Here is a 144179-nt window from a genome sequence, read left to right as displayed (position 1 = left end):
ACCAGCAGCAGCCTGACACTGACAAACCAGCAGCAGCCTGACAAACCAGCAGCAGCCTGACAAACCAGCAGCAGCCTGACACTGACAAAGCAGCACCCTGACACTGACAAACCAGCAGCACCCTGACACTGACAAACCAGCAGCACCCTGACAAACCAGCAGCACCCTGACAAACCAGCAGCACCCTGACAAACCAGCAGCACCCTGACAAACCAGCAGCACCCTGACAAACCAGCAGCAGCCTGACAAACCAGCAGCAGCCTGACAAACCAGCAGCAGCCTGACACTGACAAACCAGCAGCCTGACACTGACAAAGCAGCAGCCTGACACTGACAGACAAAGCAGCAGCAGCCTGACACTGACAGACAAAGCAGCAGCAGCCTGACACTGACAGACAAAGCAGCAGCAGCCTGACACTGACAGACAAAGCAGCAGCAGCCTGACACTGACAGACAAAGCAGCAGCAGCCTGACACTGACAGACAAAGCAGCAGCAGCCTGACACTGACAGACAAAGCAGCAGCAGCCTGACACTGACAGACAAAGCAGCAGCAGCCTGACACTGACAGACAAAGCAGCAGCAGCCTGACACTGACAGACAAAGCAGCAGCAGCCTGACACTGACAGACAAAGCAGCAGCAGCCTGACACTGACAAAGCAGCAGCAGCCTGACACTGACAAAGCAGCAGCAGCCTGACACTGACAAACCAGCAGCAGCCTGACACTGACAAACCAGCAGCAGCCTGACCCTGACAAACCAGCAGCAGCCTGACCCTGACAAACCAGCAGCAGCCTGACCCTGACAAACCAGCAGCAGCCTGACCCTGACAAACCAGCAGCAGCCTGACCCTGACAAACCAGCAGCAGCCTGACCCTGACAAACCAGCAGAAGCCTGACCCTGACAAACCAGCAGCAGCCTGACCCTGACAAACCAGCAGCAGCCTGACAAACCAGCAGCAGCCTGACAAACCAGCAGCACCCTGACAAACCAGCAGCACCCTGACAAACCAGCAGCACCCTGACAAACCAGCAGCACCCTGACAAACCAGCAGCACCCTGACAAACCAGCAGCACCCTGACAAACAAGCAGCACCCTGACAAACAAGCAGCACCCTGACAAACAAGCAGCACCCTGACAAACAAGCAGCACCCTGACAAACCAGCAGCAGCCTGACAAACCAGCAGCAGCCTGACAAACCAGCAGCAGCCTGACAAACCAGCAGCACCCTGACAAACCAGCAGCACCCTGACAAACCAGCAGCAGCCTGACAAACCAGCAGCAGCCTGACAAACCAGCAGCAGCCTGACACTGACAAAGCACCCTGACAAAGCAGCACCCTGACAAAGCAGCAGCAGCCTGACACTGACAAACCAGCAGCAGCCTGACACTGACAAACCAGCAGCAGCCTGACACTGACAAACCAGCAGCAGCCTGACACTGACAAACCAGCAGCAGCCTGACACTGACAAACCAGCAGCAGCCTGACACTGACAAACCAGCAGCAGCCTGACACTGACAAACCAGCAGCAGCCTGACACTGACAAACCAGCAGCCTGACCCTGACAAACCAGCACCCTGACAAAGCAGCAGCCTGACACTGACAAAGCAGCAGCCTGACCCTGACAAAGCAGCAGCCTGACCCTGACAAAGCAGCAGCCTGACCCTGACAAAGCAGCAGCCTGACCCTGACAAAGCAGCAGCCTGACAAAGCAGCACCCTGACAAAGCAGCACCCTGACAAAGCAGCACCCTGACAAAGCAGCAGCAGCCTGACACTGACAAACCAGCAGCAGCCTGACACTGACAAACCAGCAGCAGCCTGACACTGACAAAGCAGCAGCCTGACCCTGACAAAGCAGCAGCCTGACACTGACAAAGCAGCAGCCTGACCCTGACAAACCAGCACCCTGACAAAGCAGCAGCCTGACCCTGACAAACCAGCACCCTGACACTGACAAACCAGCAGCCTGACAAACCAGCAGCCTGACAAACCAGCAGCCTGACAAACCAGCAGCCTGACAAACCAGCAGCCCCCTGACAAACAAGCAGCCCCCTGACAAACAAGCAGCACCCTGACAAACAAGCAGCAGCCTGACAAACAAGCAGCACCCTGACAAACAAGCAGCACCCTGACAAAGCAGCAGCACCCTGACACTGACAAAGCAGCACCCTGACACTGACAAAGCAGCACCCTGACACTGACAAAGCAGCACCCTGACACTGACAAAGCAGCACCCTGACAAACAAGCAGCACCCTGACAAACAAGCAGCACCCTGACAAACAAGCAGCACACTGACAAAGCAGCACCCTGACACTGACAAAGCAGCACCCTGACACTGACAAACCAGCAGCAGCCTGACACTGACAAAGCAGCACCAGCCTGACCCTGACAAACCAGCAGCACCAGCCTGACAAACCAGCAGCAGCCTGACAAACCAGCAGCACCCTGACAAACCAGCAGCACCCTGACAAACCAGCAGCACCCTGACAAACCAGCAGCACCCTGACAAACCAGCAGCACCCTGACAAACCAGCAGCACCCTGACAAACCAGCAGCACCCTGACAAACAAGCAGCACCCTGACAAACAAGCAGCACCCTGACAAACAAGCAGCACCCTGACAAACAAGCAGCACCCTGACAAACCAGCAGCAGCCTGACAAACCAGCAGCAGCCTGACAAACCAGCAGCAGCCTGACACTGACAAAGCACCCTGACAAAGCAGCACCCTGACAAAGCAGCACCCTGACAAAGCAGCAGCAGCCTGACACTGACAAAGCAGCAGCAGCCTGACACTGACAAACCAGCAGCAGCCTGACACTGACAAACCAGCAGCAGCCTGACAAACCAGCACCCTGACAAAGCAGCAGCCTGACCCTGACAAACCAGCACCCTGACAAAGCAGCAGCCTGACACTGACAAAGCAGCAGCCTGACCCTGACAAAGCAGCAGCCTGACCCTGACAAAGCAGCAGCCTGACAAAGCAGCAGCCTGACAAAGCAGCAGCCTGACAAAGCAGCACCCTGACAAAGCAGCACCCTGACAAAGCAGCACCCTGACAAAGCAGCAGCAGCCTGACAAACCAGCAGCAGCCTGACAAACCAGCAGCAGCCTGACAAACCAGCAGCAGCCTGACAAACCAGCAGCACCCTGACAAACCAGCAGCACCCTGACAAACAAGCAGCACCCTGACAAACAAGCAGCACCCTGACAAACCAGCAGCAGCCTGACACTGACAAACCAGCAGCAGCCTGACAAACCAGCAGCAGCCTGACAAACCAGCAGCAGCCTGACAAACCAGCAGCAGCCTGACAAACCAGCAGCAGCCTGACAAACCAGCAGCAGCCTGACAAACCAGCAGCAGCCTGACAAACCAGCAGCAGCCTGACAAACCAGCAGCAGCCTGACAAACCAGCAGCAGCCTGACACTGACAAAGCACCCTGACAAAGCAGCACCCTGACAAAGCAGCACCCTGACAAAGCAGCAGCAGCCTGACACTGACAAAGCAGCAGCAGCCTGACACTGACAAACCAGCAGCAGCCTGACACTGACAAACCAGCAGCAGCCTGACACTGACAAACCAGCAGCACCCTGACACTGACAAACCAGCAGCACCCTGACAAAGCAGCAGCCTGACCCTGACAAACCAGCACCCTGACAAAGCAGCAGCCTGACACTGACAAAGCAGCAGCCTGACCCTGACAAAGCAGCAGCCTGACCCTGACAAAGCAGCAGCCTGACAAAGCAGCACCCTGACAAAGCAGCACCCTGACAAAGCAGCACCCTGACAAAGCAGCAGCAGCCTGACAAACCAGCAGCAGCCTGACACTGACAAACCAGCAGCAGCCTGACACTGACAAAGCAGCAGCCTGACACTGACAAAGCAGCAGCCTGACACTGACAAAGCAGCAGCCTGACACTGACAAAGCAGCAGCCTGACCCTGACAAACCAGCAGCCTGACAAAGCAGCAGCCTGACCCTGACAAACCAGCACCCTGACAAAGCAGCAGCCTGACACTGACAAACCAGCAGCCTGACACTGACAAACCAGCAGCACCCTGACAAACCAGCAGCACCCTGACAAACCAGCAGCACCCTGACAAACCAGCAGCACCCTGACAAACAAGCAGCAGCACCCTGACAAACAAGCAGCAGCACCCTGACAAACAAGCAGCAGCCTGACAAACAAGCAGCAGCCTGACAAACAAGCAGCAGCCTGACAAACAAGCAGCAGCCTGACAAACAAGCAGCAGCCTGACAAACAAGCAGCAGCCTGACAAAGCAGCAGCCTGACAAAGCAGCAGCCTGACAAAGCAGCAGCCTGACAAAGCAGCAGCCTGACAAAGCAGCAGCCTGACAAAGCAGCAGCCTGACAAAGCAGCAGCCTGACAAAGCAGCAGCCTGACAAAGCAGCAGCCTGACAAACCAGCAGCCTGACAAACCAGCAGCAGCCTGACAAACCAGCAGCAGCCTGACACTGACAAAGCAGCAGCAGCCTGACACTGACAAAGCAGCAGCCTGACCCTGACAAAGCAGCAGCCTGACACTGACAAAGCAGCAGCCTGACCCTGACAAACCAGCACCCTGACAAAGCAGCAGCCTGACACTGACAAACCAAAACCAGCAGCCTGACACTGACAAACAAGCAGCACCCTGACAAAGCAGCACCAGCCTGACAAAGCAGCACCAGCCTGACAAACCAGCACCAGCCTGACAAACCAGCACCAGCCTGACAAACCAGCACCAGCCTGACAAACCAGCACCCGCCTGACAAACCACCAGCACCCGCCTGACCCTGACAAACCAGCAGCAGCCTGACCCTGACAAACCAGCAGCAGCCTGACAAACCAGCAGCAGCCTGACACTGACGCAGCAGCCTGACACTGACGCAGCAGCCTGACACTGACGCAGCAGCCTGACACTGACGCAGCAGCCTGACACTGACGCAGCAGCCTGACACTGACGCAGCAGCCTGACACTGACGCAGCAGCCTGACACTGACAAAGCAGCCTGACACTGACAAAGCAGCCTGACACTGACAAAGCAGCCTGACACTGACAAAGCAGCCTGACACTGACAAAGCAGCCTGACACTGACAAAGCAGCCTGACACTGACAAAGCAGCCTGACACTGACAAACCAGCCTGACACTGACAAACCAGCAGCAGCCTGACACTGACAAACCAGCAGCAGCCTGACACTGACAAACCAGCAGCAGCCTGACACTGACAAACCAGCAGCAGCCTGACACTGACAAACCAGCAGCAGCCTGACACTGACAAACCAGCAGCAGCCTGACACTGACAAACCAGCAGCAGCCTGAGCCTGACAAACCAGCAGCAGCCTGAGCCTGACAAACAAGCAGCAGCCTGACAAAGCAGAAGCAGCCTGACAAACCAGCAGCACCCTGACAAACAAGCAGCAGCCTGACACTGACAAACAAGCAGCAGCCTGACACTGACAAACAAGCAGCAGCCTGACACTGACAAAGCAGCAGCAGCCTGACACTGACAAAGCAGCAGCAGCCTGACACTGACAAAGCAGCAGCAGCCTGACACTGACAAAGCAGCAGCAGCCTGACACTGACAAAGCAGCAGCAGCCTGACACTGACAAAGCAGCAGCAGCCTGACACTGACAAAGCAGCAGCAGCCTGACACTGACAAAGCAGCAGCAGCCTGACACTGACAAAGCAGCAGCAGCCTGACACTGACAAAGCAGCAGCAGCCTGACACTGACAAAGCAGCAGCAGCCTGACACTGACAAAGCAGCAGCAGCCTGACACTGACAAACCAGCAGCAGCCTGACACTGACAAAGCAGCAGCAGCCTGACACTGACAAACCAGCAGCAGCCTGACAAAGCAGCAGCCTGACCCTGACAAACCAGCACCCTGACAAAGCAGCAGCCTGACACTGACAAAGCAGCAGCCTGACCCTGACAAAGCAGCAGCCTGACCCTGACAAAGCAGCAGCCTGACAAAGCAGCACCCTGACAAAGCAGCACCCTGACAAAGCAGCACCCTGACAAAGCAGCAGCCTGACAAACCAGCAGCAGCCTGACACTGACAAACCAGCAGCAGCCTGACACTGACAAAGCAGCAGCCTGACCCTGACAAACCAGCACCCTGACAAAGCAGCAGCCTGACCCTGACAAAGCAGCAGCCTGACAAAGCAGCAGCCTGACAAACCAGCACCCTGACACTGACAAAGCAGCACCCTGACACTGACAAAGCAGCAGCCTGACACTGACAAACCAGCAGCCTGACACTGACAAACCAGCAGCCTGACAAACCAGCAGCAGCCTGACAAACCAGCAGCAGCCTGACAAACCAGCAGCAGCCTGACAAACCAGCAGCAGCCTGACAAACCAGCAGCAGCCTGACAAACCAGCAGCACCCTGACAAACCAGCAGCAGCCTGACAAACAAGCAGCAGCCTGACAAACAAGCAGCAGCCTGACAAACAAGCAGCAGCCTGACAAACAAGCAGCAGCCTGACAAACAAGCAGCAGCCTGACAAACAAGCAGCAGCCTGACAAACAAGCAGCAGCCTGACAAAGCAGCAGCCTGACAAAGCAGCAGCCTGACAAAGCAGCAGCCTGACAAAGCAGCAGCCTGACAAAGCAGCAGCCTGACAAAGCAGCAGCCTGACACTGACAAACCAGCAGCCTGACACTGACAAACCAGCAGCCGCCTGACACTGACAAACCAGCAGCAGCCTGACCCTGACAAAGCAGCAGCCTGACCCTGACAAACCAGCACCCTGACAAAGCAGCAGCCTGACAAAGCAGCAGCCTGACACTGACAAACCAGCAGCCTGACACTGACAAACCAGCAGCCTGACACTGACAAACCAGCAGCCTGACACTGACAAAGCAGCCTGACACTGACAAACCAGCAGCAGCCTGACACTGACAAACCAGCAGCAGCCTGACACTGACGCAGCAGCCTGACACTGACGCAGCAGCCTGACACTGACGCAGCAGCCTGACACTGACGCAGCAGCCTGACACTGACGCAGCAGCCTGACACTGACGCAGCAGCCTGACACTGACGCAGCAGCCTGACACTGACAAAGCAGCCTGACACTGACAAAGCAGCCTGACACTGACAAAGCAGCCTGACACTGACAAAGCAGCCTGACACTGACAAAGCAGCCTGACACTGACAAACCAGCAGCAGCCTGACACTGACAAACCAGCAGCAGCCTGACAAACCAGCACCCTGACAAAGCAGCAGCCTGACCCTGACAAACCAGCACCCTGACAAAGCAGCAGCCTGACACTGACAAAGCAGCAGCCTGACCCTGACAAAGCAGCAGCCTGACCCTGACAAAGCAGCAGCCTGACAAAGCAGCAGCCTGACAAAGCAGCAGCCTGACAAAGCAGCACCCTGACAAAGCAGCACCCTGACAAAGCAGCACCCTGACAAAGCAGCACCAGCCTGACAAACCAGCAGCAGCCTGACAAACCAGCAGCAGCCTGACAAACCAGCAGCACCCTGACAAACCAGCAGCACCCTGACAAACAAGCAGCACCCTGACAAACAAGCAGCACCCTGACAAACCAGCACCCTGACAAAGCAGCAGCCTGACACTGACAAAGCAGCAGCCTGACCCTGACAAAGCAGCAGCCTGACCCTGACAAAGCAGCAGCCTGACAAAGCAGCAGCCTGACAAAGCAGCAGCCTGACAAAGCAGCACCCTGACAAAGCAGCACCCTGACAAAGCAGCAGCAGCCTGACAAACCAGCAGCACCCTGACAAACCAGCAGCACCCTGACAAACCAGCAGCACCCTGACAAACCAGCAGCACCCTGACAAACCAGCAGCAGCCTGACACTGACAAACCAGCAGCCTGACAAACCAGCAGCAGCCTGACACTGACAAAGCAGCAGCCTGACACTGACAAAGCAGCAGCCTGACACTGACAAAGCAGCAGCCTGACACTGACAAAGCAGCCTGACACTGACAAACCAGCCTGACACTGACAAACCAGCCTGACACTGACAAACCAGCCTGACACTGACAAACCAGCCTGACACTGACAAACCAGCAGCAGCCTGACACTGACAAACCAGCAGCAGCCTGACACTGACAAACCAGCAGCAGCCTGACCCTGACAAACCAGCAGCAGCCTGACAAACCACCAGCAGCAGCCTGACAAACCACCAGCAGCAGCCTGACAAACCACCAGCAGCAGCCTGACAAACCACCAGCAGCAGCCTGACAAACCACCAGCAGCAGCCTGACAAACCACCAGCAGCAGCCTGACAAACCACCAGCAGCAGCCTGACAAACCACCAGCAGCAGCCTGACAAACCACCAGCAGCAGCCTGACAAACCACCAGCAGCACCCTGACAAACCACCAGCAGCAGCCTGACAAACCACCAGCAGCACCCTGACAAACAAGCAGCACCCTGACAAACAAGCAGCACCCTGACAAACAAGCAGCACCCTGACAAACCAGCAGCCTGACAAACCAGCAGCCTGACAAACCAGCAGCCTGACAAACCAGCAGCCTGACAAACCAGCAGCCTGACAAACCAGCAGCCTGACAAACCAGCAGCCTGACAAACCAGCACCCTGACAAAGCAGCACCCTGACAAACCAGCACCCTGACAAAGCAGCACCCTGACAAAGCAGCACCCTGACAAAGCAGCACCCTGACAAACAAGCAGCAGCCTGACAAACAAGCAGCAGCCTGACAAACAAGCAGCAGCCTGACAAACCAGCAGCAGCCTGACACTGACAAACCAGCAGCCTGACACTGACAAACCAGCAGCCGCCTGACACTGACAAACCAGCAGCAGCCTGACCCTGACAAAGCAGCAGCCTGACCCTGACAAACCAGCACCCTGACAAAGCAGCACCCTGACAAAGCAGCAGCCTGACACTGACAAACCAGCAGCCTGACACTGACAAACCAGCAGCCTGACACTGACAAACAAGCAGCACCCTGACACTGACAAACAAGCAGCACCCTGACAAAGCAGCAGCACCCTGACAAACCAGCACCAGCCTGACAAACCAGCACCAGCCTGACAAACCAGCACCAGCCTGACAAACCAGCACCCGCCTGACAAACCAGCAGCAGCCTGACCCTGACAAACCAGCAGCAGCCTGACCCTGACAAACCAGCAGCAGCCTGACAAACCAGCAGCAGCCTGACAAACCAGCAGCAGCCTGACAAACCAGCAGCAGCCTGACACTGACAAAGCAGCCTGACACTGACAAACCAGCCTGACACTGACAAACCAGCCTGACACTGACAAACCAGCCTGACACTGACAAACCAGCCTGACACTGACAAACCAGCAGCAGCCTGACACTGACAAACCAGCAGCAGCCTGACACTGACAAACCAGCAGCAGCCTGACAAACCACCAGCAGCAGCCTGACAAACCACCAGCAGCAGCCTGACAAACCACCAGCAGCAGCCTGACAAACCACCAGCAGCAGCCTGACAAACCACCAGCAGCAGCCTGACAAACCACCAGCAGCACCCTGACAAACCACCAGCAGCACCCTGACAAACCACCAGCAGCACCCTGACAAACCACCAGCAGCACCCTGACAAACCACCAGCAGCAGCCTGACAAACCACCAGCAGCACCCTGACAAACAAGCAGCACCCTGACAAACAAGCAGCACCCTGACAAACAAGCAGCAGCCTGACAAACAAGCAGCAGCCTGACAAACAAGCAGCAGCCTGACAAACCAGCAGCAGCCTGACAAACCAGCAGCAGCCTGACAAACCAGCAGCAGCCTGACAAACCAGCAGCAGCCTGACAAACCAGCAGCAGCCTGACAAACCAGCAGCAGCCTGACAAACCAGCAGCAGCCTGACAAACCAGCAGCAGCCTGACAAACCAGCAGCAGCCTGACAAACCAGCAGCCTGACAAACCAGCAGCCTGACAAACCAGCAGCCTGACAAACCAGCAGCCTGACAAACCAGCAGCCTGACAAACCAGCAGCCTGACAAACCAGCAGCCTGACAAACCAGCACCCTGACAAACCAGCAGCCTGACAAACCAGCAGCCTGACAAACCAGCAGCCTGACAAACCAGCACCCTGACAAAGCAGCACCCTGACAAAGCAGCACCCTGACAAACCAGCACCCTGACAAAGCAGCACCCTGACAAACAAGCAGCACCCTGACAAACAAGCAGCACCCTGACAAACAAGCAGCACCCTGACAAACAAGCAGCACCCTGACAAACCAGCAGCAGCCTGACAAACAAGCAGCAGCCTGACAAACAAGCAGCAGCCTGACAAACAAGCAGCAGCCTGACAAACCAGCAGCAGCCTGACAAACCAGCAGCAGCCTGACAAACCAGCAGCAGCCTGACAAACCAGCAGCAGCCTGACAAACCAGCAGCCGCCTGACAAACCAGCAGCCGCCTGACACTGACAAACCAGCAGCAGCCTGACACTGACAAACCAGCAGCAGCCTGACACTGACAAACCAGCAGCAGCCTGACACTGACAAACCAGCAGCAGCCTGACACTGACAAACCAGCAGCAGCCTGACACTGACAAACCAGCAGCAGCCTGACAAACCAGCAGCAGCCTGACAAACCAGCAGCACCCTGACAAACCAGCAGCACCCTGACAAACCAGCAGCACCCTGACAAACCAGCAGCACCCTGACAAACCAGCAGCACCCTGACAAACAAGCAGCACCCTGACAAACAAGCAGCAGCCTGACAAACAAGCAGCAGCCTGACAAACAAGCAGCACCCTGACAAACAAGCAGCACCCTGACAAACAAGCAGCACCCTGACAAACAAGCAGCACCCTGACAAACAAGCAGCACCCTGACAAACAAGCAGCAGCCTGACAAACCAGCAGCAGCCTGACAAACCAGCAGCAGCCTGACAAACCAGCAGCAGCCTGACAAACCAGCAGCACCCTGACAAACCAGCAGCACCCTGACAAACCAGCAGCACCCTGACAAACCAGCAGCACCCTGACAAACAAGCAGCACCCTGACAAACAAGCAGCACCCTGACACTGACAAACCAGCAGCAGCCTGACACTGACAAACCAGCAGCAGCCTGACACTGACAAACCAGCAGCAGCCTGACACTGACAAACCAGCAGCAGCCTGACACTGACAAACCAGCAGCAGCCTGACAAACCAGCAGCAGCCTGACAAACCAGCAGCAGCCTGACAAACCAGCAGCAGCCTGACAAACCAGCAGCAGCCTGACAAACCAGCAGCAGCCTGACAAACCAGCAGCAGCCTGACACTGACAAAGCACCCTGACAAAGCACCCTGACAAAGCAGCAGCACCCTGACAAAGCAGCAGCACCCTGACAAAGCAGCAGCACCCTGACAAAGCAGCAGCAGCCTGACAAACCAGCAGCACCCTGACAAACAAGCAGCAGCCTGACAAACAAGCAGCAGCCTGACAAACAAGCAGCAGCCTGACAAACCAGCAGCAGCCTGACAAACCAGCAGCAGCCTGACCCTGACAAACCAGCAGCAGCCTGACCCTGACAAACCAGCAGCAGCCTGACAAACCAGCAGCAGCCTGACAAACCAGCAGCAGCCTGACAAACCAGCAGCAGCCTGACAAACCAGCACCCTGACACTGACAAACCAGCACCCTGACACTGACAAACCAGCACCCTGACACTGACAAACCAGCACCCTGACACTGACAAAGCAGCACCCTGACACTGACAAAGCAGCACCCTGACACTGACAAACCAGCAGCCTGACAAACCAGCAGCCTGACAAACCAGCAGCCTGACAAACCAGCAGCCTGACAAACCAGCAGCCTGACAAACCAGCAGCAGCCTGACAAACCAGCAGCAGCCTGACAAACCAGCAGCAGCCTGACAAACCAGCAGCAGCCTGACAAACCAGCAGCAGCCTGACACTGACAAACCAGCAGCAGCCTGACACTGACAAACCAGCAGCACCCTGACAAAGCAGCAGCCTGACCCTGACAAAGCAGCAGCCTGACACTGACAAAGCAGCAGCCTGACCCTGACAAAGCAGCAGCCTGACACTGACAAAGCAGCAGCCTGACACTGACAAAGCAGCAGCCTGACACTGACAAAGCAGCAGCCTGACCCTGACAAAGCAGCACCCTGACAAAGCAGCACCCTGACAAAGCAGCACCCTGACAAAGCAGCACCCTGACAAAGCAGCACCCTGACAAAGCAGCACCCTGACAAAGCAGCACCCTGACAAAGCAGCAGCAGCCTGACACTGACAAAGCAGCAGCAGCCTGACACTGACAAACCAGCAGCAGCCTGACACTGACAAACCAGCAGCAGCCTGACACTGACAAACCAGCAGCAGCCTGACACTGACAAACCAGCAGCCTGACCCTGACAAAGCAGCAGCCTGACACTGACAAAGCAGCAGCCTGACACTGACAAAGCAGCAGCCTGACACTGACAAAGCAGCAGCCTGACCCTGACAAACCAGCACCCTGACAAAGCAGCAGCCTGACCCTGACAAACCAGCACCCTGACAAAGCAGCACCCTGACAAACCAGCACCCTGACAAAGCAGCACCCTGACACTGACAAAGCAGCAGCCTGACACTGACAAAGCAGCAGCCTGACACTGACAAAGCAGCAGCCTGACACTGACAAACCAGCAGCCTGACAAACCAGCAGCCTGACAAACCAGCAGCAGCCTGACAAACCAGCAGCACCCTGACAAACAAGCAGCAGCCTGACAAACCAGCAGCACCCTGACACTGACAAACCAGCAGCAGCCTGACAAACCAGCAGCAGCCTGACAAACCAGCAGCACCCTGACAAACCAGCAGCACCCTGACAAAGCAGCAGCCTGACACTGACAAAGCAGCCTGACACTGACAAAGCAGCCTGACACTGACAAAGCAGCCTGACAAAGCAGCCTGACAAAGCAGCCTGACACTGACAAAGCAGCCTGACACTGACAAAGCAGCCTGACACTGACAAACCAGCAGCACCCTGACACTGACAAACCAGCAGCAGCCTGACACTGACAAACCAGCAGCAGCCTGACCCTGACAAACCAGCAGCAGCCTGACCCTGACAAACCAGCAGCAGCGTGACCCTGACAAACCAGCAGCAGCCTGACCCTGACAAACCAGCAGCAGCCTGACCCTGACAAACCAGCAGCCTGACCCTGACAAAGCAGCAGCAGCCTGACAAACCAGCAGCCTGACCCTGACAAAGCAGCAGCACCCTGACAAAGCAGCACCCTGACAAAGCAGCAGCACCCTGACAAAGCAGCACCCTGACAAAGCAGCACCCTGACAAAGCAGCAGCACCCTGACAAAGCAGCACCCTGACAAAGCAGCAGCACCCTGACAAAGCAGCACCCTGACAAACAAGCAGCACGACAAACAAGCAGCACCCTGACACTGACAAACAAGCAGCACGACAAACAAGCAGCACCCTGACACTGACAAACAAGCAGCACGACAAACAAGCAGCAGCCTGACACTGACAAAGCAGCAGCAGCCTGACACTGACAAAGCAGCAGCAGCCTGACAAAGCAGCAGCAGCCTGACAAAGCAGCAGCAGCCTGACAAAGCAGCAGCAGCCTGACAAACCAGCAGCAGCACGACAAACCAGCAGCAGCACGACAAACCAGCAGCAGCACGACAAACCAGCAGCAGCACGACAAACCAGCAGCAGCACGACAAACCAGCAGCACCCTGACAAACCAGCAGCAGCCTGACCAACCAGCAGCAGCCTGACCAACCAGCAGCAGCCTGACACTGACAAAGCAGCAGCAGCCTGACACTGACAAAGCAGCAGCAGCCTGACACTGACAAAGCAGCAGCAGCCTGACACTGACAAAGCAGCAGCAGCCTGACACTGACAAAGCAGCAGCAGCCTGACACTGACAAAGCAGCAGCAGCCTGACACTGACAAAGCAGCAGCAGCCTGACACTGACAAAGCAGCAGCAGCCTGACACTGACAAAGCAGCAGCAGCCTGACACTGACAAAGCAGCAGCAGCCTGACACTGACAAAGCAGCAGCAGCCTGACACTGACAAAGCAGCAGCAGCCTGACACTGACAAAGCAGCAGCAGCCTGACACTGACAAAGCAGCAGCAGCCTGACACTGACAAAGCAGCAGCAGCCTGACACTGACAAAGCAGCAGCAGCCTGACACTGACAAAGCAGCAGCAGCCTGACACTGACAAAGCAGCAGCAGCCTGACACTGACAAAGCAGCAGCAGCCTGACACTGACAAAGCAGCAGCAGCCTGACACTGACAAAGCAGCAGCAGCCTGACACTGACAAAGCAGCAGCAGCCTGACACTGACAAAGCAGCAGCAGCCTGACACTGACAAAGCAGCAGCAGCCTGACACTGACAAAGCAGCAGCAGCCTGACACTGACAAAGCAGCAGCAGCCTGACACTGACAAAGCAGCAGCAGCCTGACACTGACAAAGCAGCAGCAGCCTGACACTGACAAAGCAGCAGCAGCCTGACACTGACAAAGCAGCAGCAGCCTGACACTGACAAAGCAGCAGCAGCCTGACACTGACAAAGCAGCAGCAGCCTGACACTGACAAAGCAGCAGCAGCCTGACACTGACAAAGCAGCAGCAGCCTGACACTGACAAAGCAGCAGCAGCCTGACACTGACAAACCAGCAGCAGCCTGACACTGACAAACCAGCAGCAGCCTGACACTGACAAACCAGCAGCAGCCTGACACTGACAAACCAGCAGCAGCCTGACACTGACAAACCAGCAGCAGCCTGACACTGACAAACCAGCAGCAGCCTGACACTGACAAACCAGCAGCAGCCTGACACTGACAAACCAGCAGCAGCCTGACACTGACAAACCAGCAGCAGCCTGACACTGACAAACCAGCAGCAGCCTGACACTGACAAACCAGCAGCAGCCTGACACTGACAAACAAGCAGCAGCCTGACACTGACAAACAAGCAGCACCCTGACAAACAAGCAGCACCCTGACAAACAAGCAGCACCCTGACAAACAAGCAGCACCCTGACAAACAAGCAGCACCCTGACAAACCAGCAGCAGCACCCTGACAAACCAGCAGCAGCCTGACAAACCAGCAGCAGCCTGACACTGACAAACCAGCAGCAGCCTGACACTGACAAACCAGCAGCAGCCTGACACTGACAAACCAGCAGCAGCCTGACACTGACAAACCAGCAGCAGCCTGACACTGACAAACCAGCAGCAGCCTGACACTGACAAACCAGCAGCAGCCTGACACTGACAAACCAGCAGCAGCCTGACAAACCAGCAGCAGCCTGACAAACCAGCAGCAGCCTGACAAACCAGCAGCAGCCTGACAAACCAGCAGCAGCCTGACAAAGCAGCAGCAGCCTGACAAAGCAGCAGCAGCCTGACAAAGCAGCAGCAGCCTGACAAACCAGCAGCAGCAGCCTGACAAACCAGCAGCAGCCTGACAAACCACCAGCAGCACCCTGACAAACAAGCAGCACCCTGACAAACAAGCAGCACCCTGACAAACAAGCAGCACCCTGACAAACAAGCATCACCCTGACAAACAAGCAGCACCCTGACAAACAAGCAGCACCCTGACAAACAAGCAGCACCCTGACAAACAAGCAGCACCCTGACAAACAAGCAGCACCCTGACAAACAAGCAGCACCCTGACAAACAAGCAGCACCCTGACAAACAAGCAGCACCCTGACAAACCAGCAGCACCCTGACAAACCAGCAGCACCCTGACAAACCAGCAGCACGACACTGACAAACCAGCAGCACGACACTGACAAACCAGCAGCACGACACTGACAAACCAGCAGCACGACACTGACAAACCAGCAGCACCCGCCTGACAAACCAGCACCCGCCTGACAAACCAGCACCCGCCTGACAAACCAGCACCCGCCTGACCCTGACAAACCAGCACCCGCCTGACCCTGACAAACCAGCACCCGCCTGACCCTGACAAACCAGCACCCGCCTGACCCTGACAAACCAGCACCCGCCTGACCCTGACAAACCAGCACCAGCCTGACCCTGACAAACCAGCACCAGCCTGACCCTGACAAACCAGCAGCAGCCTGACCCTGACAAACCAGCAGCAGCCTGACCCTGACAAACCAGCAGCAGCCTGACCCTGACAAACCAGCAGCAGCCTGACCCTGACAAACCAGCAGCAGCCTGACCCTGACAAACCAGCAGCAGCCTGACCCTGACAAACCAGCAGCAGCCTGACCCTGACAAACCAGCAGCAGCCTGACCCTGACAAACCAGCAGCAGCCTGACCCTGACAAACCAGCAGCAGCCTGACCCTGACAAACCAGCAGCAGCCTGACCCTGACAAACCAGCAGCAGCCTGACCCTGACAAACCAGCAGCAGCCTGACCCTGACAAACCAGCAGCAGCCTGACCCTGACAAACCAGCAGCAGCCTGACCCTGACAAACCAGCAGCAGCCTGACCCTGACAAACCAGCAGCAGCCTGACCCTGACAAACCAGCAGCAGCCTGACCCTGACAAACCAGCAGCAGCCTGACCCTGACAAACCAGCAGCCTGACAAACCAGCAGCAGCCTGACAAACCAGCAGCAGCCTGACAAACCAGCAGCAGCCTGACAAGCCAGCAGCAGCCTGACAAACCAGCAGCAGCCTGACAAACCAGCAGCAGCCTGACAAACCAGCAGCAGCCTGACAAACCAGCAGCAGCCTGACAAACCAGCAGCAGGACCCTGACAAAGCAGGACCCTGACAAAGCAGCACCCTGACAAACAAGCAGCACCCTGACAAACAAGCAGCACCCTGACAAACAAGCAGCACCCTGACAAACAAGCAGCAGCCTGACAAACAAGCAGCAGCCTGACAAACAAGCAGCAGCCTGACAAACAAGCAGCAGCCTGACAAACAAGCAGCAGCCTGACAAACAAGCAGCAGCCTGACAAACCAGCAGCAGCCTGACAAACCAGCAGCACCCTGACAAACCAGCAGCACCCTGACAAACAAGCAGCACCCTGACAAACAAGCAGCACCCTGACAAACAAGCAGCACCCTGACAAACAAGCAGCACCCTGACAAACAAGCAGCAGCCTGACAAACCAGCAGCAGCCTGACAAACCAGCAGCAGCCTGACAAACCAGCAGCAGCCTGACAAACCAGCAGCACCCTGACAAACCAGCAGCACCCTGACAAACCAGCAGCACCCTGACAAACCAGCAGCACCCTGACAAACAAGCAGCACCCTGACAAAGCAGCAGCAGCCTGACACTGACAAAGCAGCAGCAGCCTGACACTGACAAAGCAGCAGCAGCCTGACACTGACAAAGCAGCAGCAGCCTGACACTGACAAACCAGCAGCAGCCTGACACTGACAAACCAGCAGCAGCCTGACAAACCAGCAGCAGCCTGACAAACCAGCAGCAGCCTGACAAACCAGCAGCAGCCTGACAAACCAGCAGCAGCCTGACAAACCAGCAGCAGCCTGACACTGACAAAGCACCCTGACAAAGCAGCAGCACCCTGACAAAGCAGCAGCACCCTGACAAAGCAGCAGCACCCTGACAAAGCAGCAGCACCCTGACAAAGCAGCAGCAGCCTGACAAAGCAGCAGCAGCCTGACAAACCAGCAGCACCCTGACAAACCAGCAGCACCCTGACAAACAAGCAGCAGCCTGACAAACAAGCAGCAGCCTGACAAACAAGCAGCAGCCTGACAAACCAGCAGCAGCCTGACAAACCAGCAGCAGCCTGACCCTGACAAACCAGCAGCAGCCTGACCCTGACAAACCAGCAGCAGCCTGACCCTGACAAACCAGCAGCAGCCTGACACTGACAAACCAGCAGCAGCCTGACAAACCAGCAGCAGCCTGACAAACCAGCAGCAGCCTGACCCTGACAAAGCAGCACCCTGACACTGACAAAGCAGCACCCTGACACTGACAAAGCAGCACCCTGACACTGACAAACCAGCACCCTGACAAACCAGCAGCCTGACAAACCAGCAGCCTGACAAACCAGCAGCCTGACAAACCAGCAGCCTGACAAACCAGCAGCCTGACAAACCAGCAGCAGCCTGACAAACCAGCAGCAGCCTGACAAACCAGCAGCAGCCTGACAAACCAGCAGCAGCCTGACACTGACAAACCAGCAGCAGCCTGACACTGACAAACCAGCAGCAGCCTGACACTGACAAACCAGCAGCACCCTGACAAACCAGCACCCTGACAAAGCAGCAGCCTGACCCTGACAAACCAGCACCCTGACAAAGCAGCAGCCTGACACTGACAAAGCAGCAGCCTGACCCTGACAAAGCAGCAGCCTGACACTGACAAAGCAGCAGCCTGACAAAGCAGCAGCCTGACAAAGCAGCAGCCTGACAAAGCAGCACCCTGACAAAGCAGCACCCTGACAAACCAGCACCCTGACAAACCAGCAGCCTGACCCTGACAAACCAGCAGCCTGACAAACCAGCAGCCTGACAAACCAGCAGCCTGACAAACCAGCAGCCTGACAAACCAGCAGCCTGACAAACCAGCAGCCTGACAAACCAGCAGCACCCTGACAAACAAGCAGCAGCCTGACACACCAGCAGCAGCCTGACAAACCAGCAGCAGCCTGACAAACCAGCAGCACCCTGACACTGACAAAGCAGCAGCACCCTGACAAAGCAGCAGCACGACACTGACAAAGCAGCACCCTGACACTGACAAAGCAGCACCCTGACACTGACAAAGCAGCAGCAGCCTGACACTGACAAAGCAGCAGCAGCCTGACCCTGACAAAGCAGCAGCAGCCTGACCCTGACAAAGCAGCAGCAGCCTGACCCTGACAAAGCAGCAGCAGCCTGACAAAGCAGCAGCCTGACAAAGCAGCAGCCTGACAAAGCAGCAGCCTGACAAAGCAGCAGCCTGACAAAGCAGCAGCCTGACAAAGCAGCAGCCTGACAAAGCAGCAGCCTGACAAAGCAGCAGCCTGACAAAGCAGCAGCCTGACAAAGCAGCAGCCTGACAAACCAGCAGCCTGACAAACCAGCAGCCTGACAAAGCAGCAGCCTGACAAACCAGCAGCCTGACAAAGCAGCAGCCTGACAAACAAGCAGCCTGACAAACAAGCAGCACCCTGACACTGACAAACAAGCAGCACCCTGACACTGACAAACAAGCAGCACCCTGACACTGACAAACAAGCAGCACCCTGACACTGACAAACAAGCAGCACCCTGACACTGACAAACAAGCAGCACCCTGACACTGACAAACAAGCAGCACCCTGACACTGACAAACAAGCAGCACCCTGACACTGACAAACAAGCAGCACCCTGACACTGACAAACAAGCAGCACCCTGACACTGACAAACAAGCAGCACCCTGACACTGACAAACAAGCAGCACCCTGACACTGACAAACAAGCAGCACCCTGACACTGACAAACAAGCAGCACCCTGACACTGACAAACAAGCAGCACCCTGACACTGACAAACAAGCAGCAGCCTGACCCTGACAAACCAGCAGCAGCCTGACCCTGACAAACCAGCAGCAGCCTGACCCTGACAAACCAGCAGCAGCCTGACCCTGACAAACCAGCAGCAGCCTGACCCTGACAAACCAGCAGCAGCCTGACCCTGACAAACCAGCAGCAGCCTGACACTGACAAAGCAGCAGCACCCTGACACTGACAAAGCAGCAGCAGCCTGACACTGACAAAGCAGCAGCAGCCTGACACTGACAAAGCAGCAGCAGCCTGACACTGACAAAGCAGCAGCAGCCTGACACTGACAAAGCAGCAGCAGCCTGACACTGACAAAGCAGCAGCAGCCTGACAAAGCAGCAGCAGCCTGACAAAGCAGCAGCAGCCTGACAAAGCAGCAGCAGCCTGACAAAGCAGCAGCAGCCTGACAAAGCAGCAGCAGCCTGACAAAGCAGCAGCAGCCTGACAAAGCAGCAGCAGCCTGACAAACCAGCAGCAGCCTGACAAACCAGCAGCCTGACAAAGCAGCAGCCTGACAAAGCAGCAGCCTGACAAAGCTGCACCCTGACAAAGCAGCAGCAGCCTGACACTGACAAACCAGCAGCAGCCTGACAAACCAGCAGCAGCCTGACAAACCAGCAGCAGCCTGACACTGACAAAGCACCCTGACAAAGCAGCACCCTGACAAAGCAGCACCCTGACAAAGCAGCACCCTGACACTGACAAACCAGCAGCAGCCTGACACTGACAAACCAGCAGCAGCCTGACACTGACAAACCAGCAGCAGCCTGACACTGACAAACCAGCAGCAGCCTGACACTGACAAACCAGCAGCACCCTGACAAAGCAGCAGCCTGACCCTGACAAACCAGCACCCTGACAAAGCAGCAGCCTGACCCTGACAAAGCAGCACCCTGACAAAGCAGCACCCTGACAAACCAGCAGCCTGACAAACCAGCAGCAGCCTGACACTGACAAACCAGCAGCAGCCTGACCCTGACAAAGCAGCAGCCTGACCCTGACAAAGCAGCAGCCTGACAAACAAGCAGCAGCCTGACAAACAAGCAGCAGCCTGACAAACAAGCAGCAGCCTGACAAACAAGCAGCAGCCTGACAAACAAGCAGCAGCCTGACAAACAAGCAGCAGCCTGACAAACAAGCAGCAGCCTGACAAACAAGCAGCAGCCTGACAAACAAGCAGCAGCCTGACAAACCAGCAGCACCCTGACAAACCAGCAGCACCCTGACAAACAAGCAGCACCCTGACAAACAAGCAGCAGCCTGACAAACAAGCAGCAGCCTGACAAACAAGCAGCACCCTGACAAACAAGCAGCACCCTGACAAACAAGCAGCAGCCTGACAAACAAGCAGCAGCCTGACAAACCAGCAGCAGCCTGACAAACCAGCAGCACCCTGACAAACCAGCAGCACCCTGACAAACAAGCAGCACCCTGACAAAGCAGCAGCAGCCTGACACTGACAAACCAGCAGCAGCCTGACCCTGACAAACCAGCAGCAGCCTGACCCTGACAAACCAGCAGCAGCCTGACAAACCAGCAGCAGCCTGACAAACCAGCAGCAGCCTGACCCTGACAAAGCAGCACCCTGACACTGACAAAGCAGCACCCTGACACTGACAAAGCAGCACCCTGACACTGACAAACCAGCAGCCTGACAAACCAGCAGCCTGACAAACCAGCAGCCTGACAAACCAGCAGCAGCCTGACAAACCAGCAGCCTGACAAACCAGCAGCAGCCTGACAAACCAGCAGCAGCCTGACAAACCAGCAGCAGCCTGACAAACCAGCAGCAGCCTGACAAACCAGCAGCAGCCTGACAAACCAGCAGCAGCCTGACAAACCAGCAGCAGCCTGACACTGACAAACCAGCAGCAGCCTGACACTGACAAACCAGCAGCAGCCTGACACTGACAAACCAGCAGCACCCTGACAAACCAGCACCCTGACAAAGCAGCAGCCTGACCCTGACAAACCAGCACCCTGACAAAGCAGCAGCCTGACACTGACAAAGCAGCAGCCTGACCCTGACAAAGCAGCAGCCTGACAAAGCAGCAGCCTGACAAAGCAGCAGCCTGACAAAGCAGCAGCCTGACAAAGCAGCACCCTGACAAAGCAGCAGCAGCCTGACACTGACAAACCAGCACCCTGACACTGACAAACAAGCAGCACCCTGACACTGACAAACAAGCAGCACCCTGACACTGACAAACAAGCAGCACCCTGACACTGACAAACAAGCAGCACCCTGACACTGACAAACAAGCAGCACCCTGACACTGACAAACAAGCAGCACCCTGACACTGACAAACAAGCAGCACCCTGACACTGACAAACAAGCAGCACCCTGACACTGACAAACAAGCAGCAGCCTGACCCTGACAAACCAGCAGCAGCCTGACCCTGACAAACCAGCAGCAGCCTGACCCTGACAAACCAGCAGCAGCCTGACCCTGACAAACCAGCAGCAGCCTGACCCTGACAAACCAGCAGCAGCCTGACCCTGACAAACCAGCAGCAGCCTGACACTGACAAAGCAGCAGCACCCTGACACTGACAAAGCAGCAGCAGCCTGACACTGACAAAGCAGCAGCAGCCTGACACTGACAAAGCAGCAGCAGCCTGACACTGACAAAGCAGCAGCAGCCTGACACTGACAAAGCAGCAGCAGCCTGACAAAGCAGCAGCAGCCTGACAAAGCAGCAGCAGCCTGACAAAGCAGCAGCAGCCTGACAAAGCAGCAGCAGCCTGACAAAGCAGCAGCAGCCTGACAAAGCAGCAGCAGCCTGACAAAGCAGCAGCAGCCTGACAAAGCAGCAGCAGCCTGACAAACCAGCAGCAGCCTGACAAACCAGCAGCCTGACAAAGCAGCAGCCTGACAAAGCAGCAGCCTGACAAAGCTGCACCCTGACAAAGCAGCAGCAGCCTGACACTGACAAACCAGCAGCAGCCTGACAAACCAGCAGCAGCCTGACAAACCAGCAGCAGCCTGACACTGACAAAGCACCCTGACAAAGCAGCACCCTGACAAAGCAGCACCCTGACAAAGCAGCACCCTGACACTGACAAACCAGCAGCAGCCTGACACTGACAAACCAGCAGCAGCCTGACACTGACAAACCAGCAGCAGCCTGACACTGACAAACCAGCAGCAGCCTGACACTGACAAACCAGCAGCAGCCTGACACTGACAAACCAGCAGCACCCTGACAAAGCAGCAGCCTGACCCTGACAAACCAGCACCCTGACAAAGCAGCAGCCTGACCCTGACAAAGCAGCACCCTGACAAAGCAGCACCCTGACAAACCAGCAGCCTGACAAACCAGCAGCAGCCTGACACTGACAAACCAGCAGCAGCCTGACCCTGACAAAGCAGCAGCCTGACCCTGACAAAGCAGCAGCCTGACAAACAAGCAGCAGCCTGACAAACAAGCAGCAGCCTGACAAACAAGCAGCAGCCTGACAAACAAGCAGCAGCCTGACAAACAAGCAGCAGCCTGACAAACAAGCAGCAGCCTGACAAACAAGCAGCAGCCTGACAAACCAGCAGCACCCTGACAAACCAGCAGCACCCTGACAAACAAGCAGCACCCTGACAAACAAGCAGCAGCCTGACAAACAAGCAGCAGCCTGACAAACAAGCAGCACCCTGACAAACAAGCAGCACCCTGACAAACAAGCAGCAGCCTGACAAACAAGCAGCAGCCTGACAAACCAGCAGCAGCCTGACAAACCAGCAGCACCCTGACAAACCAGCAGCACCCTGACAAACAAGCAGCACCCTGACAAAGCAGCAGCAGCCTGACACTGACAAACCAGCAGCAGCCTGACCCTGACAAACCAGCAGCAGCCTGACCCTGACAAACCAGCAGCAGCCTGACAAACCAGCAGCAGCCTGACAAACCAGCAGCAGCCTGACCCTGACAAAGCAGCACCCTGACACTGACAAAGCAGCACCCTGACACTGACAAAGCAGCACCCTGACACTGACAAACCAGCAGCCTGACAAACCAGCAGCCTGACAAACCAGCAGCCTGACAAACCAGCAGCAGCCTGACAAACCAGCAGCCTGACAAACCAGCAGCAGCCTGACAAACCAGCAGCAGCCTGACAAACCAGCAGCAGCCTGACAAACCAGCAGCAGCCTGACAAACCAGCAGCAGCCTGACAAACCAGCAGCAGCCTGACACTGACAAACCAGCAGCAGCCTGACACTGACAAACCAGCAGCAGCCTGACACTGACAAACCAGCAGCACCCTGACAAACCAGCACCCTGACAAAGCAGCAGCCTGACCCTGACAAACCAGCACCCTGACAAAGCAGCAGCCTGACACTGACAAAGCAGCAGCCTGACCCTGACAAAGCAGCAGCCTGACACTGACAAAGCAGCAGCCTGACAAAGCAGCAGCCTGACAAAGCAGCACCCTGACAAAGCAGCAGCAGCCTGACACTGACAAACCAGCAGCAGCCTGACACTGACAAACCAGCAGCCTGACACTGACAAAGCAGCAGCCTGACACTGACAAAGCAGCAGCCTGACACTGACAAAGCAGCAGCCTGACCCTGACAAACCAGCACCCTGACAAAGCAGCAGCCTGACCCTGACAAACCAGCACCCTGACAAAGCAGCACCCTGACAAAGCAGCACCCTGACAAAGCAGCACCCTGACACTGACAAAGCAGCAGCCTGACCCTGACAAACCAGCACCCTGACCCTGACAAAGCAGCACCCTGACAAAGCAGCACCCTGACAAAGCAGCACCCTGACACTGACAAAGCAGCACCCTGACACTGACAAACCAGCAGCCTGACACTGACAAACCAGCAGCAGCCTGACAAACCAGCAGCAGCCTGACAAACCAGCAGCAGCCTGACAAACCAGCAGCAGCCTGACAAACCAGCAGCAGCCTGACAAACCAGCAGCAGCCTGACAAACCAGCAGCAGCCTGACAAACCAGCAGCAGCCTGACAAACCAGCAGCAGCCTGACACTGACAAACCAGCAGCAGCCTGACACTGACAAACCAGCAGCACCCTGACAAACCAGCACCCTGACAAAGCAGCAGCCTGACCCTGACAAACCAGCACCCTGACAAAGCAGCAGCCTGACCCTGACAAACCAGCACCCTGACAAAGCAGCAGCCTGACACTGACAAAGCAGCAGCCTGACAAAGCAGCAGCCTGACAAAGCAGCAGCCTGACAAAGCAGCACCCTGACAAACCAGCAGCAGCCTGACACTGACAAACCAGCAGCAGCCTGACACTGACAAACCAGCAGCAGCCTGACACTGACAAAGCAGCAGCCTGACACTGACAAAGCAGCAGCCTGACACTGACAAAGCAGCAGCCTGACACTGACAAAGCAGCAGCCTGACCCTGACAAACCAGCACCCTGACAAAGCAGCAGCCTGACCCTGACAAACCAGCACCCTGACAAAGCAGCAGCCTGACCCTGACAAACCAGCACCCTGACAAAGCAGCACCCTGACAAAGCAGCACCCTGACACTGACAAAGCAGCAGCCTGACCCTGACAAACCAGCACCCTGACAAAGCAGCAGCCTGACCCTGACAAACCAGCAGCCTGACAAACCAGCAGCCTGACAAACCAGCAGCACCCTGACAAACCAGCAGCACCCTGACAAACAAGCAGCACCCTGACAAACCAGCAGCACCCTGACAAACCAGCAGCACCCTGACAAACCAGCAGCACCCTGACAAACCAGCAGCACCCTGACAAACCAGCAGCACCCTGACAAACAAGCAGCACCCTGACAAACCAGCAGCACCCTGACAAACAAGCAGCACCCTGACAAACCAGCAGCAGCCTGACAAACAAGCAGCACCCTGACACTGACAAACCAGCAGCAGCCTGACAAAGCAGCACCCTGACAAAGCAGCAGCAGCCTGACACTGACAAAGCAGCAGCAGCCTGACACTGACAAAGCAGCAGCAGCCTGACACTGACAAAGCAGCAGCAGCCTGACACTGACAAAGCAGCAGCAGCCTGACACTGACAAAGCAGCAGCAGCCTGACACTGACAAAGCAGCAGCAGCCTGACACTGACAAAGCAGCAGCAGCCTGACACTGACAAAGCAGCAGCAGCCTGACACTGACAAAGCAGCAGCAGCCTGACACTGACAAAGCAGCAGCAGCCTGACACTGACAAAGCAGCAGCAGCCTGACACTGACAAAGCAGCAGCAGCCTGACACTGACAAAGCAGCAGCAGCCTGACACTGACAAAGCAGCAGCAGCCTGACAAAGCAGCAGCAGCCTGACAAAGCAGCAGCAGCCTGACAAAGCAGCAGCAGCCTGACAAAGCAGCAGCAGCCTGACAAAGCAGCAGCAGCCTGACAAAGCAGCAGCAGCCTGACAAAGCAGCAGCAGCCTGACAAACCAGCAGCAGCCTGACAAACCAGCAGCAGCCTGACAAACCAGCAGCACCCTGACAAACCAGCAGCACCCTGACAAACCAGCAGCACCCTGACAAACCAGCAGCACCCTGACAAACCAGCAGCACCCTGACAAAGCAGCAGCAGCCTGACACTGACAAACCAGCAGCAGCCTGACACTGACAAACCAGCAGCAGCCTGACAAACCAGCAGCAGCCTGACAAACCAGCAGCAGCCTGACAAACCAGCAGCAGCCTGACAAACCAGCAGCAGCCTGACAAACCAGCAGCAGCCTGACACTGACAAAGCACCCTGACAAAGCAGCAGCACCCTGACAAAGCAGCAGCACCCTGACAAAGCAGCAGCACCCTGACAAAGCAGCAGCAGCCTGACAAACCAGCAGCACCCTGACAAACAAGCAGCAGCCTGACAAACCAGCAGCAGCCTGACACTGACAAACCAGCAGCAGCCTGACAAACCAGCAGCAGCCTGACAAACCAGCAGCAGCCTGACCCTGACAAACCAGCAGCAGCCTGACCCTGACAAACCAGCAGCAGCCTGACACTGACAAACCAGCAGCAGCCTGACAAACCAGCAGCAGCCTGACAAACCAGCAGCAGCCTGACCCTGACAAAGCAGCACCCTGACACTGACAAAGCAGCACCCTGACACTGACAAAGCAGCACCCTGACACTGACAAAGCAGCACCCTGACACTGACAAAGCAGCACCCTGACACTGACAAAGCAGCAGCCTGACAAAGCAGCAGCCTGACAAACCAGCAGCCTGACAAACCAGCAGCCTGACAAACCAGCAGCAGCCTGACAAACCAGCAGCAGCCTGACAAACCAGCAGCAGCCTGACAAACCAGCAGCAGCCTGACAAACCAGCAGCAGCCTGACAAACCAGCAGCAGCCTGACAAACCAGCAGCAGCCTGACACTGACAAACCAGCAGCAGCCTGACACTGACAAACCAGCAGCAGCCTGACACTGACAAACCAGCAGCAGCCTGACACTGACAAACCAGCAGCAGCCTGACACTGACAAACCAGCAGCAGCCTGACACTGACAAACCAGCAGCAGCCTGACACTGACAAAGCAGCAGCCTGACCCTGACAAACCAGCACCCTGACAAAGCAGCAGCCTGACACTGACAAAGCAGCAGCCTGACCCTGACAAAGCAGCAGCCTGACACTGACAAAGCAGCAGCCTGACAAAGCAGCAGCCTGACAAAGCAGCAGCCTGACAAAGCAGCACCCTGACAAAGCAGCACCCTGACAAAGCAGCACCCTGACAAAGCAGCACCCTGACAAAGCAGCACCCTGACAAAGCAGCAGCAGCCTGACACTGACAAACCAGCAGCAGCCTGACACTGACAAACCAGCAGCCTGACCCTGACAAAGCAGCAGCCTGACACTGACAAAGCAGCAGCCTGACACTGACAAAGCAGCAGCCTGACCCTGACAAACCAGCACCCTGACAAAGCAGCAGCCTGACAAAGCAGCAGCCTGACAAAGCAGCAGCCTGACAAAGCAGCAGCCTGACAAACCAGCAGCCTGACAAACCAGCAGCCTGACAAACCAGCAGCCTGACAAACCAGCAGCCTGACAAACCAGCAGCCTGACAAACCAGCAGCCTGACAAACAAGCAGCCTGACAAACAAGCAGCACCCTGACACTGACAAACAAGCAGCACCCTGACACTGACAAACAAGCAGCACCCTGACACTGACAAACAAGCAGCACCCTGACACTGACAAACAAGCAGCACCCTGACACTGACAAACAAGCAGCACCCTGACACTGACAAACAAGCAGCACCCTGACACTGACAAACAAGCAGCACCCTGACACTGACAAACAAGCAGCACCCTGACACTGACAAACAAGCAGCACCCTGACCCTGACAAAGCAGCAGCCTGACCCTGACAAAGCAGCAGCCTGACCCTGACAAACAAGCAGCAGCCTGACCCTGACAAACAAGCAGCAGCCTGACCCTGACAAACAAGCAGCAGCCTGACCAAGCAGCAGCCTGACCAAGCAGCAGCCTGACCAAGCAGCACCCTGACAAACAAGCAGCAGCCTGACAAAGCAGCAGCAGCCTGACACTGACAAAGCAGCAGCAGCCTGACACTGACAAAGCAGCAGCAGCCTGACACTGACAAAGCAGCAGCAGCCTGACACTGACAAAGCAGCAGCAGCCTGACACTGACAAAGCAGCAGCAGCCTGACACTGACAAAGCAGCAGCAGCCTGACACTGACAAAGCAGCAGCAGCCTGACACTGACAAAGCAGCAGCAGCCTGACACTGACAAAGCAGCAGCAGCCTGACACTGACAAAGCAGCAGCAGCCTGACACTGACAAAGCAGCAGCAGCCTGACACTGACAAAGCAGCAGCAGCCTGACACTGACAAAGCAGCAGCAGCCTGACACTGACAAAGCAGCAGCAGCCTGACACTGACAAAGCAGCAGCAGCCTGACACTGACAAAGCAGCAGCAGCCTGACACTGACAAAGCAGCAGCAGCCTGACACTGACAAAGCAGCAGCAGCCTGACACTGACAAAGCAGCAGCAGCCTGACACTGACAAAGCAGCAGCAGCCTGACACTGACAAAGCAGCAGCAGCCTGACACTGACAAAGCAGCAGCAGCCTGACAAAGCAGCAGCAGCCTGACAAAGCAGCAGCAGCCTGACAAAGCAGCAGCCTGACAAAGCAGCAGCAGCCTGACAAAGCAGCAGCAGCCTGACAAAGCAGCAGCAGCCTGACAAAGCAGCAGCAGCCTGACAAAGCAGCAGCAGCCTGACAAAGCAGCAGCAGCCTGACACTGACAAAGCAGCAGCAGCCTGACAAAGCAGCAGCAGCAGCCTGACAAAGCAGCAGCAGCAGCCTGACAAAGCAGCAGCAGCAGCCTGACAAAGCAGCAGCAGCAGCCTGACAAAGCAGCACCCTGACAAAGCAGCAGCCTGACAAACCAGCAGCAGCCTGACAAACCAGCAGCAGCCTGACAAACCAGCAGCAGCCTGACACTGACAAACCAGCAGCAGCCTGACACTGACAAAGCAGCAGCCTGACCCTGACAAACCAGCACCCTGACAAACCAGCACCCTGACCCTGACAAACCAGCACCCTGACAAACCAGCACCCTGACCCTGACAAACCAGCACCCTGACACTGACAAAGCAGCAGCCTGACACTGACAAACCAGCAGCCTGACACTGACAAACCAGCAGCCTGACAAACCAGCAGCACCCTGACAAAGCAGCAGCAGCCTGACAAACCAGCAGCACCCTGACAAACCAGCAGCAGCCTGACAAACCAGCAGCACCCTGACAAAGCAGCAGCCTGACAAAGCAGCACCCTGACAAACCAGCACCCTGACACTGACAAAGCAGCAGCCTGACACTGACAAACCAGCAGCCTGACACTGACAAACCAGCAGCCTGACAAACCAGCAGCACCCTGACAAAGCAGCAGCAGCCTGACAAACCAGCAGCACCCTGACAAACCAGCAGCAGCCTGACAAACCAGCAGCACCCTGACAAAGCAGCAGCCTGACAAAGCAGCACCCTGACAAAGCAGCACCCTGACAAAGCAGCACCCTGACAAAGCAGCACCCTGACAAAGCAGCACCCTGACAAAGCAGCACCCTGACAAAGCAGCACCCTGACAAACCAGCACCCTGACAAACCAGCAGCCTGACACTGACAAAGCAGCACCCTGACACTGACAAAGCAGCAGCCTGACCCTGACAAACCAGCAGCCTGACAAACCAGCAGCCTGACAAACCAGCAGCCTGACAAACCAGCAGCCTGACAAACCAGCAGCCTGACAAACCAGCAGCCCCCTGACAAACCAGCAGCCCCCTGACAAACCAGCAGCCCCCTGACAAACCAGCAGCCCCCTGACAAACCAGCAGCCCCCTGACAAACCAGCAGCCCCCTGACAAACAAGCAGCACCCTGACAAACCAGCAGCCCCCTGACAAACCAGCAGCACCCTGACAAACAAGCAGCACCCTGACAAACAAGCAGCACCCTGACAAACAAGCAGCACCCTGACAAACAAGCAGCACCCTGACAAACAAGCAGCAGCCTGACAAACAAGCAGCAGCCTGACAAACAAGCAGCAGCCTGACAAACAAGCAGCAGCCTGACAAACCAGCAGCACCCTGACAAAGCAGCCTGACACTGACAAAGCAGCCTGACACTGACAAAGCAGCAGCAGCCTGACAAAGCAGCAGCAGCCTGACAAAGCAGCAGCAGCCTGACAAAGCAGCAGCAGCCTGACAAAGCAGCAGCACCCTGACAAAGCAGCAGCAGCCTGACAAAGCAGCAGCACCCTGACAAAGCAGCAGCACCCTGACAAAGCAGCAGCACCCTGACAAAGCAGCAGCACGACACTGACAAAGCAGCAGCACGACACTGACAAAGCAGCAGCACGACACTGACAAAGCAGCAGCACGACACTGACAAACCAGCAGCAGCACGACACTGACAAACCAGCAGCAGCCTGACCCTGACAAACCAGCAGCAGCCTGACCCTGACAAACCAGCAGCAGCCTGACCCTGACAAAGCAGCAGCACGACACTGACAAACCAGCAGCAGCCTGACCCTGACAAACCAGCAGCAGCCTGACCCTGACAAACCAGCAGCAGCCTGACCCTGACAAACCAGCAGCAGCCTGACCCTGACAAACCAGCAGCAGCCTGACCCTGACAAACCAGCAGCAGCCTGACAAACCAGCAGCAGCCTGACAAACCAGCAGCAGCCTGACAAACCAGCAGCAGCCTGACAAACCAGCAGCAGCCTGACAAACCAGCAGCAGCCTGACAAACCAGCAGCAGCCTGACAAACCAGCAGCAGCCTGACAAACCAGCAGCAGCCTGACAAACCAGCAGCAGCCTGACAAACCAGCAGCAGCCTGACAAACCAGCAGCAGCCTGACAAACCAGCAGCAGCCTGACAAACCAGCAGCAGCCTGACAAACCAGCAGCAGCCTGACAAACCAGCAGCAGCCTGACAAACCAGCAGCAGCCTGACAAACCAGCAGCAGCCTGACAAACCAGCAGCAGCCTGACAAACCAGCAGCAGCCTGACAAACCAGCAGCAGCCTGACAAACCAGCAGCAGCCTGACAAACCAGCAGCAGCCTGACAAACCAGCAGCAGCCTGACAAACCAGCAGCAGCCTGACAAACCAGCAGCAGCCTGACAAACCAGCAGCAGCCTGACAAACCAGCAGCAGCCTGACAAACCAGCAGCAGCCTGACAAACCAGCAGCCTGACAAACCAGCAGCCTGACAAACCAGCAGCCTGACAAACCACCAGCCTGACAAACCAGCAGCCTGACAAACCACCAGCCTGACAAACCAGCACCCTGACAAACCAGCACCCTGACCCTGACCTGATGTGTGTCTTACATATAAGGTTCAGAATTACCTGTTTTAGTTTCCATTCATACCTTTATGAATTAAGATTTTCTGAGTGGAAATGTTAAAATCATATAACAATATTTTAACAGTGGAATGAATGCATAAGCAATTAAGGAACTGTTAGTTAAATCCACATGAAGCAACATAACGTCTTTAGTAGTAAAATGTGATGTATCTAGGAGTGACAATATGTTTCCAAACATTTGTATGTGCTGTGGTTTGCTGACACTAAATAATGTTAGGGGAAACAAAAAAACGACCTATTGACAGTTACAGGGTAGTGTGATTCTTGTAATAAACTTAGTTTTACCAAAGTCCTGTGTTAGTATTCAGTACAACATACACTGCATACATCCATCTTGCTTTCAGTGAGGGAAGATTTTTCTTTAAAAAAAAAAAAAAAATTTGTTCCTTGGTAAAGTTGGTTTGTCTCACAGGTACCGAATTTGTATAATTAAAATAAGATAAGATATTGACATAATATATTTTTGGTTTTATAAACAACTGACAGGAAAAACAAAAACCTGAGATATTACCATATCCAGTGGTAAACAATAATCAGTCCCAAAAGGGCTTTCCTATATTTTGCATTTGTGTCAAACGTCCACATTATCAGAAGTACTCAGGAGTCCAGACGGTCTCCAGCAGCACTGGCATACAGCTCTCAGCTCACAGACGCCACCTGGCGAGTGAACGTGGCAGAACCCTGTCTGTGCTGGAGCCGGACTGCCCGTGGCATCAGCCTAGAACCTGCTCTGCTGATGCTTGCCGCTGGTTCCGGGGATCGGAATGAGCATCTCGTCAGGAAGCCTCAGCTCTGTCCGTTTGTCTTGGGAAGCGGGGTGGAGGCGGGGGCGGGGCGGGGGGCGTATGGCATGGCACCAATCCGCGTCGCCTCATTTGAGAGATTTTTGGTCGAACAGCTGCAGGTCCAGGCGCACCCACACCTCGCCTGTCGCCACCTCGTGCAGCAGCAGGCGCCTTGTCGCTGCTCCCTTGTTTTCCAGCTCCTTCTTGATGGTGGCCACAGGAACTTCAGTGCGGCCCAGGAAGTCTAACAATGATACAAGCAGCCATGATGAAAGCGGCCACCATCAAACGCTAGTAATAGAACACAGGCCATTGTGGCACAATGAAAGAAATTAAGCAATAGGGGGGGGAAAGAAATAAACGGTCAAACACAAAAGAAATTATCTAGTAGAAGGGTTGCAGTGAGACTGCAGAATATACCAGGGCATAAAGTAGAGAACGTAGTTCATCTGTATGTGTTCTTGGGCTGTAGGAGTAACCCGTACAAATACAAAGAGAATGTTCAAACTCACACACACAGAACCAGGGGGAGGATATGGAACCAGAACCCTGAAGCATGAAACCACAGTGATACCCCATGGAGAAACTTAAAATGACGTGTAATAAATAAATAAATTAAAAATAAATTAAAAGTTAAATTAAAAAAAAAAAAAACAAGACGAAACTTCAAATATGACACCCAAATTTTTCTAAGGGAAATTTAACATCAGCACATTTAACATCAGAACTGTTCCCAAGACGAATTTCAGGAAGTGTCAACGTGTAAAAAGAGGAGAAATAAACATCTGAAGAAAGGACTAACCATCGGGAGAGAACTGGTCCCTCTTGAAGATGGTGACACATAGAACATCCTGGTACAGGTCCTTAATGAAGAACTGACAGTTGAAGTTCCACTTGGGGTTGATTGTGTCATTTATTGTCCGGGAGGTGAAACACTGTGCCCCCATGGTCACCTCGCAATATGGATTACTCTTTCCTGGAGGGTGTAGGCCATCAAAAAAAACCATTAAACCCAACCATCAAGCCATACATGAGGTACAAGGCATTAGGGGGTTAGCGGCTGGAGTTTCGGGAGATAGGACTTGACCTTTGACCCTCACCATTGGGCTTGCAGGGCTTGAGCTCTGTGGCCTCCAAAATAGTGACCAGCAGGCGGCCAATGCCACTGGTTTTCAGGGAACGAGCTGGAAATGCATACAGCAAGTGATGCATGAGTCGAAAGACCAAGGAACAATAAATAAGATTCATAATAAAGAAGTTAAGATGCAAGGAACTCCCAAGGAATTGGCAGAAATAAGATACAGCAACTGGAAAAAAAAACTGTAGTTAATGGGGCACTGCAGTCTATGATAGGGTTATCAAGGGTTCAGTAATGAAGGTCTGCATAAATAGACTGTACAGCAACCAAAAGGGAAAGTAGTAGGTTCTTAAACTGCAACGGATGTGTTCACTGGAAGGACAGGCTGTGTAAAAGAGGGAAACTCAAATTCAGGAAAAACCAGTGCTCAGCTACAAACTCAGACCAAGATTTTGTTTTTACAAACCAGTTGAGTAGCCTTTGACTGACTCTCTATGCTCAACTGGTTGGAAGAAACAAATTCTTGCTCATGGGGTTTGTAGGTTCTGGCTGTGAAACGTCCAACATGGACTAAAACATGGGGTCAGGGTTCTGAAACACTGAATAGGGTAATGAATATATACTGGTGACTTAGAGGATTTTATATTACAGATACATAAATATACACACACACACATACATATAACTAAATTAAATAGGAAAAGGACAAGCAATTTTGTAGACAGATGAATAAAACCATTACATAATCAAACTGGATTATGTAAGAGAAAATTAGTCACAAACGAAAACAAAAGAAACTGATGGATTTTTCTCTTTCTCGTATTAAGAGAAACAATAATAAAAGCAGACTTAGTTAGTTATTGAATTTATATAGAGAAAAACAATCTGCCATTCTTTACGGTCCCTTTTGCCAAGTTTAATGCCCTTTCTTGTCAATGACCATCATGAGCCTGGTATCAGTTCACACACACACACACACACACTCACTCACAACCTCCTAGATGCCGCTCTGAGAAGTGTAATGTTTGTGATCGTGGTTAATCTTATGCTACATTAAGGCCCCATAGTTAATGATGGGGATTAAATCAGGCGATGAAGACAGCCAGGTTACAATTTCATCACCTTCCAAGCTGGTTTTAAGGTGATGTCTTTTCTTTGTTTAAGAATTTTCTGTGCCTATTCTTGAAGTTTCAACTTGTGAGCCTTATGCATTGTATTAAGCTGATGTCTGTGTCAAAGTACGCATGAAAGAAAATTAGACTATTTTGCTGGCTTAGGTCCTACAGGCTTGTTGGCTCAGGGTGTCGTGCTCTTAACATCATGGCTGAGCTCTGCATGTCATATGCATGTTCTGCTGCTTGTTTCCTTGTGCCTGTGTGTGTCTGTGTCTGTCAGTGAGTCCTATGATGCACTGACCTTCTTAGCAGAATATTCCACTTCCTTACAGTATGTCCTATTGTGACTCCCCTATGATCCTGTACTGAATATATTATAAAATGCATGGACATAATCAAATGCTACATCTTCCTTAACTATTCATTTAACATTTTTTAAATGATTTATTTTTCCACTTTTACGTTTAGTGGTCACTCCATAAGAGCTGTCCTTTAACGTGCTGCGCAGTGTCCCTGGATGCTTTGCAGTCCACTGCAAGGCTTGGACTTGAGGAGTCAATTCATTATGAAATGACTCCCAGTCTGAGCTGTGAGCTAATGCAGAATAACCAGAAGCCAGGTAGTGACTCTTGGTTGCTGTAGTTGTTCTCTTCTGACCAGGGAGGTGTTCCACTAAGCAGGATTTCTCAGTTAGCGGAGTTAACTTAAGCTAGAAGTCATGATTGTTCAATAGGAATGCTCCTTACCTCTTACTGGACAATTATGAGTGAGCCAGTGTCTTGTTTAAAAAGAGAAAATCTGTATCCATCTTCTGAATTATTCTGAATTATTCTACTCCTAAACAAACAGTTATCCTCAGAGGCAGCATAACATCTTGGCAGCTGCTCAATGCAGCATTGAAAAGCACTACAGAGAGTAATGAGCTCACAGATGTAATGAGCACAGAGCACGCTGCTCTCAGCAGTTGAGGACATAAATTTTTCCCCACAGAATACTCTGCTTGTGTAGTGTTTGTACTTGGCCTGCTACTGAAGGGGCATAAGTGATAATTAAGTGACATGATAATAAAGTGCATTGCTGGGCGTTTCTTTGCCAATCTCGCATGCCCTCATTCAGAGAAGGGCACAGAGTGCGGCTGTGGAAACCAGCGCATGTGCAAAAAGGGCATCAGAAATTCTCTGCACCCATCGAGACCCATCCTGGCTGACGGGAAAGCATGGCATGCTGCCCATTTGGCCTCAGTACCCAGTGGACTTCCCAAATTTCCAGCCCTGCCAAAGACTGGTCCTGAAGGAACAGTTGAGCTTGGAATGGCCTAAGGAACTGGAAGCTGTGCAGCCAGGGCACACAAACCATCATCGGCTCAAGGACTATGGAACTTCACAGAATTAAACAAAGAAATGAAATGCATGTTCTGACCGTGATTTTCTGGTTAGAAAGAGATACCTTAAAGGAAAAGATAGATTCAGTATAAAATATATAACAGTTGTTCGTAGATCCTCTTACTGTGGTCCTCAGTGAATGGAACATTTCTAATTGTAATTGATTTCTGTTGGAAGCAAAACAGGCAGTTCATAGTGAAAAGGTTGTGCAGTTACAGGAAGGCACAAGCACAATGTTTTTTGTTGAACTTACATTCTATTTTGTCTGGGGTGTAATGACCTTATAGGAAGAAATGTTACAGGTAAGGCGTGTCTTTAATAGAATACAGTGCTGCTGCAGGAAGTAAAGGGGGGATGTTGCGTTCAGTTAGTAATTGTTCTGTTTTCCATATTACTGTATGGAACCTAAAGAGGGTGCTGTAAGGCTGTTTGATTCGACTTCAATTCCTATTCCAAGAGTCAAGAATGGATAGTATATCCCAGGCAGCAGTTTTCCAGATTATCAACTTCAAAAACTAAAAAATATGATAGGAAAAAAGTCTTTGTAAAATTAAGAAGTATATAATACTATGAATGACAAGGGGTCTTAATACTTGCATTTCAACCAGTTCACATGTTCACACACCGCTTCATACTTCAATATAGTCAAGCTGAGAAGTAAGGGTTAGGGTTATAATTATCAATAAATAATGTACTTCCCTGTGAAACAATGATGCTGGATGTTTATTTGCATATCATGATATGGTGCAGCCTTTTAATAGGTTTCTGTTTTTCTGTTAATCCTTCATGGTGTTGAATAAGTCAGCAAGCATAAGTGTAAGGCTAGTGAGTGACTGGTGTTTTCGGGGGAGACTCCCTAGAGCTGGAGAGAAATACCTTAAGGCACGGGATGAAAAATCCCAAATCTTCCAGGAAAAATGTCAGCATTATATGTATTTGCCACACAGAACAGAACAAAAAATTCCTTAGGGAATCACACGCCTACCATAGTCACTATACTACTCAGAACGCCTGGCAGCCACCAAATCAAACATAGGAAAAGGTCCGGATTTATAGCGTTAGAATGTGGTAGAGACTAATATCCATAACGTACCATCCTAGAACACACTGTGCTCTAAAATTTAAGCCCAATTAAAATCTGAATATTAAATGAGGAAAATAATTTGATTTGTTCTTCTATCCCAAGTTGTGGTCTAAAAGCAATAAGACCACCATCCATTATACCTGCTTTGGGGAAAATGCACTCCTGTAGCCACTAGGGGAGCTCTCACCTCTTCTGGGAAGTGAATACATGGTTAGTGCCAGGCGCAAATGAATATCTTTGATTTTGCATCCATGTGGTAACTTGTTGAAGTTGTCCGATAGTCAGTAATACATGGTTTAATTATTATGATTGTTTATTTATTACTTTATAACATCTAAAAGAAACTGAAATAGGAAAGCTTATTTTAATTTATGGTCCACTGGATAAACACAGACATTACAGACGGTTTTTGAGTCTAATGCTGAATGTTTTTTGCGATCATTTTTCTGCCTGCATATGCTATGATTGGTGCAGTGAAATTTGAGAATGTGTTTGTGGTCAGTATCATAGCCTCAGACAACAAACCAATGCTGTAGTGTGTCACTGTGTTTACATGTGAGAGGGGTTCCAGTTACATAATGAACTCGTTCTAATTGTTTTGACGGAGCTCGACAAACCTAAAAAATAAATGCTGGTTTTATCAAAAACTATGTCATATAGCTATATTTCAGATTTATTACAGCTAAACACATCTCAGAGCTCCTAGGAACCTCCTTCTCCCTACATTTCCCTCCTTCACACTCTTCCCTCAAATACTGTTACATTTGTCTTTTTTCCACACTCACACCCTGTCTTGATCATACTCTGACTACATGGCATCCATATGCAGGGCAAACTATTTTACAGTCTTATCTAGTATAATAGGACATGAACATTGAATTTGATAGTTATCTTTTATTTACACATTAGGACACAACGCATGAACATGAAGGGATCGTTTGCATTTGCAACCAACACCTCCGCAAACCCCCCTGCGGAATACTGGCCGCGGACAGGGGTGGGAATCCCCAAGCTGGAAGACTGTACTGCGTCATGTTAACATTAGCTAGCTAGTTAGCATGGATACAGAGTGCACCGGGCTAAAACTATAAAGGACGTAAGGTGTGTGATATAGTAAAACACTTACTAACTGGTAATGCACGTTAGCATTACGTTAAATGACAACTTTACCTGTTACTTACCAGAATAGCCTCCTACACGTGCGACGAATGACAGCAGGCAGAAGGCTGCGTGTTTTTCAGAAACACACCGGAGTTAAACTTACGGCGCATTATTTACCGGCACTTCTAACACCAACATTTGCAGCCGTTAACTCATATGTGGTAGTAACACTGAAATTACTTTCTCTGCGTCAAAATAAGGCAACACTGTGATTTTGATACTTTATCATTTATACTTAACTGTACCTTCCTCCCATTCCTCCGTCTCTGCTTATTGACATTTAGGAGAGTCTCAGATATAAATTAACAATTCAAAATTATCAAACAAAGACAGACACAACACTGAAAAGATGACAAAGACACAGTTTGAAAAGTAAATATGTTTTATTGCAAATCTCTTATCTTAACATAGCCTACCTTATCATATGTTAACTTAACCCATCTTATATCTTAACTTAACCTATCTTATTATATTTTAACTTAGCCTATCTTATCATATAACTTAACCTATCTTATCTTATTATATTTCAACTTAGCTTATATTAATATATTTCGTCTTAGCCTATCTTATATTTTAACTTAGCATATCTTATCCTATCGTATCTTATAGCTACATTAACACTTAAACAGTATCTCTTTCCGTTGGGTCCCGCGGGATCCCAGTCCCAATGCAGGGCTCTAACACGGGTATTCTAAGAAAAAGAAAATAAACACTTTACTTAACTTTACTTAAAGCAGTCATATAACTGCATTATACATACCCAATTAATGCCTTATAAACATTTATAAAAGTATAAAAAACACGGCTGTAAATACTTATACAAAGGCATAACACATAGCTATGCTGATAATGCATTATGAATGCTCTGATCTATATATACACAATAAATATCTTCATAATACATTATATCGGCCATTAATCCATAATAAACAAGGCTATAATGTGTTATGCTTTTTTTGCAAGTGCATTGTGAAGGTGTCAATAATGCAGTTATATTACTGCTTTAAGTCATTTGTAAACCTGAATTCACAACCTTATATTTACTGCCTCTTGCTACTTCTTCTGAAGGGCAGGGGACAGCAGAAGAAGCACCACTTCATCTTCTTCTTCTTGTGGCTCTTCTCAGTATCATCTTCAGAAAGATCTTCGGCATTCACATGGAATGATACTTCTTCTTCACTGTAGATCTTCTCGGCAGCATCGGCATCTTCTTTTGTTTTATCTGTCTTCATCACTTCAGTCTCGTCCTCTTCCTCAGGTCCTTCTTCTGGTATAGTCAGTAGCTGTGATCTGTCTTCAGATGCCACCATACACTGAAACCTGACCAGTGTGGTAGCATCAGCATCTTCTGCCTGCTGGAATACCACATCAGCTTCTTCATTTTCCTCAGGTCCATCTTCCTGTAAAGTCTGCAGCCATATTCTGGCTACATATGCTGCCATGCACTGCCAACTGTCCACTGTGGCAGCATCAGTGTCTTCTGCTTCCTGAAGCTCCTCATCTGTTTCTTCATCTTCCTCAAGGTCTTCCTCCTGGATGGGTTCTAGCCAAGTTCTGCCTACTTGTGACACCACATATTCCACAGCATTCCCTGTACTTCTCCCTCCTTAACCTCCTCCACATTCACTCCCACCTCACATCCATTCTCCTCACCTCCATTTAGCATATCCATCATACTAATACCAGCCTCTGTCCCCTCCATCACAACCCTGGAGGCCTTCCCCTCAAATGTTCCCCACTCTGGTACCTCCACATATTCCTCACTACTCTGCCCCCTTACCTCACCCTCCCCCCGGCTTGTCCGGTCCTTCCTGACTTTCTTTTTTTTGTTAAGGTAGCAAGTTTTATAAATTTCCCAGTCTTCAGATGAAAGGCCGTAATTACTCTGAAGACTTTGAGATGAAATACTAGTGCTGGCTAGCAGTCCATCCTTTCCCACACTCTCCCCTCCCTTACCCAAATCAGTAGACCCCCCCAATCCCCCCTTAACCCCCCCAGCCTGGACAGTGGGGAGTGTCACTGGTGAGAACTCCTCCACACCTTCTCCCCAGTTGATCACTTCATCCCACAGGTTCCAGGCTTCCCAGTGTTGGGTGTTGGTCCATCGATCAGCTCTCTCAATTCGCTCTCTGGGGAATAAACGAGAGATTAACCAGCACTTAAGAGAGATAATAAAATAAATAAAGAGCTGGAAATTCTTCAACCATACAGAAAATACAATTGTTATAATTATTATAATAAATAATTACAGGGGTCACATAGAATAAAAGAAACAGCGAGCAAGATTGCAAAAAAAATCGACTGTAAAATGCACGATACTGTAAGTGCAATAGCATATTAAACAGTAATGTCACCAAATTATAACTAGAATCAAATACGAAACAACTGTGCTCCACATCAAATGAATACCCAGATGAATACTACCAAGAACTGAGTTAACACTAACCAAGCTAAGAATATTTGAAAGTGTTAATCCTGTGTAACAATGTAAATAGATGTAATGATAAACTTAGAAGCATCTAGCCTACTCCGAAAGTAATGGCCCAAATTTTTTTTAACAATTTACCTACCACCCTGTACAGTAGGGGGTCCCAACTTCCGGTCGGTGTTCCGGTACCGTCCGCGCGGAGTATTGCACCGGGCGGCAGACAACCGGGGGTAGAGGAGCCAGCCGTCCCGTTTATTAGGGGATCGCGCCGTTTTGGAAAGAAAGCTGCCCGTATTGATGTACGGAAATACGCCATTAGCCCCGCATGTCCGTATACACCGTCAATCTCCCGCCGCTCGGCGTGGGAACCCCCAAATTATACCGCCGTCTTACCCATCCGTGACACTTTTCTACGACGGAAACCGATCCGCGGACATCGAAAGGTTGGGAAGCCCTACTAAACTAGCATGTTTGAGATGAATTTACTAACCAAATAGTCTGTCATTATTTAAATATTAGCAACCACAGTAGCAATAAAAACCACTGCACTTTAAATGACGTTAAAAAATATGTAATATTAAAAAAATATGTAATGTTTTTTATTGTATTATAGACATTTACTATATGTCATTATAGTATAAAAGGCTAAATAATCGAAGTAGCACAACATCAGTTGAAGAATTCAAAGACATTTTGGAGAGCTAACAAGCTACTCACCTCTGCGCCATTTTCACTCAGAGTTTGTTGTGCTTCAAACGGTAAAGTTTGTTTACGTTGTTTCTATGGAAACTGCTCTGACTCTCCGCTTGACCGTAATATAAAGGCATGTATGCAGTAATTTTCTGATTGCAGATTTGATCCCTATGCAGTAATTGACCACTGACCTCTTGGACCCTCTGGGCTGCCTTCACCTGCATTGAGGCAGCTGTTACATTTGCTGTCATTACATTCAGCCCAAAATATCAAAGTACAGGATTTAAGATTTGAATTAGTAACAGGACCGTGGGAAACAAAACATATATGTTATTGATCCCACGAAGAAAGTTTTCAATTTTCTCCTTCTTTCAGTTCTTAAATAACGTGTCAGTTCTTGCTCTGGTTGGTTGGGATTTACCATTTTAACATTGTAGCAGTTCCTAGGCAATACACAGACAAATTCTTTTTTTTAGGATGGAATTGTTATGTTGTAAACGATTACCTTCACGTTTCAACAAAGGTACTTGCTTTTGATATATAATTTTTTGTACATGTGTACTCTGTCATACCCCTTGGACATTTGGATGGCATGGAAGGACAGTCACTGCTGTCACCTATACTGTCCCTGTCTGCTTTTCTCATTTAAGTGTTGATACGGCAAAAGAAGATGGACCTTTTGTAGAAATTTCCAGCCAGAGACTTGGTTCCTATATGAAGAGAATATTTTATTTTAATTCAGGCTAAGAAACTACAGAAAACCAGCTCTGCATGTGATCTCCCCTTTACTGCACAAGGAGGGCACACACATCAACAATTAGCAATGCAGCAAAATACAGATGAACAATTTCTCACAGTTTCAGAATAAATCAGATTTCTCTGTAATTCAGAGATTGTCTAAGACTAGATCATTTTCTGCACTTGAACCTAATTTCAAGATAAATGACACCTGGGTCTATTAAAAGAAGGTGATGCTGCCTGACCCACCAACCAAGGCTGGGAGGAAAGGGAGGAATACTAGTCAAAGGAAGGAAGAAAAGCAGCCCACCCTATCTCATGGTCATGGATACAAAAGTCAGGGAGTGTTACGAAGAAGACACCACACTTAAGACCATTGGTTTTATGCACTGAATTACACCAGATAGAGTTTTTGCATTCTAGCTGTGTTACGTAACATTCCTCAGCCTTCATTTGTTTCCACAGAATGCAGGACATAATTTAGGGTGCCAAACAAGACAGCGGAACTGCAGTATAGCCAATTATTTGTTTCAGTAGTTTCATAACAACTCGAACATAAAATGTTTGTTTTTCTTAGATAAAAGTCCAGTTGAAACAGACTTTATTTTTAAATGTTAGATTGGATTTAAGAGATGGAACATGTTGCTTGTGTTAATACTGCTTTGATTTTGAGGATGAAGTCTGAAGTGTAGGTGACGTGTAACAGGTTGTTATTTTACTTTTAACTTATAATTATACAAGATTCTGTTTTCCTTCTTCTGTCTAACCTGATGGGTACAATATCCTTTAAACTTTCCCATGATGCTTTTGTCCTGCATCGCCCCTCCCTCTGTCTTTTCCCCTTTATAAGGGTCCCGACCTCATTTCCTCTTCCCTTTGGTGTATTGCACACATGGGAAGAGGTGAGGATCTAGTGGCAGGGTCCCCCGAGTTAGTAAATCAATTGTATAATTATGACCCATATATATTATATTTGATTTATTATTCATCATAAGCAGGGGATAGAAAACACATAAGTATATACATTGTTTTACTTTGTGCAGAGAGAGCGAGAGGGCCAGAGCATATGAAGTTTACCCCTTTCCTTATTGTTCCCAACAGGTTCAATAAAATCCGGGAACGACAACGGCGTCTGTAATATCCCTTCCTCCTGCACCCCACACACACCTGATAACACCCCAAAACACAATGCAGTGACCGTTTACATAGGTACACTAGTGCGACTTGTAAATATGCCCTTAATTTATGCCTGAAAATGCCTCCCATATAGTGGCTGACCACAAATCATGTGAATGACCCGGAAAGAGTGAGTGTATATATATATATATATGTATGATGTGCATGTGAGAGACACCATCGGAAGTCTGGTTTCAGTTCCTCAGAGGCACTACTATGGAGGCGCTTACAGTAATAAACTTGCTGACCGCAAAAACTGGCACTATGATGGAAGTTATGCAGAAGTGCAGAGTAGATGGAATAATTTTTGTACCTCAATAAGATTGTATGCCTTTTGCCTGTGTCTCCAGCCAGTGCCGGGGGTGAAACGCGCTTGTAATTATCAGCGGGATAACATTATCGTTTTTTTTATTCTGTGGAAAATGAAAGACCGATTTACTGGCCAGATTTATTTATGAATCATAAACATGTTGTGGGCTATATAAGTAAAGTCAGGGCTCTCAAGTCTTATGCATTGACTGTGAGACACTTGCATTTCAACCAGTTCACATGTTCACACACCGCACCTTATGTTTGTCAAGCTGAGAAGTAAGGGTTAGGGTTATAATTATCAATAAATAATGTACTTCCCTGTGAAACAATGATGCTGGATGTTTATTTGCATATCATGATATGGTGCAGCCTTTTAATAGGTTTCTGTTTTTCTGTTAATCCTTCATGGTGTTGAATAAGTCAGCAAGCATAAGTGTAAGGCTAGTGAGTGACTGGTGTTTTCGGGGGAGACTCCCTAGAGCTGGAGAGAAATACCTTAAGGCACGGGATGAAAAATCCCAAATCTTCCAGGAAAAATGTCAGCATTATATGTATTTGCCACACAGAACAGAACAAAAAATTCCTTAGGGAATCACACGCCTACCATAGTCACTATACTACTCAGAACGCCTGGCAGCCACCAAATCAAACATAGGAAAAGGTCCGGATTTATAGCGTTAGAATGTGGTAGAGACTAATATCCATAACGTACCATCCTAGAACACACTGTGCTCTAAAATTTAAGCCCAATTAAAATCTGAATATTAAATGAGGAAAATAATTTGATTTGTTCTTCTATCCCAAGTTGTGGTCTAAAAGCAATAAGACCACCATCCATTATACCTGCTTTGGGGAAAATGCACTCCTGTAGCCACTAGGGGAGCTCTCACCTCTTCTGGGCCCAGCTAAATAATTATGTTACGCATTCTAACAAGCTTTATTATCTGTGTCAATAAGCCCTGCTTTTACACTAACACTCCTGCTGAGAGGCTAATTTGATTACCAGTCTTGCCCTTGTCATTAGGAACACATGAGAATTTGCGCAGTGCTGTTTCACAGTGGATTCTCACTGGTTTTCCCCAAGACTGGTACGATACATTTTATTCAGTTTCATACCACAGGTATCCAGCTCTTGCAAGAGGGATCAATTGGTTTATACTAGTGCAAGGAAACTATTATTATGATGGTGGGTTATCAAACACAGTAGCTGGCTACCTCAGACATAAGACGCCCATTACGTACCTGTGTATCACCTATATGGGCTTGGAATCTGTATATAAATTGAAATAATTATTCATAGCCCAGATAGCATCATATTATTGTTTCAGCGTTGAAGTATAGTTAAATGCATTGAATTATGGTCAGTGTTAAATTATCAGCATTGAAACTGAATTGATTTTTGGTCATTTTTTCAATATTGAAAAAATAATGGTGGCGAAACCTTGATATAAAGTGACTTTTTCAACATTGAAAATAAGATGCTGAGTTAACATCAATATTATTGAAAATAAAAATGGAAAAATGAATTTATGGGGGGGCGGCATGGTGGTGCAGTGGTTAGCACTGTTGCCTCACACCTCTGGGACCCAGGTTCGAGTCTCCGCCTGGGTCACATGTGTGTGGAGTTTGCATGTTCTCCCCATGTCGTCGTGGGGTTTCCTCCGGGTACTCCGGTTTCCCCCCACAGTCCAAAAACATGCTGAGGCTAATTGGAGTTGCTAAATTGCCCATAGGTGTGCTTGTGTGAGTGAATGGTGTATGAGTGTGCCCTGCGATGGGCTGGCCCCCCATCCTGGGTTGTTCCCTGCCTCGTGCCCATTGCTTCCGGGATGGGCTCCGGACCCCCTGCGACCCAGTAGGATAAGCGGTTTGGAAAATGGATGGATGGATGTTACAGGTAAGGCGTGTGTCATGCCCGGCTCGTCCGCTCCTCGTGTGTGCCACGCCCCCTGATTACCCACATGTATTTCCCTGATCGTCTCCAGCTTTGTCTAGTTACTTTGATTAGTCCTGTGTATTAAGTCCTGGTCTCCCCGGTTTCCCTTGTCCGTCATTGATGTTTGTAGGTGTGCTATGTTTTCCAGTCCTCGTTTGCCCATTAAATCCCTGGTTTTGCCCCGACTTCACCTGTCTGCCTGCCCGCACGATCGCCGCTTCGCCCGACCGCGATCGTGACAGCGTGACTTTTATAGAAGACAGTGCTGCTGCAGGAAGAAGAATACATAAGTAAAGGGGGGATGTTGCGTTCAGTTAGTAATTGTTCTGTTTTCCATATTACTGTATGTCACAAGAGGGTGCTGTAAGGCTGTTTGATTCGACTTCAATTCCTATTCCAAGAGTCAAGAATGGATAGTTGATCCCAGGCAGCAGTTTTCCAGATTATCAACTTCAAAAACTAAAAAATATGATAGGAAAAAAGTCTTTGTAAAATTAAGAAGTATATAATACTATGAATGACAAGGGGTCTTAATACTTTTCATTTAATTTTATTAACTCAATCTTTTGCTGGCAAGTATACCTTTTAAATTATATACATAACAGTACAACTGCATTATTTGTGTTTTGTATGCACACTTCATACAAAGCAAAAGGTTACGGCGGCTACTTCATTAATAGTATTTCTTATTGATACTTTACAATTCCGTTCTATTGCCCAACTCCCAAAGGATCATACATTTTTATTAAAACATAGTAGTCTATGGAAATGTCAATACTAATCATACATTTCAGTGACATAACTAAATAGACATATGTTGACACACAGACACAGATAAAAACAATTAAACTCCCTCTATGTGAAAATGACATGTGACACACGTCCTCAATGTTAAAATCCATGAGTGTAAAAAATGACCATCGTTGCTAATGTTATATCTCAGGTCTCAGATTACTTCTTTAAGTGTCAATTAAACTGAAAAAAAATCACAGAAAAAGGCAAGCTTATTTGCCGACATTTAGTAACCGACAAGCTGATTAAGGAGGACTAAACCTGTACCTGGCTTTCCTGTCAGCTCCTTGGGGATGGCTAATCTTCAAATTTTATTACAAATACTACAACTTTATTTTGTGCCTTGCTTAAAGTAAAATATCTCCAGACTACTAAATACCGCGTTAATGGTGACATTTTTAAACTGATTCGCTTCTTTCGCCTCACTCTCCTCTATGTGACGGGTGGGCGTGGTTGATCTAGCCGGCTCCCGATTGGCGGGTATTCGGTAGCTCCTGTGTCATGTGACTGGTAGTAGTGTAGGCAGCACCGCCATAGATTTGAAACCCTGTGTGCCTCCTTGGGCGATACGCGATGTTGGCATGGTAATTGTGAAATAGAGGATTCATAGATATGACTTAGTGAACCGACTATTTTCGAAACTGCAACAACATGAGGAATGTTAAAACTAGAAAACAGGGAACCACATTTCACAGGTAAAAAAATCTGCGGTACGGTCAAATAAGATACATAACATGTTTACTTGCCTGTGACACTGACGGGATACTAGCATTAGTTTTTGTTGAGAATACTATGAGCAATACTACATAAATTTGGGGGGGGGCAGTAGTGGTGGGCTTGTTTATTTATTCTACATAATTGTAAGATATAAATGCGTTAATTAGTAAAGAAGTTATGGCTAAAAGATCTTTCCATCTACATCTGTTGCTTGTTTATGTCTAATTATCGCTCCAAGATGGTGGCGCTGCTGACTCGTTGTGGAAAAGCGAGATGAGGCATCTAGGCTTTCAAATTCATGAGCACCACCATGTACTTCGTTTAAATGGGAGGTTCACCCCAAAACTATAAAAAGATATTTTAGAGGGGCCTTAATGCTATCTATTCATCAAAGTTCTGCTGGGAGTTGTTCAGGTTTGGAAATATCAGCCGTAGAAATGTCGGGCTTCTATCGAAGTACACTACTCGTATCACTGCGCATTAGACACAAGCGCGAGCTGTGTGTGGAGTTGGGTAGAAGGAAATAGTTCGTATATTAAACTGCTCGCGACGAAGTCTGTGGATTTTCTTAACCTGTTCCTGATTTCTGGTAAGGGATATTGCTGTTGAATTTTTCAAATACGATGTTCTGGCGCTTTAAGTAGTGAAAGCAAAATTGAATCTTATTATATTGCTTATTCATTAATAAGTACCTATAACATGTATACTGCCCAATGTTTTGATTTAATAAATATTTAAAATTAATAAATATTTCAAAAATACTTCAATATTTAAAATGGTTCATGATTTTCAGGAGCGGTACAGTGGTTAGCATTTCTTTGGGTCCCAGGTTCGAGTCTCCGCATGGGTCACATGTGTGCGGAGTTTGCATGTTCTCCCCATGTCGTCATGAGGTTTCCTCTGGGTACTTTGGTTTCCCCCCACATTCCAAAGACATGCTGAGGCTAATTGGACTTGCTAAATTGCCCGTAGGAGAGCATGTGTGAGTGAATGGTGTGTGAGTGTGCCCTGCGATGGGCTGGCCCCCCATCCTGGGTTGATTGATGGATGATTTTCAGGTCACACTGCCCCCTCAGAGCCCACCAATCAGTGACTGTCTCATAGTGTGATGTAATACACAATGTCCGCACCACCCACTTTTCAGTGAGCAGTAAAAAGACACCAGCTTGTCTCAGCGGACAGCGGCTCTTATCAGATAAGGGGAAAAGGACGAGATATCAAAAGTAAAAATAAATATATCACATTTGGTTAACATCAAATGAAAACAGCCCTGCAATAATATATTGGATTCTAGGATATCACCTATCAAAAGGGTGAATCTATTCTAGCAGACCATAAAAATCCAATTATGAACAGTGAAAATGGGCATAATAGGTCCCTATAAACGACAGGTTTCTGTCCATGGTGCTGAAAACCAGGATTGGCAGAATTCACATTACAGCGATTCCCCACTATATCGCGGATTTTCCTCCGACGCCTCACAATTCTCTGCGTATCCCGTACATTGTTTGTGGTCCGATTGTTTTCGTTTTGTTCTAAGCCCTACGATGGAAGACGTTGACCATTCAGGAGAAGGTAAAACTTCTGGATGTGCTTCGGGAAGGAAAGCGTTATGCGGACGGCGTTCGCCATTATGGTTTGAATGAATCAACAGTACGCTACATGAAGAAGGATGAAAAGAATGTGTAAGAGCCATATATGTTTTTATTTTTATATATTCCATTACATATATAGAGAGAAAGTTGTGTGTGTGTATACATATTAAAAATTATTATTTTATTATTATTAGCCATTTTAAAATGCCAAAATTAGGCATTTTGTTTTTTATATGTCTGTCTCTCAAAATACTGCTAAAAAATATATTGTTAGGTGAGAATACATTTTATTATTACAGCTCACCTAACAAACTTCATAGCCTAGCCTAGCATACCTTAAACATGCTTGGAACACTTGCATTAGCCTACAGTTGGACAAAACTCGGGGTAAGTTGTCATTTTTTTGTAGGTTAGTTTGGTTTTTAAATTGGACCCCTCATGGTCTGGGTGAAGTTATGCTGGTCTTCGCCATCTGTGCACCCGGTTCGATTACTGACCTTCCCACATGTTCTCCCAAGGAACCTGGCAGATGTGGACAAGGACGGCCAGCTGACAGGGGAGGAGTTCATCCTGGCTATGCACCTGGTGGACATGGCGAAGGCCGGACAGCCGCTGCCCCTCACGCTTCCCGGGGACCTGGTGCCCCCCTCCGTCAGGTAGACAGCCGCCGCCGGTGGCCAATCGGTGAACCCGGCAGAGCAGTAAATAGAGCTCTGGAAAAAAATTGAGACCACTCTATACTGGAAAAAAAATCTGCTTGTTTAAAGCTGGTTTTGCTGGCAGAAAGGTACGCTGAGCGTCAGGTTGCTTCCAGGTTCTAAGTACGCAAGTGTACAAGAATATGGTGAAACGGGAGACACTGAGAAAGGCCAGAAAGCAGCCAGGTAAAGGGTGGAAACGACTTCCCAATGCTTGAGATGCCCGTTCACTTATCCGACAGTGCCTCATGAATCATGACCTCAAGTGACCTGTACTTGGTGGAAACGTTAAGTGCAGGTGTGAGGTGCACTGCTAGGACAGTTCATAACAGGCTCATAGAAGCAGGGCTGAAGTCCCATAAAGCAAGGAAGAAGCCCTTCATTAATGAGAAGCAGGAAAGAACCAGGCTGCAGTTTGCAAAAGAAAAAAAAACATTATTCACAGATCCATACCCATAAAGGAGAACTGAGTGAAACAAAAATTGGTGCTATGGTCTCTAACTTTTTTCCATAGTTATATGTAATGAATGGGGAAAGGCGGGGGGGTTGAATATGCTGTGTCAGGCTGGACATTGACCCATCTGGAATCACAGAAAGGGAGAGTGTCCCCATACACTGAGATACTTCGACTGAGCCCAGCTAAGGGACTCCTGATGAGTGAGCACGGGAAGCTGTATGGTGGTTGTTCCTGTGTAGCCTGACTCAGAGTCTCAGGTTCTAGCACCTTCTACCTACACGGAGGCATGTTGTATTTTGCAGAACGGGGAAGCAGGGGGAATTGCTTCCTTTGAATCGCACCATCGTCCCTGAAGAAATTCAAGTTGAACCACCCCAGAAGACAAAGAGTAATGGTAGCATTAGTAGAACGGACAGACGGATTTACACACACACACACACACACACACACACACACAAAGACAGGCACCTTCAGCTAGTGAATGTTTTTGGTGACACAAGTGTGTATTAGTGATGTGCCGTTCTTAGTATCTTTACAAAGAATCACCTGATTCACATTGAATTGCAGGAGGTCAAAGGTCACTGCCCCTATTGCCATGGTTACCACGTGTGCGTGTGCATGGCCCTCCTTGCAGTTTCGTTCGAGGACAAGCTAAAGGAGAACTTCCAGCGGGGAAACGCTGAGCTGGAGAGGCGGCGGCAGGTCTTACAGGAGCAGGAGCGGCGCGAGCAAGAGAGGCGGGCCCAGAAGGCCCGGGAGGAGCAGGAGCGGCGTGAGCAGGAGGCGCGGGAGCAGGAGAGGAGGCGGCAACAGGAGCAGGAGCGGCGGCTGGAGAGGCAACGCGAGCTGGAATGGCAGAAGGAGGAAGAGCGCTTAAAGGAGCTGGAACGCAAGGAGGTCAGTCTTTCTAGTATGGAATGCTAGCATTGTACTTGGGGTTAGGCAGTCGCTCTTTGGTCATTGGTCCAGTCCCAGCCCATTTGGGTTTAGCAAATTAATGTTGTTGGCGATTCACCAGCACTGTTGCCTCATACCTTTCAGAGCTGGGGGTTGGAATCCCACCTCCACTCTTTGAGAGTTTCCATGTTCTCCCAGTGTTGTGTGGCCTTCCTCCAAAAACATGCCCTTAGGTGGTCTGGTGCCTTTAAATTCTCTGCAGTGCGAGGTTCTAGTGTAAGTGCATGTTTTGTGCCCTGCGATGGGCTGACATCCCGTCCAGGGTGTACCCCCCCAGCCTGGTGCCCTGTGCTGTCCTGGATAGACTCCAGGCCCCCCTGTGATAATTGGCTGGAAGTTAATAAAACTTCATTATTGTAACCCTGTGTTGGGCAAATACAGCATTATAACTAATTAAACTAGTTTACTGGTGAAACTCCGTTTATGTACATCTCTGAATGGCTGGGAAGGTTTGACAGCATGTATTTGGTTATTGGTTTAGCTTGTGTGTGAACGTGTGCGACCTGTGATTAGCGCGTGTGTGTGTGTGTGTGTGTGTGTGTGTGTGTGTGTTTGGTCGTGATCATGTGTGTGTCCCTGCAGGCTGCTAAGCAGGAGCTGGAGCGTCAGAGGAAGATGGAGTGGGAGTGGAGGAGGCGACAGGAGCTGCTGAATCAGAGGAACCAAGAACAAGAGGACATCATCAAGCTTAAGGCCAAGAAGAGGAGCTTGGAGCTGGAGCTGGAGGCTGTGGTGAGGACCAGGCCGTCCTGCACCTGTTTGCCCCGACCGACTGCATTCCCCTTCAGGAACGAGGAACAGCCAGCTGTTGAAATCGCACTATCAGAGACGCACGTTTTCCTTTCAGATGTCAATGGTACACATGCTTGTGTCCACAGCGACAATATTCCCGCCCTCAGGACTCATAAGACCACTGTTTAATTTCAGAGAGACAAGCACAAGCAGATCTCTGACCGACTCAGGGACGTCCAGAGCAAGAGGAGCATCCAGAAGGGAGAGCTGGAACTGATCAGTCAGAAGCAGGACAGCTGCCTGCTGGAGGTCAACGCCCTGCAGCGGCAGCTTGAGGTCTGCGGCCTTCCTCCGCTGCCGTCCAAGATCCCAGCAGCTATGGGACGAGCACCAGCTGCAACACTGATAAATAGATTCAACACGGTTCTTTTTCCATGTGATCTGGCGTTATGTCTGCTGTGCGTTATACAACAGCTGTGCCACTCCTGTCTGATTAGCAGTCTTCAGATTTTGGCAACCAAGGGAGAGACTGTTCTTCACACCTTTCCTGGAGAATGTGCAGTTTTTTTGGGGGGGAATTTACTATAAAAGCAATAGATAGATAGGGTGAAGTTTCCAGGGAGGGTTTATTTCAGGATTCTCCAGCTTTCTGAGGGAGTTTGGCCTGTTTTTGTGCAGGAGGGGCAGAGGAAACATTCTCAGCTGATTGTGGAGCAGCAGAGATGCAAGGAGATCCTATGCAACATGGGGCTGAACAGTAGGTCTGGTGAGTCTGATCTCCCTGCTTCTCCCTGCGTTACCTGGCGCCCCACCCCCCTGCAGTCATTCTTGAAGTACTTAAATGTCATGGTGGCACATGGGTGGTACATGCTTCTTGTGCTTCTAAAATGTAGGTGTACACTACCAGACAAAAGTTTGGATGCACCCACTTGTAATACATCTATCTGTATTTTAGCTACATTATTCACCTTAGAGTAAAAGGCTTGGAGGCAGTCGACAGTTTTGCTTCGATGACAGCAATGCAGAATCTTGGCGTTCTTTCAGCCAGCTTTCAGATGTAACCCCCCCTGGAAGGCTTTTCCAGCAGTACAGGAGTTTCCAGAAGTTCTGGGCACAAGTCGGCTACCAACTCATCTCGGCTCTGTAGGGTTTGGGTGGAGTGGGGGATTGTGGGGGCCAGGTTATCTGTCACAGCCCTCCCTCTCACATGTCAACAAGAAAATACTTACCATATAACCTCGAGGTGCACTTAGGGTTGTTAATGTAAGGGCCCCCTGCTGATACAGCGCGTTGCTGCACCCTCCACACGAACCACCTCAGTGATGAGAACCTGAGTGTAGTCGTGCAGCGGGTGACACCTCAGCATCACACTAGTCCGAATGGAATGGAACAGTGTACATTTTTTTCCGGTGGCTGGAGTGCCAACCCTGCCACCAACCCCCTTGCAGTTTTCCCTGCAAGTTGGAGGACTTCCTTGCAGGGCTTAGATGTAGATTGTCAGTCCCAGGATGAAGCAATTGCAGGTGAAGGGTCTTGCTTAGAGGTAGTGTTTCTGTATACAGGTCCGACACTTTCCTCCGTAAAGAGGGGCGTGACTGAGAAGGACATCGTCTGTCGGAAACTCAAGGAGCAGCTGGATGTGCTGGAGAAGAATACCGTGGCAAAACTGTCGGAGATGGACCAGTACAACGTGGACATCAAGGTGAGGAGGCATTACTGGTGGTAGAAAGGCATCAATGTTGTGGCTTGCCTCTAGTTAGCCCAGTGTGCTGTACAGGGGCCAGTAGCATTTGTAAATAGAATAAAGTGGAGAAGTGAAGCCTCAAAATTGGCAGGAGGTGGGACTTATCGATTGCCCAGTTTACTAAACTAACTAGTGATGGACAAAAATGATGCCCCATGAGCCATTTGCTGTATTTGCTGATTTGATTGCATTCAATTCATAATTGGGCTCAAAGCGCTGCCCCACAGCGCTGCCCCAAAGCGCTGCCCCAAAGCGCTGCCCCACAGCGCTGCCCCACAGCGCTGCCCCACAGCGCTGCCCCACAGCGCTGCCCCAAAGCATGCCAAGAGCACCATCTAGTGGGCTCAAAAAATACAACAAATGGTTCTTGAGGCAAAAACTCAAGAACATTAAATGTTTTGATTTAATAAATATTTAAAATTAATAAATATTTCAAAAATACTTCAATATTTAAAATGGTTCATGATTTTCAGGAGCGGTACAGTGGTTAGCATTTCTTTGGGTCCCAGGTTCGAGTCTCCGCATGGGTCACATGTGTGCGGAGTTTGCATGTTCTCCCCATGTCGTCGTGAGGTTTCCTCTGGGTACTTTGGTTTCCCCCCACATTCCAAAGACATGCTGAGGCTAATTGGACTTGCTAAATTGCCCGTAGGAGAGCATGTGCGAGTGAATGGTGTGTGAGTGTGCCCTGCGATGGGCTGGCCCCCCATCCTGGGTTGATTGATGGATGATTTTCAGGTCACACTGCCCCCTCAGAGCCCACCAATCAGTGACTGTCTCATAGTGTGATGTAATACACAATGTCCGCACCACCCACTTTTCAGTGAGCAGTAAAAACACACCAGCTTGTCTCAGCGGACAGCGGCTCTTATCAGATAAGGGGAAAAGGACGAGATATCAAAAGTAAAAATAAATATATCACATTTGGTTAACATCAAATGAAAACAGCCCTGCAATAATATATTGGATTCTAGGATATCACCTATCAAAAGGGTGAATCTATTCTAGCAGACCATAAAAATCCAATTATGAACAGTGAAAATGGGCATAATAGGTCCCTATAAACGACAGGTTTCTGTCCATGGTGCTGAAAACCAGGATTGGCAGAATTCACATTACAGCGATTCCCCACTATATCGCGGATTTTCCTCCGACGCCTCACAATTCTCTGCGTATCCCGTACATTGTTTGTGGTCCGATTGTTTTCGTTTTGTTCTAAGCCCTACGATGGAAGACGTTGACCATTCAGGAGAAGGTAAAACTTCTGGATGTGCTTCGGGAAGGAAAGCGTTATGCGGACGGCGTTCGCCATTATGGTTTGAATGAATCAACAGTACGCTACATGAAGAAGGATGAAAAGAATGTGTAAGAGCCATATATGTTTTTATTTTTATATATTCCATTACATATATAGAGAGAAAGTTGTGTGTGTGTATACATATTAAAAATTATTATTTTATTATTATTATTATTATTATTATTATTATTATGTTACTCATATCCTTAGCCCGACATTTAACATAGCCCGATATATGTGTTTTAATGAGTTTACATATGTTTAAAGCATGTGGGAGGGGTATTTTAAGGCTTAAACTTAAAAAAAAAATTATATGATCCTTCTGTATCGTGGATTTTCACCTATCGCTGATGGGTCTGGAACGCATCTACTGCGATAGGCGGAGGATCAAATTTACCTTCATGTGGAGTCTTGGCTTTTCACAATGTTTCATTCCTGCTTATAGCTAAGGTTTTTTTTAGCCGTCGTCACTCTAAGGTTGCCCATTAATGGTTTGGAATTGGGAATGTAAAGCTGTTTTGTTAGCATGTCTGCCTTACAATTCCTTTACTGTAAGTCAAGGCCTGCTGGAACTCAATACTGCTTCATGGCGCTTGTATTTACTCTTTATTTTTTATTACATTATGTTTGAGACTAACCCCTTTATCTACCTCTCCATTCCTCCTGTTGAGCTCCATACAGAACTAGTGGAGAAAAGGGGTGCTTGGAGGGGAGACGATATCTCTGGATGCCCACTTAAGAAATATCTGCGTTACCTTCCAATACACCTTCCAAACTTAAGTGGATTGAACATGGGTGCTGTTGAATTAATAAAAAAAATGCACTGTATTAAAATTATTTTGTTTATATAACATAAAATTGAACTATAACCATGAAATTTAAATCTGTTGAGTTTATATATTGACAAAATAATAATTCAGAATTTTTAACCCTCATTGAACAAAATTAAACCTAATATGGACAAATGGAAAGCATTGAAATTATCCTTATGGGGGGAAGGTTAATGTTACTAAAATGGTTGTGGTGCCTCAAGTTAATTATCTCTCTATGATGCTTCCATTTAATATTCCGGAAAGGATATTTGAACAGTACGAGAGTATAGTAAAAGATTTTTGTTGGGAAAGAATAAACCTAGGATTAAAATTACTTCGCCCAGAGACAAGGGAGGTCTAGGATTGCCAGATGTTAGATTATATAGCATGTCATTTGAAATAGCCAAACTCTACTATCACTGGAAGAATGTGAATTCTGATGTGGACTGGATAGCTATCGAGAGCAATTTGGCTTCACTATTTCAACCTCTGCACATTCTGTCACAATGGGGGGACAATATAAGAAACACAAACCCGATAATATCTTTTTCGAGAAATATATGGATCAAAATACATAAGAAGCTTAAAGTATCACATGACATGCAGCCATATTCCTCAATTTGGCACAATCCTCAAATACAAATAGTAAAAAGTATGGAAACAATGGCAACCCAAAGGGGTGAAAACTCTCTGGGATTTATTCGTAAATGGGATGTTTATGTCATAATCAGACTTAAAGAGTAAGTATGATGTAGGAGGAGGAGGGAGTTTTTGGAAGTTTTTGCAACTGAGGCATTGAGTCACAAGTGTTAAAATGCAGAAGATGAATGGTCAAGAATACTTTCTAGAGTGGGGAAATATTTTAGGGAAGTAAAAGCTAAATTTATTCAGTATAAAATTATACACAGATAGTACTGGACACTAGTTAGACTAAATAGAACTGGACTAATTAATACTGATCAGTGTTGGAATTTTAGAAGGCAGGTGGGGGTTTATTTACACATGCTGTGGCAGTGCTCTCAGGTATATCCATTTTGGGGTAGAGTTCTTGGTCTCCTGGACAAATGGCTAGGCTTTACTTTACCCCGCAAACCCGACTCTCTCTGCTAGGAGATAGAGTGGAATTGCCAAAGGTGAATAATAAACAGTTTAAGGCTGTGATGGTGGGACTCAACTGCCATGAGGGTAATATTAAGGCATTTGAAATCCTCAACAATCCCCAATATAAAGGAATGGACCGATGAGATGATTAAGGCAGTCTTTCTCATGATGGTGGGTAAATCTGGGGTGGCTCTTGTGGTTCTCATATGAGGTCTTTGGTGCACATTAAGTGAGGCAGATACAGGCCACCCATTGTGTACCTCTGTGCCATTTAAATGGGCTTGCAATCTGAAGAGGTGTGAGGTCACAGTGATTTAACACTGGTCCACTTTTTCTTATGGCCTTGAGCCAGGTCATGACAATATCTTGTGTAGCACTAATGACGCATCTGCTCATGTTATCTCATAACTTGAAGCTGTTTGTGCAGCACAACCCACACGGCACCAACAAGACATTGAGAACAATCCCAGCAGCCCTCGGCTCTCTTACCCAATGCTAGGGGTAAGGGGACCAAACTTCTTTAAATTTCGCTTTCACAGTGGCTTTTGAAAAAATTAAGCAAATCACGCAATGCTATTGAAATTATTAAAACATAGAGATTAACAGTCAAATATGTTTTGTGATTTTAAATGATGAAGTAATATATTGGATATAACATGAATGTATTTCTTATTTCTTTTTTTTTGGGTTTTCTGTGGTGAGAAATGAAAGCTACAGGCATGTAAATATTGCTTCCTGTAGTAACTTGTAAAATGTTCCTCATTGTTAACAATCACATTACATGTGAAGGTGTCAGTCAGTGGAAACACATAGTGAGGCACGCTGGCCAGCCATTGTATTCGTTCAGGACCAGCCCATCAAGTAAAGGTTTCAGCACCACGGACAGTGACCTGTGTTAAACTGACCTCAGGTTCCTACATTGGCTCTATGGAATTTTCTGTAAATAATTAAATGCCACTGGCCCCCTACATGCGGAAATGTTTCCCCCTCCCCCAGACTTCTTCAGAGAGCTTTGGAGGACATTGTCTGCACGCTACCAGAGGCAACTAAGAATGTGCTTGAGTTGGGAGGAGGCAGTAGTCCCCATTTTTCCCTCCTGCTGTAGAGGGTCATCGGGAGGAGGTGGGTTTGCTGCTCTCTTTCGTGTCTCTTCAGCAGGTGGCTCTTAGAGATTTGTCTAAGAAAGGTCTGTACCAGGCTTGTGTTAAAGTGCTGCATTTTCGGGCACTGAGTGGACTGGCGGATTCTAGGTGGTCAGGTTTGTTGAGGCCTGGATCTTCCCCGCGGGGATGTTGGAGGTCCCTGTACAAGCCCCCCATTGAGAAGCACACGGTGGATCTTCAGTGGCAGATTGTGCACGGGGCAGTGGCCACAAACAGCTGATGCACATTGATTCCACAGGGTGGGAATTGGTTTTCTTAGCTAATCTGTTTCTTTAAAACAAAGAAATGGATTGTTTACTTGTGTCTTTTATTCTACATCATAGATAATGCGAACCTTCATATAAGTAAGAGGTAATATTTTGCTCAGTATCAGTTCAAGTTCAAATACTTCAGGTTTTTTATTTGGCAAAACAAATAAAATTGTTCAGATACTTCAGGTTTTTTATTTGACAAAACACATAAAATTGTCATGCAAAGTCATTGATTTATTTTTAAAACTATTGCACTGTGATACATTTAACATCATATTTTCAGTTCTGCCAAATCTCATATTGACATCTTAGTGGTTTTCCAACGGCTTGTGGTGTCACATGGTGGTCGAAAATGATATTACAGGCTTTTGTTGAAATTACCTTAAAATTCATCTGGAATGTATTGATTTATGCCATAATTAATGATGCAAATTAACACAGATGGGGCCATTTTGACCCCATTTTGATGTTTTTGAAGAGGTAGACGGTCCAGTTGGCTGTATTAGTCAGTCTGCTAAGAAACATGGCGCCAACAAGCCCATGGCCCCTTTTCATGTAAAACTTCGTACAGGAGGCTGTTTGTGCAGATTAGTGCCTTTGTTAGCCTCGGCTCCTGTAAATCATATAAGCACACCCACCACACCCCCAGGAGCATTCCGCGTGCCCCCACCGGCCAACCTGCTTGTCCCCCCCAACCCACAGACCGTCTGTAGTTCTGAAATTTATCCACATGGCTGCTGACCAAGTCTAAGGTAAAATTTCATAAATGAAATTTTCAGTAAAATACATTTTTTTCCTCTAATCTGGGAGACAGTGCAGAATTATTGGAGTCGGTCCTAACTCTGTCAGGCACCTAGGACTCGTATCTCCCTCTGAGAATCTCTTCTAATGCGCTCAGCAGCAGAAATTCTCCATCCTAGATGAGCCTGCAAAGTTCTGTAGAAGTTAAATACAAATAAAGGATGAGACAATTTACTTAAAGCATGATACAGTTCATATTGCTCTTCAGGCTTCGTGATAAAATATTAAAATTATGGAGTACAAAGTTGTACAACCCAAATAATACGGATTATTTTCCATCTTAACCCATATTCTAAGCATATTGATTTCTCTTGTAAATTTTACTTTTACAGCAGTATGATTTAAGACACTAACAGCAATTCATTTTTCAACCAGTAATTGTTAATGTGATAGCCTCTGGATCTCCAGCAGAAGGGCTCCTTTCCTCAGCCGGATGTCCTCAAGTTCAGAGTGCTTCTCTGGACTCAGGTCCATGGAGACTGCAGCAGACAGGAAAAGGAGATCGTCAGCGGGTGTGGAGCTCAGCAGGTTGGCCATCTCTGCCAGTTTGGTTGTTGGTTCAACTCCCATGGCAGAGTAATCGTAACATTGTTAAGCCCTTGAGCAAGTCCCTTAGACCCAAGTGCTCTGACCCCAAACTCTCCTCACTTCGGACAAAAGCATATGCTGAATATATGTAATCCCAAAGGGCAGTTACAGAAGACCCCAGGACCGGAGTAACATGGGAAGCAATTACTGATGCCTGGAAGCTTTGGGGCATGCAAATAAACTGCATCCAAAGGCAAATGGCTAATAAAGAATGCTCTGAATGCCAGGCATTCGTCCAGCAGTGAGATCGTAGAGATAATGAATAAAGATAGAAAGTGTGAATAAAGATAAAACATTTTGATTGTATTTGCGAAGCGATGCTGGATGCGCTGAGCTCGCCGGGAAGGTCATGTGGTCCGCATTCCCTCCCCATGCACACGTGATCAGCTCAATCACACCGAAATTGTCGGTTTGCTGCCCTTCAGGGAAACAATCTAAAGGGTGTTACGGGAAAAGTAATCGATGCAAGAGCCAATGATGTTCTCCTGGTGCCTACCCGTGTTTATGTTATCGTTACTGACACAAACAATGATGAACGATAATAAGCATTTATAAGCCATGATGACCGCACCATTAACGTGGAGTTGCACTAACGTCTGTTTTTATAGCTAACCAACAAGTCAACGTCTCACCCTGGTAATGCAACAGCGCCGTTTAAACAATACGTTTACACCGATCAGTGGCCTGTACTACGAATCAGGGTTACTGGCTTATCGGGGTAACTTGACGGATTTAAGGTACCACAGTTTAAATGAATTTCATATTTGTTCATCGGGATGCCTGAATCGGTGCTAATCAGTACTATGATGCCAGTTATGCAATGTAGTTTTGATAAAAACTTTTCTGTCATTTAACATAAGAGGAAAAAAATAATTATACTGTAGTAAAATGGTTTAAAACTGTGACAAATTTTGCCTTTTTTTTACAGTGTATACTTCCAGTCACAAGGTAGCAGATACGGATTTCTGAAATAGCAAAGATAAAGGTCAATGATTAATATCCCTCATCTCTTTTAAAACGATAGGTAAGATGCTGTTTTGATATCCTGTCTAGGGTTGGAGTGTAACAGTATTCACGGGAAAGGGGAATGGGATAAAGGGACAAACAGGGTGAGGGCAAGAAGGGAACACCAGTGGACAAAGGGATATTTTTTGTATTTTCATTTTTTTTCCATGTATAATACTGACACTGAACAAATAACCCAGTGCAAAAGACTTTGGGACTGACCACAGCCAAAATAACAAACAAAATCCCCAACTATCAAGTGCGACCCACAGCTAATCTCACCTAAGTGCAAAAGAAAAGGAAACCAAAAGACAAACACTCCACCTCACTCCCTAACCAAATAAACAGAGTCCAACACACACTTGCAAAACAAAATAGCAGTCACTCCCTATGCAGCAATACAATCACACATACATAACTTACACACAAGTCAAAGCAACAAGGGGGCTAGTGAAGACGTAAACCAAAGAAAACCAAGCGGGGAGACAGCAAGCCAAACTGAGGTCGCGGGGGGGACCGGAGCCTGTCCTTGGAACAACAGGCGTAGGCAGGAACCAACCCTGGGCAGGAGTCAACACTCTGCAGGGCGCAAACACTCACAACTCAGATTTGCCAATTAACCTACCCTGCGCACTTTTGGACTGTGGGAGGAAACCGGAGCCCCTGCTGGAAGTCTTTCCCCATTCACCAGATTATATTGCCAGAAGACTGAAAATTAGATATCAAATACTAGAGTGACATAAAAACAAAAAACAAGTTTGCTTGTAATGAGACGCAAAACAGAAGATTATCTCTTTTTATATTTTGAGAAAACATTTTAACATTTATCCAATTGCAACAATTTTCTAGGAGAAGGGGTGTGTTTTTTGACACAAGTGCCAATATTTTTGGCCATGACTGTAATAGTTATTTGTGATTTGTAATAATTATTTAATTTTATCGATCCATCTACTTACCTACACTAAAAAATGTACTGTTGGATGTAATTAATTTTAAGACTAGTGGTTACATGAAATTACTTTCTAAGAACATTTTATTTTGTAATTCAAATTTTTCTTATTTTTCAAACCAAAAAGTTACAGCACTCTTCAGCCATTCACATTTATCCAAGCGTCGACCCGGGACTCGGTGGGCTGCTGTCTGCCAAAGTGTGCTGTCAAGAACAAAGCAAATTGTTGTTAGGAAGACTATGTAGATAGGATTGCTTATCAGTAAAGTGCTTTAAAAATTAGTGCTTGGGTTTTTGTACGAGAAGCTGTAATTTCCAGCTCCACTAATGTCCACGCGTTGTTGTGGAGATGCTTAAGATGTTTTATTTTAAATAACACATTAGCCGAAAAGAGTTTCATTGCTTAAAAACGATGAGGTTAAAGAGGCTTATTTTAAATAAAAGATCAGCATGTGTTGTCATACATCTTTTCAAGTTCTGGTTATACCTTTTGATTAACCATACGTAGATAAATTTAGCTAATTGTAGCTAAGCAATCCGGGGGGGGGGGGGGGGGGGGTTAGAGATCGACTTTTATTTAAATTAGAAATAGATTATTTTACACTATTTACAAATAAGCATATAAAATATAGAATTGGTGTGCATTCTGCCAGAATGGCGGCATGCTTCTCACAATCCAGGCCAACGGTTCGCCTCACGACAACAATTTCCCCTGGTAGCCATTTGACAGCAGCTTCACGCAACGAGCTGGCTCAATAAAGGAAATGCTGTGTGGATCTACGCGCGTGCGCCACACGAGAGTGAGAGCATGCATTCGTTTAAACAAGAATTAACCGCGTTATTTCCTGATTATTGCTATCGAAAATGCTCAGAGCGCTTTACTTTATTATTCACATTGACAGAAATGTGCTTCATTACTTAAAAACATTACGGTTATAGGGGTTTTATTTGCTAAAACAGGCGCTCCGCCGGCGTAGCCATTTTTAAAGGGGCGTCGGCGTGGGTGCGCATGCGCCAAACGCCGGACTAGCGATCGTCCATTCCGACCCGCGTTGTTCAAACAGGGCAGTCGCATGTGTCGGAGCTCCAGGATCGTTTCGTCCTATTTCTTCTAAAAGTTTGCCGCTTACATGCTTTCTCAAACCTGGTAAATATAACTAAAGTCTTTCGTGTTGGTTAAATGTAATGAGTGATCGCTTCTTTTAAAACGACGGGCTTGTTTGTTGTTTTCGCTTGTTTAAATTTGCTGTTCTGCTGCTTCTTTCGGGCATGTTTGTTTAAATTCACACTGCTTTTCTTTTAAAATAACACTAAGGGTTTTCTTCTTTAACACACTTGGTGCTTTCTTCTTTTAAAACATTTGGGCGCTTTCTTTTAAAATACGCCGCGGCGCTTACTAACAACACAGGGCCGGACGGACGCCCCCTCTGAACGTGTATGCGCTAGCTTGCCATTATCCTGTTCTATGTTTTATTATTATTATTTACCTTAAAAACGTAATTTAAAAAGCACATTAATTAAATACATGGGTTTATTCTATTAAAGTTTAATCTCCCAAACCCCCCTATCTGCAACACGTGGCATAAGCATGTATTGATACCATATATGGGCATAAACCCTCGACCAATCAGCATCAAGGATAAGCCACTTCCTCTTATGACGTCAGAAGCGGAGAATTAAGCTCCGCCCAAGGTACCACATAATATTTTTTCACATAAATATATAAAATGTACATATACAGGGGAGAGGGAAAGCCCCCCCCCCCAATCAGGATTACATTTAGTTATATTCTAGCCAGAGAGAAAATGTATAATACTATATTTTTCGTGTTTAATCAGCTCACTGAACACAGGCATTTATTTTTGTCAAACATACAGTACTGTGCAAAAGTCTTAGGCAGTCCAAAGAAATGTTTAAAGCTGTTTATCTGGGTAGCAAGTGTACTTTGGCTTAGAACAAAAAATACAATTTAACATTAGAACGTGTGCAAATTAAGAGTAACACAATAAAAACTAGTAATAATTTCTTCTGTGTTCTAAAAAGTTACTGATATCTAGTTGGATGGCTAGATGAACACCACATCAGTTCCCAAACTTCTCCTCAGGGGCACCTCAGCCGTTCCATGATTTTGCTAAATTTCACCAACAGCTCAATTAAATTATTAAATATATTGGTTAAAAAAGTCAGTGCGAGATTGACTAGCTGTATGAGGTCTGCTAGTGGCCAAGTCAAAAAATACATGGCTGCACTGGACGGTCGCTGCAAATACTAGGATGATTTTAGCAGAGGTTCTGAAATGGCGAAGATGACACACTTTCAGAGTGAAAAGGATTATAAAGGTTAAAAAGCAGAGATTTCACCTTTTTGCCAGGAGAACCAGCAACATGTCACAGTGACACTGAGGAGTCACTATAAACCCAAAACCCTGGATAGAGGGACTGAGTGAATGAGGAGGTGAATCTGTGCAGGGGGGTCAGTCCATCAGAGAAGACTCTGTAGAAGGACAGAGCACCAGCCCCCCAGTCCAGATACACTCCTACTCTGCGGGAGCCTGAGGGCCGTATGGGTATGAGAGTCTCTTTATTATTGTGCCAGACAGAGTAACTGTCAGTATAACAGCACAGAATCCATGACTTGTCATTGTATCCAAGGAGACAGTCCCTCCCTCCTTTCCTCCTGATGACTCCTTTATAAGTCACTCCTATCCAGGCTTCATATCCATCCCACTCAGCCTCCCAGTAACAGCGGCCAGTCAGACTCTCTCTGCACAGAACTTGGGGGCGGCTGTCAAATCTCTCTGGATGATCAGGATATGGCTGCCGCTCTGCCCCCTCTGTCACCTTCCTGTTCCCCCCTGACAGAGACAGGCGTCTGTTTGCTGTGTTGGGGTCCAGTCTGTAGGCAGGAGGAAGAATTATTAATCCCATCAGGCCGCCTGTACTTTCTGTTTCTGTACGATATAAAAACAGCACAGCTTCCCCTAACGAAGCGGGAACTGAAGCTTATGAAACAGCTCAGGAAATGTCGGAGGGAAGCGAGCTAAACTAACAGCTTAATTAGTGAAATTACGGGGAAGTAAAATTACAAAGCAGCGATATTCATCAGACATATTCATCACAAGCATATTTACCACAAAACGGCACCAGAGATCAATACTAAAGTCAGTGTCTTTCCTTCTAACTGCTAATTCCGGCGCGTGCGGCATGAAAATGGCCATCAATAACAGAATATTTAAGTAATATTATTACATATTTAAAGTGACATTTAATAAAAGTTTGGACCTGGATTCTGATACAAAAGCTGTTTCCGGCGCCGGAGTTGCGCTCCATGAGGATTCAGTATTTACAGCGATTGCTAAAGATGGTCTTTAGTCACAGCAAAGCCGGTCTGAATGCATTTCAAATGCATCGGCTTATTTCCATGAAGCATATGTCATACTGTATCTACTGATCCGGGAGAAACGCTGCAGTGTGGAGCGGGGCGGAATAGGTGCCGCGCAAAGCCGGCAAACTAATGATAATACCGTCTACAAACCATCAAAAAAAGCGGATTAAACTACACAGTGAGACGTGCATCATGAAAAACAGAAAGGTTCTCATTACCTCATTAAACAGAAAAATATTGCTCAGAAAAACGGGATTATTATTTTATTAATTCGAAAAAACAGACTTGATTTTTTTCCCAGATGAATGCAATACGCTTCCATAGCGAACCGCTTACCACGCGCGTGACTCTAGATACGGCGCCGCTACCGCGAGGCGTGAGCCCCGCATCTCGCGCACGCGGCCGCTCTAATCTGTTAACATGGGCGCCGAAATGAAATTTGATATTTTCCGCCGCACATGATGCACATCCAGTGTGTCCTGGGCGCTAATTTCTTTTAGCACCGTGGATCAGGAGAACTTTTTAATATTCATGAGTGAAGCCCTACACGATTGGCTGGCTGATTAATATTTATGAGAGGGGCACTACCTCATTGGCCAGTTAACATCGACTTGTGCTGCCTGTTTCTTCTACCTAAAGCAGGGGTGTCCAAATCCAGTCCTGGGGGGCCGGTGCCCTGTGTAGCTCAGCTCTTTCCCTGTTCCACCATAAATAATTCAGCTCAAGAGCTGTGTGGTTATTAGCACAAGGAGATGAATCAGGTGTGTTAAATGAGGGGAAACCCAAAAATGTGCAGGACTCTGGCCCTCCAGGACTGGATTTGGGCTCCCCTGGTTTAAGGCATTCAGTGACCAATCAGTAATATTCTCTCATGAATATTAATGAGTGTTACAGAACCACCCTGTAAAAATGCAAATTCACATTTCGCACATTTGCACGGAAAAGATGGCGGCAGGTGCAGTATTTATCAGAACAGTTTTGGTCACGTTGGAAAAAGGAGTATCTGTCTAACATCGCAACAAGACAGAAATGGCACTCTCCAAGGAGAAACTTGAAGGTTGGAGATGTTGTGATGGAGAAAATGGATGACTTGCCACGCAATGAATGGAGATTAGCACGTGTAATGGACACAACAACTGACAAAGATGGACTTGTAAGAAAGGTAAAGCTTCGTTTTGGAGAAAGGAAGATGGACAAAGGACAATGTTACAGTAAACCTTCTGTAGTGGAACGCCCAGTGCAGAAACTGGTTTTGCTATTGGAGACTGTTTAATTACATTCTGAAGTTTAAGGTTTATTCTGTCATGTAAACTGTGTTTTCATACAATGTAATGTTTACAGGTCAACGGTTACAGGTCATTTCTTCATTAGGAAATCATTATCACTCCGTTTGGTTCCCATTTGAGCTCTAATGATTTGGTGGGAGTTTAAATGACCGTATTAATATTTCGTTTATTCCATTTATTAGTTACAAATGTTATTCCTTGTTTAACTGTATAAGACGAGTGATGCCTTTTATTGTGAAAGAACGGCTTTTATTTTGAAGGAACATAGAACAACAAGCTGCCGTAAACCAGTGTTGCAAACCGCACAGTAGCGGGAAAACTTCATGGAAGTCGAAGCAAGGTGTGTTCCGTGAAAAAGGAATAGTTATATTACGATTCTTTTTTGGTTAATTTCTTAAATACCAGTGATGGTTTTAGCTCCTGGTTGATGAGGAACAAGGTGGGTTTTGAAGGTTGATTTGTAAATGTATATATGTTTAATATTTCTGTTGTAAGGTGTTTTGCCGAGTAAAATGGACTACGTTTTTGCTCACTACAAGGTGCTAAAGAGCACGGATAAATTAAGCGTGTTAAAGGGTTATAATTTACAAGCTGCTTTGTTTTATTTGTCATGTAAGGTCACGGACAATTTGATAATGATTTACTTTAGTTTATTTCGTGATTCAAAGGTGTTTAAAAGCAAGTGTGACGGTGCGTCACGACGTAACGTGGCTGCGTATAGCAGGGCAGTGGAGTTGGCGGGAGAGAGAGGGGGAAAGGAGGTTTTTTTTTGGTTCGTTCGGGTGATGTAGAGTAAGTAGGGAGAATTCCTTAATGTAGTCACACAGGACCAGATTAGTCTGAAGGCAGGTTCGAGCCACGTTGGTGCTCCGGAGAAGGGAAATTGCTGTGTGTTACCAGAACGACAGAGGAGAGCTGCTCCCGGTGCCGCGCAGTGGGAACCGGAGCTTGGAGGAATCGCGGTAGCTTCCCTGCTATACAGAGACGACTCATCAGCTCCAGTACCAAGGACGACGCAGGTGATATTTAATAAAGTTTATTTCGGCGAATGTACATCAGGGTGATCAGCAACTTGGCCAAGAAGTAGAAGACTTCTGCTAACGTGACGGACACTAAGCGGAGTTTTAAAAGATCGCTGCTGCACACCCCATTTTCTGCGCACGCTACCACCTGGCAGGGCAGGCCCGCTATGTTCTAACTGCATGCCCGGATGCCTGATTTCTCTGGCGGTCATTTTTGGAAGTAAATGTACTGAACAGACTTTCGCATGGGAGTGTTGATGTTATCGGACGGATTATTACAATGTGCCGGTGGTATAAAGTGCTAAATGAATAAGGTTCATTTCTGTTATGAGGTTGTTGTGCATGTTTAATATGAATGTGTCCTGTTGTAAGGTTACTACGAACGTGTTATATGAAGGGTAAAAAATATCCCGTCGGAGGTAAACGGGAGTTCTTGCTTGAAGCCTCCACCGTTAGACACTGAGCGCTCAGTAGGGTGACTGGGGCTGGGGTTTCATTAATAGAGGGGAGTCAGGTGGTTGGTGAAACTCAATTTGGTAATTGCAGTCCTTTGTTTTATGTGAGCTTTGGTTCTTTCCATCTAATAATTTAGTTTACAGTTATTAATTTAGTTAATAATTTAGTTGTAATAATAATTACAGAGAATAAACTGCCTATGTGTTCAATTTACCCTATCCTGGTGTACAGTGGTTACCCTGCTTCTATTATTTAGGCTCTCTCCGGAGTAGGGGCGTCTCACCTGCTACTGCTGGGTACTTCGGTCGGGGGGTGGGGGTACGGTGTGGGTACTTAAACATCACGCTATCCCCAACAGTACTACACTCCAGGTTGGCACCGTGACGCTGATAGGGAAGTGCTGGAGCCTTAGCCGATCTGCTCACGTAGTGCATGTAGCAGACTAGGGAGGCGATTGGTGAGGGTACAGGGACCTACATCCTGCTGTACCTTCTCCGTTTGGAGGATTGGGCAGCCTAGACCTCTACTACGCAGGCTGTGGCCCAGTCTGTTACATGTTGTTAAAATGGTTTAATTGAATATACGTGTAAAAGATAATCCATGTAGAAAACGTTAACAAAAGGATATTAGAACTTAAAGGAAAGAATTCATTTATGTTTTGGAATAAGGAAAGGTGTTAAAGGTAACTTGCTGTCTGAGCTACTAATGGTGATTATTTTCTGTACACTTTATAGCTCTTACGGTGAGTTCACAAGGCAAGGTTAAATAAAGGATTGTGAACCATCAGTTTGAGAGACCATCATTTCAACCGGGGACGCTACATTCTGTACTTTGCCTATTTTGACGCTAGTTTCATCACCTGATTCTACTCATCAACTCTCATCTGAGGAACTTTGTTTCTAGTGTCGACGACATTCCTAGGGTGAGTTACGCCCACTTCCGGATTTGTTGCTAATATGCTAGCATGATTGTAGTTTTTTTGTGCATTGCCTGTTTTGATGCTAGTTTAATGTCTTTACTCTACTCATCAACTCTCATCTGAGGAACTTTGTTTCTAGTCTCGACGACATTCCTAGGGTGAGTTACGCCCACTTCTGGTTTTGATGCTAATATGCTAACATGATTGTAGTTTTTTCTGTACATAGCCTGTTTTGACGCTAGTTTTATTTCTTTACTCTACTTATTAAGATGGATCTGAGGATCTTTGTTTCTAATCTCTAGGGCATTCCTAGGCTGGTGAGATGCCGACTTCTGGTTGTGATGCTAATATGTTAACATGATTGTAGTTTTTTGTACATTTTGATGCTAGTTTTATGTCTTTTCTCATCATGTCTAATCTGAGGAACTTTGTTTCTAGTCTCTACGAGATTCCTAGGCGGAGATACGCCCACACATCTGGTTTTGATGCTAATATGCTAACATGCTAAGTTTTGAGATTACTCCATATTCTGAATCTGGGTGTTGCTATACGCCTAGATCAAACCTTTCAGCCTGATCTGAGCATGCCAAGGCATTTTACATGCTAACAGGCTAGCATGCTAACTTTTGAAATAATTAAAATGCTTGTAGCTTTTTTATACAGTGCCTATTTTGACGCTAGTTTCATCACCTGATTCTACTCAACTCTGATCTGAGGAACTTTGTTTCTACAGGGACTACAGAATGTTATTCAACTAATTAGATGCTGGTCAAGAACAACACATCAGTGTTTTTTTACCTTTTGCTTGCGTATTGGCTATGTTACTCCTTGTATTTGTGTTAGCACTGGATATTCAGTAATTTCTTAGTGTTCCTCATTTTAGTCTGTGAAGGTTAACTAAAATCTAAGTATATGAAAGAAATATAATGAACCATTTTTTTCTGGAATGTGGTTAATGGTCTGTAGTTGGTACTATTGCCTGTACTTTCTTTGGATCTTTGAACAGATGTAAAAAGTTTTTAAGATAATGATCAGGTAGATAAGAGTATCTTTAACATGTCGGTAATAGGTGCTGAGCAGAAATTACCTTTGGAAGGAATTCGTCCTTTGCGGTGTAAGACTATCGCACAGCCATAAACGCTTTTCCTTTAATGATCTGAATGTGGGTGTTGCAGTCATAACAGTAAGTAATTCACAGAGATGTGTAAGGAGTAGATTATTCAGATGCCACCTCTGCACTTGACAGCACTTCCCCAGCGAACCCAGTTAGCACCTTTTAATGACAATTAAACACAGCATGTTATTTGTAATAAGCTTGTTCAGGGATTCGTCAGGCATGTTCGTAATAATAGGAAAGCAGTTCACATTAATTACAGACTTTTGCATCACTGGTAAAAGGCTCAGGGCTCCGGCTGTTGATTTAATTACTCCAGTAATTAAATGAGTCACAGCTCACAAGTGACATTGCAGGCTGTGTTCGACGGGAGCTAGATTATGAAACATTTTGTACGTTAATGGTGGTTTCTTGGTGGGAACCCCCCCTCCCCCCCCCCACAGTTTTCAGGTCGTTCAGCTTGAAGCTCATATTCCCCTCGCCATTTTTCTACCTTGCAGGTGTGCAGGTCAGGAACGTTCTGGCCTCATCCCAGCTCACTCAGACTCAGCTAGCCACTGTTTGGTGAGTGTCCACTGAATTCTTCACGGCCGCAGTGGTGCGCTTGGTTTATTTGCCCCTCTTAAATTACGTAGCTCAATCCTTTCAGCATCCACTCTATGCGGGCAGTGTGTGGCTCCACAGGTGAGGACCATATGTCTGTAACCGCAAGGTCGACAGTTCAAGTCCCCGGATTGGCAGTGATTTCTCTGCTGGTCCCCTGAACAACCTCTAATTGCTCCAATTGACCCTGCGCTGATTTCAGAAGCCATCATGATATTTCCAGGGCTGGTTGCTTTTCTTAAGTGGTCTGTTCCTGTTAGCACGCGTCAGGCAGCTGGTGCGACGGCTCGAGGCAGGAGGTCTGTACTTCTGAGTTGTGACTCATGGGATCCTACTGATAATCAACTAATAGGAAGCGTGTCGCAGGTTTTTAATGTGCTGCAATAATGCAAAAAAATAAAAAAATTTAAAGGCATTTTGTTTTTTATATGTCTGTCTCTCAAAATACTGCTAAAAAATATATTGTTAGGTGAGAATACATTTTATTATTACAGCTCACCTAACAAACTTCATAGCCTAGCCTAGCATACCTTAAACATGCTTGGAACACTTGGCCTACAGTTGGACAAAACTCAGGGTAAGTTGTCATTTTTTTGTAGGTTAGTTTGGTTTTTAAATTGGACCCCTCATGGTCTGGGTGAAGTTATGCTGGTCTTCGCCATCTGTGCACCCGGTTCGATTACTGACCTTCCCACATGTTCTCCCAAGGAACCTGGCAGATGTGGACAAGGACGGCCAGCTGACAGGGGAGGAGTTCATCCTGGCTATGCACCTGGTGGACATGGCGAAGGCCGGACAGCCGCTGCCCCTCACGCTTCCCGGGGACCTGGTGCCCCCCTCCGTCAGGTAGACAGCCGCCGCCGGTGGCCAATCGGTGAACCCGGCAGAGCAGTAAATAGAGCTCTGGAAAAAAATTGAGACCACTCTATACTGGAAAAAAAATCTGCTTGTTTAAAGCTGGTTTTGCTGGCAGAAAGGTACGCTGAGCGTCAGGTTGCTTCCAGGTTCTAAGTACGCAAGTGTACAAGAATATGGTGAAACGGGAGACACTGAGAAAGGCCAGAAAGCAGCCAGGTAAAGGGTGGAAACGACTTCCCAATGCTTGAGATGCCCGTTCACTTATCCGACAGTGCCTCATGAATCATGACCTCAAGTGACCTGTACTTGGTGGAAACGTTAAGTGCAGGTGTGAGGTGCACTGCTAGGACAGTTCATAACAGGCTCATAGAAGCAGGGCTGAAGTCCCATAAAGCAAGGAAGAAGCCCTTCATTAATGAGAAGCAGGAAAGAACCAGGCTGCAGTTTGCAAAAGAAAAAAAAACATTATTCACAGATCCATACCCATAAAGGAGAACTGAGTGAAACAAAAATTGGTGCTATGGTCTCTAACTTTTTTCCATAGTTATATGTAATGAATGGGGAAAGGCGGGGGGGTTGAATATGCTGTGTCAGGCTGGACATTGACCCATCTGGAATCACAGGCTAGGAGGCTTTGTTACAGAAAGGGAGAGTGTCCCCATACACTGAGATACTTCGACTGAGCCCAGCTAAGGGACTCCTGATGAGTGAGCACGGGAAGCTGTATGGTGGTTGTTCCTGTGTAGCCTGACTCAGAGTCTCAGGTTCTAGCACCTTCTACCTACACGGAGGCATGTTGTATTTTGCAGAACGGGGAAGCAGGGGGAATTGCTTCCTTTGAATCGCACCATCGTCCCTGAAGAAATTCAAGTTGAACCACCCCAGAAGACAAAGAGTAATGGTAGCATTAGTAGAACGGACAGACGGATTTACACACACACACACACACACACACACACACAAAGACAGGCACCTTCAGCTAGTGAATGTTTTTGGTGACACAAGTGTGTATTAGTGATGTGCCGTTCTTAGTATCTTTACAAAGAATCACCTGATTCACATTGAATTGCAGGAGGTCAAAGGTCACTGCCCCTATTGCCATGGTTACCACGTGTGCGTGTGCATGGCCCTCCTTGCAGTTTCGTTCGAGGACAAGCTAAAGGAGAACTTCCAGCGGGGAAACGCTGAGCTGGAGAGGCGGCGGCAGGTCTTACAGGAGCAGGAGCGGCGCGAGCAAGAGAGGCGGGCCCAGAAGGCCCGGGAGGAGCAGGAGCGGCGTGAGCAGGAGGCGCGGGAGCAGGAGAGGAGGCGGCAACAGGAGCAGGAGCGGCGGCTGGAGAGGCAACGCGAGCTGGAATGGCAGAAGGAGGAAGAGCGCTTAAAGGAGCTGGAACGCAAGGAGGTCAGTCTTTCTAGTATGGAATGCTAGCATTGTACTTGGGGTTAGGCAGTCGCTCTTTGGTCATTGGTCCAGTCCCAGCCAATCACATTTGGGTTTAGCAAATTAATGTTGTTGGCGATTCACCAGCACTGTTGCCTCATACCTTTCAGAGCTGGGGGTTGGAATCCCACCTCCACTCTTTGAGAGTTTCCATGTTCTCCCAGTGTTGTGTGGCCTTCCTCCAAAAACATGCCCTTAGGTGGTCTGGTGCCTTTAAATTCTCTGCAGTGCGAGGTTCTAGTGTAAGTGCATGTTTTGTGCCCTGCGATGGGCTGACATCCCGTCCAGGGTGTACCCCCCCAGCCTGGTGCCCTGTGCTGTCCTGGATAGACTCCAGGCCCCCCTGTGATAATTGGCTGGAAGTTAATAAAACTTCATTATTGTAACCCTGTGTTGGGCAAATACAGCATTATAACTAATTAAACTAGTTTACTGGTGAAACTCCGTTTATGTACATCTCTGAATGGCTGGGAAGGTTTGACAGCATGTATTTGGTTATTGGTTTAGCTTGTGTGTGAACGTGTGCGACCTGTGATTAGCGCGTGTGTGTGTGTGTGTGTGTGTGTGTGTGTGTGTGTGTTTGGTCGTGATCATGTGTGTGTCCCTGCAGGCTGCTAAGCAGGAGCTGGAGCGTCAGAGGAAGATGGAGTGGGAGCGGAGGAGGCGACAGGAGCTGCTGAATCAGAGGAACCAAGAACAAGAGGACATCATCAAGCTTAAGGCCAAGAAGAGGAGCTTGGAGCTGGAGCTGGAGGCTGTGGTGAGGACCAGGCCGTCCTGCACCTGTTTGCCCCGACCGACTGCATTCCCCTTCAGGAACGAGGAACAGCCAGCTGTTGAAATCGCACTATCAGAGACGCACGTTTTCCTTTCAGATGTCAATGGTACACATGCTTGTGTCCACAGCGACAATATTCCCGCCCTCAGGACTCATAAGACCACTGTTTAATTTCAGAGAGACAAGCACAAGCAGATCTCTGACCGACTCAGGGACGTCCAGAGCAAGAGGAGCATCCAGAAGGGAGAGCTGGAACTGATCAGTCAGAAGCAGGACAGCTGCCTGCTGGAGGTCAACGCCCTGCAGCGGCAGCTTGAGGTCTGCGGCCTTCCTCCGCTGCCGTCCAAGATCCCAGCAGCTATGGGACGAGCACCAGCTGCAACACTGATAAATAGATTCAACACGGTTCTTTTTCCATGTGATCTGGCGTTATGTCTGCTGTGCGTTATACAACAGCTGTGCCACTCCTGTCTGATTAGCAGTCTTCAGATTTTGGCAACCAAGGGAGAGACTGTTCTTCACACCTTTCCTGGAGAATGTGCAGTTTTTTTGGGGGGGAATTTACTATAAAAGCAATAGATAGATAGGGTGAAGTTTCCAGGGAGGGTTTATTTCAGGATTCTCCAGCTTTCTGAGGGAGTTTGGCCTGTTTTTGTGCAGGAGGGGCAGAGGAAACATTCTCAGCTGATTGTGGAGCAGCAGAGATGCAAGGAGATCCTATGCAACATGGGGCTGAACAGTAGGTCTGGTGAGTCTGATCTCCCTGCTTCTCCCTGCGTTACCTGGCGCCCCCCCCCCCTGCAGTCATTCTTGAAGTACTTAAATGTCATGGTGGCACATGGGTGGTACATGCTTCTTGTGCTTCTAAAATGTAGGTGTACACTACCAGACAAAAGTTTGGATGCACCCACTTGTAATACATCTTTTGTATTTTAGCTACATTATTCACCTTAGAGTAAAAGGCTTGGAGGCAGTCGACAGTTTTGCTTCGATGACAGCAATGCAGAATCTTGGCGTTCTTTCAGCCAGCTTTCAGATGTAACCCCCCCTGGAAGGCTTTTCCAGCAGTACAGGAGTTTCCAGAAGTTCTGGGCACAAGTCGGCTACCAACTCATCTCGGCTCTGTAGGGTTTGGGTGGAGTGGGGGATTGTGGGGGCCAGGTTATCTGTCACAGCCCTCCCTCTCACATGTCAACAAGAAAATACTTACCATATAACCTCGAGGTGCACTTAGGGTTGTTAATGTAAGGGCCCCCTGCTGATACAGCGCGTTGCTGCACCCTCCACACGAACCACCTCAGGGATGAGAACCTGAGTGTAGTCGTGCAGCGGGTGACACCTCAGCATCACACTAGTCCGAATGGAATGGAACAGTGTACATTTTTTTCCGGTGGCTGGAGTGCCAACCCTGCCACCAACCCCCTTGCAGTTTTCCCTGCAAGTTGGAGGACTTCCTTGCAGGGCTTAGATGTAGATTGTCAGTCCCAGGATGAAGCAATTGCAGGTGAAGGGTCTTGCTTAGAGGTAGTGTTTCTGTATACAGGTCCGACACTTTCCTCCGTAAAGAGGGGCGTGACTGAGAAGGACATCGTCTGTCGGAAACTCAAGGAGCAGCTGGATGTGCTGGAGAAGGATACCGTGGCAAAACTGTCGGAGATGGACCAGTACAACGTGGACATCAAGGTGAGGAGGCATTACTGGTGGTAGAAAGGCATCAATGTTGTGGCTTGCCTCTAGTTAGCCCAGTGTGCTGTACAGGGGCCAGTAGCATTTGTAAATAGAATAAAGTGGAGAAGTGAAGCCTCAAAATTGGCAGGAGGTGGGACTTATCGATTGCCCAGTTTACTAAACTAACTAGTGATGGACAAAAATGATGCCCCATGAGCCATTTGCTGTATTTGCTGATTTGATTGCATTCAATTCATAATTGGGCTCAAAGCGCTGCCCCACAGCGCTGCCCCACAGCGCTGCCCCACAGCGCTGCCCCAAAGCGCTGCCCCAAAGCGCTGCCCCACAGCGCTGCCCCACAGCGCTGCCCCACAGCGCTGCCCCACAGCGCTGCCCCAAAGCATGCCAAGAGCACCATCTAGTGGGCTCAAAAAATACAACAAATGGTTCTTGAGGCATCATTTTCTCCATCAATGCCAACTACTCATCTTTTTTTGTCCTTGATTCCTTTTGGGTTAAAGGCAGAGATTGACAGTCCACTGTAATTTCACCCATTTTGAGTTGTGAAGCCCATCCCTGCAGTGCAGTAACCAGTGACATTTTGCACACATTAGTATAGATGAGATTCCAGATTTTGTCAGGAGATGACAACGCAGGTGTCATTCTCTAATAGGAAACCCAAACATAATTAAAATATATTCTTGTGATGTAGGACAATGCATAGTTCAGTGAGGTATGCATCTGCATGTACCTCCCTCTGGAAGGTTGTGGGGTAAAATTCCATGGCAGGTGCAGTAAACAGGGCCTTTAACCACAGTTGTCCCAGAGACGTTGGCTGCCTCTGCTCTCTGATCCTCGCTTGTACGTCACTTTCGACAAAAGCATCTGCTAAATAAATAAATGTAAATATGCATCAACGCGTGCTGTCAGCATCTGCTTTTGGGAACGGGGAGCAATGTCACCCAACCTGTAATTCTGCTTTTGGCTATGAAGATGCCACTCGCGTTTGTGACTCAGGCTGACGTTGTCTCAGGGGAGGGGGGCGGATCTGACCCACAGTGGGCCTAAACGGCACATTAAGAGCTGCTCGCCACGCCATTCTACCTTTGATGCCAAGAATTAGCAGGCCAACCTCCTCCCATTAATTTTCCCCGCTAACTCTTTCATTTTTCACTCTATCTTTCTCTCTCCCCTCCATTTCTCTCCCCTTCGCGTCCTGCCCAGTTTGAGGACATGGACGACTGTCTTCTTCAGGGTCTCCTTTCTTTGCTGGGCTGCCTTAGCAGTCTCTTCCTTCTGATTAAGGTTGTTTCTCTGCTTTTTCCCCCCTCTGTCTCCCTACATCCGTGTCCGTCTCTCGCCCTCCATCCCGTCTTCCCAGCCCCGTGGGTTATGGATCCTGTGAAAGGCCGTGCCACTTTCATCGCCGTTACCTGTGATGTGTTTCTGGCCTCCTCATTTCCACCTATCGCATGCTGCCTGTCGCTACAAAGCTCTTGTTGTGTTCAGCTTACTTTTTTCCTTCACTTTTCAGTCTCTGCCGATATCTCCATTCGCTCCATATTCATTTCCTGTTCTGTGAGTTGCTGTCACCTTAATTCAGCCACATTTAGAAAATAATCGGCGTTTTCCTTGTAGTGCGTATAACAATCCTTGGTTGAAATATTTAAGTGCATTAATAGCAGGGATCTTTGAGTATTTTTTTTATTTTTATTGTTATTTTTGCCATCCATAATCTATGGCCCAGAATCCCGTGTGTTCTGAATTGGATCTGGTGTCTGTACCTTGTATAGCGAGTGGTGGTTGGCGGTGTGGCTTGGTGCTCTGCGCTAATGGTGGTGCGGGCCCGGTCCCTTCCCACAGGAGCTCCGGGAAAGCCAGACCAAGCAGCAGCAGGTCCTGGACAGACTGCGGCAGGTCAAGGCCGACAAGCTATGTGACCTGCAGCGGAGGCGAGAACTGGAGTTGGAGAGGAGGAAGAGAGAGGAGGAGGAGGCGGTCAGGTGAGCTAGGCCTCCTGCAAGGCCTGCATGCTCTGTTGTCGTTTTTGCATTTCTGTTGGCTGTCATGGTGCCAGGTTTGGTTTCCCTGCAATGGTGACTGACCTGTCCTAAATCGCTTTTTAATATCACTTTAACACTGTGCTTCCCAAGCTGGTCCTTGGGGATCCAGAGCTCCCTTTTACTTATTTTTTGTTTGTTTTTCTATTTTTAAGTGGGTCAACACATCACCTACATAATGTCAGAACATGTCAGATGGCTAAGAGCAATTTTAATGTCAATTACAGACCCAGTGTGACAAAGTTCAGTTAAAGCATTAACTTGACCTTGATGGTTTGTTTAAAGAAAATATAGCTGCATCACGTGATTGAAGGGCCATGATGTGGTGCTGGGCCAAATTCAGCTTCAATGTGATGCATCATGTCATTCACAGGCAAGCCAAGCTGGAGAAAGAGCGGCAGTGGCGTGTGAAGTTGGAGCGGGAGGAGGAGGAGCGGCGGAGGAGGATCCAGGAGGAGCGGGAGGCCAAGCTGAAGGAGGAGGAAGAACGTGAGCGTGAACTCCGGGCCAAACTGCGCGCCGCTCAGGAGCAGGCTGATAAACCAGCAGCCTGACAAACCAGCAGCCTGACAAAGCAGCAGCAGCCTGACAAAGCAGCAGCAGCCTGACAAAGCAGCAGCAGCCTGACAAAGCAGCAGCAGCCTGACAAAGCAGCAGCAGCCTGACAAAGCAGCGGCTGGAGTTTCGGGAGATAGGACTTGACCTTTGACCCTCACCATTGGGCTTGCAGGGCTTGAGCTCTGTGGCCTCCAAAATAGTGACCAGCAGGCGGCCAGTGCCACTGGTTTTCAGGGAACGAGCTGGAAATGCATACAGCAAGTGATGCATGAGTCGAAAGACCAAGGAACAATAAATAAGATTCATAATAAAGAAGTTAAGATGCAAGGAACTCCCAAGGAATTGGCAGAAATAAGATACAGCAACTGGAAAAAAAAACTGTAGTTAATGGGGCACTGCAGTCTATGATAGGGTTATCAAGGGTTCAGTAATGAAGGTCTGCATAAATAGACTGTACAGCAACCAAAAGGGAAAGTAGTAGGTTCTTAAACTGCAACGGATGTGTTCACTGGAAGGACAGGCTGTGTAAAAGAGGGAAACTCAAATTTAGGAAAAACCAGTGCTCAGCTACAAACTCAGACCAAGATTTTGTTTTTACAAACCAGTTGAGTAGCCTTTGACTGACTCTCTATGCTCAACTGGTTGGAAGAAACAAATTCTTGCTCATGGGGTTTGTAGGTTCTGGCTGTGAAACGTCCAACATGGACTAAAACATGGGGTCAGGGTTCTGAAACACTGAATAGGGTAATGAATATATACTGGTGACTTAGAGGATTTTATATTACAGATACATAAATATACACACACACACATACATATAACTAAATTAAATAGGAAAAGGACAAGCAATTTTGTAGACAGATGAATTACATAATCAAACTGGACTGAAGGGTTATGCTAAGACACTGAAAAGGATTAAATGCAAATAAAATAGTTCACCTTGGTAAGCTTTCTCTCGCTTCTTCTTCTCAGTCTCTATGAAATGTTCTGAAGCAGCTTTGATTTTCTGCGCCCAGGCAGTCCTGATTGATTAAATAAGAAGAAACACCTGATTTGTTACCAGAACAGGACACCGAGGGAGCCTCCTTGTGGACTGAAGCCACAGCTTCCTTGTTCAATTCTCCTTAGTCTCTTCTCTAACTCCCTTCCTTCCCCACTAACCTCTCATTGATGTTCTCTGTCCTGAGAGTATAAACACGGTCGATGTGGGAGATGTGGAAGATTGGCTCATCGCTAGACGGATCGGAGGGCATCTTCACCAGAACTTCATTTAGAAACACGGGCTGGTTGGATAGAAGACCAAAATCGGGTCATAGACTCGCATTAAATTGGAAGTACACACAGTAGAGAAAGCCCGTAAAAATGGGCTAAACATACAACTAAGGAAATGGCACCTCTTTCTAGAAAGTTCTACTCCGAATTGTATGGATATGAAAAGTTCATTTAAAACGCAATGTATGATTTTGTGCCGTAAATGTAACTGTCTGGTATTGCTAGCCCCCTCCATTACTCCCCAGCATGAAAAAGAGTCTCACGTTCTTGTACATCTTGAACTGCATGTTGCACTTGGGACTGAAGAGCTTATCCGTCCCTGATGAGGTGAACTGCTTCACTGCTTGGGTGAGCAGCAGGAAGTCATTGAAGAGGAAGGTGTATAACTCCTTGTTGCTCTTAGTTTTATAGACCTTGCCGCTGTGTAGCAGCTTTCGGGGACCCAGGCAGTTGGTCAAGGAGTTGAATATCAAGTTCTGTAGGGAAATGGAACAATTGGAAGTGTCCAGTAAACTGTAGGAAAGCTGCAAAAATCCAGACCCTAACTTGTAGTAGGATTAACTCTGTAGACGACTTTGTTAGAGGCTGTGCATGTAAACAAACATTTGTTAAGAACTTCAGGAGGGAATATTGTAGATTATATAAAACCCAGGCTATAGACAAGAGCTTCGTGATATAGTTGCATTAGATGTGCTCACCTCAGTGATGCCTTCACACTGGACATGGCTCTGAATCCACTCTAACCTGTCGGAGTTCTCCTTCTCCCGGACCCCCTCGTTGACCTGCAGACAGAGCTCCTCGGCCCTGTCCAGAGCCTCCCGCAAGTGTCCATGGTCCAAGTGATTCTCTGGAGTGTTCTCGAGAATCTGGGGAGCAGGAGATTTGGAAATAGGTCTGGGACCTGCCTAAGAATGAACTCTGTCTTTGGACAAGGACTGTGGAGTTCAGGGTAGAGTGAAGTTACTGGCGGTTTGATGTTAATCAGATCCATCCATCCATCCATCCATCCATAAATAAACTGGTGCAGCACGTTTTGTAACAGTTGACATCCAACATTTCACAATACCCATACTCACTGTTAGGTTGAAGAAACAGTTGTTAATCATTTCTGTATGATCAGCAATGAGTGTAAATATATATGTATACGTTATTTCTTATCTTCTAGCCACATACTCTTAGCTATTGTACTCTAAGTAGGTGGTTAACAGCTGCCTACTTAGATAAGAATCTCACTTCCCTCTCTTGCGCCCCCCATTGACTATAAATAAAGAAGCCAAGGGGAACCACCCTTTGTAACACATTCTGCTGTAGTTTGCATTGCAGAGAGTGTGGGTACCCTTGCAAGTAAAACTGTAACCTGTGTGTGTCTCGTAAATGTGGAGTTGGGGTGGAAACGCCGGGCGCTTTCCCCAACATAGAATTTGGTCCTTCGAGCCGGATCCGAGGAACCCCGAAGACGTCTCCAGTACGCCGAGAGAAGCGACACCGAAGTCTGTCGACAGCCACTCGAAGTCGGGTGCAAGAAAGACCTGTGATGTGAATTCGTCATCAGGCCGGTGGTTAGAACTGCGCTCGACGTCTGGTGATGTCTGAAGGACCTCGGTGACGGATCAGAGAGCACACTATACAGGTGAGAGATACGGCACCTAAGTGAGTAGGTGGCCAAGTGAGAGATACGGCACCTAAATAAGTAGGTGGCCAAGACATGCATGTGGTTGAGGTTAGCCGAAATTAACCGGGAGAGAAAGTAGGCGTTGTTGGAAATATATATATTGATGTATGTGGATGTGTTTTTATAGGTTTTAGATTAACCTACACGATCCACCCTAAAAGCAACAACATACTGGTGACTGAAGGATCAAGGACGGGTTTCATCCCTGAAAACTAACACCGCTGCTCTAATAGGGAGCAGTAGAAGGCCGTGTTAGTGTCCTCCTGAGGTCTCATGCCAGATACTTGCTTTTAGGATTTTTTATTTTTTGTAGTGTATCCATTAAAAGGTAACAATGGGGAAGAATCAAAGTAAACAAATGGAACTAGAGGGAGATGAGAAGTTTATGGAAGGATATAAGCCAGGATCAGGACAAATAAGTAGATGGAGGAAAAAACATGGGTTTGAAGGAAAACTCCACACTCCAGATATATATAAAAGCTCACAGACTTTTGTATAAAAGCTAAACTTAAAACTGGAGATGTTACAGACTACCAATAAGAAAGAAGGTAAAGACAGAAAAAAAGAATATGTTTTTTCTGATGCATGGTTGGAACAAAGTAAGTTAAGAGATGTACGTAGAAAACAGAGTATGCAACAATTACATGGAAGGATAGAGATAGTGTTTATGAGACGAGCAGATTATGGCAGAATAGCGCAATGTAAACAAAAAGATGGAGAGGAACCTGAGGATTTTATGGATAGAATGAGAGTTGTATTTAGAGGAAACTCAGGGATCCCATTTGATGAAGAGGCAGTAGGAGTGTACCAACAACAGCTAAAACGAGCTTTTGTCGCAGGCCTAAAGCCCGAATTGCGAAAATATCTTGACAAACATTGGGTACATCAGAATACTGGTTCAGTCCAACAAGCACTAGAATATGCCCAACACGCGCAGAGAGCGCAGAAACAGGAAAAGACAGACACAATATTCAGCGCCTCAGATGTAGTAGCGTTAGTGCAAATGAATCCTCCGGGGAGGGGAGGATTCAGAGGAAGGTCAAGAGGCCGAGGAAGGGGGAGAGGTGTTTTCAGAAACAATTACAGGAATTCGTCTCAGCAAGATAACATTTGCTGGACATGCAGGAAACCTGGACACTTAGCTAGGAATTGTAGAGTAGGGAAACAACCATATAACCCAAACTCCATTGAAAACAATGATCAATGACCCCCCTCGGAGGCCCCTGTTACCGACACCATCCGAGGCAAAACAGAGGTGATTTTAAGAAAGGAAACGGAGGTCACTTTACAAGACCTTTTAGATAAGGAAATAGATTTACAAGCAGTGTGTCAGTTATTAGCAGAAAGGCAGTGGGAAACCTTGCCAAGTCGGAAGTTAGTCATAAACGGCAAAGTATATGAATGTCTGTGTGACACTGGAGCATGTAGGACTGTCCTAACCTCCAGTCCTCCCGGAGTCACATATTCTTCATCAGTCATAAATATAAAAACGGCAGGAGGTCAGACAGACAGACATCAGTTAACAAACCCAGTTGCAGTAAAAGATAAGGAAACTGGACTTGAATGTCAAGCACAGGTGTTAATAAGCCCTTCTTGTCCTGTTAACTTGTTAGGTCGAGACCTTATGGTACAAATGGGCATTAGCGTGGTTGCCACAGCCACTGGCATGAAAGCAATCGTAAATGAGGAAGCTTATGTTGTGCAAGGAACCACAACACCACAATATTACTGGTCTCTGGACCTAGGGGGAACTGCACAGACACGAGAATTATTGCGGAAAACTAGAGAAAAGCAGTCCCCTAGACAGGCCCAGTTCATGCCTGACGATGCCTTACACGTCACTATGTGGTACAAAGACACCCTTGGACCAGATTACGTCTATGACAAAACGTTTCATGCCCTCCAAGACACTTGTATAATATATGTATGTTAACCCCACCACTGGGTTTTCAGCAGCCTCAGTCATTTTATCTAACAAGCAACAAGCTGTATTTAGAGAGAGAACACCACACGTATCTCTTTCAAAACCACCCCAGATGCAGTGGAGAGATGTAGAGATGTTCTTACGAGATTCTATGCACAGTTACAATGACTACCAACCCGTATCTGGCTCCTGTTGGAGCTATGATGAGAAACACAATGTGTGGCGGTTTCCTTTGGGATGGAGAGTTCAAACCACTCCCACCACACACTTAAAGGACCCAACCTGACAAATTTTTTCAACCCTGGAGGAGGGATCATGTCCAGATCTAGATCGCCTTCCAGAAGGGTTGTGGTCGTCCTCCCCCACTGATGTAGGGCTGGTAAAGGGATTCCCACCTTACAAAGTAACTGTGAAATCAGAACACCGTCCGGCAATACCCATTAAAACCTGAAGCAGAGAAAGGTATAGCCCCTGTAGTGCAAGACATGTTAGCATCAGGAATATTGCGAGAGGCTCCTGAAGCCACTTGCAACACTCCTATCTTTCCAGTCCAGAAGGGACATACAGGGAAATGGCGCATGGTGCAGGATTTAAGACCTGTTAATAACATAGTGCAACATGCAGCACCAGACGTGCCTAACCCACACTTATTGCTCAACTCATTGACTCCTGATAAAAGCTACTTCTCAGTAGTGGATCTTAGTAATGCATTTTTCTCAGTACCATTGCACCCTGATTCTCAACATTTATTTGGATTTACCTATAAAGGGAAAAAATATACATATACTAGACTCCCTCAGGGATTTTCTGAAAGCCCACATGTATATACCATGGCCCTTAGATACTCTATGAGTACCTGTGAAATACCATCACATAGTCAGGTATTACTATACGTGGATGATATCTTAATAGCAGCAGATTCAGAACAACATTGCAAAGAAACTACCCTAACTGTGCTTCAGCATTTATACAATACTGGACATAAAGCTTCTAAACAGAAGTTGCAGTACTGCAAAAAGACAGTTGTCTATTTAGGGCATAACCTTTCACAAAAAGGTCGCTCGCTGCTAGAGATAAGGAAACAAGCTATACAGGAAGCACCTAAACCACAGACTAAACAACAGATGCAATTATTGTAGAGAATGGTTACCAGATTATGCTTTTCTAGTTCAACCTTTGCAAAATTTAATATACGGGAAGGAGATGACTCTAAAGGACAAAATACAATGGACTGAGGACGGAGAAAATGCTTTTACAAATTTAAAAAGAATGTTGCAAACCAATGTGACCCTTGCTCTACCAGATTATCAACAACCATTCACCCTATGTGTAGATGCTAATCAAGGTTATATGAAAGCAGTATTAACACAGCCATTCGGAGCAAAAGAGAGACCGTTAGCATTCTATTCAAAACGATTAGATGCAGTAGCAGCTGGCTTTCCACAGTGTTTACAGGCCTGTGCAGCTGCTGCAGAAGCAGTAAAGGTATCAGCAGAATTGGTACTTTGTCACCCCCTCATACTTAAAGTTCCTCATTCTGTGTCTCTAATCTTGTTGCAGACACCGCTTCCATTCTTAACACATACAAGACATCTTACCTTAGTGTCACTTTTGCTCTCACAACGTAACATTGAACTTCAGCGGTGTGGCCTATTGAACCCTAGTACGCTTCTCCCTACCGCAGAGGATGGGGAGCCACATTCTTGCAAAGCAACAATAGAAGAACAAACAAAACCAAGAGCAGATATTCTGCAAACTTTTATACCAGGATCAGAAGTTGTTTATGTAGATGGCTCAGCATCAAAAAATGATATGGAAAAAAATAAAGTTGGGTATGCTGTAGTTACATCTACTGAAGTGTTAGAAGCCAATGCACTCCCTTCTACTTGTTCAGCACAAGCGGCTGAACTTTATGCTGTGATCAGGGCATGTGAACTGTTCAAGAACAAGTCACTTACTATCTACACTGATAGTCAATATGTGTTTGCAGCTGTCCATCACCATGCAAGAGTCTGGAAAAATAGAGGTTTTAGAACATCACAGGGCACATCTCTTACTCATACGAATTTGCTACTTAGATTATTAGACGTTGTGCATTTACCGACTCACTTTGCACTGTGCAAATGCAAAGCACACCAGACTGATGACTCTGCAGAAACCGCAGGAAATAGTTTTGCAGATAAAACCGCCAAAGAAGCGGCACTGAAACAACCTACCTTATCAGTGGCAGACATTCTTTTTATAGATAGCGATGTGCTATGTGATGCACAGATTCATGCTCCTAAAATAGAAGTACAAAGTTGGATCAAAAGAGGAGCAATACAACGAGAGAAAGTTTACTATATGAATGACAAGCCCATCCTACCAAAAAATTTATACAAAACAGCTGCTTTGGTGAGCCATGGAAATACTCATGTCTCAACAGGAGGGATGGTACATATCATACAACAATATTTCTATGCTATAAATTTTTCTGATTATGCAAAACAATTTTGTAGGACATGCTTAATTTGTTGTAAACACAATGCACAAGGAAACATCAGACCAAAACGTGGCCAGTTCCCCACAGCTGAGTATCCGTTTCAAGTTGTACATATGGATTTTATTGAATTATCTTGGTCACAAGGAAAGAAATACTGTCTAGTTATTATAGACACCTTTTCTAAGTGGGTAGAAATATACCCTGTAAAGCATTGTGATGCAATGACCGTTGCAAAATGTTTGGTAAGCCATTATTTCCCTACCTATGGCATACCTCATATTATAAGATCAGACAATGGGACTCATTTTGTAAATCAGACTATGTCCCTTTGCTCACAAGCATTAGGTTTTACGCTTAAGAATCATTGTGCGTATCACCCCCAGAGCGCAGGCTTAGTGGAAAGGACCAACGGCACTATTAAAACAAGGCTAAAAAAGACAATGGAAGAGACAAAAAGGCCGTGGCCAGAATGTTTGTCTCTAGTAAAATTATGGATGAGAATAACTCCCACTCCTGCAGGATTAACACCTTTTGAAATAGTGTATGGTAGACCATTTCCCCTAGCAACTGAAATGAATGACATAGAAAAAGCAGACCGAGAAAATACGCTGGCTGATTGGATGCGTAAACTACTAACATCACAACAAAAACATAGCCCCAGTAGTCTGCCGGTAAATTCTGTTTCTACTCAACAGGATAACTTGCAGCCGGGAGATTGGGTCCTGGTCAAGGTCCTGTTGCGGAAAGATTGGAGCACACCTCGGTGGGACGGTCCTTATCAAGTCCTCCTCACAACACCAACAGCAGTAAAGATCGCAGAACGACCTTCCTGGATACACAAAAGTCACTGTAAACCCATCAAGCCCTTATCAGAGGCCTCAGCAACAGAGTAGCAGTGGAAGTCCGCTACAAAGGCACAGTAACCAATAGGGTGCTGTTGTCTCAACCCGGTGAAGAAAACAACTGAGCTGCACTCTATTTAGGATGGCCCTGATAGGGTGGGGATGTGGTAAAGTGACTCTAGGGGTCATTCTTGTTGTAGGACTTGTATGGTTGTCCTGGCTCTCACCAGCTCCATTACAGCACCTACGGCGATGGACCCATGATGACTTCCATCTACGCCCGTTGCCCGCTGACCACTCACATCCATTTATGCAAAACTACTGGTACCGATATGTACATGATACTGTAACAGCGAAAAATGTGACAAATTGCTATGTTTGTTCAGTAATGCCCACTCATAGTGAAGGACCTACGGTGTATGGTAAAGCTATGAACATATCCCAAGCCAAGTGCGCTGCTTCTTTCGCAGGAATAGGATACCAGAGCCGTCTTTCCCTTATATTTTCGCTAGCAGGGGAAGATGTGAACATAACTATACCTGGGACTAATAGAATGACAGTGGTCCGAATTAAGTATCAGGAGGCTACAGGAAACTACCCAGATGACGTTGGGTTTCAAAATGGTACCTGTATACAGGATTTCTGGGTAGACTTCGCTGTTGCTAAAACTAATGTCTCACTTCCTTTTTCTGTCTTGATGGACCGAGACCCACTGACATATCAGCATGCCATTTGTTTTAAGCAAGATAATGGTACGCGATGGATAGGAGGAAACACCACGAACTGTAACCTAACATATGTAGACAGCATGTATGGATCTCCAATTTCGATGCTTCGCCCCAGTAATGGAACATATGTTAGGTTGTGTGGACCTCGTGCATACTTTGTCTTACCACCGAACTGGTTTGGAGTGTGCGCTCTTATTTTTGTTTCAGATCACACCTTCCTGATAGCACAGGAAAGTAAAACTTTCTTCAGAAGCAGGAGAAGGCGTTCGATATCAATACAACCCCATGATAGTGTGTGGGGAACCGACGTGCCCGCTGAACATAAATTGTGGGGAACAGGCAGTAAAGTTATGCTGGCCCTGTTCCCTGGGCTAGGAATTGGAAAACTCATGCTACGCGTAGAAACTCTAAATTATAGACTAGGTCTATTTATGAATGATTCGATACTGATTAACCAAAAACAAAATGAACAATTAGACATAACCAGACAGATGGTAATCCAGAATCGTATGGCATTAGACCTACTGACAGCCGCACAAGGAGGAGTATGTGTCCTCCTGAACCAAACGTGCTGCACTTACATTCCTGACAATGTGCACTCACCCAATATGACATCTGCCTTAGACCGCCTCCGAAACTTACAAAAAGTGATGACCATGGACAGTCGACCGCAGTCCTCCTCATCCTGGTTAGACTGGTTTATTACAGGAACATGGTGGTCAATACTGATGAAAACATGCCTACCTCTTCTTTTGTTTTTCATTTTATTTTTCTGTTGTTTTATTACTGTTATACCATGTTTGAAAATGTTTATTAATCAAGCTCTTAATGCTGCTTTTCGGACACGCAGTACAATGTTTCTCTCCCTTACCCAAACTATAGAGACAGAGCCTGTTTCCAGCGATGGCGATGAAGAAGACATATAATTCATAATGACGGCCGAGCCGAAAGCACCCGTGCAGGGCTCGGACCTGAAGAAACGGAATTAAATGTTTTCCAGGATAATGACAATGTGGTCTAAATGAAGGTTGTACCTAAAGTGCTTTTGCAACTTCTACAATGTTGATGCTTCTGATCATACTGTCATGATAAACAGGAGGGACTGTTAGGTTGAAGAAACAGTTGTTAATCATTTCTGTATGATCAGCAATGAGTGTAAATATATATGTATACGTTATTTCTTATCTTCTAGCCACATACTCTTAGCTATTGTACTCTAAGTAGGTGGTTAACAGCTGCCTACTTAGATAAGAATCTCACTTCCCTCTCTTGCGCCCCCCATTGACTATAAATAAAGAAGCCAAGGGGAACCACCCTTTGTAACACATTCTGCTGTAGTTTGCATTGCAGAGAGTGTGGGTACCCTTGCAAGTAAAACTGTAACCTGTGTGTGTCTCGTAAATGTGGAGTTGGGGTGGAAACGCCGGGCGCTTTCCCCAACACTCACTCTTCTGCCTGAAGTTTTTGCATTTCATTGGTATTTAACTCCAGCAAAACAGCACATTCTTTCTTGTATTTGCTGACCATGATGATGGTCACAACCATTATCATTTGGTCCCCAAAGGAATTGACACGAACTGCATCTTTGGCAGGGCAAAGTCATACGTAGCAGCAACCCAAATTGAGCTAAATCCAAGGCAAATTGGATGAGGCTAATTCGTCATGCCTCCCACATCGCACACTGAAGGAGGGACCACGGGTGACAATGTGCAGGACTTACGTTCTTTATGATGAGTGGATAGCGGGTGATTCTCTGCATAGGCTTCAGCAGGAAGCTGGACAGTGGCATACCTTTACACCGGTGATCTGTAGCGATTTTCTGAGAGAGAGACACACACACACTTAGGAGTCAGAAACCCTAGCCTACGTCCTTATCTAAAGCACCACTCTAAATTTCAGTCTAGGTGCTTTAGAAGAGTTGAGTCCAGAGGTCTCATAGAACATAGTATTGGCCCGCAAGATATCTTTGTAATTCATTTCAGAAGAAAATAAAGAACAGTTCAACATCCATTTAACCCGCTACCGCTTTTTCACTGAGGACATTTGGACGGCTGCAATTCTCCCGCTTACCGGTCGCTCTGGAACAGCCTTTAACAATGAACTATCTACCCCTCCCATTTGTTCCAGGGCTGCTGCCCACCATTCCTCACCTTGAGGAAGTCCTTGAACTCGGGTTCCTTGTCAGTCTTTTGTTGCAGCAGGGCTGCACCGTTAAGCTGGCAGCTGCAGAAGCGGATGTAGGCCTGCATGTGCGAGAGCTCCGAGGCCAGGATGTCCCCAATCATCTGCACCGGCATCTTCTCGCCACCCGTTTTCTTCCTCACCCTCAGTGCCCTGCCATTCACAAACACAATCACCAAAACCGCAAAGGCCGCCAAGTCCAGTACCAAGCAATTTCTTCGTAAAAGTTCAGGTGAGTTTCAAAAACAGAATGCTGGCCAGTGCCATTCTCAACAAACATTCCAGTCAGTTCTTTAAGTGCAAAAACTGTGCAGCCTGTTTTGTTATTATCCATCGACTGCATAGATAATTCCTTTTCCTGGCACTTCTCTATTTCTGGGACTTCACTCTGCCTATGACATTTGCTGTTGTGGGACACGATACTCGCAGTTCGTATTCCTAGAGCAAGGTGGCAGCATCGGATCACGTTTCATTCCCAAGAATTTCAGCTACCAAGAAGAAACAAGCTTGTGGAAAGACACACTTGTGAAGTTTGGTGTTGGACATAATCAGGTCCTTCCAGTTGACGAAGATCATGGCCATTTCAACATCTGTCAGGCGTCCCGACTCAGACATGGGCTTGTAAAACACCTGGAGAAAAAAAAATGAGAGACGGGCAAAGTTGGAAAGGGTTAGTAAAGGTTAAGAGGGATAACAAAATGTTAGGGAAAATAAGTTAAACATGTTCTGGCACAAAAACCTACACTCAAAGCCCTATACATGAGATCCATGACAAGAATATAAAAACTCAAAACTGCAAATGCTTAAAGCAGACTGAAGTGCAAAGACCTCACGGGGGCCCCACTGCAGATCATACCTCCAGGACCAGCTGAAGGTCAGCCATGTATCGCTCCTCCGTCTCAATGAGCTCGTGGATGTAACCCTGTCGCTTCCTCTCCTGCGGACTCATGGTGTCCAGGCTGGTCAGGTCAGCACACCCTGCAGGGTCGGGGATGACGGGGGTGGGGGTGGGAGTGGGGGGGGGGGGCAGCCGCGGTCAGCAGCTGTCTTGCGTGGCCCCAAACATGTGGCTAAACCACTGGCTTGAGAAGCCGCTACCCGGAGCTGTCGCTAAGTCACTGCGCGAGAACAACCCTCCCGTCCGTCTTACCTTTTGCTGAAAATTCAGATGCGCGCAGACGCTGAAACTCCATTGGGTAACTTTCAATACGCCTTTTTGCATGAGCCTCATCCCCAAGCCTTAAAAACCGCAGCCAGGTTTCCTCTCTCGAACCCATTTTGCCTGGGACTGTAACCATCCTAGTGCTTAGCTTCTTGAATAACCTGGTCCTGGATATATATATATATTAGACGCTAATAACCAAACCTCACACCATCCTTGTGTAAGACAATGACTTGCCAAAAAAAAGCAGGTGCTTTTTAAGCAAATCCTTTATTTTCACGATAAATGTACATATGTATAATTTGAGGCACATTTTCAAAGTAACACAGCTTGGGAACTTTGACTACTGCCAATGCACTGTGGGTAAATTCCCAGTGGGGCCAAATGAAACCTCAAACTGCATAGACTGTTTAACAATTAATGCAAGGGATTCATTCAAAATGCATCTCTCTTGCCAGCAGCATAAACAGATTGCAAATTTGCATAAACAGAGCAAACCTTTAATTGCTTGCAAAATGTTTTCCAAGTAGAGGATATTTTTCAGCTGTTAAATACCTTATTCAGACATTTCTATGCCTTACTGCAAGTAATCACACATATTGTAGACTGAGCACACAATATCACAGTCATCCACATGAAATGTGCCGATGACACAGCTGTGGTGGGCCTGATTAGCAGTGGAGATGAGACAGCATACAGGGAGGAGATTGGCAGACTGGTGTACAGCTAACAACTGGATGTTAAATACCAAGAAAACAAAGGAACTCATCATTGGTTTTAGAAGGAAAAGGGTGGATCACCAGCCTCTGGTGATAAATGGGGAAGTTGTGGAGAGGGTGTCAACATTCAAGTTCCTGGGCACATAACAGAATTTGCTTGATCAGGAAGGTGCAGCAAAGACTGTACTTCCTGAGAGTTCTCAGGAGAATCAACCTGCCACAACCTGCCACAACATCAGAGTGTCCTGACCTATGGTGTCTTGGTGTGGTACAGCAGTAGCTCTGCAGCTGACAAAAATGCCCTGCAGAGAGTAATCAGAGCTGCTGAGAAAATAACCAACACACACCTACCTACCCTGGAATATATCTTCAACCCCTGGTTCCTCCGCAAAACATCAAATATCATAAAGGACTCATCCCACCCTGCTCATAATCTCTTCCAACGTTTGCCGTCAGGCAGACAGACGATACAGGACAATAAAAACACACACCACAAGACTTTTGAACAGTTTTCACACAGAGGCCATCACCACCCTGAATGACGCTATGAAGTCGCTAAAACATTGATTGTGGAATGACATGTATCCTTATTTTATGCCAGTTACTACTTTGTTTTGACAATACATGGCTGGTACTTTAAAATTACTCTGTGTGTGATTAATTTCTTTTAATTTAATTTAGGCTTATTTATTAGTTTTCTTATTTATTTATTTGTTTATTTTAAGATAAGATTTTCTGTATTTTCTTTATGTAAGGGGAGGCATGGTGGTGCAGTGGTTAGCACTGTTGCCTCACACCTCTGGGACCCGGGTTCAAGTCTCCGCCTGGGTTACATGTGTGGAGTTTGCATGTTCTCCACATGTCGTCGTGGGGTTTCCTCCAGGTACTCTGGTTTCCCTCCACAGTCCAAAAACGTGTTGGGGATAATTTGGCTTGCTAAATTGCCCGTAGGAGTGCATGCGTGAGTGAATAGTGTGTGTAAGTGTGCCCTGCGATGGGCTGGATGTAGCACACTTTCATGTTTCTGTGAAAAGTGATTCCAAAGTGAATCTTTACTCACTAAAACAATTTCACCGCATTGTTGTTCTTGCTCTACAATATTGTCATCTATACGTTTCATAAGAATAGTACACTTGTATGATCCATCAGTTTCCTTTATGAAATACTTAACAAATACCATCTCAGCCAATTTGTGTAACGGTCTTGATAATTGTACAGATGAATTCTGGGTAGATTTGGGCACGCCTCAGAGTCGTAGTGTGAGCGGTATGGGAGCGAAATTGGAGCGAGACAGAGCGACTGCTCCAGCCTTAATTAAAAAAACCGCTCCGCGCTCTGAACAAATTCCGCCTGCTCCACTCCTCGCTCACGCTCCGCTCACATGCTCTGGAGCACGTTTGTTTTTACTGTAACCCAATACTGTAGGATCCAGGGTTTACCTCCCACAGGAGGGAGAGGAAGAATTTTGACACCGCAGCAGGAGGATGCTGTGGTGCAGATGGTGATCGCCAATAACAGTGTAAGGCGGAGAGAAATCCACGAGAACATTATTGCCGATAACAACATATTTGCAAAGATCAACACTGTTAGCACAACTGTTTGTCTCAAGTTGTTTTAAAAAGGTAGCGAGGGTTATTTCTATTGCAATGAATACGGTCAGAGTAATAGGCTGGATGAGCTCTATAAAGGGCTTACTCTTATTGTTGCAGGCTGTTGGTCCGTGGCACCTGAACACTTCTAAACCTGTGGATTCCCATCTGCTCTCCAGTCTGCAGCACTCCTGTTTGTAAGAACCTGTGTGATCATTAAACCATGTGGATTGTCTGCCGGTTTTTCCACTTTATCTTTCAAAGACGCTGTTTCTTCTAAAATCAGTTATGTGCCCCCTGGTCATATGTATAGTAATTCATTTGCGTGCTCCCACTTGAAGAAATTTCTTAAAGTCAGTCTAACAATTCTCCTTTGTCAGTGTGATGACTTCAGTGTGAGCCTTTTACCTGTAGAGCATTTTGGCTCTATTACACTAGACTTCTGCAGTGGCTCAACTTTCTACGTATTTGACTGTTTATAATACACACAGGCACAGAATGTTCTCCTCTTCATACAGGACTGTGTAAAAGTCTTGAGCTGTCAAAGAGGATGATGTTCAAATGATCTTCATGTTGGTGTAGAACTATAAAATGATGTCTGTCAGAACATGGCAGCTCTGTCATTTCACAGCCTCTCCGACAGTCACCACAGTATCTGCAGTCCCACCCCATGCATACAGCTATTTTTTGACTTGACCACTATCATTATCTTATGGCTAATTAGTACCTCTTTGACTTTTGTTAACTTATTAAATTAATGAGTAAAATGAGCTGGTGGTGAAGTTTACATAATACTGTACGTGGAACGGCTGAGGTGCCCCTGAGGAGATGTTTGGGAACTGAAGAGGTGTTTATCTCACCACCCAAAAAGGCATCAGTAGCTTTTTGGAGAACAGAAGAAATACTTGTGAGTTTAAATTGTGTTTCTTTTAATTTCCATCCATCCATTTTCCAAACCGCTTATCCTACTGAGTTTAATTTGCATATATTCTAATGTTAAATAGTCCTTTTTCTGATCAATTATGTAATTACTACTCGGACGAACAGCATTAAACATTTTCTTTGGCGGCCCAAGACTTTTGCTCAGTATTGTAGGTAAGAGTCTTTAGAAAAAGGACAGGAGGTACTGTGAGCTTTGAAGGACACGTTACCAGCTGTATCTGTGCAACGCGCTACAGCAAAAGATTGAAAGGGTCTGCTGAGCAGAGCGAGGAATCGAGGCAGCGGTGAATGAAACTGACGAGAGGCAGACTGACACAAGTGTTTCCTTATATTATTCCATAAAGGAACTGCACAACAAACAACAATAACATGATGACCATGAATGACAAGTTACACTAAGGATGGTAAGGCACACACACGGCGAGTAATTACACAATGGCTAAGAGATCCGAGGATCAGGCAAGAACCGAGGACAGCCACAGTTAAAGGCACAGGTGACAACCCAATACACAGCACAAACTACAAACAGGGGCTATATACAAGACATACACAGGGCTATACACACGCGCTCACTGGGACATGCAGATGCTGCCGGCACTACAGTATGATAGCGTATTGGAATTATACACAGTTCAGTACAGTATCGTAATTTGAAAAGCATTTGAAACAGCTGTACTGTACATTGTCAAAAAAATCTGTAAATAGCGACACTGTCTATTGTATTACCTTATATCCATGTAATACATATACAAATGTCAGATGTTAATCTGCCTGAGACATGAAGAAAAAGGGAAAAAATCGGTTATAATGGTCATCGACTTATAGCGATCAATTTCACCCAGACAGATGTGATCACTGTATATAGATTCCACTGTATTACCAGCTATAAAGGCAAGAGGCATAGCGGAAACTCGCTGACTTCACTTGAGTGAGATGCCTGAATGGCTGTCATGCTCTCCTTAGCATGTATTATTCAGCTCCATTCATGTAAGTTTTGCAGAAGGCTTACTGAGCTTCCATTTTGAGCAAACTGTGCCAGTCATAAGCACAAGTCTGCCTGTTGCTCCAGTGGCCTAATGGAAGAGGCACTGGTCTTCTGAGCCAGGGACAGAGCTGGACTGGGCACCTGGGATACATAGGAAATTTACAGACGAGAGGAGGCCATTCGGCCTATCAAGCTCGTCTGGGCAGAACTTACCTAATAGCTCAGAGTTGTTAAAATCTTATCTACTGTAGCTCTGATTTAAAGAAACCCAGGGTTTTACCTTGGGCTACACTAGCAGGAAGACTATTCCATACTCCAACTACACGCTGTGTAAAGAAGTGCTTTCACAAATACATTTTAAAATGTCCTGCCGCTAATTTCCCCCTATGGCCACAAGTTCTAATATATAAACTAATATTGAAATAGCCATTTGGCTGAACAGCATCCAGACCTGTTAGAATCCTATATACCTGAATCATGTCCCCCATTAGTCTTCTTTCCTAGAGGTTGAACAGATTCAGTTCAGCTAACCTCTCCTCATAAGACATTCCTCTAAGACCAGGAATCATTCTTGTAGCCCTACGTTGCACCCTTTCCAAGGCAGCAATGTCCTTTTTAAGGTATGGTGACCAAACCTGCACACAATATTCTAGGTGGGGTCTTACCAAGGAATTGTACAGTATAATTGTAGCATCACCTCCCTTAACTTAAACTACACACACCTAGAGATGTAACCTAACATCCTATTGGCCTTTTTAATTGCTTCCCCAAACTGACGAGAGTAGAACATGAAAGCATCAACATACGCACCGAGGTCATTCTCACAATCAGCTAACTTTATTTCAGTGGAACCCATAAAATATCTGTACTTTATATTTCTGCTCCTTTCATGGATAACCTTACATTTATCTACTTTAAATTTCATCTGCCAGGTATCAGCCCAGTTGCTAATTAAATCCTATTGTAGCCTCTCCGCTGCTAGATCAGTATCTGCTACATCACGTACCTTGGTGTCATCAGCAAATTTAACCATTTTACTGTATGTATTGACGTCACTATCATTGGCGCAAATTAGGAACAATAGTGGTCCTAAAATTGAACCCTATGGTATCCCACAATGAACGCAGGCCCACTGTGACATTGTGCCTCTAATAACTACCCACTGCTTCCTGTCTGTAAACCAGTTTTTGATCCAGGCTGATACAGTTTGTAAAAACCCTGTAGCTTTGACCTTAAGGACTTCTGGAAATCTAATAATTCAATGAATCTACATGGTGGTGAGTTATTTGTGTTCTCTACTGTGAACACCCATGTACTGTAAAATTCATTTACTATATTAATTTCATTTTCAATTATAAAGCCCTTACTATCCTGTAGATTAGTGATTTCAGCTTTTAGAGCTTTTTTGGAGATAAAACATTGGAAGAAACTTTTAATGTCATACTTGTCATTCATTTTTTAACTCAACCTGTAGACTCCTGCCTTATTTTGAAATCATTAGTTATCTTCCATTTGTGGAAGAGAGCCCTTCTCCCCCGGACTTTATTCTTAATTTCCTTAGTAAACCACCTTGGTTGTAGTTTCCTAGATTTAGTTCTGCTGGTAACAGGTATGAAGTCCTCTTGTCCTTTTAAAAAATTCCCATGCCTCTTCAACCGTTTTGCTATTTAACTTGTTCACAGTTTCTAGTTTCAGTCTCATACCATTAAAGTTTGCCTTCCTCACAATATATTTTTTTCTTTTGGATTTTACTCTTCTGACACGAAAATTAGCCTGAAATTTAACCATGTTATGATCACTACTGTCCAGTGGTTCTAAAACCTCTAATTTTTCAATCCTATCCTGGTTATTAGAAAAAAGAAGATCAAGAATGGCTTCTCCCCTGGTAGGGGTATTAAACTGAGTAAAAAAACAATCCTGTACCACTTCCACCATCTCCAGTTCATTTACAGAAGAGCCAGAGACTGTGTCCCACTGTATCCCTGGTAAATTAAAATCACCCATAACCACCACATCATTTTTATTACTCATAATCCTGATGTCGTCATACAACATTCTGCTTTCCTCTGCAGCTACATTAGGTGTCTATAACAAACACTGACAATTAGGCCATTTGAGTTTTTAGCATTTATTTTAGCATCTGTCATTTCCGTACTGGGCATCTTCCCAGGGCTACGGGGACCTTCAGAATTCATTATGCCCCCCCCCCCCCCATTATGTACTGGGGATCCCAAAGTGGAGGGGTGGGTTTGGGTCCCATCTAGGATGACTCCTTCTCTTTATCATATTGATTGTTGCGATGAACCAAGGCAGTAGAAAGTGTAACAGGAAGCTTCATCACCATACCAGGTCTGAGGCTTAGAACGGCCATGTCCTCTGCTGGGTCTCACTTTGTCTATGGCCAACAGCTTTTACCTGCTTGTCATGGTTAAATCAGGCATCGCTTGAGGAAGGCTCATGCTGCACCTCACAGGGGCTTTATAACCTAGGGGTCTCTGAAAAGAAGCACTAAGTACCATTATGTGTGTCCAGAGCCCCTTTGCTGTTTAAAGTGGACACACTAAGAAAACACTCACCCAGCCCCGACTGTGCAGCAGAGTGGCGCAGAGGAAGTGTGCTGGGCCCATAACCCAGAGGTCGATGGATTGAAACCATTCTCTGCTATGTTGTCTCTCTTTTCTTATGCCAAGTTTAAGTGCTTCACAGCAAATTGCTGATCTTTCCTTCATTAAGGCTCTTATCCCCAGTGTTCAGAGGTTTCTCTTCTTTGAGGTCAGCTCTTCTTTGAAATTCTGCTTCTAAGGTCAGCATCCCAGACACCTTTTCACTGATGCTGATGACACTGATAGAGATGGTGAAACATGGCACCAAGATAGAAGAATGAGTGAAGCACCAAGTACTCTAAAGTGTGTTATGATACCCTTTGCTATTTAAAGTAGAAACACTGAGGAAAGACTCAGCTGGTCATTGTTCTACTACCTGCAAGCCGATCATTAGTGCATCTCCAGCCAACCGCCTCTGCTGTTTTACAAAATTCACAGCTAATCAGCTCAAAAATTTGTCAGACTTTTTCATTTTCTGTTGGCATTTATACCCCTGACCGCTAGATGGCAGTGATGTAATCTATCTTCAGCCATCTGACTCATCCACTCCAACGTAAACAGAGTCAAAAACCAAAATGGCAATGCATGCAGGCACAGCGGCCTGGAGCTTTTCAATGCTACGCTTTTGTTGTGTAATATCTGACAATGTGCTACTGGTTTCTTTGCTTCTAGCACCAGAATTTTTTCTTTATTTTTATTCTTTTTTATTTTTGGTCTATGTATCTTTAGCTTTTATATGTATTTTATCTGTATTTATACTCTGTAAGTGTTAGTCTGTAGTTTTATGCTTACTATGGCGTCTACAGGCTTGCTCCAAATTACATCTCATTGTATTTTCACAGTGACAATAAAAGCATCTCACCTTATCCAAGGTTGGAGGTTGGATAAGGGCGCACCGCTAAAGTTTAGCTTTAGCAAACCTAGCTGTTGTGTTCACTGACTTATTACAACCTTAGAACACTAGGTGGCAGTGTCGAAAGGCAGACACTGTAGAGACGAGAAAGGAAGAAGTGTGATGAGTAGAGTGAGACGAATACGAACATCCGTACTGCTGTGCTACCTTGATGTTTTTGATGTAATGCTTGTTAAGTAAATAGCATTTCGTTTAACAGCATTTGTATATTCTCTGGCCTGGTTATTCGAGTGCTACACTACATTTCTGGCGACGAGTTTTGTGTTTTCACCTCTTCTTTTTTTTGCTGACTCACCATGGCTGGAAACGTGCCTGCACCTCCGATGTTTTTGCCGTGCCCGGGAGAGCCCCCGATACCTTTCGACATGTGGATGCGGATTTTCAATTAATGCAACGGGAAATGCTTGGCCTGAAGCGCGCAGGAGAGCTACGCTACTCCACTGTCTCGGAGCCGAGGGACAACGGACTTTCTACTCGCTACCAGATACAGGTGACTCCTTTGACTCTGCTGTCACTGCTTTAGAGAAACATTATACACCTAAAGTAAACGTTGTTGTGGAACGACATACCCTCAGACAGCGAAAACAAGCACCTCACGAGACTATTATACAGTATGCGGCCGTATTGCGTGATCTCGCTTCAAAATGTGGATTTGATGATAAAACCGATGAGATGATCCGTGATCAGCTGATTGAACATGTGAATAACTCAAACATAAGAGAGAGGCTCCTGCTCGAATCGGATCTGACACTGGACAAAACCTTAACACTCGCATCACAAGTAGAATCTGCTGTTCAACAAGCAAAAACAATAGCAGGAAAGGACAGTGTCTCAGTGCAAGCTGTACAACCTCGTTCACAATTCACTAAAAAGAAATACACACAGCACATTCATCCTAATAAGCCATTCAATGCCTCCACTACATCTTCCCGCAGCTGTTTCAGGTGTGGTTCTAACACACATCTGGCTAATTCTTCTCAGTGTCCTGCAGCCAAAGCAACTTGCAAGTCTTGCCATAAAGTTGGACATTTTTCTCGTGTTTGTCGCTCATCCAAGACAAGTGATGTACGTGAGATTCAGCTACCTAAACTGACTGTGCTATACTTAAACAACACTTGCCATGCACCACATACACTTACATGCAAAATCAATATCAGTACTCCTGCTTCTCTTACCAAAGAGCATGAAATGGTTGTTGACACAGGATCAGGAGTATCTATTTTGCCACACCACATCTATGTTCAGTATTTCAATGACACACCACTACTTCCACCTGTTAGTCAGCTAGTGACTTACACAAGGAAGAGAATTCCTGTGCTTGGTTGCCTACAAGTCAAAGTGAGTAGAGGAGTTCTCACTGCCCCAGTTACATTTTACGTGGTGAAGAAGGGCACTTCTCTTTTAGGAAGAGATCTCATGAAAGCCTTAAGCATCTGCATTGAAGGTAACACTACCCTCCCTCCCGTGTTTACCACAAACTCTGCATCTGCTCCCTGTATCCCTACTGCTAGTGCTGTTAGCTGTGTGACTGTTTCAACCGCTTCCTGCATCCCTACTACTCCAGACATTGGTTGTGCACAAAACTTTGTGCATAAGGTGAAAATTGACCCCACTGTTAAACCAGTACGCCAGAAATTACGACGCCTGCCTTTTGCTGTAAGAGCTTCTGTCTCAGCTGAACTTGACCGCTTGCTGAAAGCTGGTGTGATTGAGAAAATTGATGCATCACCTTGGGTTTCGCCTATTGTAGTTACAGGACGGAAAACTGGTGGAATACGAATGTGCACAGATCTCCGTGAACCAAACAAGGCTGTGGTCACAGATTGCTACCCTCTACCTCATGTGGATGAACTGCTTGCAAATTTACAAGGTGCAAAGCTGTTTTCTACAATCGATCTGGCTAATGCATACTACCAGTTGCCTCTTCATGAAGATAGCAGAGACCTTACAGCATTCATCACACATGATGGTCTGTTCCGATTCTGCAGAATTCCTTATGGCCTCACATCAGCCCCCTCAGCCTTCCAGAAAATGATGGCTGACATTCTCAACGGTCTTCCAGGTGTTCAAAATTATTTGGATGACCTTATTGTCTATGGCAACTCCCCTGTTGAGCATGACCAGAACCTCAACGCTGTCCTCCAAAAGCTGAAGGAGGCTGGATTGGTTCTCAATGAGAACAAATGTCACTTCAGGAAAACCTCCCTACGCTTCCTAGGTCATGTCATTACTGTAGATGGCATTCTTCCTGACCAAGAACACATTAATGCTGTCCTGAAAGCCCCTCCTCCATCTGACGCTGTTGCCCTGAGATCGTTTCTGGGCCTAGTGTCCTGGTATTCAAAGTTTCTGCCTAACTTTGCGACGGTTGTGGCTCCTATGCGTGCCTGTGTCAGTGAAAAAGACACATTTACATGGTCTCCTGCAGCACAAAGCAGCTTTGAGGAAGTTAAGCAACTTCTTGTGGACAGTCCTGCGCTTGCTCTTTTTAACCCTTCTCTACGACCGGTAATTTCCACAGATGCAAGTGACTATGGACTTGGAGCTGTCTTTGCACAAGTACAACCTGATGGCACAGAGAAGCCTGTGGCTTTCGCTTCCCGCACACTGACTGAAACGGAGAGGAAATACTCGACTGTTGAAAAAGAAGCACTTGCTTGTGTGTGGGCTACAGAAAAATGGAGAACATACCTGTGGGGACGTCGTTTTACTCTCCGCACAGATCACCAGGCATTGACAACACTGCTCAGCACAAAGGGAATCGGTCGGGCTGGTATGCGGGTTGCCCGCTGGTCTGCACGCCTGCTATGTTTTGACTATGATGTTGTCTATCGACCAGGCTCCCAGAACTATACGGCTGATTGTCTCTCGCGCCTTCCCCTGCCTGCGCCTCCTGACTCTATTTCAGATTCAGAACCCGAGATGGTGGCACATATTTCTGCTGTCCTAAGCTCCCTTCCAGTGGCTGACTTCAACTCTGCTTGTTCTTCTTGTCCTGAACTGTCAGCCCTGCGCTCACAACTTGAAAGTGGTTGGCCTCCATCGGTTAAATCAGTAAGTGGTGTACTAGCCCTATACTATAAGATCAGAGATGAGCTCTCCGTCAAGGATAACTACATCCTCAGAGGCTCAAGACTCATCGTGCCACTCTCCTTACGACACGCACTGATCATGCTTGCACATGAGAGTCATCAAGGAATCGTCCGCACAAAGCAACGTCTGCGCGACCTCTACTGGTGGCCAAAGATGGACTCACAAGTTCAGTCTTGCATTGCTTCATGTATACTCTGCCAGGTTAATGATAAAACAGCTTCTATTCACCCTGCTCCTTTGCAACCAGTCCCGCTGCCTGATGGACCATGGAAGAAACTTGGCCTTGATATTGTTGGACCCTTTAACACTGCAGTTTCTGCTTGAAAACAGGCGGTATTCAGGGCTAACGGGGGTTTATTTGGGACGACAGGACCAGGAAACATTCACCCACGCCGAATCCACAATGACAGACAAAGGGAACAGGTCAGACCAGGACTTAAATACAACGAGACTAAGCAAAGAAATCAGACAACGCTGGAAACGATCAGGGAAGCACACGTGGGAATTCAGGGGGCGTGGCACACATGAGGAGCCGACGAGCAGGGCATGACACATACATACATACAAACGCACACCCACTGCCACCCCAGTCTTGTCTCTTAACGCACACGCGTAGGCCTTTTTGGAAAAAACATCAATCACCGCAAGCAGATACTTTAACCCATCATTGTACGTCGCCAGCCCTTGCATGTCGCATAAATCGGCCTGCCACTGACACATGGTTGTCAGTACAAACACTCTGTTCCTGGGGAAATTCTTTTTAACCGGTTTATGTGAATTTGTACATTTGTACATCTTACTTTGAAAAACTTTCATGTTACATTTTAAAACATTTGTACATCTTTCTTTGAAAAACTTTCATGTCACATTTTAAAACATTTGTACATCTTACTTTTAAAAACTTTCATGTTACATTTTAAAACATCTGTACATCTCACTTTGAAAAACTTTCATGTTACGTCTTACAAATATTTGTGTAACTAAAAACTATGGTCAAGTTATATTACCATTCTTTAAAGTTTTTAATGTGTATTTGCAGCATGGTGCTAAATGCAGCTTACTGGTTGCCATTAAATGTAATTAAATAATCATGTACACCTTCTTTAAAATAACAAGACTATATCCTAAATTCTTACACCCCTGCCTGATTCCACAGTTCCTACCCCACACTTATGTGTCCCCCATCCCACCCTTCCATGACTTGTGAGATAAGGAAAGCACACTTCTGCCTGCCTGGTCGGTCATTTCTAGCCACTATTTAGGTTCTTCCTCAAATCGTGTTGCCTAAATGACTTATATCCCACTCATATTAATTTAAAATTTCGCTATAACAAAACAATCCTTATACATTTTAATAAAAAACGTGAACTATATATGTTTGTTTTTTTGATTGAGCAAACTCTTTTGTGTTTTTGTGTGCGTGTCCAATACAACTGTAGTTTGTATCAACTTTTTTTTTTTTTAGTTTGACCTCCAGGGTGTGTGTGTTTGTCCGCATGCGCGTGAATAAACATTTACTGAAAAACGTATTTATTCAAATAACTAAGACTTTATTCTGTCAAAGTTTTTAAAAATGTGCTTAATAGTACCTAACCGGGGGTGCTCCCCCAGAGACAGTTGCTAGTCCATTTATTCTTTTAAAGACTACTGATTCCAATTTGGTGCCATATGCTTTTATCTTGTAGTCTCATTCTCTCAGAGTTTCTCTCAGACTCGCGCAGCACGGCTCTCAGCTCTCCGGCATCGCTCTCTCCGAGTCCTTTGCGGATTATCCAAAGCCGTGGGGACCTTACCACAGTACCGCACCAGACACAGCGTACGCTCACGCTCCATCAGGTAACCCACCCCGCTCAGCCCCGGCGGCGGCGCCCGACAAAAACCCCGACACTCGTAAGCACTCTCCTCAATATAAAATTATAATTTTTAAAATAAATAATAATGAATAATTAAATAAATTAAAATAATAATAAATAAATAAATCCCTCTCCCGTGACGTCACATCGTACCACCACAACCAAGCCCCGCCCACAAGTGAACTTTTGACCCGTGACCTTTGACCCAACCTGTCAATTTGATGGAAGCGGTATCCTCTATCTCTCTCTAGGGACATTTTTCACACAGTCAACAATGACAAGATGCAAACAGCGTGGGCTGCAGTGAACATAAAATAGATGGAGATACAGCTGGTCAGCACGCTCTCTATGGTGCCTCCGTAGAAGGTGCTGAGGATGGGAGAGGAAAGCTCTCTTCATCCGGCGCAGGAAGTGCAAACGCTGCTGAGCCCGTTTAACCGGTGATGTTGTTTGGTGACCAGTCCAGACTGTCAGTTATCTGCACCCCCAGGAATCTGACGCTGCTGACCAACTCCACAGCACTGTTGAGTGCTGAATGATTGGGCTGTTTCCTCCTGAAGTCCATGATCATCTCCTTGGTCTTCTCCACATTCAGGATCAGGCTGTTGTCACTGCACCATCCCACCAGTCTCTTCATCTCCTCTCTACAGGGCAGGTCGTCACTGTTCCTAATGAGACCCACTAATCTACTTTGGATTAAGCCTTCACCTCTCACCCCCCCATCACAGACTAACAATGCAACTTCTTCTCCATCCTGCGCTGCTTGCTGTACTGCATGGAGAAGGTTCGGATGCTGTCCTTCACACTCTCCCACCATTCGGCCACGGAGGGGAAGGTAGGCTTGTCCTTCTGCCACTCGGAGAAGTGATCTAAAAAAAGGTGTCTAAAATCTCTCTCCTCCAGGATCTGCAGGTTCATTTTCCAATAGCCGCCCCCATATACAAGGGCGTCTATGGAGACAGTGGCCTCCACTGCCAGATGGTCAGTGGGCCACTGTGGGGAGAGGGACACCTTTTTAAAAGCAACGGGGGGTGAAGCTAAAATGTAGTCGATGCGGCTGCTGGCTCCGCGACTATTATGCCAGGTGAAGCCCGGCATGCTGGGGTTGCATGTTTTAAAACCGTCCACAAGTTTAAAGGAACGAATAAAATGGCCTGAGCTGGCATCCTGTCTACCCTCCAACGAGAGCCAGGGCGAGCTGCTCCACCTTGTTCGGAGACCCCTCCTGCATTGGTGTCGCACTCGAAGGGGCCTCCTCCACCTCGACCAGGGCTTCTCCTCCTGCCCCCGTCGCCGGCTGTTCCTGCCCAGTCGTGGGGGCTAGAGCTCCCCCACCATTCTCCGTGCCGACTGCTCTGTTACCCGACAGAGCGTCGGCATATGTAGTCTTTTTCTGTGGGCAGGAACGAGCCAGATGGTCCTCGCCGTTACAGTGTTTGCAGCGACGGGGGCCCTTGCAATCCCTGGCCATGTGCCCCGACTCCAGGCAGTTGCGGCGGCGCAGGTTGGCGCATCCCTCCAGGGTGTGTCCAAAGCTGTGGCACTGCCGGCAGAAGGGAGGCTGTCCAGAATAAAAAATGTATGCCTTATTTCCCTGTAGGTTAAAATAGGCTGGGGGGTGGCTAAAACCGCCTGCCCCATTAGCGTCCGGGCGCAGGCGGGCCTGGAACTGGCGTCGGCCAGTCCAGATCCCCAGCTCATCCCGGATGTCCCTGTGGCCAGGAAGGAGGTCCACATACTTTTTTTTAAAAACAAGCAGACGGACTCGGCGGTAACATGCGGGTTAAAACAGTGGACAGTAATAACCCGCTTGTCGGGCCACCACAGAGGCTCGATGGTATACCGTCTAAGGAGAGGGTGCTGGGCCCCCTCCTTGCTCCGCTCCAGGACCTTGCTGCAGCTGTCATCGGTGGACAAGGTGACCTCAAAGAATTCGAAGGGGCCATTCCGCGGTACGCAAAGAACATCTTCCATACGAAGGCCCAGTGCTTCGAAGGCCACCTCCCGGATGAAGGCCAGCCGGTCGGGGAAGGTGCCCACCTCCCCCTCAGCCCTCCAGCAGAACCGGGCGGTATTCCGCAGGCCCCCGCCTGCTACCAGCCACGGCCCGCTGAAGGGCTTCCTCGATGGTCCGCCGGCCGTTGCCATCCGGGAAGGTCCACCGACGTCGCCGCTGGAGCAGAGTCCTTCCGCCGCCGTGGTCTCGACGTCCGCCGTCCGCCAATCCGGGATGAGTCGAGCAGAGCTAAACTATAAAACCAGCTAAAAATAAAAACACCAGTTCGCCCAGCAGGGCGGCGGACAAGCCACCAGCCACTGCGGGATCCCCAGCCTACTAAAAACAGTAGTAGTTATGACCGACTCGCGTCGCCATAATGAGATTTAGTCGTACTTACGTTAAAAACCAAGGAAGGCACGGGTCGCCCCGTGGCAGCGGCGGTCAAGCCACCTGCTGGTCACGCCTTAGGTTAACCGTGCCTTCCTCTAAAAAACCCGACACAGTCCGTGAAAACCGGTAAAAAGTCAGTAAAATCCACTTGATTTTAGCCAAAAGGCCGAGAAGCGATACCCGCAGACTGCACCCCGCCGACACAAAATCACAATCTAAAAGGCTGAAACACCATGCAAATCAATGCCAACCCAGTACAATAAGAATTTTATTTATCAAACATTTAACAAATAGAACTACCTGCAGAACTATTACCCTTAACACAGGCAAAAGAGCAATTCCACCAGCAAATACAATTATACACCATTAAAATCCAATTACATGGCCAATAAAACAATTAAAATGTTACCTTACATGCATGCCAATAAAAAGTTAAGACAAAAAGAAAAAGTTCAAAAAGGAACATACCCGCAGACTTCCAAACTCTGCACAAGGGTCGGGCTAAAACAGCATCATACACTTTCCTAAAACACATAAAATCAGTAACCTTAGGAATAAAATAGGTCAATCACAAAATAAACAGCACAACAGATAAAATAAAATGTTAATAATGTTAATATTGATGAATATGTGCCAACAGTGATCAACCAAAAAAGTGCTCAGTAAATTCTGTACATGCCATTAAATACAATCCAAACCAAATAAAACACAAGCACAGAAAAAGAAAGCAAACTTACATAAAACCCGAGGTGTCCTTTGTGTGCTTCAGGAAAGCACATCATGTCAACCCTGTAGGATGGATTGTCACCACCTAGACGTACTGGGGCAGCCTAGGATCAAGGCAGTTAGATGGATGTCAGCTTACCTCTGGGGGTAGGTCGTTTAGGTGGATGGCAGCTTATTTCTGTGATCAGGGTGTTTGGGCAAATGTCAGCTTGCCTCTGAGATCAGAGTGTTTAGGTGGAAGCGAGGTTACCTCAGGGGTCAGGGGGCTGGGTCAAAGGCAGCCTACCTCTGGGGTTAGGGCATTTGGGTGGATGTGAGCTTACCTGAGGCGCCTGCGTGTTTGGGTGGACAGCAGCTTGTCTGAGATCAGAGCATTTGGGTGGATGGCAGCCTACCTCTGGGGTTAGGACATTTGCGTGACTGTGAGCCAGGTCATTCTGGACCTGAGGGGTCTGCGTGTTTGGGTAGACCGCAGCTTGCCTCTGCGATCAGGGTGTTTGGGTACATGTCAGCTTACCTCTGGGGTCACAGCGTTTGTGTGTAGGGCAGCTTACTACAGCTAACTCTCAATTAGTTTAACTGAATTTATCCTAAAAAATAATATTCATCTCTATACCTGACACACAAAATACCGTGACTTATATATAATGTGGCATGTTGTAAATGCAACCAGTAATCAGAAGACATGTGAAGACACACAGAAGTGTGACATGTGCTGCACACCAGGGCAATTTCAGAATCCCAAATCAGATCTGTAGTTAACACCAAGCTATGGTAAACCAAGTGGCAACTATATACATGTATGGAAATCACACAACCCGAAAAACATATTAATACACAGGTATGTCTGACTCACTATCAAAAACGATGTAAACTTCTGTAGTAGATTAACAGACACAAAAAACCCAGAGGTACACCAACGAAAACACAGTTTTCCAACTAGCAAGTCGCAATTAACTTCTAAATTATCGAAACCCAGCTACATCGATAAGTACAAAAATTACCACGGAACATACATGTATTAGTTTAATAAAGTTTAAGCAGAAATTATCTAAATAAATCCGGCTTTAGTTTTGTTTGCCGGAGCTCGAACGCCGGACATGTCTTACTAAAAGGGCGCGAAGGGGGCAAAGTAACCATGACAACCGCCTGCGGCTGGCGCCACACAACGTCGTTGACCGCAGTCAGACTCTCGCGTGTTTATGTCTGACCGACTCGCGTCGCCATAATGAGATTTAGTCGTACTTACGTTAAAAAAAAGCTCTTACCAACCTCATTTCACTGTATCCTATGCACAGCAATTTATTTAGCTTTCAACAAACTTAATTTTACAGAACAGAATTTCGGTATTGCCTCATCATGAATATATGATAATAAAAAATTCATTAATTTTCTCTAGTCAACGCACTGAATTACGACGGCCAATATTATGTATTATTTTGACAATAATATAAGTAGATTATTCTTTTACTATATGTAAATTCCTTAATTATATTCCATTGCTACTTTACAAAAGCCTTCAGGAAGTTTGGTGTTTTCATGACAACTAACCAAGTGTCTAACCAGTGTTTACCTGAATAATACAGAAAATTAAATGACACTTGTTAAACTCACCTGGACGTACCTTTTACAGTCGTTTAAACCGTCATGAGCAATGCTGAAATCACTGTTGCAAACAGTTCAGCGCGTAACATTGTCATTATTTTTCATCCTTATTAAACAAGGGCACGTTTTTGTGTAGTCTGTGGTGAAATGCATTTTATATTTTCGTTTTTTGAGACACTCTCCCTCCGCCGTGACGCTCCATGGAACCAATACCTTCGGTTCTCTGGGAGTTAAATAAAGGCCCGCCCGCACTGAAATATGATTGGCTTATATGGCTAAGTAAACCAATCAGGTTTACAATCTAGCACTGGCTACATGAAGAGTCACACATATAGGGATCCACACATACGCACGTTCTCTCTTTCTCTCTATCCCTCTCTCTCTCGCTCATTCCTAGCTCATTTACTTGCTCATTCGTGTGTGCTACTGTCTCGCGTGCATGCTCTTGTTTGCTTGCTCTAGTTTCCAGGATATTTTTTTTTTAATTTAGGGGCATCAGGGAGCCGCTGTCAATATGCGGGAGACTTGGGATGTCTGGATAACTGCTTATTTGTACTATCATGATAACTGATCATTTCCAGGGAGCCGTAAATGTTTACACATATTTATTATTTTATAATATTTCATGTATATTTTCAACTTATTCACACCTTATTGTACCATGCGTCCATGCATACTTTACTGTAAAATCAGACAGATAAACATTTAGAAAAATAATCGATTCTACAACTTAACTTGCAGCTGTCCAATTACACATCCATATTTTATTGCTGCAGATAACTGAGGTAGGTGTGGTATATAACGCTGAAGGTTAGACGTATAGTACAATAACATATGTACAACATGTGGTCATTTCAGTCAGACAAACGTTTAAAGTGGAAAACGAGCTTTATATTTTACCGGCAATTTCCATAGCACGTCCATGGACACTGCCATCTATTGAACAAGTAGGGTTACTGAATCGTGAAATGTTTTTTTAGGACCACTAAAAGAGGATTATCAGTATGAAGGTTTATCAATAAAAATAATTTATTAAAATAAATATTACAGGACTCTCCCTGAAAATAAGGTGTTCTTAGCTTCCAAAGCCAAGGACACATTCTAGTGATTTTCCAGGAGAAAACAATCAATCAGCTCATGTTGAAGCTCACAAGGTGTGGAGAACAAGAAAGACAAGTAAGGGAGAAAGGCAAGGTGCAGAGCATACACAAGCAATGTAGCGGCACATCAGTTATAGTGTATGATTAAAAATACATCATTTCTCACAGTATCAATAGTGGCCCATTGCTCCTACTGTAGCCTCACACCTCCAGGGTTGTGGGTTCAATCTGCACCCCTGCTGTAATAAACAGTGAAATTATCACAGTAACACTGTTTATCAGTAAAATAGTACAATACTGTAGAAAGTAGGGCAATATTTATGAGAACCTTGCCGATAAAATGCTGCAATGCACTGTAATTCAGTACGTAAACTGCAAATAAATAAACTGTAGAATTTACTCAAATTAAATGATGTAATAATTTGCACTCGCTTTTTTGGGTTGAATTTAGTATACGCAATTCTAGGAAATATTTTAAATAAATCAAGTTAAAATCTGGGGTGGCATGGTGGTGCAGGAGTTTAGAATGGCATCACCGGTTCATCAGGTGTGGAGTTTGCATGTTCTCCCCATGTCGTTGGCACTGTTGCCTCGCACCACTGGGACCCGGGTTCGAGTCTCTGCCTGGGTCACATGTGTGTGGAGTTTGCATGTTCTCCCCATGTCGTCGTGGGGTTTCCTCCGGGTACTCTGGTTTCCCCCCACAGTCCAAAAACATGCTGAGGCTAATTGGAGTTGCTAAATTGTGTGAGTGGTGTGTGAGTGTGCCCTGCGATGGGCTGGCCCCCCATCCTGGGTTGCTCCCTGCCTCATGCCCATTGCTTCTGGGATAGGCTGCGGACCCCCCGCAACCCAGTAGGATAAGCGGTTTGGAAAATCGATGGATGGATGGATGGATGTTATTCCAAACAATAAGTAAAAAAAACACTTACCGTGTCAATTCTAGGGAAATTAGTTTCAGTAGTTTTGTGGTTGAGGTGACACTTCATCCAGTCCAGACGGTGGATAATTGCTAGGCAAAACATCAGGTCAGCAGGATCACCGCTTCGTTTCACAACTAACATTTTCCGGGCTCTAACATACCGGTCTCGCACTTGTTCCCACTTGTTTTTATGTAGCCCTACCTCTCGGCTCTGCTTCAAGTGGGCTCTGCCTGCAAGATTTCTGACAGAGGGGATAATCCAGATCTGGCAGGTTAAGAATAATATTGTGAAGTTGTTTACCAATCTCTACCTCAGTGCCCTCTCTAAGATGCCAAATAGTCTATCTGCTGGGGAAACCTCTGAATGCTTAGGTTCACCCATCCCTACTGCAGGCACAAGCAGACTGATGGGATGTGCCAGAGATGTGGTCAGAGCATGGCTGCATAGTAATGATACTGTCACTGCCACTGGAGATGTGGATGCAGTCCTTAGTGTCCTGAAGCAGCATTCTTATTTGACTGTGCATTCTGGGATGCCTCCAGCAGATTTTTGTTCAACCAAGTCAGATGCTAGGGAGGATCCTCTGGACTATTGGTTTAGGCTGAATAAGGCAGCAGATGATGCCAAAGGGTTTATTACATGAGATGTTAGGGCACTGCCATGTCTATTAGAAATTGCTCTGTAGGAATATCTTATTAATGCTTTTACATTTATCTGATGCTTTGATCCCTGCGATGGGCTGGCCCCCCATCCTGGGTTGTTCCCTGCCTCGTGCCCATTGCATCCGGGATAGGCTCCGGACCCCCCGCGACCCAGTAGGATGGATGGATGGATGCAACAAATACCAGTTACCATGTTCAGAAGGTCAAGTGCACTCACCCTACCCTTTGTTGGCATTAAGTGGATAACATTTGCTGGGTGATACTGTATGACCGGGGGAGGCGTTTGATGATGGGCATCTACTTTGATAATGCTTGGGTAATAGTACCATGTTTTGTTATTTAATATAAATACTTGACTGAACCAGCTTATGTATTTGGTCTTTAAGAAGTTTTTACTGTTGTCTGGTGTGCTGTCATATAACCTGTCTGACAGAAAGCTGTTTCTCCTCTCAGCACTAGGCGAATGGAAAAAGCCGTGAGCTGGGCTGATGACGAGTACTGGGCAGCCTGGGATAAATGGGATGAGGTGATCGAATGGGGAGATGAAGGATCTTCACCTAAAACACCTTCCTCCAACCAGGCTGGCACCAGTAATGGAGACATGGATGCTGGGGCGGTGAAGGAATATTATCAGAATAAAAAGAAAAAGTCAGACTTTAATCAGAAGTCAGAATTCAAACATATGTATTTCTGAGTTGGAGTCAGTCTGATATTAATTGAAACCACAAACTATGTAACACTATGTAAATGATTCTCACTGACTGAGCAACATTGAAATAATTTCTATAATCATGTTTACTATAAAGAGAAATGTTTCTGTGCAACAGGTCAGCAAAAGAAATGGGTGTGCAGAGGCCTAACAGTGAGGATACGTAAATACGGATGACAGTGAACAACAAACCCCACTTCTGCCAACCATAGTTACCCCATCAGTTTGGAGGGAATCAGTGGCTGAGGGGATGAGGAGATCCACTGGGCGGGAGGACCCATTCTCTGTGGCTGAGTACGAGATCCACCACTGGTCCGGAGTGAGATACTGGTCACGAGAGGCAAAGAAGACACCTGTAAATGAAAAATCCATTCTGGACCTTTGTAATGCCCTGCAGTCATTTACTCTCTCTTGGGGGGAAGGCTGACAGGATGTCCAACACCCAGAACCATATTTAAACCTTTAAAATTATAAAATAAGTTCAGTCTGATATTGTGTCAGCCAAATGGTGTCATCAATGTGCATCATAAATATAACACCTAGCTGATGGTGGACCTAAATTTTCCAAATAAACCAGGAATCATATGAATCATGTCAGTGCACTTTGTACTGAATTGCTTTGGTATAGTGATGTATGCAGGGTTTCATCTATTCCCTTAAATAGTCATGTGTGACGTATTGCTGTAATGCAAATGTTTTTTTTTTTTTAAACTCCCCATTCATTTGTGTTCCTGCCACTCTATAGCTAAGTACAAACATTGAATGATAAAGGCATAGCGGAAACTCAATGAGCGCATTTGACCGAGATCCATGGATGGATGTCATCTTCTCCTGAACTGTGAGTGATAATGTCTCGGCCCCAAGATGCATTTTACCACAGATCCATTCATGTCACTTTTGCAGGCTTGCTTATAATTTTCTGAGCTTCCATTGTGAGTCAAGTGTCCTGGTCATAAGCTCAGGTCTGCCGGTTGCCCCACTGGCCAAATTCCCACGGCCCTGACTTTCTGAGCTGGATATCGTGGTTTTAAGTCCCATCTGGGGTGATTCTTTTTTTACTTTTCCCAGCTGCCTTCTGCTTTGTGATATAATAAATATTGCAATAAGTTTCATCTTCATTTTCAATTAATCAAACTGTATGAAAACTATATTTGCAGCAATTACAGCTTTGCAGTCCTTTGCCATTAGAGCTGTCCGTTTATGACAATATTAGGGGAAATTTCAATCCTGCTATTCCCAGAGGTGGGACTGGCTTGGTATTTTCTCTGACCTCATGGTGAAGCTGGTCTCACATGAGCTTGATAGGCTGGAGATGTGATGATTCTGTAGGCCAGTCAAGCAGGACAGTTCTCTGGATTCCTCATCTTTCACCAGTGTGCTTTGAATCAGCCTTGCTGCTTGATAGAAGTGCTGACCACAGGGAGTGGCATGAGTTGTAAAACAGAGCGGTAACCTTGCTGGTTCATTGCACCTTGTACTCTGTGTAAATCACCCACCTTACCAGCACCAAAGCAGTCCCATACCGTTTTACTCCCTCTGCCATGCTAGACAGAAGCATGGCAGCTATTCTTTGAAGTTGTGCTTCTAAGGCCAGCATACAAGTTGTATTTTCCCTGTTGCAAAAAACACTGGTAGAGATGGCACAACGAGGCACTGAAGGTTTGAGCCTTTTTAACCATTGTATTGAAAACTGGTTCACTACGCGAAGACAGTGCACATGAGTGACATTTCGTGGTGAAAGTACCACTCCTGATTATATATATATACATGTATGAATGCATTTGACTATGTGTGTGTGTGTGTGTGTGTGTGTGTGTGTGTGTGTGTGTGTGTGTGCGTGCAAACTGACAGACTGGGAAAATGAATTCAGAAGTTTTGTTTTGCTAAAAGTAAGTTCATTTTTAGAGAAAATTAGTCACAAACGAAAACAAAAGAAACTGATGGATTTTTCTCTCTTTCCTATCAAGTGAAACAATAATAAAAGCAGACTTAGTTATTGAATTTATATAAAGAATAACAAACTATCTGCCATTCTTTACGGTCACTTTTGCCAAGTTTAATGCCCTTTCTTGTCAATGACCATCATGAGCCTGCAAGGTTCTAACAGGTCGAGATGCTCTTCAGCCAAATGGCTGCTTCAATATTAGTTTAAATACTCATGGCCATAGGTGGAAATTAGTGGGAGAACATTTTAAACTGAACTTGAGAAAACACTTTTACACAGCGTGTAGTTAGAGTATGGAACAGTCTTCCTGTTCATGTAGTGCAAGCTAAAACCCTGGGTTCCTTTAAATCAGAGCTAGATAAGATTTAAAAAATTCTGAGCTATTAGTTAAGTTCTCCCCAAACGTGCTTGATGAGCTGAATGGCCTCCTCTCGTTTGTAAATTTCTTATGCTCTTATTATTTTTCAGTCCAAACTTGGTACCTATTTGGAATAATAGATATATTACCCACAGAAATCAGTCCCCGTACCATGAACGTTGGGTAGAGAAGAACATCTGGTCAGCTTTGCATCTATTGGACATCACAGGAAATGTTCTGTTTTTTGAAAACTTTTGTTTAAAACATAATACAGTTTATTAAAAAAGAGTTTGATATTGTTCTAAAATCTATTCCAGCTGCACATTTAATGTTGGTCAGGAACCTTTTAAACAATTCTCCCCTTCTCCTATTTCATAGCCTCCCTCCTCTCCAATACAATGGTATTATTTTATAAGTAGGGTAAATTCCTAAATGAAATTATTAGACATAATATTATTAGACGTTGCTTATGAACTATTTCGTCACCTTTCCAATAAAAATTCAAATCAACCAGTAAACACATTTGCACTAAATATATTTATTATCCAATACCCCCCAAAGTCAGAGTTACACTTTAAAGTATTCAATGCTATATATACCTGTAATTAATTTCTTCATGCTAAGTTTAACTTTGATAATAATACTTGCACCTTTTAAAATAATGACATAGAAACTTTGGACCACTTGTTCTTCTCTTGTTGCTTCTCAACAAGTACAAAATTTCATTTTTTGACTTCCTTTACTTGTAATGATATTATCTTTGGTGTTGTCCTAAATGATGATACGCTTTATCTTTTACTCAATAAAATTATATTGTTGGGAAAATCTATATTCATAAAACAAGTGTCATGCCCGGCTCGTCCACTCCTCCTGTGTGCCACGCCCCCTGATTACCCACGTGTTTTCTCCCGATTGTACCCAGCTGTGTCTAGTTAATTTGCTCAGTCCTGTGTATTTCAGTCCGTGTCTTACCTGAGTCCATTGTCTGTCATTGATGTTAGTTAGCGTTTCATGTCTCCTGCTCCCTGTTTATTTATTAAATCCCTGGTTTACCCTGACTTCCGCCTGTCCGCCTGCTTCCTGCCCGTTCGCCTCGCACGATCGCCGTTCCGTCCGGCTTTGAACATGACAACAAGATTCTTCAAAACTCCTCCAAACTTTTTTTTATCTTCAAAAAAGAACTTTCTCAGTTCTTCACAGCTTTGACGTTAATGAGGAAAAAAAGCTGCAGTGAAACTTTTGCAAAGGATAAGGGGCCAAACTTTTAGTCCGTAGTACGTGGCGATCGTCAGTCGAATTATGCACTGCTTTTTGGAGCTACAAACGTTCCTGTTAACTTTAGGGATAACAAAAGAATGATGTCATGAGATTCACTGTAATAAAATCACTTTCAAATATTAACGAAATGCAACAAATAAGACTTCTTTAATTCTTATACATGTAGTAAACTGACAGACTGAGAAAATGAATTCAGAAGTTTTGTCTTGCTAAAAGTAAATTCTTTTTTAGAGAAAATTAGTCACAAACGAAAACAAAAGAAACTGATGGATTTTTCTCTTTCTCGTATTAAGAGAAACAATAATAAAAGCAGACTTAGTTAGTTATTGAATTTATATAGAGAAAAACAATCTGCCATTCTTTACGGTCCCTTTTGCCAAGTTTAATGCCCTTTCTTGTCAATGACCATCATGAGCCTGGTATCAGTTCACACACACACACACACACACTCACTCACAACCTCCTAGATGCCGCTCTGAGAAGTGTAATGTTTGTGATCGTGGTTAATCTTATGCTACATTAAGGCCCCATAGTTAATGATGGGGATTAAATCAGGCGATGAAGACAGCCAGGTTACAATTTCATCACCTTCCAAGCTGGTTTTAAGGTGATGTCTTTTCTTTGTTTAAGAATTTTCTGTGCCTATTCTTGAAGTTTCAACTTGTGAGCCTTATGCATTGTATTAAGCTGATGTCTGTGTCAAAGTACGCATGAAAGAAAATTAGACTATTTTGCTGGCTTAGGTCCTACAGGCTTGTTGGCTCAGGGTGTCGTGCTCTTAACATCATGGCTGAGCTCTGCATGTCATATGCATGTTCTGCTGCTTGTTTCCTTGTGCCTGTGTGTGTCTGTGTCTGTCAGTGAGTCCTATGATGCACTGACCTTCTTAGCAGAATATTCCACTTCCTTACAGTATGTCCTATTGTGACTCCCCTATGATCCTGTACTGAATATATTATAAAATGCATGGACATAATCAAATGCTACATCTTCCTTAACTATTCATTTAACATTTTTTAAATGATTTATTTTTCCACTTTTACGTTTAGTGGTCACTCCATAAGAGCTGTCCTTTAACGTGCTGCGCAGTGTCCCTGGATGCTTTGCAGTCCACTGCAAGGCTTGGACTTGAGGAGTCAATTCATTATGAAATGACTCCCAGTCTGAGCTGTGAGCTAATGCAGAATAACCAGAAGCCAGGTAGTGACTCTTGGTTGCTGTAGTTGTTCTCTTCTGACCAGGGAGGTGTTCCACTAAGCAGGATTTCTCAGTTAGCGGAGTTAACTTAAGCTAGAAGTCATGATTGTTCAATAGGAATGCTCCTTACCTCTTACTGGACAATTATGAGTGAGCCAGTGTCTTGTTTAAAAAGAGAAAATCTGTATCCATCTTCTGAATTATTCTGAATTATTCTACTCCTAAACAAACAGTTATCCTCAGAGGCAGCATAACATCTTGGCAGCTGCTCAATGCAGCATTGAAAAGCACTACAGAGAGTAATGAGCTCACAGATGTAATGAGCACAGAGCACGCTGCTCTCAGCAGTTGAGGACATAAATTTTTCCCCACAGAATACTCTGCTTGTGTAGTGTTTGTACTTGGCCTGCTACTGAAGGGGCATAAGTGATAATTAAGTGACATGATAATAAAGTGCATTGCTGGGTGTTTCTTTGCCAATCTCGCATGAAACAGTACTGTGATGCAAGACAGGGAGCTCGCACTCCCTCATTCAGAGAAGGGCACAGAGTGCGGCTGTGGAAACCAGCGCATGTGCAAAAAGGGCATCAGAAATTCTCTGCACCCATCGAGACCCATCCTGGCTGACGGGAAAGCATGGCATGCTGCCCATTTGGCCTCAGTACCCAGTGGACTTCCCAAATTTCCAGCCCTGCCAAAGACTGGTCCTGAAGGAACAGTTGAGCTTGGAATGGCCTAAGGAACTGGAAGCTGTGCAGCCAGGGCACACAAACCATCATCGGCTCAAGGACTATGGAACTTCACAGAATTAAACAAAGAAATGAAATGCATGTTCTGACCGTGATTTTCTGGTTAGAAAGAGATACCTTAAAGGAAAAGATAGATTCAGTATAAAATATATAACAGTTGTTCGTAGATCCTCTTACTGTGGTCCTCAGTGAATGGAACATTTCTAATTGTAATTGATTTCTGTTGGAAGCAAAACAGGCAGTTCATAGTGAAAAGGTTGTGCAGTTACAGGAAGGCACAAGCACAATGTTTTTTGTTGAACTTACATTCTATTTTGTCTGGGGTGTAATGACCTTATAGGAAGAAATGTTACAGGTAAGGCGTGTCTTTAATAGAATACAGTGCTGCTGCAGGAAGTAAAGGGGGGATGTTGCGTTCAGTTAGTAATTGTTCTGTTTTCCATATTACTGTATGGAACCTAAAGAGGGTGCTGTAAGGCTGTTTGATTCGACTTCAATTCCTATTCCAAGAGTCAAGAATGGATAGTATATCCCAGGCAGCAGTTTTCCAGATTATCAACTTCAAAAACTAAAAAATATGATAGGAAAAAAGTCTTTGTAAAATTAAGAAGTATATAATACTATGAATGACAAGGGGTCTTAATACTTGCATTTCAACCAGTTCACATGTTCACACACCGCTTCATACTTCAATATAGTCAAGCTGAGAAGTAAGGGTTAGGGTTATAATTATCAATAAATAATGTACTTCCCTGTGAAACAATGATGCTGGATGTTTATTTGCATATCATGATATGGTGCAGCCTTTTAATAGGTTTCTGTTTTTCTGTTAATCCTTCATGGTGTTGAATAAGTCAGCAAGCATAAGTGTAAGGCTAGTGAGTGACTGGTGTTTTCGGGGGAGACTCCCTAGAGCTGGAGAGAAATACCTTAAGGCACGGGATGAAAAATCCCAAATCTTCCAGGAAAAATGTCAGCATTATATGTATTTGCCACACAGAACAGAACAAAAAATTCCTTAGGGAATCACACGCCTACCATAGTCACGCCAGAACGCCTGGCAGCCACCAAATCAAACATAGGAAAAGGTCCGGATTTATAGCGTTAGAATGTGGTAGAGACTAATATCCATAACGTACCATCCTAGAACACACTGTGCTCTAAAATTTAAGCCCAATTAAAATCTGAATATTAAATGAGGAAAATAATTTGATTTGTTCTTCTATCCCAAGTTGTGGTCTAAAAGCAATAAGACCACCATCCATTATACCTGCTTTGGGGAAAATGCACTCCTGTAGCCACTAGGGGAGCTCTCACCTCTTCTGGGAAGTGAATACATGGTTAGTGCCAGGCGCAAATGAATATCTTTGATTTTGCATCCATGTGGTAACTTGTTGAAGTTGTCCGATAGTCAGTAATACATGGTTTAATTATTATGATTGTTTATTTATTACTTTATAACATCTAAAAGAAACTGAAATAGGAAAGCTTATTTTAATTTATGGTCCACTGGATAAACACAGACATTACAGACGGTTTTTGAGTCTAATGCTGAATGTTTTTTGCGATCATTTTTCTGCCTGCATATGCTATGATTGGTGCAGTGAAATTTGAGAATGTGTTTGTGGTCAGTATCATAGCCTCAGACAACAAACCAATGCTGTAGTGTGTCACTGTGTTTACATGTGAGAGGGGTTCCAGTTACATAATGAACTCGTTCTAATTGTTTTGACGGAGCTCGACAAACCTAAAAAATAAATGCTGGTTTTATCAAAAACTATGTCATATAGCTATATTTCAGATTTATTACAGCTAAACACATCTCAGAGCTCCTAGGAACCTCCTTCTCCCTACATTTCCCTCCTTCACACTCTTCCCTCAAATACTGTTACATTTGTCTTTTTTACACACTCACACCCTGTCTTGATCATACTCTGACTACATGGCATCCATATGCAGGGCAAACTATTTTACAGTCTTATCTAGTATAATAGGACATGAACATTGAATTTGATAGTTATCTTTTATTTACACATTAGGACACAACGCATGAACATGAAGGGATCGTTTGCATTTGCAACCAACACCTCCGCAAACCCCCCTGCGGAATACTGGCCGTCATGTTAACATTAGCTAGCTAGTTAGCATGGATACAGAGTGCACCGGGCTAAAACTATAAAGGACGTAAGGTGTGTGATATAGTAAAACACTTACTAACTGGTAATGCACGTTAGCATTACGTTAAATGACAACTTTACCTGTTACTTACCAGAATAGCCTCCTACACGTGCGACGAATGACAGCAGGCAGAAGGCTGCGTGTTTTTCAGAAACACACCGGAGTTAAACTTACGGCGCATTATTTACCGGCACTTCTAACACCAACATTTGCAGCCGTTAACTCATATGTGGTAGTAACACTGAAATTACTTTCTCTGCGTCAAAATAAGGCAACACTGTGATTTTGATACTTTATCATTTATACTTAACTGTACCTTCCTCCCATTCCTCCGTCTCTGCTTATTGACATTTAGGAGAGTCTCAGATATAAATTAACAATTCAAAATTATCAAACAAAGACAGACACAACACTGAAAAGATGACAAAGACACAGTTTGAAAAGTAAATATGTTTTATTGCAAATCTCTTATCTTAACATAGCCTACCTTATCATATGTTAACTTAACCCATCTTATATCTTAACTTAACCTATCTTATTATATTTTAACTTAGCCTATCTTATCATATAACTTAACCTATCTTATCTTATTATATTTCAACTTAGCTTATATTAATATATTTCGTCTTAGCCTATCTTATATTTTAACTTAGCATATCTTATCCTATCGTATCTTATAGCTACATTAACACTTAAACAGTATCTCTTTCCGTTGGGTCCCGCGGGATCCCAGTCCCAATGCAGGGCTCTAACACGGGTATTCTAAGAAAAAGAAAATAAACACTTTACTTAACTTTACTTAAAGCAGTCATATAACTGCATTATACATACCCAATTAATGCCTTATAAATCATTTATAAAAGTATAAAAAACACGGCTGTAAATACTTATACAAAGGCATAACACATAGCTATGCTGATAATGCATTATGAATGCTCTGATCTATATATACACAATAAATATCTTCATAATACATTATATCGGCCATTAATCCATAATAAACAAGGCTATAATGTGTTATGCTTTTTTTGCAAGTGCATTGTGAAGGTGTCAATAATGCAGTTATATTACTGCTTTAAGTCATTTGTAAACCTGAATTCACAACCTTATATTTACTGCCTCTTGCTACTTCTTCTGAAGGGCAGGGGACAGCAGAAGAAGCACCACTTCATCTTCTTCTTCTTGTGGCTCTTCTCAGTATCATCTTCAGAAAGATCTTCGGCATTCACATGGAATGATACTTCTTCTTCACTGTAGATCTTCTCGGCAGCATCGGCATCTTCTTTTGTTTTATCTGTCTTCATCACTTCAGTCTCGTCCTCTTCCTCAGGTCCTTCTTCTGGTATAGTCAGTAGCTGTGATCTGTCTTCAGATGCCACCATACACTGAAACCTGACCAGTGTGGTAGCATCAGCATCTTCTGCCTGCTGGAATACCACATCAGCTTCTTCATTTTCCTCAGGTCCATCTTCCTGTAAAGTCTGCAGCCATATTCTGGCTACATATGCTGCCATGCACTGCCAACTGTCCACTGTGGCAGCATCAGTGTCTTCTGCTTCCTGAAGCTCCTCATCTGTTTCTTCATCTTCCTCAAGGTCTTCCTCCTGGATGGGTTCTAGCCAAGTTCTGCCTACTTGTGACACCACATATTCCACAGCATTCCCTGTACTTCTCCCTCCTTAACCTCCTCCACATTCACTCCCACCTCACATCCATTCTCCTCACCTCCATTTAGCATATCCATCATACTAATACCAGCCTCTGTCCCCTCCATCACAACCCTGGAGGCCTTCCCCTCAAATGTTCCCCACTCTGGTACCTCCACATATTCCTCACTACTCTGCCCCCTTACCTCACCCTCCCCCCGGCTTGTCCGGTCCTTCCTGACTTTCTTTTTTTTGTTAAGGTAGCAAGTTTTATAAATTTCCCAGTCTTCAGATGAAAGGCCGTAATTACTCTGAAGACTTTGAGATGAAATCCATCCTTTCCCACACTCTCCCCTCCCTTACCCAAATCAGTAGACCCCCCCAATCCCCCCTTAACCCCCCCAGCCTGGACAGTGGGGAGTGTCACTGGTGAGAACTCCTCCACACCTTCTCCCCAGTTGATCACTTCATCCCACAGGTTCCAGGCTTCCCAGTGTTGGGTGTTGGTCCATCGATCAGCTCTCTCAATTCGCTCTCTGGGGAATAAACGAGAGATTAACCAGCACTTAAGAGAGATAATAAAATAAATAAAGAGCTGGAAATTCTTCAACCATACAGAAAATACAATTGTTATAATTATTATAATAAATAATTACAGGGGTCACATAGAATAAAAGAAACAGCGAGCAAGATTGCAAAAAAAATCGACTGTAAAATGCACGATACTGTAAGTGCAATAGCATATTAAACAGTAATGTCACCAAATTATAACTAGAATCAAATACGAAACAACTGTGCTCCACATCAAATGAATACCCAGATGAATACTACCAAGAACTGAGTTAACACTAACCAAGCTAAGAATATTTGAAAGTGTTAATCCTGTGTAACAATGTAAATAGATGTAATGATAAACTTAGAAGCATCTAGCCTACTCCGAAAGTAATGGCCCAAATTTTTTTTAACAATTTACCTACCACCCTGTACAGTAGGGGGTCCCAACTTCCGGTCGGTGTTCCGGTACCGTCCGCGCGGAGTATTGCACCGGGCGGCAGACAACCGGGGGTAGAGGAGCCAGCCGTCCCGTTTATTAGGGGATCGCGCCGTTTTGGAAAGAAAGCTGCCCGTATTGATGTACGGAAATACGCCATTAGCCCCGCATGTCCGTATACACCGTCAATCTCCCGCCGCTCGGCGTGGGAACCCCCAAATTATACCGCCGTCTTACCCATCCGTGACACTTTTCTACGACGGAAACCGATCCGCGGACATCGAAAGGTTGGGAAGCCCTACTAAACTAGCATGTTTGAGATGAATTTACTAACCAAATAGTCTGTCATTATTTAAATATTAGCAACCACAGTAGCAATAAAAACCACTGCACTTTAAATGACGTTAAAAAATATGTAATATTAAAAAAATATGTAATGTTTTTTATTGTATTATAGACATTTACTATATGTCATTATAGTATAAAAGGCTAAATAATCGAAGTAGCACAACATCAGTTGAAGAATTCAAAGACATTTTGGAGAGCTAACAAGCTACTCACCTCTGCGCCATTTTCACTCAGAGTTTGTTGTGCTTCAAACGGTAAAGTTTGTTTACGTTGTTTCTATGGAAACTGCTCTGACTCTCCGCTTGACCGTAATATAAAGGCATGTATGCAGTAATTTTCTGATTGCAGATTTGATCCCTATGCAGTAATTGACCACTGACCTCTTGGACCCTCTGGGCTGCCTTCACCTGCATTGAGGCAGCTGTTACATTTGCTGTCATTACATTCAGCCCAAAATATCAAAGTACAGGATTTAAGATTTGAATTAGTAACAGGACCGTGGGAAACAAAACATATATGTTATTGATCCCACGAAGAAAGTTTTCAATTTTCTCCTTCTTTCAGTTCTTAAATAACGTGTCAGTTCTTGCTCTGGTTGGTTGGGATTTACCATTTTAACATTGTAGCAGTTCCTAGGCAATACACAGACAAATTCTTTTTTTTAGGATGGAATTGTTATGTTGTAAACGATTACCTTCACGTTTCAACAAAGGTACTTGCTTTTGATATATAATTTTTTGTACATGTGTACTCTGGTCATACCCCTTGGACATTTGGATGGCATGGAAGGACAGTCACTGCTGTCACCTATACTGTCCCTGTCTGCTTTTCTCATTTAAGTGTTGATACGGCAAAAGAAGATGGACCTTTTGTAGAAATTTCCAGCCAGAGACTTGGTTCCTATATGAAGAGAATATTTTATTTTAATTCAGGCTAAGAAACTACAGAAAACCAGCTCTGCATGTGATCTCCCCTTTACTGCACAAGGAGGGCACACACATCAACAATTAGCAATGCAGCAAAATACAGATGAACAATTTCTCACAGTTTCAGAATAAATCAGATTTCTCTGTAATTCAGAGATTGTCTAAGACTAGATCATTTTCTGCACTTGAACCTAATTTCAAGATAAATGACACCTGGGTCTATTAAAAGAAGGTGATGCTGCCTGACCCACCAACCAAGGCTGGGAGGAAAGGGAGGAATACTAGTCAAAGGAAGGAAGAAAAGCAGCCCACCCTATCTCATGGTCATGGATACAAAAGTCAGGGAGTGTTACGAAGAAGACACCACACTTAAGACCATTGGTTTTATGCACTGAATTACACCAGATAGAGTTTTTGCATTCTAGCTGTGTTACGTAACATTCCTCAGCCTTCATTTGTTTCCACAGAATGCAGGACATAATTTAGGGTGCCAAACAAGACAGCGGAACTGCAGTATAGCCAATTATTTGTTTCAGTAGTTTCATAACAACTCGAACATAAAATGTTTGTTTTTCTTAGATAAAAGTCCAGTTGAAACAGACTTTATTTTTAAATGTTAGATTGGATTTAAGAGATGGAACATGTTGCTTGTGTTAATACTGCTTTGATTTTGAGGATGAAGTCTGAAGTGTAGGTGACGTGTAACAGGTTGTTATTTTACTTTTAACTTATAATTATACAAGATTCTGTTTTCCTTCTTCTGTCTAACCTGATGGGTACAATATCCTTTAAACTTTCCCATGATGCTTTTGTCCTGCATCGCCCCTCCCTCTGTCTTTTCCCCTTTATAAGGGTCCCGACCTCATTTCCTCTTCCCTTTGGTGTATTGCACACATGGGAAGAGGTGAGGATCTAGTGGCAGGGTCCCCCGAGTTAGTAAATCAATTGTATAATTATGACCCATATATATTATATTTGATTTATTATTCATCATAAGCAGGGGATAGAAAACACATAAGTATATACATTGTTTTACTTTGTGCAGAGAGAGCGAGAGGGCCAGAGCATATGAAGTTTACCCCTTTCCTTATTGTTCCCAACAGGTTCAATAAAATCCGGGAACGACAACGGCGTCTGTAATATCCCTTCCTCCTGCACCCCACACACACCTGATAACACCCCAAAACACAATGCAGTGACCGTTTACATAGGTACACTAGTGCGACTTGTAAATATGCCCTTAATTTATGCCTGAAAATGCCTCCCATATAGTGGCTGACCACAAATCATGTGAATGACCCGGAAAGAGTGAGTGTATATATATATATATATGTATGATGTGCATGTGAGAGACACCATCGGAAGTCTGGTTTCAGTTCCTCAGAGGCACTACTATGGAGGCGCTTACAGTAATAAACTTGCTGACCGCAAAAACTGGCACTATGATGGAAGTTATGCAGAAGTGCAGAGTAGATGGAATAATTTTTGTACCTCAATAAGATTGTATGCCTTTTGCCTGTGTCTCCAGCCAGTGCCGGGGGTGAAACGCGCTTGTAATTATCAGCGGGATAACATTATCGTTTTTTTTATTCTGTGGAAAATGAAAGACCGATTTACTGGCCAGATTTATTTATGAATCATAAACATGTTGTGGGCTATATAAGTAAAGTCAGGGCTCTCAAGTCTTATGCATTGACTGTGAGACACTTGCATTTCAACCAGTTCACATGTTCACACACCGCACCTTATGTTTGTCAAGCTGAGAAGTAAGGGTTAGGGTTATAATTATCAATAAATAATGTACTTCCCTGTGAAACAATGATGCTGGATGTTTATTTGCATATCATGATATGGTGCAGCCTTTTAATAGGTTTCTGTTTTTCTGTTAATCCTTCATGGTGTTGAATAAGTCAGCAAGCATAAGTGTAAGGCTAGTGAGTGACTGGTGTTTTCGGGGGAGACTCCCTAGAGCTGGAGAGAAATACCTTAAGGCACGGGATGAAAAATCCCAAATCTTCCAGGAAAAATGTCAGCATTATATGTATTTGCCACACAGAACAGAACAAAAAATTCCTTAGGGAATCACACGCCTACCATAGTCACTATACTACTCAGAACGCCTGGCAGCCACCAAATCAAACATAGGAAAAGGTCCGGATTTATAGCGTTAGAATGTGGTAGAGACTAATATCCATAACGTACCATCCTAGAACACACTGTGCTCTAAAATTTAAGCCCAATTAAAATCTGAATATTAAATGAGGAAAATAATTTGATTTGTTCTTCTATCCCAAGTTGTGGTCTAAAAGCAATAAGACCACCATCCATTATACCTGCTTTGGGGAAAATGCACTCCTGTAGCCACTAGGGGAGCTCTCACCTCTTCTGGGCCCAGCTAAATAATTATGTTACGCATTCTAACAAGCTTTATTATCTGTGTCAATAAGCCCTGCTTTTACACTAACACTCCTGCTGAGAGGCTAATTTGATTACCAGTCTTGCCCTTGTCATTAGGAACACATGAGAATTTGCGCAGTGCTGTTTCACAGTGGATTCTCACTGGTTTTCCCCAAGACTGGTACGATACATTTTATTCAGTTTCATACCACAGGTATCCAGCTCTTGCAAGAGGGATCAATTGGTTTATACTAGTGCAAGGAAACTATTATTATGATGGTGGGTTATCAAACACAGTAGCTGGCTACCTCAGACATAAGACGCCCATTACGTACCTGTGTATCACCTATATGGGCTTGGAATCTGTATATAAATTGAAATAATTATTCATAGCCCAGATAGCATCATATTATTGTTTCAGCGTTGAAGTATAGTTAAATGCATTGAATTATGGTCAGTGTTAAATTATCAGCATTGAAACTGAATTGATTTTTGGTCATTTTTTCAATATTGAAAAAATAATGGTGGCGAAACCTTGATATAAAGTGACTTTTTCAACATTGAAAATAAGATGCTGAGTTAACATCAATATTATTGAAAATAAAAATGGAAAAATGAATTTATGGGGGGGCGGCATGGTGGTGCAGTGGTTAGCACTGTTGCCTCACACCTCTGGGACCCAGGTTCGAGTCTCCGCCTGGGTCACATGTGTGTGGAGTTTGCATGTTCTCCCCATGTCGTCGTGGGGTTTCCTCCGGGTACTCCGGTTTCCCCCCACAGTCCAAAAACATGCTGAGGCTAATTGGAGTTGCTAAATTGCCCATAGGTGTGCTTGTGTGAGTGAATGGTGTATGAGTGTGCCCTGCGATGGGCTGGCCCCCCATCCTGGGTTGTTCCCTGCCTCGTGCCCATTGCTTCCGGGATGGGCTCCGGACCCCCTGCGACCCAGTAGGATAAGCGGTTTGGAAAATGGATGGATGGATGTTACAGGTAAGGCGTGTGTCATGCCCGGCTCGTCCGCTCCTCGTGTGTGCCACGCCCCCTGATTACCCACATGTATTTCCCTGATCGTCTCCAGCTTTGTCTAGTTACTTTGATTAGTCCTGTGTATTAAGTCCTGGTCTCCCCGGTTTCCCTTGTCCGTCATTGATGTTTGTAGGTGTGCTATGTTTTCCAGTCCTCGTTTGCCCATTAAATCCCTGGTTTTGCCCCGACTTCACCTGTCTGCCTGCCCGCACGATCGCCGCTTCGCCCGACCGCGATCGTGACAGCGTGACTTTTATAGAAGACAGTGCTGCTGCAGGAAGAAGAATACATAAGTAAAGGGGGGATGTTGCGTTCAGTTAGTAATTGTTCTGTTTTCCATATTACTGTATGTCACAAGAGGGTGCTGTAAGGCTGTTTGATTCGACTTCAATTCCTATTCCAAGAGTCAAGAATGGATAGTTGATCCCAGGCAGCAGTTTTCCAGATTATCAACTTCAAAAACTAAAAAATATGATAGGAAAAAAGTCTTTGTAAAATTAAGAAGTATATAATACTATGAATGACAAGGGGTCTTAATACTTTTCATTTAATTTTATTAACTCAATCTTTTGCTGGCAAGTATACCTTTTAAATTATATACATAACAGTACAACTGCATTATTTGTGTTTTGTATGCACACTTCATACAAAGCAAAAGGTTACGGCGGCTACTTCATTAATAGTATTTCTTATTGATACTTTACAATTCCGTTCTATTGCCCAACTCCCAAAGGATCATACATTTTTATTAAAACATAGTAGTCTATGGAAATGTCAATACTAATCATACATTTCAGTGACATAACTAAATAGACATATGTTGACACACAGACACAGATAAAAACAATTAAACTCCCTCTATGTGAAAATGACATGTGACACACGTCCTCAATGTTAAAATCCATGAGTGTAAAAAATGACCATCGTTGCTAATGTTATATCTCAGGTCTCAGATTACTTCTTTAAGTGTCAATTAAACTGAAAAAAAATCACAGAAAAAGGCAAGCTTATTTGCCGACATTTAGTAACCGACAAGCTGATTAAGGAGGACTAAACCTGTACCTGGCTTTCCTGTCAGCTCCTTGGGGATGGCTAATCTTCAAATTTTATTACAAATACTACAACTTTATTTTGTGCCTTGCTTAAAGTAAAATATCTCCAGACTACTAAATACCGCGTTAATGGTGACATTTTTAAACTGATTCGCTTCTTTCGCCTCACTCTCCTCTATGTGACGGGTGGGCGTGGTTGATCTAGCCGGCTCCCGATTGGCGGGTATTCGGTAGCTCCTGTGTCATGTGACTGGTAGTAGTGTAGGCAGCACCGCCATAGATTTGAAACCCTGTGTGCCTCCTTGGGCGATACGCGATGTTGGCATGGTAATTGTGAAATAGAGGATTCATAGATATGACTTAGTGAACCGACTATTTTCGAAACTGCAACAACATGAGGAATGTTAAAACTAGAAAACAGGGAACCACATTTCACAGGTAAAAAAATCTGCGGTACGGTCAAATAAGATACATAACATGTTTACTTGCCTGTGACACTGACGGGATACTAGCATTAGTTTTTGTTGAGAATACTATGAGCAATACTACATAAATTTGGGGGGGGGCAGTAGTGGTGGGCTTGTTTATTTATTCTACATAATTGTAAGATATAAATGCGTTAATTAGTAAAGAAGTTATGGCTAAAAGATCTTTCCATCTACATCTGTTGCTTGTTTATGTCTAATTATCGCTCCAAGATGGTGGCGCTGCTGACTCGTTGTGGAAAAGCGAGATGAGGCATCTAGGCTTTCAAATTCATGAGCACCACCATGTACTTCGTTTAAATGGGAGGTTCACCCCAAAACTATAAAAAGATATTTTAGAGGGGCCTTAATGCTATCTATTCATCAAAGTTCTGCTGGGAGTTGTTCAGGTTTGGAAATATCAGCCGTAGAAATGTCGGGCTTCTATCGAAGTACACTACTCGTATCACTGCGCATTAGACACAAGCGCGAGCTGTGTGTGGAGTTGGGTAGAAGGAAATAGTTCGTATATTAAACTGCTCGCGACGAAGTCTGTGGATTTTCTTAACCTGTTCCTGATTTCTGGTAAGGGATATTGCTGTTGAATTTTTCAAATACGATGTTCTGGCGCTTTAAGTAGTGAAAGCAAAATTGAATCTTATTATATTGCTTATTCATTAATAAGTACCTATAACATGTATACTGCCCAATGTTTTGATTTAATAAATATTTAAAATTAATAAATATTTCAAAAATACTTCAATATTTAAAATGGTTCATGATTTTCAGGAGCGGTACAGTGGTTAGCATTTCTTTGGGTCCCAGGTTCGAGTCTCCGCATGGGTCACATGTGTGCGGAGTTTGCATGTTCTCCCCATGTCGTCATGAGGTTTCCTCTGGGTACTTTGGTTTCCCCCCACATTCCAAAGACATGCTGAGGCTAATTGGACTTGCTAAATTGCCCGTAGGAGAGCATGTGTGAGTGAATGGTGTGTGAGTGTGCCCTGCGATGGGCTGGCCCCCCATCCTGGGTTGATTGATGGATGATTTTCAGGTCACACTGCCCCCTCAGAGCCCACCAATCAGTGACTGTCTCATAGTGTGATGTAATACACAATGTCCGCACCACCCACTTTTCAGTGAGCAGTAAAAAGACACCAGCTTGTCTCAGCGGACAGCGGCTCTTATCAGATAAGGGGAAAAGGACGAGATATCAAAAGTAAAAATAAATATATCACATTTGGTTAACATCAAATGAAAACAGCCCTGCAATAATATATTGGATTCTAGGATATCACCTATCAAAAGGGTGAATCTATTCTAGCAGACCATAAAAATCCAATTATGAACAGTGAAAATGGGCATAATAGGTCCCTATAAACGACAGGTTTCTGTCCATGGTGCTGAAAACCAGGATTGGCAGAATTCACATTACAGCGATTCCCCACTATATCGCGGATTTTCCTCCGACGCCTCACAATTCTCTGCGTATCCCGTACATTGTTTGTGGTCCGATTGTTTTCGTTTTGTTCTAAGCCCTACGATGGAAGACGTTGACCATTCAGGAGAAGGTAAAACTTCTGGATGTGCTTCGGGAAGGAAAGCGTTATGCGGACGGCGTTCGCCATTATGGTTTGAATGAATCAACAGTACGCTACATGAAGAAGGATGAAAAGAATGTGTAAGAGCCATATATGTTTTTATTTTTATATATTCCATTACATATATAGAGAGAAAGTTGTGTGTGTGTATACATATTAAAAATTATTATTTTATTATTATTAGCCATTTTAAAATGCCAAAATTAGGCATTTTGTTTTTTATATGTCTGTCTCTCAAAATACTGCTAAAAAATATATTGTTAGGTGAGAATACATTTTATTATTACAGCTCACCTAACAAACTTCATAGCCTAGCCTAGCATACCTTAAACATGCTTGGAACACTTGCATTAGCCTACAGTTGGACAAAACTCGGGGTAAGTTGTCATTTTTTTGTAGGTTAGTTTGGTTTTTAAATTGGACCCCTCATGGTCTGGGTGAAGTTATGCTGGTCTTCGCCATCTGTGCACCCGGTTCGATTACTGACCTTCCCACATGTTCTCCCAAGGAACCTGGCAGATGTGGACAAGGACGGCCAGCTGACAGGGGAGGAGTTCATCCTGGCTATGCACCTGGTGGACATGGCGAAGGCCGGACAGCCGCTGCCCCTCACGCTTCCCGGGGACCTGGTGCCCCCCTCCGTCAGGTAGACAGCCGCCGCCGGTGGCCAATCGGTGAACCCGGCAGAGCAGTAAATAGAGCTCTGGAAAAAAATTGAGACCACTCTATACTGGAAAAAAAATCTGCTTGTTTAAAGCTGGTTTTGCTGGCAGAAAGGTACGCTGAGCGTCAGGTTGCTTCCAGGTTCTAAGTACGCAAGTGTACAAGAATATGGTGAAACGGGAGACACTGAGAAAGGCCAGAAAGCAGCCAGGTAAAGGGTGGAAACGACTTCCCAATGCTTGAGATGCCCGTTCACTTATCCGACAGTGCCTCATGAATCATGACCTCAAGTGACCTGTACTTGGTGGAAACGTTAAGTGCAGGTGTGAGGTGCACTGCTAGGACAGTTCATAACAGGCTCATAGAAGCAGGGCTGAAGTCCCATAAAGCAAGGAAGAAGCCCTTCATTAATGAGAAGCAGGAAAGAACCAGGCTGCAGTTTGCAAAAGAAAAAAAAACATTATTCACAGATCCATACCCATAAAGGAGAACTGAGTGAAACAAAAATTGGTGCTATGGTCTCTAACTTTTTTCCATAGTTATATGTAATGAATGGGGAAAGGCGGGGGGGTTGAATATGCTGTGTCAGGCTGGACATTGACCCATCTGGAATCACAGAAAGGGAGAGTGTCCCCATACACTGAGATACTTCGACTGAGCCCAGCTAAGGGACTCCTGATGAGTGAGCACGGGAAGCTGTATGGTGGTTGTTCCTGTGTAGCCTGACTCAGAGTCTCAGGTTCTAGCACCTTCTACCTACACGGAGGCATGTTGTATTTTGCAGAACGGGGAAGCAGGGGGAATTGCTTCCTTTGAATCGCACCATCGTCCCTGAAGAAATTCAAGTTGAACCACCCCAGAAGACAAAGAGTAATGGTAGCATTAGTAGAACGGACAGACGGATTTACACACACACACACACACACACACACACACACAAAGACAGGCACCTTCAGCTAGTGAATGTTTTTGGTGACACAAGTGTGTATTAGTGATGTGCCGTTCTTAGTATCTTTACAAAGAATCACCTGATTCACATTGAATTGCAGGAGGTCAAAGGTCACTGCCCCTATTGCCATGGTTACCACGTGTGCGTGTGCATGGCCCTCCTTGCAGTTTCGTTCGAGGACAAGCTAAAGGAGAACTTCCAGCGGGGAAACGCTGAGCTGGAGAGGCGGCGGCAGGTCTTACAGGAGCAGGAGCGGCGCGAGCAAGAGAGGCGGGCCCAGAAGGCCCGGGAGGAGCAGGAGCGGCGTGAGCAGGAGGCGCGGGAGCAGGAGAGGAGGCGGCAACAGGAGCAGGAGCGGCGGCTGGAGAGGCAACGCGAGCTGGAATGGCAGAAGGAGGAAGAGCGCTTAAAGGAGCTGGAACGCAAGGAGGTCAGTCTTTCTAGTATGGAATGCTAGCATTGTACTTGGGGTTAGGCAGTCGCTCTTTGGTCATTGGTCCAGTCCCAGCCCATTTGGGTTTAGCAAATTAATGTTGTTGGCGATTCACCAGCACTGTTGCCTCATACCTTTCAGAGCTGGGGGTTGGAATCCCACCTCCACTCTTTGAGAGTTTCCATGTTCTCCCAGTGTTGTGTGGCCTTCCTCCAAAAACATGCCCTTAGGTGGTCTGGTGCCTTTAAATTCTCTGCAGTGCGAGGTTCTAGTGTAAGTGCATGTTTTGTGCCCTGCGATGGGCTGACATCCCGTCCAGGGTGTACCCCCCCAGCCTGGTGCCCTGTGCTGTCCTGGATAGACTCCAGGCCCCCCTGTGATAATTGGCTGGAAGTTAATAAAACTTCATTATTGTAACCCTGTGTTGGGCAAATACAGCATTATAACTAATTAAACTAGTTTACTGGTGAAACTCCGTTTATGTACATCTCTGAATGGCTGGGAAGGTTTGACAGCATGTATTTGGTTATTGGTTTAGCTTGTGTGTGAACGTGTGCGACCTGTGATTAGCGCGTGTGTGTGTGTGTGTGTGTGTGTGTGTGTGTGTGTTTGGTCGTGATCATGTGTGTGTCCCTGCAGGCTGCTAAGCAGGAGCTGGAGCGTCAGAGGAAGATGGAGTGGGAGTGGAGGAGGCGACAGGAGCTGCTGAATCAGAGGAACCAAGAACAAGAGGACATCATCAAGCTTAAGGCCAAGAAGAGGAGCTTGGAGCTGGAGCTGGAGGCTGTGGTGAGGACCAGGCCGTCCTGCACCTGTTTGCCCCGACCGACTGCATTCCCCTTCAGGAACGAGGAACAGCCAGCTGTTGAAATCGCACTATCAGAGACGCACGTTTTCCTTTCAGATGTCAATGGTACACATGCTTGTGTCCACAGCGACAATATTCCCGCCCTCAGGACTCATAAGACCACTGTTTAATTTCAGAGAGACAAGCACAAGCAGATCTCTGACCGACTCAGGGACGTCCAGAGCAAGAGGAGCATCCAGAAGGGAGAGCTGGAACTGATCAGTCAGAAGCAGGACAGCTGCCTGCTGGAGGTCAACGCCCTGCAGCGGCAGCTTGAGGTCTGCGGCCTTCCTCCGCTGCCGTCCAAGATCCCAGCAGCTATGGGACGAGCACCAGCTGCAACACTGATAAATAGATTCAACACGGTTCTTTTTCCATGTGATCTGGCGTTATGTCTGCTGTGCGTTATACAACAGCTGTGCCACTCCTGTCTGATTAGCAGTCTTCAGATTTTGGCAACCAAGGGAGAGACTGTTCTTCACACCTTTCCTGGAGAATGTGCAGTTTTTTTGGGGGGGAATTTACTATAAAAGCAATAGATAGATAGGGTGAAGTTTCCAGGGAGGGTTTATTTCAGGATTCTCCAGCTTTCTGAGGGAGTTTGGCCTGTTTTTGTGCAGGAGGGGCAGAGGAAACATTCTCAGCTGATTGTGGAGCAGCAGAGATGCAAGGAGATCCTATGCAACATGGGGCTGAACAGTAGGTCTGGTGAGTCTGATCTCCCTGCTTCTCCCTGCGTTACCTGGCGCCCCACCCCCCTGCAGTCATTCTTGAAGTACTTAAATGTCATGGTGGCACATGGGTGGTACATGCTTCTTGTGCTTCTAAAATGTAGGTGTACACTACCAGACAAAAGTTTGGATGCACCCACTTGTAATACATCTATCTGTATTTTAGCTACATTATTCACCTTAGAGTAAAAGGCTTGGAGGCAGTCGACAGTTTTGCTTCGATGACAGCAATGCAGAATCTTGGCGTTCTTTCAGCCAGCTTTCAGATGTAACCCCCCCTGGAAGGCTTTTCCAGCAGTACAGGAGTTTCCAGAAGTTCTGGGCACAAGTCGGCTACCAACTCATCTCGGCTCTGTAGGGTTTGGGTGGAGTGGGGGATTGTGGGGGCCAGGTTATCTGTCACAGCCCTCCCTCTCACATGTCAACAAGAAAATACTTACCATATAACCTCGAGGTGCACTTAGGGTTGTTAATGTAAGGGCCCCCTGCTGATACAGCGCGTTGCTGCACCCTCCACACGAACCACCTCAGTGATGAGAACCTGAGTGTAGTCGTGCAGCGGGTGACACCTCAGCATCACACTAGTCCGAATGGAATGGAACAGTGTACATTTTTTTCCGGTGGCTGGAGTGCCAACCCTGCCACCAACCCCCTTGCAGTTTTCCCTGCAAGTTGGAGGACTTCCTTGCAGGGCTTAGATGTAGATTGTCAGTCCCAGGATGAAGCAATTGCAGGTGAAGGGTCTTGCTTAGAGGTAGTGTTTCTGTATACAGGTCCGACACTTTCCTCCGTAAAGAGGGGCGTGACTGAGAAGGACATCGTCTGTCGGAAACTCAAGGAGCAGCTGGATGTGCTGGAGAAGAATACCGTGGCAAAACTGTCGGAGATGGACCAGTACAACGTGGACATCAAGGTGAGGAGGCATTACTGGTGGTAGAAAGGCATCAATGTTGTGGCTTGCCTCTAGTTAGCCCAGTGTGCTGTACAGGGGCCAGTAGCATTTGTAAATAGAATAAAGTGGAGAAGTGAAGCCTCAAAATTGGCAGGAGGTGGGACTTATCGATTGCCCAGTTTACTAAACTAACTAGTGATGGACAAAAATGATGCCCCATGAGCCATTTGCTGTATTTGCTGATTTGATTGCATTCAATTCATAATTGGGCTCAAAGCGCTGCCCCACAGCGCTGCCCCAAAGCGCTGCCCCAAAGCGCTGCCCCACAGCGCTGCCCCACAGCGCTGCCCCACAGCGCTGCCCCACAGCGCTGCCCCAAAGCATGCCAAGAGCACCATCTAGTGGGCTCAAAAAATACAACAAATGGTTCTTGAGGCAAAAACTCAAGAACATTAAATGTTTTGATTTAATAAATATTTAAAATTAATAAATATTTCAAAAATACTTCAATATTTAAAATGGTTCATGATTTTCAGGAGCCGTACAGTGGTTAGCATTTCTTTGGGTCCCAGGTTCGAGTCTCCGCATGGGTCACATGTGTGCGGAGTTTGCATGTTCTCCCCATGTCGTCGTGAGGTTTCCTCTGGGTACTTTGGTTTCCCCCCACATTCCAAAGACATGCTGAGGCTAATTGGACTTGCTAAATTGCCCGTAGGAGAGCATGTGCGAGTGAATGGTGTGTGAGTGTGCCCTGCGATGGGCTGGCCCCCCATCCTGGGTTGATTGATGGATGATTTTCAGGTCACACTGCCCCCTCAGAGCCCACCAATCAGTGACTGTCTCATAGTGTGATGTAATACACAATGTCCGCACCACCCACTTTTCAGTGAGCAGTAAAAACACACCAGCTTGTCTCAGCGGACAGCGGCTCTTATCAGATAAGGGGAAAAGGACGAGATATCAAAAGTAAAAATAAATATATCACATTTGGTTAACATCAAATGAAAACAGCCCTGCAATAATATATTGGATTCTAGGATATCACCTATCAAAAGGGTGAATCTATTCTAGCAGACCATAAAAATCCAATTATGAACAGTGAAAATGGGCATAATAGGTCCCTATAAACGACAGGTTTCTGTCCATGGTGCTGAAAACCAGGATTGGCAGAATTCACATTACAGCGATTCCCCACTATATCGCGGATTTTCCTCCGACGCCTCACAATTCTCTGCGTATCCCGTACATTGTTTGTGGTCCGATTGTTTTCGTTTTGTTCTAAGCCCTACGATGGAAGACGTTGACCATTCAGGAGAAGGTAAAACTTCTGGATGTGCTTCGGGAAGGAAAGCGTTATGCGGACGGCGTTCGCCATTATGGTTTGAATGAATCAACAGTACGCTACATGAAGAAGGATGAAAAGAATGTGTAAGAGCCATATATGTTTTTATTTTTATATATTCCATTACATATATAGAGAGAAAGTTGTGTGTGTGTATACATATTAAAAATTATTATTTTATTATTATTATTATTATTATTATTATTATTATTATGTTACTCATATCCTTAGCCCGACATTTAACATAGCCCGATATATGTGTTTTAATGAGTTTACATATGTTTAAAGCATGTGGGAGGGGTATTTTAAGGCTTAAACTTAAAAAAAAAATTATATGATCCTTCTGTATCGTGGATTTTCACCTATCGCTGATGGGTCTGGAACGCATCTACTGCGATAGGCGGAGGATCAAATTTACCTTCATGTGGAGTCTTGGCTTTTCACAATGTTTCATTCCTGCTTATAGCTAAGGTTTTTTTTAGCCGTCGTCACTCTAAGGTTGCCCATTAATGGTTTGGAATTGGGAATGTAAAGCTGTTTTGTTAGCATGTCTGCCTTACAATTCCTTTACTGTAAGTCAAGGCCTGCTGGAACTCAATACTGCTTCATGGCGCTTGTATTTACTCTTTATTTTTTATTACATTATGTTTGAGACTAACCCCTTTATCTACCTCTCCATTCCTCCTGTTGAGCTCCATACAGAACTAGTGGAGAAAAGGGGTGCTTGGAGGGGAGACGATATCTCTGGATGCCCACTTAAGAAATATCTGCGTTACCTTCCAATACACCTTCCAAACTTAAGTGGATTGAACATGGGTGCTGTTGAATTAATAAAAAAAATGCACTGTATTAAAATTATTTTGTTTATATAACATAAAATTGAACTATAACCATGAAATTTAAATCTGTTGAGTTTATATATTGACAAAATAATAATTCAGAATTTTTAACCCTCATTGAACAAAATTAAACCTAATATGGACAAATGGAAAGCATTGAAATTATCCTTATGGGGGGAAGGTTAATGTTACTAAAATGGTTGTGGTGCCTCAAGTTAATTATCTCTCTATGATGCTTCCATTTAATATTCCGGAAAGGATATTTGAACAGTACGAGAGTATAGTAAAAGATTTTTGTTGGGAAAGAATAAACCTAGGATTAAAATTACTTCGCCCAGAGACAAGGGAGGTCTAGGATTGCCAGATGTTAGATTATATAGCATGTCATTTGAAATAGCCAAACTCTACTATCACTGGAAGAATGTGAATTCTGATGTGGACTGGATAGCTATCGAGAGCAATTTGGCTTCACTATTTCAACCTCTGCACATTCTGTCACAATGGGGGGACAATATAAGAAACACAAACCCGATAATATCTTTTTCGAGAAATATATGGATCAAAATACATAAGAAGCTTAAAGTATCACATGACATGCAGCCATATTCCTCAATTTGGCACAATCCTCAAATACAAATAGTAAAAAGTATGGAAACAATGGCAACCCAAAGGGGTGAAAACTCTCTGGGATTTATTCGTAAATGGGATGTTTATGTCATAATCAGACTTAAAGAGTAAGTATGATGTAGGAGGAGGAGGGAGTTTTTGGAAGTTTTTGCAACTGAGGCATTGAGTCACAAGTGTTAAAATGCAGAAGATGAATGGTCAAGAATACTTTCTAGAGTGGGGAAATATTTTAGGGAAGTAAAAGCTAAATTTATTCAGTATAAAATTATACACAGATAGTACTGGACACTAGTTAGACTAAATAGAACTGGACTAATTAATACTGATCAGTGTTGGAATTTTAGAAGGCAGGTGGGGGTTTATTTACACATGCTGTGGCAGTGCTCTCAGGTATATCCATTTTGGGGTAGAGTTCTTGGTCTCCTGGACAAATGGCTAGGCTTTACTTTACCCCGCAAACCCGACTCTCTCTGCTAGGAGATAGAGTGGAATTGCCAAAGGTGAATAATAAACAGTTTAAGGCTGTGATGGTGGGACTCAACTGCCATGAGGGTAATATTAAGGCATTTGAAATCCTCAACAATCCCCAATATAACGGAATGGACCGATGAGATGATTAAGGCAGTCTTTCTCATGATGGTGGGTAAATCTGGGGTGGCTCTTGTGGTTCTCATATGAGGTCTTTGGTGCACATTAAGTGAGGCAGATACAGGCCACCCATTGTGTACCTCTGTGCCATTTAAATGGGCTTGCAATCTGAAGAGGTGTGAGGTCACAGTGATTTAACACTGGTCCACTTTTTCTTATGGCCTTGAGCCAGGTCATGACAATATCTTGTGTAGCACTAATGACGCATCTGCTCATGTTATCTCATAACTTGAAGCTGTTTGTGCAGCACAACCCACACGGCACCAACAAGACATTGAGAACAATCCCAGCAGCCCTCGGCTCTCTTACCCAATGCTAGGGGTAAGGGGACCAAACTTCTTTAAATTTCGCTTTCACAGTGGCTTTTGAAAAAATTAAGCAAATCACGCAATGCTATTGAAATTATTAAAACATAGAGATTAACAGTCAAATATGTTTTGTGATTTTAAATGATGAAGTAATATATTGGATATAACATGAATGTATTTCTTATTTCTTTTTTTTTGGGTTTTCTGTGGTGAGAAATGAAAGCTACAGGCATGTAAATATTGCTTCCTGTAGTAACTTGTAAAATGTTCCTCATTGTTAACAATCACATTACATGTGAAGGTGTCAGTCAGTGGAAACACATAGTGAGGCACGCTGGCCAGCCATTGTATTCGTTCAGGACCAGCCCATCAAGTAAAGGTTTCAGCACCACGGACAGTGACCTGTGTTAAACTGACCTCAGGTTCCTACATTGGCTCTATGGAATTTTCTGTAAATAATTAAATGCCACTGGCCCCCTACATGCGGAAATGTTTCCCCCTCCCCCAGACTTCTTCAGAGAGCTTTGGAGGACATTGTCTGCACGCTACCAGAGGCAACTAAGAATGTGCTTGAGTTGGGAGGAGGCAGTAGTCCCCATTTTTCCCTCCTGCTGTAGAGGGTCATCGGGAGGAGGTGGGTTTGCTGCTCTCTTTCGTGTCTCTTCAGCAGGTGGCTCTTAGAGATTTGTCTAAGAAAGGTCTGTACCAGGCTTGTGTTAAAGTGCTGCATTTTCGGGCACTGAGTGGACTGGCGGATTCTAGGTGGTCAGGTTTGTTGAGGCCTGGATCTTCCCCGCGGGGATGTTGGAGGTCCCTGTACAAGCCCCCCATTGAGAAGCACACGGTGGATCTTCAGTGGCAGATTGTGCACGGGGCAGTGGCCACAAACAGCTGATGCACATTGATTCCACAGGGTGGGAATTGGTTTTCTTAGCTAATCTGTTTCTTTAAAACAAAGAAATGGATTGTTTACTTGTGTCTTTTATTCTACATCATAGATAATGCGAACCTTCATATAAGTAAGAGGTAATATTTTGCTCAGTATCAGTTCAAGTTCAAATACTTCAGGTTTTTTATTTGGCAAAACAAATAAAATTGTTCAGATACTTCAGGTTTTTTATTTGACAAAACACATAAAATTGTCATGCAAAGTCATTGATTTATTTTTAAAACTATTGCACTGTGATACATTTAACATCATATTTTCAGTTCTGCCAAATCTCATATTGACATCTTAGTGGTTTTCCAACGGCTTGTGGTGTCACATGGTGGTCGAAAATGATATTACAGGCTTTTGTTGAAATTACCTTAAAATTCATCTGGAATGTATTGATTTATGCCATAATTAATGATGCAAATTAACACAGATGGGGCCATTTTGACCCCATTTTGATGTTTTTGAAGAGGTAGACGGTCCAGTTGGCTGTATTAGTCAGTCTGCTAAGAAACATGGCGCCAACAAGCCCATGGCCCCTTTTCATGTAAAACTTCGTACAGGAGGCTGTTTGTGCAGATTAGTGCCTTTGTTAGCCTCGGCTCCTGTAAATCATATAAGCACACCCACCACACCCCCAGGAGCATTCCGCGTGCCCCCACCGGCCAACCTGCTTGTCCCCCCCAACCCACAGACCGTCTGTAGTTCTGAAATTTATCCACATGGCTGCTGACCAAGTCTAAGGTAAAATTTCATAAATGAAATTTTCAGTAAAATACATTTTTTTCCTCTAATCTGGGAGACAGTGCAGAATTATTGGAGTCGGTCCTAACTCTGTCAGGCACCTAGGACTCGTATCTCCCTCTGAGAATCTCTTCTAATGCGCTCAGCAGCAGAAATTCTCCATCCTAGATGAGCCTGCAAAGTTCTGTAGAAGTTAAATACAAATAAAGGATGAGACAATTTACTTAAAGCATGATACAGTTCATATTGCTCTTCAGGCTTCGTGATAAAATATTAAAATTATGGAGTACAAAGTTGTACAACCCAAATAATACGGATTATTTTCCATCTTAACCCATATTCTAAGCATATTGATTTCTCTTGTAAATTTTACTTTTACAGCAGTATGATTTAAGACACTAACAGCAATTCATTTTTCAACCAGTAATTGTTAATGTGATAGCCTCTGGATCTCCAGCAGAAGGGCTCCTTTCCTCAGCCGGATGTCCTCAAGTTCAGAGTGCTTCTCTGGACTCAGGTCCATGGAGACTGCAGCAGACAGGAAAAGGAGATCGTCAGCGGGTGTGGAGCTCAGCAGGTTGGCCATCTCTGCCAGTTTGGTTGTTGGTTCAACTCCCATGGCAGAGTAATCGTAACATTGTTAAGCCCTTGAGCAAGTCCCTTAGACCCAAGTGCTCTGACCCCAAACTCTCCTCACTTCGGACAAAAGCATATGCTGAATATATGTAATCCCAAAGGGCAGTTACAGAAGACCCCAGGACCGGAGTAACATGGGAAGCAATTACTGATGCCTGGAAGCTTTGGGGCATGCAAATAAACTGCATCCAAAGGCAAATGGCTAATAAAGAATGCTCTGAATGCCAGGCATTCGTCCAGCAGTGAGATCGTAGAGATAATGAATAAAGATAGAAAGTGTGAATAAAGATAAAACATTTTGATTGTATTTGCGAAGCGATGCTGGATGCGCTGAGCTCGCCGGGAAGGTCATGTGGTCCGCATTCCCTCCCCATGCACACGTGATCAGCTCAATCACACCGAAATTGTCGGTTTGCTGCCCTTCAGGGAAACAATCTAAAGGGTGTTACGGGAAAAGTAATCGATGCAAGAGCCAATGATGTTCTCCTGGTGCCTACCCGTGTTTATGTTATCGTTACTGACACAAACAATGATGAACGATAATAAGCATTTATAAGCCATGATGACCGCACCATTAACGTGGAGTTGCACTAACGTCTGTTTTTATAGCTAACCAACAAGTCAACGTCTCACCCTGGTAATGCAACAGCGCCGTTTAAACAATACGTTTACACCGATCAGTGGCCTGTACTACGAATCAGGGTTACTGGCTTATCGGGGTAACTTGACGGATTTAAGGTACCACAGTTTAAATGAATTTCATATTTGTTCATCGGGATGCCTGAATCGGTGCTAATCAGTACTACGATGCCAGTTATGCAATGTAGTTTTGATAAAAACTTTTCTGTCATTTAACATAAGAGGAAAAAAATAATTATACTGTAGTAAAATGGTTTAAAACTGTGACAAATTTTGCCTTTTTTTTACAGTGTATACTTCCAGTCACAAGGTAGCAGATACGGATTTCTGAAATAGCAAAGATAAAGGTCAATGATTAATATCCCTCATCTCTTTTAAAACGATAGGTAAGATGCTGTTTTGATATCCTGTCTAGGGTTGGAGTGTAACAGTATTCACGGGAAAGGGGAATGGGATAAAGGGACAAACAGGGTGAGGGCAAGAAGGGAACACCAGTGGACAAAGGGATATTTTTTGTATTTTCATTTTTTTTCCATGTATAATACTGACACTGAACAAATAACCCAGTGCAAAAGACTTTGGGACTGACCACAGCCAAAATAACAAACAAAATCCCCAACTATCAAGTGCGACCCACAGCTAATCTCACCTAAGTGCAAAAGAAAAGGAAACCAAAAGACAAACACTCCACCTCACTCCCTAACCAAATAAACAGAGTCCAACACACACTTGCAAAACAAAATAGCAGTCACTCCCTATGCAGCAATACAATCACACATACATAACTTACACACAAGTCAAAGCAACAAGGGGGCTAGTGAAGACGTAAACCAAAGAAAACCAAGCGGGGAGACAGCAAGCCAAACTGAGGTCGCGGGGGGGACCGGAGCCTGTCCTTGGAACAACAGGCGTAGGCAGGAACCAACCCTGGGCAGGAGTCAACACTCTGCAGGGCGCAAACACTCACAACTCAGATTTGCCAATTAACCTACCCTGCGCACTTTTGGACTGTGGGAGGAAACCGGAGCCCCTGCTGGAAGTCTTTCCCCATTCACCAGATTATATTGCCAGAAGACTGAAAATTAGATATCAAATACTAGAGTGACATAAAAACAAAAAACAAGTTTGCTTGTAATGAGACGCAAAACAGAAGATTATCTCTTTTTATATTTTGAGAAAACATTTTAACATTTATCCAATTGCAACAATTTTCTAGGAGAAGGGGTGTGTTTTTTGACACAAGTGCCAATATTTTTGGCCATGACTGTAATAGTTATTTGTGATTTGTAATAATTATTTAATTTTATCGATCCATCTACTTACCTACACTAAAAAATGTACTGTTGGATGTAATTAATTTTAAGACTAGTGGTTACATGAAATTACTTTCTAAGAACATTTTATTTTGTAATTCAAATTTTTCTTATTTTTCAAACCAAAAAGTTACAGCACTCTTCAGCCATTCACATTTATCCAAGCGTCGACCCGGGACTCGGTGGGCTGCTGTCTGCCAAAGTGTGCTGTCAAGAACAAAGCAAATTGTTGTTAGGAAGACTATGTAGATAGGATTGCTTATCAGTAAAGTGCTTTAAAAATTAGTGCTACAAACAATACTCAGGACATGCTGGACACGCATCCTCATCTGGGCCTTCAGCCAGCACTCAGAGCTGTCGCTGAAACTGGCCCGACCTGTGTCCCTACAGTCTTGTCTGGGATGTCGCCATCCAGGGTCACGGGGTGGATTCGAAGGAGCTGATGGAATGCTGCCTGGAGATCCATCTGCTGGTTGGACGCCAGGGCAGCATCCCGTGCGGCGCCATGGGCAGAACAGCTGGATCCTTCCTCTGCGGAGTCAGCGCTGGGATAAAAAAAAACACACAAAGTTTTACGGTTATTGTTCAGTGGTGAGGGCTTTGGTTTTGTGTCTTGATGTTGGTAAGTGAATGTTGACAAACGGAAAACATGCCTACCTTGAGTCACCTGCCAGCTTCTTCAGCAGCTTATTGGCCAGCACCACATTCCATGACTTTTATCCGGTAGTGCTTGTCAGCCGTTGCAGTGGAATGCGTGAGGTAATCGGCCACCAAGGACGACTTCTGGTCACTCAAGTCCTTGGTGGCCGTCTCAAAGATGCGCCGGGCCGTTTGGCTGGTGACTGGATCCAGCTTGTATCTAAAATACAAAACGAATAAGATTTATTAATACGTCTCGCACAACACATGACAACATGTATCACTAAATGCTGCTTAATAGTACCTAACCGGGGTTGCTCCCCCCAGTTAAACTGAGTAAAAAAACAATCCTGTACCACTTCCACCATCTCCAGTTCATTTACAGAAGAGCCAGAGACTGTGTCCCACTGTATCCCTGGTAAATTAAAATCACCCATAACCACCACATCATTTTTATTACTCATAATCCTGATGTCGTCATACAACATTCTGCTTTCCTCTGCAGCTACATTAGGTGTCTATAACAAACACTGACACTGATTTGAGTTTTTAGCATTTATTTTAGCATCTGTCATTTCCGTACTGGGCATCTTCCCAGGGCTACGGGGACCTTCAGAATTCATTATGCCCCCCCCCCCCCCATTATGTACTGGGGATCCCAAAGTGGAGGGGTGGGTTTGGGTCCCATCTAGGATGACTCCTTCTCTTTATCATATTGATTGTTGCGATGAACCAAGGCAGTAGAAAGTGTAACAGGAAGCTTCATCACCATACCAGGTCTGAGGCTTAGAACGGCCATGTCCTCTGCTGGGTCTCACTTTGTCTATGGCCAACAGCTTTTACCTGCTTGTCATGGTTAAATCAGGCATCGCTTGAGGAAGGCTCATGCTGCACCTCACAGGGGCTTTATAACCTAGGGGTCTCTGAAAAGAAGCACTAAGTACCATTATGTGTGTCCAGAGCCCCTTTGCTGTTTAAAGTGGACACACTAAGAAAACACTCACCCAGCCCCGACGCAGGCGCAGAGGAAGTGTGCTGGGCCCATAACCCAGAGGTCGATGGATTGAAACCATTCTCTGCTATGTTGTCTCTCTTTTCTTATGCCAAGTTTAAGTGCTTCACAGCAAATTGCTGATCTTTCCTTCATTAAGGCTCTTATCCCCAGTGTTCAGAGGTTTTCAAAGGGAGGTGTTTTGCCCCCCTTTCCTCAGCTCTTCTTTGAAATTCTGCTTCTAAGGTCAGCATCCCAGACACCTTTTCACTGATGCTGATGACACTGATAGAGATGGTGAAACATGGCACCAAGATAGAAGAATGAGTGAAGCACCAAGTACTCTAAAGTGTGTTATGATACCCTTTGCTATTTAAAGTAGAAACACTGAGGAAAGACTCAGCTGGTCATTGTTCTACTACCTGCAAGCCGATCATTAGTGCATCTCCAGCCAACCGCCTCTGCTGTTTTACAAAATTCACAGCTAATCAGCTCAAAAATTTGTCAGACTTTTTCATTTTCTGTTGGCATTTATACCCCTGACCGCTAGATGGCAGTGATGTAATCTATCTTCAGCCATCTGACTCATCCACTCCAACGTAAACAGAGTCAAAAACCAAAATGGCAATGCATGCAGGCACAGCGGCCTGGAGCTTTTCAATGCTACGCTTTTGTTGTGTAATATCTGACAATGTGCTACTGGTTTCTTTGCTTCTAGCACCAGAATTTTTTCTTTATTTTTATTCTTTTTTATTTTTGGTCTATGTATCTTTAGCTTTTATATGTATTTTATCTGTATTTATACTCTGTAAGTGTTAGTCTGTAGTTTTATGCTTACTATGGCGTCTACAGGCTTGCTCCAAATTACATCTCATTGTATTTTCACAGTGACAATAAAAGCATCTCACCTTATCCAAGGTTGGAGGTTGGATAAGGGCGCACCGCTAAAGTTTAGCTTTAGCAAACCTAGCTGTTGTGTTCACTGACTTATTACAACCTTAGAACACTAGGTGGCAGTGTCGAAAGGCAGACACTGTAGAGACGAGAAAGGAAGAAGTGTGATGAGTAGAGTGAGACGAATACGAACATCCGTACTGCTGTGCTACCTTGATGTTTTTGATGTAATGCTTGTTAAGTAAATAGCATTTCGTTTAACAGCATTTGTATATTCTCTGGCCTGGTTATTCGAGTGCTACACTACATTTCTGGCGACGAGTTTTGTGTTTTCACCTCTTCTTTTTTTTGCTGACTCACCATGGCTGGAAACGTGCCTGCACCTCCGATGTTTTTGCCGTGCCCGGGAGAGCCCCCGATACCTTTCGACATGTGGATGCGGATTTTCAAGAACTACCTACTGGTAATTAATGCAACGGGAAATGCTTGGCCTGAAGCGCGCAGGAGAGCTACGCTACTCCACTGTCTCGGAGCCGAGGGACAACGGACTTTCTACTCGCTACCAGATACAGGTGACTCCTTTGACTCTGCTGTCACTGCTTTAGAGAAACATTATACACCTAAAGTAAACGTTGTTGTGGAACGACATACCCTCAGACAGCGAAAACAAGCACCTCACGAGACTATTATACAGTATGCGGCCGTATTGCGTGATCTCGCTTCAAAATGTGGATTTGATGATAAAACCGATGAGATGATCCGTGATCAGCTGATTGAACATGTGAATAAGAGAGAGGCTCCTGCTCGAATCGGATCTGACACTGGACAAAACCTTAACACTCGCATCACAAGTAGAATCTGCTGTTCAACAAGCAAAAACAATAGCAGGAAAGGAC

At 45.8% G+C, this 144179-nt stretch overlaps 2 protein-coding genes across 2 annotated transcripts; one reads left to right on the top strand and one right to left on the bottom strand.

Annotated features, from left to right (window-relative positions):
* Positions 1–32161: 32161 nt before the first annotated feature.
* Positions 32162–88376, bottom strand: LOC125728362 (intersectin-2-like). Its single transcript, XM_049005341.1, has 9 exons — positions 88055–88376; positions 87625–87723; positions 78955–79122; positions 78520–78732; positions 78146–78267; positions 77924–78006; positions 33176–33259; positions 32878–33051; positions 32162–32319 (listed from the first exon to the last, which is right to left on the bottom strand). The coding sequence occupies exons 1-9, from the start codon at positions 88199–88201 to the stop codon at positions 32162–32164; spliced, it is 1248 nt and encodes a 415-aa protein (XP_048861298.1). The 5' UTR covers positions 88202–88376.
* On the top strand, positions 73376–77837 carry LOC125728363 (intersectin-2-like). The gene is made up of 4 exons (XM_049005342.1): positions 73376–73446; positions 74242–74381; positions 76230–76369; positions 76800–77837. The coding sequence occupies exons 1-4, from the start codon at positions 73425–73427 to the stop codon at positions 76978–76980; spliced, it is 483 nt and encodes a 160-aa protein (XP_048861299.1). The 5' UTR covers positions 73376–73424; the 3' UTR covers positions 76981–77837.
* Positions 88377–144179: the final 55803 nt, after the last annotated feature.

This window comes from Brienomyrus brachyistius, unplaced genomic scaffold (genome assembly GCF_023856365.1).
Source record: "Brienomyrus brachyistius isolate T26 unplaced genomic scaffold, BBRACH_0.4 scaffold261, whole genome shotgun sequence".
NCBI classification, from domain to species: Eukaryota; Metazoa; Chordata; class Actinopteri; order Osteoglossiformes; family Mormyridae; genus Brienomyrus; species Brienomyrus brachyistius.
This window is presented reverse-complemented; position numbering and strand designations above follow the sequence as displayed.

Bases quoted from the DNA above. Each gene is read 5' to 3' on its own strand.
- LOC125728363 (XM_049005342.1), top strand. From the start codon at position 73,425: ATGGGGCTGAACAGTAGGTCTG. The intron at 74,382-76,229 runs GTGAGGAGGCAT...CCCTTCCCACAG, and splicing joins AGTACAACGTGGACATCAAG to GAGCTCCGGGAAAGCCAGAC. The intron at 76,370-76,799 runs GTGAGCTAGGCC...TGTCATTCACAG, and splicing joins GAGGAGGAGGAGGCGGTCAG to GCAAGCCAAGCTGGAGAAAG.
- LOC125728362 (XM_049005341.1), bottom strand. From the start codon at position 88,201: ATGCCGGTGCAGATGATTGGGGACATCCTGGCCTCGGAGCTCTCGCAC. The intron at 33,052-33,175 runs GTGAGGGTCAAA...TACACCCTCCAG, and splicing joins CAAGCCCTGCAAGCCCAATG to GAAAGAGTAATCCATATTGC. The intron at 32,320-32,877 runs GTTAGTCCTTTC...TATCATTGTTAG, and splicing joins GGACCAGTTCTCTCCCGATG to ACTTCCTGGGCCGCACTGAA.